This window comes from Anopheles moucheti, chromosome 2, assembly GCF_943734755.1.
Source record: "Anopheles moucheti chromosome 2, idAnoMoucSN_F20_07, whole genome shotgun sequence".
In the NCBI taxonomy this organism is placed as follows: domain Eukaryota; kingdom Metazoa; phylum Arthropoda; class Insecta; order Diptera; family Culicidae; genus Anopheles; species Anopheles moucheti.
In genome coordinates, this window is record NC_069140.1 from 62011043 (window position 1) to 62132125 (window position 121083).

The following is a 121083-nucleotide window of genomic DNA, read 5'->3' on the forward strand; positions in this document are numbered from 1 at the left end:
GAGAGAGAGAGAGAGAGAAAAAAGAGCTACACTACGAGGGAGAGAATTGTGCGTTGGAGAGTGTTTCTCTCTGTTTTGATTTTTTCCACCCAGGGCCACAATGGGATGTACATTCCACGCTCATTTTCCTGCATCGGAGATGTTTTGCAAAGCCAAGATGCTTCGGAAAAGCGGCAACATTTGTGTTGATGGTCGCGAACCGTAAGGATGTGTTTCTGCAAGCGTTCTGTCCATCGCAACAGTGTCGTGAAATAGAGTTTCGGTGGTTTGTGAAACAGAAGCATTCAGTGCTGAAACGTCCGGCAGTGAATCAAATACTTTTCATTATCAACAGTGTAAGTGAATGCCCTTACCATGCGCTTAGTATGATTTGTTGCTGAGTTTTTATTGCTAAAAAAAGGGTTAAATTACTGCGACGGATATTGTAGCCAGTGGAGAAAATACAGTAAAGTATGTTAAGAGTTACGGTGAATGGTAAAAGCAATGAAAAGTGAGCTAGTCATATTGAGATGGGTTCTAATGCGGCAAATTGAATTGTTGTGGTACAAAGAGCAATTCAGCCACGATCGAGAAATTCATCTGTATCACCAAAAAGAGCTGTTGTACAACTTTGAAAACTTTTGGTTCATATACAATACCTTACGCTAAATTGCTATCTTATTAAATTGTTTTAATGTTTTGAATCTATGTTTTGCAATATTTTCCATATCGCCAAAATAGTTTCCAATGTGCGGAACATTTGTAAATTAGCAATAATTAAATGTATGATATTATCATTACCTAAATTTTCATCATCGTTGCAATATTCCATAACAAATCGCTTTTTGTTCATAAATTAGTGGAATATATCAACTACATGAACAGTCAGATCGGCCTGTGTAACAGATGCATTTTTCGTATAACCCTGTTGTTCGAGTGAAGTAAATAAACGGGTTCTGTGTTGTTAACTGAAGAAAAGAGCCGCCAAGAAACAGGAAATTAGTGTAGTGTACCTCTAAAATAAAACAGATATACGGAACCTCGACGTATGTTTCACATCTGAGGTATATTCCAAATTGCCAACAGCAAGTAGAATAATCAACTGTGGTAAGTGCACGTTTCAATATCTTTATTTAAAAGTAATTTAATTTCCCTGCCCCTAATGAACAATGGTAAAAAATAACACACCCGTTCCCCTGTGACGCCCTTCCATTTTTGTCTGTTAAACGATCAACTAACAGCCCGAGGAGGAATGAAAAAGTCGTTTGGATACAAAATACAGCTAACAGTCACCCAATGCCAAAAGAAGGGTGGAAAAACCTTTATAGAGAATGGCAGATTTGTGGTATACTGGTACAGGGAAAGAGATTCGGATAAATGGCTTTTAATGTCACTATATAGGTACAGCTGAAGTGTGATGGGGGATTGAAATAAACTGTTAACGGGAAATGAGCTTTTTCTTTTATTAACCTCATCAAGACATGTAGGTTGGAATTTTACCGAGTTACAAAGTTTGGTTGGTTTGCATTGTTCAGATTGTTGAGCAAATAATGTCACCATTAAAAACAATATACAATTAGTTTCTTTGAACTGCTGAGTAAACAGACGAAAATTCATTGTCTGTAATTTGTTATTCGATTATGTTGTAGTCTTTATTCAATATTATTTTATAATTGACTATCAGCTATATAAACTGCAGGAGAACTTTGACCAATTAACGCGTGAATAGTTAAATATGAACACTCGTAAACGTGTTTGTTGTAGATGTGGTTCCTTCGTTTAGTTGCCATCGATCGACGCAACGATGTGTAACACTAGATTGGTCGTGACTGGTAAGAATGCAAGGAATGCTGATTGATTGACACTGTGGCAGACAAAACACAATTGTGCACAAAAATCCTTTTCATAAACTTTATTTAAAAGTAACGAAAAATAATATATATTTTTGAGAATGAAACAAAACCAAATTAAACATGGTAGAAAAATATATTTTTAAGTGAGCAAAATTTATGTATTTAAAAAATCAATGAACAGAGAACAAGACTTTCTACTATCAATAAATGTAATTATAATTAAAATATTAAACTTTTGCCCCGTACGCAGGACTGACTATCCAACTACGGGTCAATAAAGTCATAGTAAGCAGACCTCTTTAGCTTGTTGTGCCGATTGAGAAGAAGATTAAAGTTTTGAGAGAGCATGCTACCTCATATTACACACATAACCAATTGTAGGAAAAAGCGTAAAACAGACAAACACGCTACTATTTGGGATTAATATGGTTAATACATTTTGCTCTAAACGATATGCACCACCGATGTATAGCTCCTAACATGCATAATTGTAATCTTACTGTGTCTGTAAATAATTTCGAGCCACGTGCCACTGAACTTACAGCTCGAGGATTCGTTTTCTTCGGAGGGTAAAATTATCCTACAGCGCGTGGACAAGGGAAATGTGTTCATTCTTTCTTTACTTTTCCCATTTCCGGTCTCCTTTTCAGCGTCGCGATACGATACAAAGCATCAGCAACAAATGCCGCCGTGAAAGAGTAATGCCTTTTTTTTGGGGAGCGGCACTTTTTGCAATCACTTGATTGCCATTTTTCCGAAAAAGACTCTCTCAGATTGGCTCCCGATGCCTTGCAAAGTTAGCGGTACGAAGTAAATGTGGTGTGAAGGGAAATGGAATGATGGACGTATAAGTTTAATGGAATGTGTAGGTGTTGGATCTGGCTTACCGAACTAGAATGAGTTGCATTCAAAAAGGAAGCTCCCGTGAGAGTTGAAAGATATTGCTCCTACGTACGAGCTCTCTGGAAAATACGATAGATCGACAAAAAGTAGAGGAAAACCACTTAAATGACTGTGTTACAAAACAATCGAGGGATTGATTTTCAGGCAGAAGAATGAAGTGAAATGTGTAAAAGCGCTCACATGCTTTTGTAATCTCTTTTATTAGATTTAACTACGGCATGTTGTAAAAAAGTGCTGTTCGGAAGAGTCTTTACAAAACGATTATTTGGAAAGTTTTGTTTAAATTGTAATTTCCTAATAACATAAAGATATCCAAGTGGATCCATAGTATTATTTGGAAATATAACTTATTTCGGCGGTTTTCTCCCCTATTTTGTGTGAATCATGATAGTCAAACCAGCGTAATGCGTGGTTTTAGATAATTAAAAATCGTGTCTGTTTTGTTCGGAAAAGCTAAACCAGTGCTAATAAGCGCTATGTCGTCCTTTGCTCGCCATATAGAAAGTCTCAAACATCAAACACACAAAATGGGATACATTCCCTGCATGAGTTCTACGCACATATCGTGAATATGCAAAAGCTTTGTAGCAAACGGCTCGTACAAAAGTTTATTCTGTAGCGGTCTGCACACCAGTGCGTTTATCGAATCAGTAGAAAGCACACTAACTAACTTGCTAACTAACTACCTAACAACAAGCATAAAATATATGCGAATGCCTCGAAGTCCGTTACTCCTTGCGCAAATGGTTCCTCTTGCTTTGTACGCTCGGAGGTAGGTTTTAGTGGAACTCTTCGTCTAATGGGTAATTGTTTTCTCCTGAAATTTTTGCAAGCCAATTTATGCAGCCATTACAATTATTCAAAGTACCAAAAAGAAATACCATGGGAAATGGCACAGTTTTGTGCGAAGAATAGGAACCACCATGTTGTTGAATAATTTTCTATTAAACTTCATTATTCAGCATTTTTCACGAACGTTCAGCGTTCAGTTAAAACATAATATTCCATAAAACTTTCAATTATATTTAATTCAATTTTCATGATTCTGTATACCATTAGAAACCCAAAAAAATGGACGCCATTAGTGACGTGGTCTTCACACGACCGGACTGAGACAAAAATCCCTTGCGGACCCAACCCCAGTAGCAAGGGCTGACTGTCTGGCTACGTGATAAAAATAAGCCGATACGGCCTGACCGTTCTAACGAAACAAAAAAAGTGTCGAAATTTGTGCAATTGTTATAAATTTGTTTTCAAACTTACTTGAAATATAATGTTTTTATTCGAGACGTTTGATACGCAGTTGAATGAAAAGAAATGAGAGAATGAAAATTTTACAACAAAAGGATGCGATTCATTAAAATTCCTTAACTGTAGACTGCTACAAGCTGGCAAGGCAACATTCGATTTATTATTTGCATGCTTGTTCGGGAAAGCGTGAAATGTGAATCATTTGTCCATGGGTCCCCATATTGGATGCTGCTATTCCTCCGTACGATTCAGCCCACATTTTGTGTTCATAAACGAAATTACCTACCGGTTACCGAGAATCCTCAAAGGGGTACCAGTATTCGTGTAAGATGATCAGTACTCCACTGAAACCGAAGAGTTTTCCACAAACTCACTGACTTACACACACACGCGAAAAATTTCCACACTTCACACTTCGTGAGCATCACCTACCAAATCACAATCCAGTTACTTCCGTCCCAATATTCATGGTATTGTCCATACAATCTACTCAGAAGGATATAACCGTATCGGATTCGTTTTTTTATCGTAGCCTTACCCGACTGGCGCAGCATGCTTTTCAGCGGCACTTTTGCCGGTTCGGACCGACTGTGCTAGGCAAAACTCTAAGCGTCTTATGTGTGGATGGCTGGATTTGCGAGCACCACGTGTCCACTGGTTGGCTAAAACATATCACAGAGACGTACGAAACAGGGGGTGTTACACACATTGTCTATTAGAAGCGACAAACCTGGGACGGAAGAACGACGCAACAGCGACGGGATGGCGGACGAAATCAATTTAATATTTTTCCATTTTCAATTTTCTGTATATGTCCACCTACTAACTCTGTTCAATTCTGCCGACTCGTACTTCGTTCCTTACGCTTTTGCAATCCTTTGTTATTTCGGGAGTATATCACATAGAAGGGCACAAAATCTGCATCTCTGTACCTCGGGACAGGCGTTTTTTCTTTGTTCTCTGACTCCTTACCGTCCAATAGAGAATCCGAGAGAATCATCCCGCAAAAGCAAAACCAATTTTATAGATTTGCGGACATGTTTGCTTGCACGGGATTCCGATGCGGCCTTGTTGCTGCAATAAAAACAAAACATGACCTTCTTAATAACTCATATCTTTTCCACACGTTTTTAACCTGACTAAAAAAGGAAATAAATTCAAAAGAATGTATGGAGGCTTCAATACTTTCAACTTTGAGTGATTCTGTAGAGCGATCAGGAGCTCAGGATGTGGTATCAAATCTGTCAAGTGCAGAGTAATCGAATGTGTATCACTAATGTAAATGTAAGACACTTAAAAAGGTCGTTGAATAATGGTGCATCTTTGCAGTTTTCTATAAAACGACCCGTTAGCTATTCGTTTTACTTCCTAGTAATACTTACACGTTACGCTCCCGAAGTACTAGTTGCATAGTTACTGCAAACTTATTAAAATTGTAATAATGATAATATTTGATTGTTTGCTCAAGAAAACACTCGTATGCATACCGTAAATATGCGTGACTGTAAGTTTAGGAATTCGATTTGGAGCTATTACTGTCTTGAATTATTCATTACGAGTTAGACATAGTATTGCATTTAAACGTCAGATTCCCAGATTTCTAAGTTCCAGGTTTGAGCCCCAATCGAGTGTAATTGTTTAATTGTGTATTGTCTATTCTTATTACTCTTTAACGTTCGACCCATATGAACTGATGTACTGACCCATATATTACTAATGTATTGTAACTATTGTATTCTAGAGGAAAAGAAAAAAAACGAATTAAGACTTACTTTTTATGAAATCCTCAGTGCTGGATCACGTTCTTTTAACTGTCTAGTTGTTGAAATTTCACCTACTCACTCTATTCTGCAATGATGTTTTTTGCCAATCTACGTTATTGTTTGATATTTGAGATCATTAAATGTTGTTATGTAGGGTTTTGAAAATCAGTTCGGAACAATCATGAGTCATCATTAGCCATGCCATTACGCTATAGATGCATGTTTTGAAAGTTAAACTGATTCTCAACGATCAATCCTTTCAGCACTATTATCACAATCCGCAGACGTTGACACGTGTCAGAACGGTCGACCCCTTCATTGCTATTGGGAGTTGGGAAGGTTTAGTGAGATAAGTATGGCTTGAAGTCCTCTTCCACGCGCTTCCGGTGTTCGGCGCATATAACCGTGATGATGATAGGATAGGGCGTTAAAACATGCTGAAAACTGCACAAAATATCATCACACTCCCTTTCAAAAATGTCCGCTCACTCGACTTTTCGTTCCTTCAGATGCTCGCATGGCTTTCGTTTAGCAGACGAAACGGGGACGACAAATCCGCAGGGCGACAGGAAACTTTTAAATAGAAAGAAAACATCATTAAAGAATTTATTCAGCCCTCGTTAGAGAAGTTTAAATTCAAAACTTATTATAATTTAATGGCGGCAAATCAGGGCCGCATTATTAAAATTTTTTGTGTTATTTTTACGCTTCCTTCCACCCTCGTTTCGTAAACTCTTGCGCTAGTGTTATGTGGTCTTTTTTTTGAATTTCAGTGTGAACTGTATTTTTTTTCAAACCCTTAGCCTTGATGGTGTCATTTTCCAACACGGCTGTATCAAGTACACTGAAAATTTGTGTAAATGGTCATGTGAACAATACGTTTATAAACCGTTTATCGATACTGCCATGAATTTGCATTATAAAGCACTACGCCTGGAAAGTATCTTTTGTTATCAAATTTACTATATCAATGCTTTGTATCGCGTATATTATTAGAGCTAGATTATCGACAGACGAATCAATTTAACTTATTACATGCAGATGAATTATTGAATTTTATCTTAATATCTGTTATTATCTTATTATTATAATTATTTTATAAATGTTCGTATATGCTGGAAATTCTCTCTAGATTAAACCACGCAACTTCTATTGTGCTATATTTTTACTTATGTCACGAATTGTTCATTAGGCCCTTTAAAATAAATATTAGAAAAATTTTGGAAAAGTTTATTTGGAATAACATATGAAAAACAATCCTTTCTGCCATTGCAATATTGTCATAGTTGATACTAGTGGGTAACAGTATTAGAAAGACAAATAATGCTATAAAATAATAATAAACAGTATTTTTTTGTAAAACACGAGTAGGCGTTTATAATAAACAAAGAGTGCTTATGTTATGTTGATTGAGTATTTTGTTGCCAAGAGCTACGCAATGATAGGAAGAATGGTTTACTAGAATGAAAGAGAAAAAATTATAAATGCTGTTTGGATGGTGTTTTTATGGCGTGGAACGCGAATTTCCAATTAATTTAATGGGATGAAATATTGATTTCATGTGAGTCGAACCATTCTACTAACTGTTTGTATCCTTTCATCGCTTTTGTTTTGGGCATTTCCAAAAATATACACATTGATAATTTGATCATTAGTAACGTTAGTTAAACAATATCTCATGAGTACTGCTTAAATCTGTAAATGCTGTAAATGTACACTGAAAATATCTTTAATCTATTGCAAGTACTTAAAAGTTAAAGTTGATCTACAATTTTCAACAGTAAAACATTTAGAAATAAAAGAAATAAGCAATGAATTAGTAATACTAATAATCCTTAATTAGAATAATAAAGTAATAAAATATCTTAATTCAATAGATAAGTTCAGCCGTTCCGCTAATATAACTAAGAAAAAGTAAACAAACTACGCAGGATTTAATTATTTTTCAGTATTCAGTTCAGATTATTTGTCAGTATTCAACGTTATTATTAGAGCGATTACTTGGACTTCTTCACTACAGTTAAAACTATTGTGTATTGAGTAGATATAACAACGTCATTTGAAGCGTGATCTCCCGTCGGAACTGGAAAACAGTATTACCAAACATCTTCAGCATTCGGTCGAAGGCTTTTATCCTTCGAATGTTAACACTATTTCCATCACCCGATCCCCTTCCTTGCGCACGTTTCATTTTGAGCGCCTTTCATTTTTTAATGGTTTTCTTCCGTATGCCGCGTTACGCCGGTGTAACAGCAGTTCCGACCGCGGAGGGAACCGTGTGAGCTTCGGCCGATGTGTGAGTGCTGAGTTGTTGCGCTTTGCAGATGCGTCCTGGATATTCGGAGAACATTAAAATGCTCTTTGAAACATTTATATCGACTACAAGCAAAACCCATTCGCCTTTAAAAGCATTTCCACCGTACGTTTCTATGTGCGAGCCCGTGGAGTATATCCTGGTTGCATTTTCCATACCATGATGCATGGTCAGAAATCTTTCTACCTACCCACTGCAGTCACGGCCAGCTTTTTCGCCACTTTTAATTGTGTTATATTCATCGGTTCATTCTAGAACCGAAGAATGGAATGAAGGATGAATAAGTTACCGATATCAATGGTATGGGAACATATTTTAATGTTTTACCAATGGTTATCATCCGGATTTGTATCTCAAATGCGTTGCAGCGATAATGCATGTTTAAAATTCATATAAACTGAATAAATAGCATGATTCTTTGGCTTGATTTTGTCACCCAGATTGTTCGCTACTGACTTATCGTTTCGTTTGGTCAACCCGTTAGGTGAAATGTCTAGGCCTCCGACATAGTGATTGTGCGTTTGCCAATTGTTCGTTCAGTCGAGCATCTGAGAGGACTAACAAATTCAATGTTTCAAATGAAGCTTTAAGATTTATGAATTAGCTAATTGTGTGTGTGCACATATGGCTGCAAACAAAATTGTTTGTGAAAAACAATTTTGGATTCATAAAATCGATAATGATCTGGTCGTTCTCACAAGAACCTTGTTTTTTTATATAACTTATTTTAAAAGTTTTATCTGTCTTTTCATCTTTCATATTCTCATTCTCAACATGCAACTCTATCTTTCTAGCGATTGAATTTTATTTATGAAGTATATTTGTCTCCCTATCCTGTATAAGCTTGGTCTCACGCGCGTGCGTTTAATGCGACGATGCGATGCCCAACTTGTTCAGTGTCGCTTTCTGTTACATCCTCCAGAGAATTAAGGAAAAAGGCTCTTTTTAATTAACTTAATTGATCGTTTTTGCCGTCTCTCTATTTACTCAGTGGTATGCTTTTTTTCAGCATGATGATGTCCTTCATTCCAATCAAATAAGGAAACACTACAACCAACCTCTGTAAAAATAGAATAACTTTTGGTGATAGTATTTGTGTTTGTCGTTTGTCACAGTGAATAATGTATACGTTAAATTATAACTGTCCTATTTTCAAAATCAAGCTTTTATCGTCGAATATAACCTAGATAATAGAAACCATTATGAATGTATTTCCATCAAGTATTTTCTGACTGTCACCCGCACTTCCTTTTTATTACATATTGTATTAGAATATGTTACTGGTCAATAATAAGTTTATAGCAGTGTATAATTCATCTCATTATGTCTATTGAAAAATTGCATTTATATTGCTGATGAAGTCTTGGTGCGGTTTGAAAAGCCTGTGACACAAACACACAGCAATTAACTCGTCTACCACCAAAAACCTCGGAACACTAAGGGAGCTACAGCAAGCGAGTAGATAGATGAACATGCATGAAAATGCAACAGTTAAAACCGTTCAATTCCATGATTGCATCCATAAATAAAGCGATCCATAGTAACAAACCTCTCTGCACAGGCGACAACTCGCACATACGCTGTATCCGAACCGCATAAATGGTTTCGTGTTCGTTGGCATGGGAATTCGACGCGAGAAGTCGCGATGGTAGAGAGTAGACTGAAGCACATAATTATTATTGGTATAATTTCGATTGAAACGAAATTAATTTAAATTAACAGAGAATGCAGAAAGCAATTCGCAAATTTATGCATTAATTCTCTGCATATTCAGTCGGTACCGAATCCCTTTTAGCGAACGGGGTACAGTGCATGTGTATGAGGGGATCTGAGAACTTCGATCCATCCATTCGTTGTTTCTAGCAGGGGTGCATTATAGTGTAAAACCATTGCGGTGTCGCATGTAGAACATGTAGGCAGAGAGAGAGAGAGCTCGGTGTCAGGAGAGCAGGAAAACCGGGCAGGTGATAATTTAAATTGCCCCAAACCTGTGCTGCCGCTTACGTCTCCACTCGTAACCGATACTAGCGGTTGCCGTCAACAGTTTACAATGCATGCCAAATTTTTTCCCGTTGGTTTGTACAAATTCAAAACAAAGTGGTACACAAATTTGCGGTTGTTGTGGAAGCGAATTGGCTATGATTTCAATAAATGTTTTGCTGAATAGCTGAATTGTTTTAAATTATTTGCTTAATCGTTTAAAAGAAATTTTCGACATTGTTATTTTTTATCTCATAGCTCACCTTAAATTAAATTTAGTTCACAAATATCGCTTTACAATGTCACCATTAATATTTTAACTTGCAAAGAGACACATACTGTTATAGCAGCAACAGCACGCGGTTCCACGCCCGGTGTGGGAGGGCCGTCATATTGCAGAGGGAATGAGCAATAACAGGCAATGCAAATTAATTGCGATGAAAATGTGTGCTTTGGATGTTGCCAAACCAGCCCGCAATTTATCGTTTCCAGCTTGTTTTTGTTCATCAGCTTCCCATCACGGTTTCGCTTTCCCCGCTCATCCCGATCAATCATACTGCCCTGCGTTGTGTACATGATTGTGCAGCCACTGGCAATGATGGCGAGAGCACGAAGAAAAGGTTGGTGGTACACCTATTGATTGTAAAACATTCGAGGAAAAGCAAATGCATCTCGGGTTTCCCTGCGTTCAGACGGTGTTAGTATGCACACGTACGTACATAAGTAAATGATTCAGGACATTTACGTATTGCTGTGTAGGCATCGAAAAGGATCGTAATAATCAGTTGGTAGTAAAAAAATGATACAATCAGAAAACAGATCATTTACTCCCCCACAGAGCAAGTGTAATTGTATTTAGCTGAGATAAATAGAAAGAGAGATGGACAGATAGAAAAAGAGAGAGAGATAGAGGGATAGAGATAGAAAGAGAGAGTGATAGAGATAGAAAGAGAGATATATTTAGAGAGAAGGAGAAAGAGAGAGAAATGAATGGCATATTCGGGACGAGTACAAGGGAAAGGGATAAACATTGTATCGAATATAGGACGTTTGTTCTCAGCTTTCCGTGGAATTCTGCTCCTTCCATACGTGGGACCTAGGGCTGCGCAATTGCCAAACAGATCCTTCCTCACACATCCAACGGTCTGCTTGCCGCTCTCTACAGACACACGCAAAAAGGGGATGAAATCCGCATGGCGTTGCATGTGATTATATTAATTACATTTTACAAGCAATTATAATATAAATTAATTAACGCGTGCAAAATTCAGTCCCCGGGCTCATGGATGCCGCAAACCGTTGAGGGGATGCTATTGTGTGGAGGGTTTGGCCATTGCCATATTGCACTACAGATAATAATGATACAGGGTTTCTTGCAATAGCATTCAATAAAGTTCGCGGAGGTTTGGTTTTATGCGGCCGCTGTGGGTGGGTACCTTTGCTTTTAGTTAATGGGACACAAATTTTATACATTTTTTCTGAATTTTTAACCATTGACGTTTAATGAAATTACAATTATTTCCCAACACTGTGCTTATTTCCGATGTGCGTATGTGAATTAATACAGCAGGCTTAAACGACTTTCGAACCCTGTCCTCAGGGAGCTATTGGGAATGCAAATTACTGCATGGTGGCGGAGATTATTATGTACTCGTGTGTGGTTTTTGATGTTGCCTTTATTGATATGTTGGTAGCTTTCCGGGATGCATCCCGAGAGGAAGGATGAAAAGCAGTGCAACATCTATGGAAAGCGAACGGTTCACAGGACAAATGTTCTAGAGTCACGGATGCAATGGGAAAGAGAGACTTATTGTTTGCTGGGGGTATTTATGGGATGGAGGAAGCAGACGCTGTTCCGATGGCTCTACCGCAGAATTCCATGGTCAGCGTTATTGCAGCATTGTTCCCCTTTCTCCACAAAACGGATTAATTCCCTTAGACCCTCGTAACGCCTCGTTCCCTCATACAGTGCATGACCGTAATGAGCATCGGGCAATGGTGGAGGCTGTGGAACAAATTAATAAGAAATATTTTAGCGAAAAAGCCACATCCCAAATGCTGCAGCTAATGGGTTTAATTTACCAATAGCTTTATATCAAGGTGGGCTGATCAAATAGCATTCACCGGATAATTTCGGTTAGTAGATCCAACAGCTAAGAATGACTGTTAATATTCATAATATAATATTATAATATTCATAAATCATAACATTATAAAACACAGAGAGATTTAGCACAACCTTATCATTTCAATTAGCACATAGTTTCTCGAAGTTATAATATTTACCATCTTCAGGCACGATGCATAAAATTAAAGGGTTGTTAGCAAGCTATTTGGAGATAGTAATAATTGAAGCAATAGCTACCAAATCCTATCTGGTGCGTTCCTCAGAACAGAGGATTGATTATCTAGCTAAAAAATAGAAAATTTCGAAATAGGACAAAAAAGAATTTAAAGTATATGCAATGCAAAGAATGCAAAGTAGAATAATTAAAGGAAATACTTTTCGATCGCACCTGTGATGGTGGTTTTTAACTGAATTGTAGTTAATAAATATCCTTAATCATTAATATTACAATAGTCATTCATTTTAAAATTAGCTATTGCGGTAAATATGACATTCAAAACATTTTTGGGCAGCGTGTTTATACTACCATACACGATAGTGATAACTAACTGAACCAACTATTTTCAATATAGCTGAATCTCTTCTTTTTCTTTCCTATTCTCCCGTACACACACACACATGGTCACACGCATGTCCTCTCAGTTATTTCAATCTTCTTAGAAAATACAGTAAAACCCTGTATGACACAAGGGCGCATCGTCATAGACACTCCGTTGTCATGGCGCATGATACCAAAAACGGCTCCGTTGAAAATGGCTATAATTGGCAAAGTTTATTATGGAATCAGAAAATTAAATTAACCAACCGTCGTTAGCCGCTTCCCCCGCCATGATAAGGATACGTGGATCATTCTTATGTTGAACGTTGGGCATGCAAACAAGTTCTTCCGGAGAATTGTCAGCTCGAGTTTAAACCGTCCTCTGTACGCTGGATTTAGGAAATTGAGTCTCCCCTAGTTGATTTCAACAGAGTCATTGAACGTGCCGTGTGTCAACTTCCTTTGGCGTGTTATTATTCGTTTTCATTGTTGCATAAATAATCAATATTTTTGTCACCAATTGTGTTTCAATTTTAAGCTTCTCATTGTTGTGTGTTTCTCATTCGTCGTACAATGAAGTTTACGTAAAGTTTAAAACATAGCTGTGCCGTTTTAAAAATGCTTGGTTATGGTGCAAGGTAGACGGGTTGGGTCGTTTACAGCAATCAACTTGTATTAACAGCAATAAATAAATAATTTATCTTTCCATACACTTATTTTACTTTTATGTCTACTATTTTGCAGGATGATTTTGTAAACTCGTTTAATAATGAATGAACCTGACATTGCGGGTTTGAGTATGATCAAGTGAATCATTACGTTGCTGGATAAAGTCACCAATCGGCTATTATCAGGAATGCACAGTACTGAAAATGTTGCTGGTAAGTAAAAATTACATAGGTTTACCCTCTTTACGCACTTCATATCGAAAATCGTTCCTAGTGTATAAAAAATGTAAAAAATCAATAAATAGCATGCAGTACATGTAGAGTGTAATATAAGCAACGCATAATTTCACAGGAAATACCTTTACTTCGTATGGTTAATAAGGGTAGCATAATGATCGTTGTCATTTGCTGATGTGCAGTTAACAATTTTTGATTAAACCCTCATTCAAATTACCATCCATCTTGTACTGAGATACCACTGCTGTATCAGGCAATCGCACGACGCATAAAGCAAACAAACAGGAAAATCACATCAAAACCATGTGCTTACCCTACCGGTGGCACTAAGTGCTGAACACTCAGACCACATCATATGTCCAAAAGAATCAAGGGAAACAGAGGCTGGAATACGGGCCCAAGAAGGGATGCGGTTAATTACTTTCATTTTGCGACGTATTTCCATTGTAAATCTAATTAAAATATTTCTCAAATGGATTCCTGCTACGGACGAGTTCGGTTTAATTATTCAGTCTACGTCTCATCTTCTGGTTCCCGTTGGCAGGTAAAACTGTCATCTAAGTTGACAAATATGGTCGACTAAGCATTCGTGTGTGATATTTGCGATTGAAGTTTATACAAAACAAAGCATTAACTCATTTTTTACGTTGAAATAAGAACAAATTGATTTAACAAATTTAAGACTTTAGAACTTAATTTAGTGTCACGGATGTTCAATGATTTTTAAATAATAATGAACTCCAAAAAACTTTTACCCGTACGTAATTGGTAATTAAAATAACACTGATGCAATTTCTTCCTGCTTAAAGTGTTGATGCATTTCTTTTATTGTGTTTGGTTCATTTAAAGCATTTATTACATTTCTCCTTCTTCAATTCCTACAACAGAACAATTCCTACAATAAAAAAAACTTATAAAGCTATATTCGTACCGATTGATCACTTTTCCTAAAAGGTTTTCGATGCAGCACATACGCAATCGATTACGTAATTTATTTGGGCCAGTGCATGCTACCCAATTTTCTTGTTAAAATCACGGTAATGTAAAGACATGGAAAAGCAATCATCCCACTGTCCCTAGCTACCAAAAACTTATTCACGACGGTTTGAGATTGTATATGTGTTGATGTAAATATAACCATCTTATTGTTAACTGTAGCGTAATTGGTAAAGAAAATGTTAATTTTGTATCCATATTATCCAGATGAATAACAAAACGCGAATCTATTAAAAGTGCCGAATATAGCCGAGTTGAATTGAAAGCAAAACAAATATCATCTTCGTGACTCAAAGACGGGAAAGGATAGGAAGGGAACATAGCGATTTTAATAAAACAAAATTAGGGTTCTATTATATTTCAACACTTATTCTCCGAATGCCTTAATTTATTTAATAATGTTTGGTGATTTAGTGTACGCATGAATGGCAGTCTCAGTGCAGATAAGCTTCAACCGGTCGATTCTATTGCAATTACTTTTCTCACCCAACTAAATCCGTAACGGTTCACTTTTACATCCTTATGGGACAGTATAAAATGAAAATAACTGCTAACATAAAAAACGAACAACAAAAACACATAAAGAGTGGGAAACTATGGAACACTGTTTCGTTGTTGCCTCGAGCGCATCTATCTCCGATCGGTAGATCGAGAACGGTAGGAAAGCTCGGTTCAGATGTGCTCTTCGCTAGCTAATGGATATTGAAAATTGTTGTTTTATTTATTGAGATCTTTTTTCGATACTTTATCATTGTTTGTCGGTTCCCAGGCACTCCAACTTGATCTATCCACCTACGGTCATGGTAAATAGGAAGAGCATTCGGTATTTTCTCTGTACATTATTTTCTGTTCAATTGTTCGCAACACTACCATCGGACCACACTTCCATGGCAGTGGGAAAGTGTAACAAAAAGCGAAAATGTTTAAACCTTGTCGAGTTCCTTGAAATTTTGGGGCTGATGCCCATCGTCAGCTGCAATGTGTGATATTTTAAACTCCAATTCATCCAGAAAATACGCTTCCATCCATTTTTGGACGTGCTTAGACCAAGGAATAATGCTGCGACAAGAAACACTTTTAAAAGGCCAATTGTACCCAGCTGGCAAACGCAAAAGACAATCGCAAGAGAATGGTATATAACAGAATGTAGCTACGTCGTATGTGCGAGCGAACGAAATGGGATAAAGTCTTCGTTATTCTCATTGTCCATCACAGTTCTTTTTTCCGGTCAAGCAGCCGTACCACTTGATCCTTGGGAGACAGTTGTGAGGCTAGATATCCTGGGAGCCATATAGAGGCTAGACGTGGACAAACTATCCATACGACAACAAACTCGACGGTACAGCCCACCTCCTACCGAATTCCAATTTTCGGCGTTAGTGATGGAAATGGTAAAATTGGACTTATAAGGAACAGCAAAAAACCGTTTGCTGCTAGGTATAGTCCAGCGAGCCAGAGAGAATAAAGGGGGATCGGAAGAAAGTCAATTCAAAACTGTCACCGAACCGGAAAAGTGAATTATATTGAAAGATTTCCATTTTCAGCTGAACTTTTCGGTGCCGTTTTCGACCCGATTCATCCGTAACCTATCCTTTCTACCTCCAATTTAGCGAAAGGATCCCCGATATTGGTAGTCGTTCTTCCCAGCAACGACGACCAATGAATCAATCCCCGGTCATCACCATCATCACCATCATCATCAAAGGCGCAAGAGTAAGTTGGTACTGGCCGTCCGTTTAACGGTAATAGCACCAGGAACCTTACCATGTGGTCACTTTTCCTCATGGTGCTTTAGTGAGGTTTATGTACCGATTTCAATTAGCGACGAATACAGACACTCGGACATAATGCTGCATAGCTATTCCTTCACGTTTTCTCTACCCCTCGATTGGTTTTGCTAAGTTTGATCAGGGTGACCTCAAGGGATACTTTTACTATGTTTTGAATGTTATCAGTTGTTCAGGGGAGTAGTATATATTATAGAAGAATTAGCTATGGGAAAATGTTTGTTGGGTTAATTTCTAACTGGATTTTGTCTAAAATATACACAAAAAAAAGTATTAATTGGTGCACAAAGATAAGATTATTTTGACTTACATATGTGCGATTACATTGTGTCAATAAATTGGATTTAAATAAAATTAAAATAAATGGATAACTTCTCCGACAGTAATTTTAGCATTATTGCATTTCAGTGGATGAGTATGGTTACCAATTTTTATTCGTTAGAACGGCCTGGCCGTTCGGAAATAATTATCGACTTATTTTACCACGTAGCCGGATAGTCAGTCCTTGGTCCGGAAGGGATTTTGGTCCGGTCCGTTCGTGTGAAAACCGGCTCCGCTGCCATCATGCCAATGGGCCGCCCCGGGTTTCTAAATTGTAATTCTATTATCATAATACTATAATTGTTCAAGCTACTCGAAAAATGCAGAAAATTTGCCAAGTTTATTTTTGTTATATTAAAATGTAAAAATTTTTTGAAACATATTACATTAAAATCAGTCGGATAAAAACTTACGAATGTAGAACGTTCAATATTTGACAAACTTTGACAGGGGAAAAAATTCACGTACCTTGCATTCGTTACTCGAGTGTCGCATAACTCAGGGAAAGTGCTGATGTTAGTAAATATTTTCAGAAACATAATTGTTGAATTTATATGAACATATTTTCTCGTGCTTCTATGAAGATTTGGATTAGTAACGGATGGATTTCGATGTTGTCATCTATTTATTACGTGAAGCTAACATGCACATCCTTCAATTATTCTTTACGCAAAGAAGAATGGAGAAAAAAATGAAGAAATGAACGCATGAAGTGAACACAATTATCCTGTTAATTTTCATCAGCAACCATGCGTTAATCACATTCTCTCCGAAAATTAACACTTCGTTAAAGACACGCTCGAAATACATCAACAAAGTTATGGTAATGTGGTTGATTTATAGCAGCCCTTTGATTTGGAAGAGTTTTCACTCTGTGTGTATGTATGTCAGCAGTATGAAATAACAACCAATTAGAGAGGATTGTGAGCAAAGGATCCAAGTAAATGCTCCCAACGGAAACAACTGCCACTCATTACGCTCTCAAGCAGAGGTCGAAAGAAGTCAGGCTAGCATCATGCAACCTCGTCCCTTGCATGAATGTTCCATCCGAAATATAATTATATAATAATAAGAATACGAATATCCTCTACAAAGAAAAGAAAACGTAATTGAAATTACTTTTCGCCAACGCGAACAGCTTCGCTCCAGTGTTGCTGCTAATGTTACTAATTTCCGACGAATAATGATCTTTGTTGCATTCGCCCTCTTACACACTGTCAAATGCCTTGAAGGCAAATGTGTCCGTACGATGCATACGACGTACACCACGTCCGGAAGGAGGCACAACAAAATTTAGCTTCCAAATATTCATTCCGCAATCATACAGGAAGTCAGCCTTTTTTGCAGTGCCTCTTAATCACTCTGCTGTTTCTTTTCCGGGATATACTTAAAGTACGGAAAGGCTGGGATGGGAACCATCTTACGGCCTTTCTAATCCTTCATCTGTTTCCACCGTTTCGCTCGTCTTAGATGGATTTTGTTGGTCCACAATAAAAAAAGTCCTTTTGAGTTCAGTCCTTTGAGCTGGCGGTGCCTGCCAAAAATCCATCATTTTTCGTGAATAATGAAATTAATTTAATAAATCTGTAATGTAAACATCATCGTAATAATGTTTCCTTTCTACACACTCTTCGTAATTAAGTAGCCGCGTAAGTCTCTAGCTATCCACTCCTGTGTCTGCACATGCCGGGGAACAACAATTTTACTCACCAGGATCGGCCGGGAGACGAGTATAATTAAATGAAAACTTAATTAAATAATTTTCCGGCAGAAAAAGGAGATGCGGTTTCAGAAGTGTTGGTTGTGGTTGGATTTCTTTGTTGTAGCTGGGAGGAGCGCTTGACAATGTTTCTTTTTTGGACGAGATAAAAAATCAATTTGAAGCCTTTTTCTTCACTAAATGCTCGACAAGAAATTTGAGAATACGCATCGTTGACTTGCGTTACGCTACTGAAAACTACATTCTCTTTAAAACTAATTTTAATAGTTTATTTTATCTTACTTCAAGTGAGCATGCAATTTAAATTGTTTGAAAAATCCCCATCATATACTCATATAGTTTGAAGTAATTAAAAACTTTTATTGAGGTTCATTAAAAAACAACAACGTTTTCTGTGTGAAACACTTAGATCTAATTGTTAATTCAATCAAATCCTATTTTGTACATGATATTGCAGTTACAGTAACGCCTATTTAGATACATGCTAAAATGAAAATCTTGTTGGTAAAAGTCTTGAATCGGATTCGAATCCTTGTAGTGATGTTAAAATAATTTTCGCAATGGCTCACGTACGAACTAAACCAAACACATTAAGAAGCACACAATACACACATAATTTTAATGGCTTGACTAAAATCCAAGAAACGATGCGGATACACGAATTTCGAAACCTGCCAACATACAAAACGGGCGAGGGAAGTTTTTTTTGTGTGAGTAAAGAAACCATTCTCATTCTATTGCACACGGTCAATAATCCAAAACAGCAGAACAAAACCAAACGATCAGGCAAAGTGCTTCCTAATGATGTCTGAAGCAAGAAGAATGGATGTCTGTAATTTTAGTGAATGAATGCAATTAAAAGCTTTTCTACTTTTGCTGTCAACTTGCTTGCCCCTTCGGAGCACGAAACGTACCATGGTACGGTCACTGCGTATTTATGAACTTGAGTTTATTTCGACTTCATGTTCTGCAGCACATTGTACTGTTTATGTTGCACATGTGGAGAAAAGTTATAACGAAATGGACAATGTTGCATAGTGCATTGTTTAAGCATTCCATGATCATTCGAAAATAAATAAATTTTGATCTGTATGGATAATGTTCAAGCTTTTCATAATAACTCTATTATGCCTTGCACAATTGCAAGTTCCTTAGATTGTTACACAAAATGAGTCAATTGAAAGATTGTCAGTAACCATAGTTCAACGATGCGCAGTAAAAGGAAATCCTTTAAATCGTTCCGTTTTCATGCGGTGCAGTAAGGTTAACTTTTATCCCGACAATACTGCAGAGTGCTTCCGTTTGCATAGCCAGCTTCTGCTGGCAGATATATGCACGTACCTCCTCCTTTCAGTGGCTGTTTTACAGTATTGAAATGGGCATAAAATGACATTCGCTGTACGTTCTTCACAGCCGGACCCTCTTCACTAAGCCAGCATTCTTATCATTGACCCCGGATCGCATTTGAGGAAACATTCTATTTAGATACAGGTCCACATCATGTTCGGTCCACATTGTACACGCTAGCGAACGGACCGTCGGCCTGGATCTGGTGTACGAGATCCAAGCGCAGAAGGGAACAAGTCATCGTCGCCATCACCATCTCTTCGTCAGCATTATTATATAATAACGTAAGGCTTACCTTCAAATTTCAAGACAGTTTCCCCATATAATGGAATTTCAATTTGATATTGTAATTATACGGTTCATTTGCGACGATAAAAATAGCCACACAAAATATACTCTCAGCTTTTGATTGGTTTATACCACTACCACCGTTTCTTGTTGCTCTTCTGCCAACATCCCATTTAGAGCTGCCGCTGGTTTGTGCTCCCTATAGTGCTCCCTACGCTATCTCCGACCATCCGTACGCTTTTCGTAACCGTTGGTTCGTAGATCCAACAGTTGGGATTTTTCTTTCCATGTTTAACACAGACAATGGTGAATGAACCTCGGCAGAAACAAGCTGTAAGAAAGTCTATTAAGTTTGTACCCATTTATCAAGCACCAGAGATCACATTGGAATAAATTGAAAACTATGGCACGTGGCGTGCGGATCTGCGGAAAGAATTCGACAGGGACGATGGGTGTCGTATCCTTTTACCTTAACGTAAGTGGTATGAGCTGCGTTTGTTTTTTTTATTATGAATTTGTTTAGTAGTGAAAGCAACAAATGCCATGTTTTGAAGCATGCTTCACTGCACCATTACTTTAGTTCATCGAGCCAAGTTGTATGTTTTATTGAATACGATGAGTTGGCCAGATGTTAATTCGTTTACAATAATTGAAAGTCATACACAAAATATGTTACATTAAAAAAAAAAACATTTTGTTAGACTGTTCAACCTGTTTCAAAACTGGCAAAAATGTTGTCCTACTTGTCCCTTTCAGTGGATAAGCAACTGGATAGTGCAACTAAATTCCATTCTTTAATCATCCTAAATGTCTCCTTTTCATAGAGCTTTTCGGTGGTTCCTGCTTTAGTGGGGTTGCCATAATAAATAGTCATGTCTTATCAGTACCTCAAATCCCATCCAGTCAGGCTTCCTTACGTTCCGCCCATTTCTTGTACGTACGTTAGTTTATTTACAAAAGCAGGCGAAAGACTTACTGCACCGTTTACCAAGACACAGTTCTGTTCCTTTTGTGTGTTTTCTGCATCCTTCATATCGTAATCTTCACGAGCGATGTGTGAGCCTAACCGGATGTGATTCATTGTTGTATCAAATTAGGAATCCATTAGTCTAATAAGTAATATGTATGTGCTGCTATTGCATAGTATTGTAACTTACTTAACAGATCTAACAACATATTTCTGTTATTGTGTTGGGAGCTCAACGCACAAGATTGGGCACAAGCACAAAATTGATGCCCAATAATAATTTTCAAATATGTGTTCTATTACAGCTATTGTATTGTGTAAGTAATGCAAGTTAAAAAAAATCCTTTTCTACACAATCTATGCCTTATTGCTGCACATTAACTTATGTATTCAAGCTGCCATCAACTTAATTGGGGTTTTAGTAAAGATTAGTTATTTTAAGAGCACATAGAAAGCTTAAAACCAGAAACAGTTTTGCTCTCTCTCTTTTCGGACGCTTTCGCACCGTGAGTGCAAAGTAGCAACAGTTTTGATCCGTGTTACCCTCCATGCGGAATTCGCCAACTAGCTGACGGGAAAAGAAGTGGCGAAAACTGTCGGTTTTATGTTTCAACTTCCAAACAGCCGCCATCTCTCCATCGTCCATGCATCTTTCGAATAATTCTAGCGCAGGTTTCTGGCTGGACCACAGGATAAAGCACTACCTTCGTTTCTACTATTCGCACATTGTGCGCCATCTAACGCTATTTCTGGATATGTGTGTTTGTGTGTGTGTGTGTGCGTAATTTCAGACCTGGTCAAACAGAAGGAGGACGCAGTTGCGATGGAGTTGGAGTACCGTAATCAAGAAAATTTTCTTAATTAATTTCTTACATACTCCTTTCTTCGGCCCGCCGCTCATTGCCACACACTTTGCGGTGCCTTCGTGTGGACTGTCGGAAAAATCTCGTCCTTTCTCTGGCACCTCACACGTACATAGAGTTTCGTTCATACGCACCCACGCCGTATACCCGTTGTTGCCGGCTAGCCCCAGAAATCTAACTTAATTTATGTGCATACTTTGTTTTGGCGTCCTGACAGTTTTTCCTTCCCCTTGCCATACCAGCTTCAATCAATCTCTCTTGTTCTTTTTCTCTTTATATCTCTTACTCTCCCTCTCTTTCTTTATCTCTCTCTCTGTTTCTCTTTCTCTCGATCTCTTTGTCTCTCTCTCTTTGACTGTCGTTCGCAATGTTTTCCGTTGGGCACATTGTGTGTTAGTCGTTCCGATGTTTGGTTCTTGTTTGACCGAAGAACAACGAAACGTCTTGCGCGCACACCGCTATATCCAGGCTGGTACCCAAAATGGCAAATCTATTGGTGCCAGACCAAACGTGACACGTTCGTGCTATCTAGAAGTGAGAAAAAGCAATTTCACTTCTCAAAATTTAGCCAACTCGAAGGTAAAGCAGTTTCGAAGGAGTTGAATACAGTTTGAAGTGTGCTGTCACTCATTCGTCTTCTCGTTTATAAGAAATAAAAAGAGTCCAGATAAACCTACCCTGTCTCGTTGCTGTTCTGCTGCTCTCGCATTAATTTTGAAAATATGTGTATCTGAAAACAATTTTAGGAATGCCTTCATGTTCGGAAAATTAACTGAAAATGTTAATATGTATTATACATATTAGGGGCAGCGCGATGGAGCATTTCGTGGTGGCCTCGGTTTCACACGACAGGACCGGTTCAAAATCCTATCCGCACCAATTCGCAGTACGCAGGACTGACTATTACTGTTACTGACTACGGGGAAATAAAAAAAATAATCAAAGAAAGCCAGAAAGAACACAATTGTAATGACTTTTGTTTCTTTGCTAATACACCGTTGCAACTACTGGTATATCGAACAAAAACAGTCCGTTTGGTCAACTCGTGCCATAACTTCAATCGAAAACATACGCCATGGTATTACATACCCTAAATGTTTTAATAGGGATTGACTTCCTCCTGGGATGGAAATGTATTTGCAAATTAGCGCTATCATGTGGTAATGAGCATTATGCCCCAAGAGGGATATGAAAGGATTATCTTTAATTAGTGTGATTATCATTTTCCATTGATTACTTTTATTGATTCTTTGAAAGCTTGCGATACCAGAGCATATCATGGATGGCTGAATAGTATTCAACTTTAATGCAAGATTCAAACCATGCTACGTGTGCGATGCTCCTGAGCAGTTGAACCTCTATCGTTAATTTGCTATACTTGATTGGTTTTTGTTTTTTTTTAGTAAATATATTTTTGTAGACGCTTTTGCGTGAAACGAAATCTACACCTGTGAAAAATTCACTAGCAGTTTTATTTATTTCCAAAATTAAGCATATTTCAACAAATTGTCCAAGTGAATAATAATTAGAAGCTGTATAATGCTCATACGAATAACCGAATGGTTACTTACTAATGGTGCTAGTTAACTTTGAAAACTCTTCCCGAAGGGTCAAACTCATTAAAACAAAAATACCCTTGGGGCAGACCGCTGCGGCTGGTGCTGCTGCTACTGCTGCTGCTATTTAAAAAAAAACTGTACACAATTCTAACGAACCCCGCCACGAGTGGTGGATAGAGAGACAGTTGAAGAGTCACGCAAAAGACGCGCCCTGAGCTATCCTTTAACGAAGCATAAAAATAAGAGCCCCATTTTAAGCATCAACTTGCCACGAAGAAGTGCAGTGATTGCTTGGCAGTGCAGTGGAAAAAGAGTCCAAACTCTTTATGGCGACGTTGAAGATTATGAAGCGGTCCTTTTTTAACCTTATCTGTGTTTTCCAAGCACGAGGCTTGTTTGCAGGAGTGTTCACACGTGAGAGAACCTTTTTAAACAAATAAATTATTTGGTAGCATTAATGTACCTGGCAGAAATGAACAGAAATACTCAATGAAATGATTTTTTGTGCATTCATGGTCCTACTTGACATGAATATAATTAAACTGTTGGCTACCAATGTTCTTTTTCTAATACTAATCGGAATTATAAAAGTAAATGTATATGATCGATCATAGTCAGTATGGTGAAACAGAATAAAATTTACTGTGCCTAAATTATACCCTGTTCATCTAGGTGAATAAAACAAGCAGTAAAGCTGTAAATATGTCCTTCATACACGGAAGTGGCTTGATCTGATTCCTGGAGTGTTATGCCAACATCCTTGATCAGTGGTATTTATCACTCACACACACTGTGTCGCAAATCTCACTTTGGCTAATGTTTCATGCCAAATTCTTCCGTACATAGGAAGAAAGATAGACATAGTGGAAAATATGTAGCATTTTCTATTCCAGTGAAATTGAGCATAGTGCAGCGTTTGCTCTGCAAATTGCAACACCACGAACGTTTGCGAACGTAGCACAATACTGCGGTGCAGCCGTTTGATTGGAAAGTGGTCCAGAGAAAGTTTCGCTGTTGTTGCACTTTTCATTTGATACGAGTGTTCGTCCCCCGTTCATATATAAACCCAACCCAACAGCGCTGTACATATATATTTTTGAAGCAAAAGAAAATCTACCGAAACTTATAGGACACGGTTTTATGTTTGATCCTGCTGTAAGCTGCATGTTCCGAACAGCCTGCATCATTAGTGAGCAACGTGTAGCAATTGTTGCTTTCACGATCAGCATTATTGCGATTCGATTGACATTTGCAATGTTTTTTCTTGATTTGTATTGAACACTTTGTTATGTAATAATGGGATTTTTGTTTTATAATGTTTACAATCATTCAAACTAGTTGCCAAATGTTGAAAATTAGCTGGGTCTTTTAATGGATTTTGATTACTAAGATGAATGGGAAACTTTGAATACTGTACAAACTTAACTGCTCTGGTTTTCTGAATATATCTGTCAATTAAATATAAATACAATACATTCGATTATTGGCACGATTTTAGGTTGTACAAGTAGAGCATTCCGGAGTAATTTTGCAGGAAGTAAATTGCTGCGTCATCATTTTTACAAACAATTTGCAGTCAATTAGCAAACTCTATGCACAGCTAATGCAAACACACCGTGCTGAAACATTTTCTCGAGTCTAGCGTTGGCTAACGTCAGCAACAATAATCCCCACTACGACCAAAGTTATCCCAATAATTGCTAACGTTAGCCTAATTAAAATTTATAGAACCGTACCTACCATTTCCACCAGCTTACAGACGATTATGGGGAAGAAAATGCCAGCCAGCCAGCTGTGCACCGTTGCTGAAATTATTCCAGAAATATACATAAAGTATGCGAAGAAACACAAAGCAAATATCGCTGCTCGAAGAAACGGGAAAGCCAAATTTTACAGCATTCCAACAAGCATGAGCGCCCCTGCGTATCATAGTATTGGACATGTTTGCAGAACGCATAGACTCGGTGGTCCTTTTGTGCTGGTAACAAGGAAAAGATTGGCATAACTCCCACAGCTAATTAATTTCTTTAAGTAACAAATACCAACACATGTAACTAATAAAGAACGCACTTATCGTTCGTCTGACAATTATACGTCACTATTGCGGTATTACTCCACCTTCATAATAAGCCGTTAAATTTTCTTTAGTGCTACTGTTCCTGCACAAAAGTATCACTTAATATGCTCTTCTATTTGTAAGGATATTACAAGTGCGTCATCATTTTGAATTGTTTAATATATTCTACTTATTCGTAAAATAAATCTTCTTCCAAAGCCTCACACAAGGCTTTGTTGAAATGTCCTAATTAAAACGTACACAAAGTTGTGACTTTTGCAATCCTACCGACCGCTTTGCAATTTGTTTTATAAAACTAAACCATGTACTAGCACCGTAGATGAAAACGCGCGCCCAACGACACTACACAAACGACAAAATGAAGAACCACCAACGAAGCAACGGGTGAAAAGCCCGAAAATGAATTCTGATCTAACTCCCAAGTCTACACGCATAAAAAAGGGCAAACTTTTGCAGCAACATATAAGATGCTAATTAATGAATACAAAACATCCTCTACCTAATTACATATTCATTGGCCAGGATGCAATTAATGCTAATTACTTTTCTCTTTAATCATTATAAAATCGCGACGTTTTGACATCGGTATGCACTTGACGGGATTTTAATTAAATAATTTCATCTGAAACGGAATCAAATAACGAAATCAACTGCATCTTCAGTTTTGAAAAATTGAGTTTAACCAGCAAATGTTGCTGTGTTGCGATAAAATGTTTATAACAAAGCACAAACGATACAACTAGTAACAACTTCTTCTTAACGAATTAGCTACATTGTATGAGAGAAGCTCAACGCACAGACAACAGGCAGCAGCAGCTTTTCAAAAGATCGATTGTGAGCAATTTTACTAATCGTGTAAGCTGGAAGAAATTTGTGTTTCATTGCTATAAACTTGAGATATAGATGAACAACCTGAGGAATAAAAATTTTTGATTGCCTATTACATATCTGAGGTACAGGATTTACAGTACGTTTGTAAATGTCTCAAAAGCGTTTTTCATTTCTGCAAAGAGTTATTTCAACAAAACATTTTTTATTTTATTTCGTTAGAACGGCCCGGCAGTATCGACTTTTTACGACACTAGGGAAAAAGAAATGCGACATTCAAGAGGAAGCAAAAAGGATAAAACCGATCACAGGATTTAATTTTATCACAGGATTTTTTTTAAACGACATGTGAAGCATAAAGACCAATTTTTTAGCACAAGTAATAACCGTGTCCTGCAAAAAAAAATCTTTTTCAGTAAATTCGTTAGAAAACCATTAGTTTTTTAACAATTATGGTTATAAAAGTCTAAACCTAATGTGGTATACATAAATATGCGAAACCTTCAAACGAGGTATACTACACGAAACCTTCAAACTATACGAAACTATACGAGGCTCAGAAATGATCAGCGAGTTCATTGGATCAGTTGAAGCAAAACATGTCGTTGATCGGAAGTCTACATGGAAGGAAAGCTAGAGTCAAGGGCCACCATAGCTGTGGTGTTCGCCTAAACTTCCTTCTCGTTAGCAGTTCTTCTAGTAACCAGTATATCAGTTTCTTGCCGTGTATAACAGTCCGCGATGTTAAGGGTTAAGTAGGATAACGAATAGAGAGTAGCGAATAACGGGACAGTCGGACAGGGCACGAATAGCAGGTGCTAGTGCAGGACAGGTGCGTAAGCTAGGATAGGTGCGTATAAAAAGGCGTCCGATCGGAGAAGCGCTCTCCTTTCTCGATATACTCCTGCGTGCGCGGACAACGGTATCACCTGATACCGTAAAGTTGTAAAGTAATAATAAATTGTAGAACCTACACATTGGTAACCACGACGTGATTGGTGCAACCAAGTGCTAAGTGCTTGATCGTGAACCCGACGTGATTGTGAACACCACAGACCGAGCATCCTGGAGAATAATTGTTGACCGGGCCATATCACGACGACGTGCTCCATCATGAGCAGGTCAACGAGATATATAGATAGATAGAATTTATTTGAAATCCGTCTATAGTTCACTTCAGTTATAGTTTACACTTGGTAAACATTGTCAATTATCAAATTCGCTAAAAAGCAAAAATAGAGCCGACATCCATTGAAACACAAACAACGTTATTAAATTGGCAAAACCGTACATGGCATTGCTTGCACAATGCACGTATGCATGACAAGTAAGCCAGGCAGTTTACGTATCGACGAACTCAAGAGCTGATCATAACTTTACAGAGTCTCACAAGATCTGAATCTCATATATTCGTGTTTTCTCATGTTCTGACTATGTAATTTCTGATAATGATCATTTTTGAAGTTTGATCAAAAGTTAATAGTCAAAAGTAAAAGTCAATCATAATCATGGTAGTCACAATCGGTAAATCAAACTGGACAGAAAAATATTCACTTTCATTAAAATGATCAATGTGCTATTGCCCAATCGAGCGAATGAAAGGGTTAATTCCAAACATATCCCAAAATAACCTGAAACTCTGTGTATTTCATCCATCTATGTGCTTTTTTCAAGGAAAAATGTACTTTATTGTTGTTCAAAACGTATTGTAGAACAAACACAATATTCGGTAATTTTTCGAACTTTATATCAAACGCATGCTGTCATCGACCTGCAATAACGTGGATTCGAAAAGAGAACCATAGTAATCTAAAACATTCCTTCTTATCTCACAAAATCCACATGTCAGAAAAGAGAACCATGGAAATGAATCTAAAACATTCCTTCATATCTCTCAAAATTCACTTATCGGAGAAGAAGAGGATAAAACAAACGAATTGAAAACACTTCATAGTTCGTAACATTAATTTCATACATGTTGTGTTATCTGTCGATGACGATTGCAGTGGCCATTCGCTGCTGAATCTACTTGTTACACAAGATATGAGAGGATTATCATTAATTGTTATTTATTTCATTTCGTCCATTCACGAATGTGGCCGATATCAGATTTTGACAATTATTATGAGCTTTTCGCATTCGTTTTCATACATATCACCGACAAACCGGTTCTCGTTATGTGTTGTTTTGTGATTTTATGGATATTCAGCTAAAGGTAGACACATTTCGAACTGATCAAATTGCATCATAATTCCAATAAAAAAAATTTTCCGTAGCTATTTCAGCCATGATGTTGATGATGTAAATTCTGTACTTCGTTGCAATTATATGAAAGTAACATCAATTACAAATATTTTTGAATTGACTAAACTGGCACGTTTGCGGCAAACAGCAAACAAACAAATATATTCTCAAGTGCCTGAATGTGTCATCTGAAATGCGTGTATCATTGGTCCTTTCCTTTGATTCTATAGGTTTTTTTTCCCTTCTCTCCGCAATTTACAATCATCTCATCCTTAAACACACTCTGATCGGTATAAACAAGTAAAACGAAATAGATCCCTAGAACACATTGCGAAAGGAAACCAGAAAACGGATCAGGTCGTAATAAAAATTGCAATCATATTTCTGCTGATTGAAAAAGTTTATCTACATTTATGAATTTGTGCGCCGAGACGATTGGAAAGCACCAAACGGGAAAAGGGTGCACACCATGACTGAATCGAATTCAGGATGCTAGAAATTGATTTTCGGTCCGATACTGGAACCGGATGAACGGGAAAGGATGTCGCAATTGTACTGTGTTGGTCGTCTCAAAGTGAAATTCTGATTGTATTTGCTAAACGGAGGAGGATGGAAGAGATAAAGATTGTGTGACACACGCACTTAACCTCCATATCCTGCAACAACAGCCGGAACCGGATACGTACGTAACGTCCAGAAGATTGGAAGCTGGCTTGCAATTATTCGCTTGTAAGCATTTTGGTTGACTAGGGATTTCAACCAGTTAAAGTAATGCATGTTTAAACCGAATGGTCCTTAGGTGAACAGCAATTTGCCTACAGGTGCAAGTATATTTGTAGATGATGCATGTTATAATTTTAGTTTGCTTTTTTATAAGAGAACACTGAAGCCGAAACTAATAAAGTTTTTAACAGCCAAGAATCAGCACTGCTATACGAACTTGCATGACAACTACTTCAAATGTAGTATTTGTCTCATGCGTCTTTCAATGTGTTACCTGAATTCTTAATGTACCATGAAGTGTACTTACATATGTTAGCACCGACCTCATACTGGAACTACGAAATTTATGTATTATCTGTAATCGTTAACTAACGCTCATAGCAAAATTATTATAAAACAATTAAATACACGTTAGTAATGTAAACAACTTTAAATTATTACAGTGGAATCAATCAACGACCACACAATCAATGTACAACCAAATCGGACTCTTCTTTCCGGCAGCGTGTCAGCAACAACCATGGGACACACGACAGTTACACCTACCACACCGGCTACTACGATCCAATCATCAGTCTCATCCACTCCAAACCTGGTTGCTGCGACCGGTTTAGCCAAGGACTGTGCAGGATGCGGGAAGCGTATAACCGAGCGCTTTCTATTGAAAGCACTAGATATCTTCTGGCACGAAGATTGCCTCAAGTGTGGCTGCTGTGATTGCCGCCTGGGAGAGGTCGGCTCAACGTTGTATACTAAAGCGAATCTAATTCTATGTAAGCGAGACTATCTTAGACTATTCGGCACGACTGGATACTGTGCCGCTTGCAACAAGGTGATACCGGCATTCGAGATGGTAATGCGCGCCAAAAACAATGTCTATCATCTGGAGTGCTTCGCATGCCAACAGTGCAATCATAGGTAAAGATGATACGAACCATTTCTATTATATCGCTGGTTCATTGTTTCGCTGATGCTTGGCTTGATCAATTCTCTCGTTTCAGATTCTGTGTTGGCGATCGTTTCTATTTATGTGATAATAAAATCCTATGCGAATATGACTACGAAGAGCGGTTGGTGTTTGCCAGTATGGCCTGCAATCCTTCTAGCTTGGCGCATATTCGGAGGCAAGTTAGTAATTTACAGGTAAAATCAAATGCCCCCTGAAATCAATTCCTTCCTTGTTTCTACATATCCTAATTTGCACTTTATAGCAAAGTCTTTCTTTTAAAGACCTCAACGAGACGAAAGAACCCATCGGATCAATCGTCGAACCCAATTGATCAATAATAAATCAATATAAAGTATATTTATAAGATATATAAATATAAATTGAGTCGTTAGATTAACATAATCGACGAGACCATTGGTCGGTATAGAACGGCTCGCGAGCTACATCCACTTTATTAGTGGTTCTCGTGCAAATTGGTCCATCCCATACTAGCCTTGCGAATTTTCTGCCACACATACTAACTGTATTTGAACTATACTACTGATTCAAGAGAATAAGTTTTAACATACTGCAGAAATATTTGCCCGAGTTGTCTTGAGTTGTACCGTACTTAACGTTGGATAACGTTGTATAACATATTTTCAGAACTAAAAGTCCTCAAAACATTTTAATGTAAAAGATTATATTGGTAACATTACAATACAAAACAATGCAAAAGTTCGTATATTCTGTATGTAAGCCTGCCTTCAATTTTGCTCTAATAGAGTTCAGAATATTTCGCCTCACAACTAACAAATTATATTTTACATTCAATACGGTCGTGCGGTCTCTTCCGAATTAAAAAAACTAATAACTGAATCTAATATACAATTCATTCATATAAAGACATTTCCTTCTCGAAACAGTGAAAGGCCACATTATCCTGGGTGTACTTAGCCGGATTACTGTGTTCAATGTACTCCTAATTTTCAACATATAATTAAGATTCATGTACCAAATTTGTTTTGCTAGGTTTTTTTAATTTTAAGTTTTTGCGTTGAGTTTTTTTCTTATGATAATTGGTTCTTTGTCCCTAGAAGTTTACTGATCACTTGCTAAATAATGAATATCCACATGGTTTCCACTTCTCTGGCCCCTGGATTGGATTTGAAAAGGATGCAACTATCCCTTGCATATTTTCTTTTGCTATTTAATTAAACCTATATAAAGTTGATGCAATCAAAGGACACTTTTCAGAATGCATCAAGTCCATTGCTCTTCACATTGCACTCCAATCAAGCTAGTTATTCCGTTAGAGTTGATTTATTGTGCATCTTAATGTTGTATTATGGAATGTATATTTGATTTAAATGGAATCAAATAACTAAAACGAATTCAGCAATGTTACATATGATGGTTTAATAGAAAGTTCATGGAATATATTTGTGCAATATACATCCAATAAATTAGATAGATATTTGTCAAATGTTAATTCATTTATTGCGCAGTGTGAAAATTCGTCCTTGGTGTTAGAGAAACTCGACAGCGACCTGTTCTGCAGGTGTTTTGCAGTAATGAGAATATTAAAATTTCCCATCATATGGATTGTAATAAAAATACGATTATCCCGACATCGAATCACTATGGATCGCTGGAACGGAGTACAATATTGACGAGGCTAAATTTAAGTAATAATTGAAAAAAGAATAATATTATAGGGAGTGCTTGTGTAATGGATGGAAGTAATTTACGCACAACATCGGCAATGCGCCGTAAAAGTTGGTTACGAGTTTAATATCACGCCTGTGACAATAAATGGAGCATTACAAATAACCGAAGGTATTGTTGGTTGCTCGAAATTTGTGTCATCAAGAAAATATAAGTGACATCTGGTAGTACGGTTATTGTGTCTGCTTCCAAAAGATTGTACGCGGCAAGTTAAAATGTCTATAAAACGCGATTGAACGTTACCCCGTTGATATTCCATCAACACGTGGTTCCCAAATAAACTGGATTCTTTACTGCCTACTGCAGTTGTATGTTGCAGTGTGTTATCGAGTATCAACTATAACCTACTTACTGCGCGTAGCCGGAACGTAAATTGTGATTTGTTTTTTTTTTCCTTTATCTTTCTTCCAGTTGGTAGATTTTTTTTCGGTTGTTGGCGTTCAAAAATAGCATTTTGATTACCATTACTGCACTCATATTTTTCATACTATGAGTGTGAATATGTAATCTTTAAAATATTTTAATCAATTTTTCAAATTTGAACTCTGTTTGAAATTTCGTATAAAGTAATTTTGTGTGTAATGGTTTAATTATAAAAATCACTTTGTGCCATTTTTATCTTTTGTGTAGAAATTTTTAGCATAAACTATGTGAGATTTTTTGTGGTATTGTGAATAAAATGATTTCATTCGAATTAATTGAATTTATGTAATGCGCATTTCTCCCTTTATTTCTTGCAAATATCTTGTGTCTATTGGCTATTCTCATTCTAAATTAGTTTTACATGAGTGTAGTATACCCTACGCATTGAATAAAATATTGGTAGAAAATAACAGTTACCAGTTGCTTAAATTTCCAAAAAAGTTACGTATAGTTCAACAAATAAGTTTAGAGCAAATGAAAATGATATGCAATACAAACTAAAAAATATTCGCATAGTCAAATTACCTGGGAGATAATTATGGTTCATACCGAAAAACATGTGAGCAAAATACGCAGATCTACAGTGACTTTAAGAGTCGCTAGATATACGGTACAAAAATTACCGTTGATAGACAGAAATCAGCTGCCATCGTACAATACACTAGGTATAGAATCATTGGAAACGGGCGAATGAGCGCCGAGGCTATGTTTGTTGCCGGGTTACTTAATGGCACGATAGATGCTTTGAATATTCTTGAAAAAAATAGCATTCTTATCCCTGGAATAGCATCTCGACAACAGCTTTGTGTAAAAGTATGAATGCGGCCTAACAGTATTACGATTTTGGACACTTAGCCGTTAGCGACACTTAGGAAACGTCTAACTACAAATTTTGTACCCCACATTCAATACTAATATCATCGATTATTACGAATTTTGTAGTGCACAATACTGTGAATTTTAAGGTTAAGGGTTGCCGTATTTGTATATACCTTTGTAAAACTTTTCGATTGTTACTAATGGTTTTTTTGGTTCATGCATAGGTTCAATGTGAAGTCAAAATGTAAATTATGCATTCCTAACAATTTCGCTATTGTTATAAAACATTTTTGTCCATTTTTGTTTTGTCCGACACTGTAAATATTTTAATCAATTTGATTCAATTTGCTGTAACTGCTGTAATCAGTTACTTTAGAAAACCGCAATTCTAATACAATCAAAAAGCAATTTACGTTGTATGTTCATGGTGCATCAATGTACAATAATAATTGCACTACCTATTGGTAGGTTTCCGGAAAATCAATATGTTCGTTACATCTCACTTGTAGGCTTACCCAGAAATAATTCGAATTGTCGTACTTTCCTACGCATTGGATATATTCGAATTGGTTTTTATATATGGGAAAATCAGTAAATGAGTTATTGCAATTAACATATATATACAGTGGTTGACAAAACTATATGGAGGTCTGTTTTTTTGCAATTTCAGGATGCAATAAAACCAATATTAAAACAATTTGTTTGAAATGCAATTTTAAATCTTGTTTTATTTTTGTCTAATTTTTCATATTTATTTTTCATATATGATTTTTCCTATTTTTCTAAGCATTATTTTATGACTTATTGCGAAAATCCCATTTTTGTCCCTTTGTTTTTTGTCCTACATGAACTATTTGCAAATATATGTATTTAGCTTTTAATAGTGAATTTAAAATGTGAAAAAATGCAAGAGGCGTATTGAAATAAACTTTTACAGACATTTTACAGTTTCTGAAATGTTTTGTTAGCAGTAAGTAATTGTATTTATGATTTCATTATTTTTTTCATTAAGAGACGGCCCGGTGGCATGATGGTAGCGGAGCCGGTCTTCACACGAACGGACCGGACCAAAATCCCATCCGGACCAATCCCCCGTAGCAAGGACTGACTATCCGGCCACGTGGTACAATGAGTCGATACGGCCAGGCCGTTCTAACCAAACGAAAAAAATTTTTTTTCCATTAATAAATTGAAATTTATTTACATATTTTATTTCCATAATTTTATTTTTGAAAACGATCCGCGTTATTCCTTGTGATTCTTATGAAAATATCATTCAAATGATGTAACAGGTGGGCTGATAATTGTTTGGCCTATGACAGTAAAACACTTCTTTTTGGCCAAATTATTTTTTTTTATTCAACATACATCCCTTCAAGGGTGATACACCAATTATAGCCGATTTTCAATTTTTGGTTACTATTTTTGTAGTAGCATTTGTCATTTGCCTCAAAAAAGACCTTTGTTTCGGCGATCACCTCTTCATACGAGGAAAATTTCTTCTCAGAGTACATCCTTTTAAGATCTGAGAAAAGGAAATAGTCACGGGGGGCCAGATCTGAATAATACGGTGGGTGGGGAAGCAATTCGTAGTCTAATTCATGGATTTTTGTCCTTGTTTTCACTGATTTGTGGCACGGTGCGTTGTTTGGATGAAACAAAACTTTTCTTCTTCAAATGTGGCTGTTTATTGGCGATTTCGTCCTTCAATCGCTCCAATAACTTGATATAGTAGTCGCAATTAATGGTCTTTCCTTTCTCAAGATAGTCGGCGAAGATTATTCCTTGCGAACCCCAAAAAATTGACGCCATAACCTTGCCAACTGATTGTTGCGTTTTCCCCCGCTTTGGAACAGGTTCATCGCGTCCAGTCCACTCAGATGACTGTCTATTGGACTTTGGAGTGAAGTGGAGAAGCAAAGACTCGTCCATTGTTAAATACCGTCGCAAAACCTCTGATTTATTTAGCTTAAACAGCTTCAAAAACTGCTTCGAATCATCAAATCGTTGTGGTTTTTGGTAAATTATGAGCTCACGCCGCAGCCATTTTGCACAGATCTTTCTCATATCCAAATACTCGTGAACGATATGTCCAACACGTTCCTTAGACATCTTTAAGGTGTCAGCTATTTCGATCAACTTCACATTACGGTTGCTTTTAATAATTATGTTAATTTTTGTATGCTTTCCTCAGTAACCATCTCTTTTGAGTGTCCACTGTGTTCACCATCTTCAGTGCTAATTTCACCACTTTTAAATTTAGCGTACCAATATCTGATGGTTGATTTTGGTAGAGCAGTGTCCAAAGACTCTTCATCAAGCCAATTTTTGGCTTTAACTGTATTTTTCCCCTTCAAAACCAATATTTTATCATCCCGCGAAATTCCTTCTTTTCCACGATTACTCAAAGCACAAAAGCGCCGTCAAACAAAATGCTCTAGCTCATTAGGTTATGGCCCGAGTGCTGTTAAATTTGGACAGAATTCCTTTGAAGGTTGGTACAAACGAAATTTGATACGGATAAAAATCTTCTAGCGCGATATATGTGTTAGGCCAAACAATTATCAGCCCACCTGTTACATAAGTACATGCTAAAATGAGTGCAGGATTCGCAAAATGTTTCGAAAGTATCGTTACAAATGTTTACAAAGTGTTGTTAGAAGAACCTAAACGGTTAATTCAATTTTAAACTTAATAAAAAATGCAATAATCTAGCAATAATTTTCATACTGCTGCACAACCAATCATCGTTATTCTCTTCCACCGCAGTAAAGGCGCTGGTGATCGTTTTGTGGTTTAAATCCAAACATCATAATAGCTTTCAAAGGTTGTTGAATATACATCCAATTTAATTCACTCCATACGTCCATTACTATAAGCACTGCAGTGTTTTCATAAAGTAGCCCCCCTCCGAAGGACTCGAAGGAAGATTCCTCCGTCAAAAATGTCATCCAAGAATGTTTCTCCCCCTGGTCAACTATATGCTATTGAGGTAGTGAGCATCGCCTCCCTCTCGCTCAACCTTTCCAATCATAGGGGATCCAATAATCATTCTCCTCAGGGCATCCAACAGGATTGATCCGCCACTGTTTTTATGTTATTTCGAATATTCACAATTCATCGATAAGATAGTGTCATGTGCTTATTAACTTTCCCAACACCAACGACATATAACTGAAAGCAAGGTTTTCCTTCCAACCAGCTATCCTGGTCAATAGTGCAAGCAGAACTGAAACTAGAACAAAACCAAAAATGTGTATTGGTTGAGAAGATAAAAATTGATAAAATCATACATTCCATGCAGTGTTTCTTATTATCATTTTGTGTTTAAGATGCTCTCCACCATAAAATGTCATGATCATCCACGTGACCTTTCAATGATTATAGTATACTTCACTTACATCGAAACTGAACGTTGAGTAAGTTTTGATGATTTATCAAATTTGGCGGTGAGATTGGTGAGTGAAAAACATAACTTCCTCGCTATGGCTGGTTGGTGTTCAATTTGGTTTTAATACTCATAAAACGATTACTAAACACCGCTACAAAGTTCACATTTTATCAAATTAAGAGTGTTTGTAAACAGACCAACTTGTTTATGCTGCTGATTAGATCCGAAAGCTTAAATCTGGCCAATTTTTATGCTCTTTTCTCTCTCTTTAGCTCAAATCATTCTAAAATACTTGATTTTAAAAGTATACAATTGGATGTTATTTAAAAGGAGTACATTAAGTTTAATTTGTCTATCGTACGGTAAGCGAAACATGCACAGCACATAATTTTAATTAAATCACCCTATGGCTCATACCCAACCTCGACGGAGCGGCCGAACCTCGGCCAAACTATTGATGCCGACACGCGAAACGATCCGTGGCTTTCGGCTGAAGAATATCCTAAGCACCAAAGAGAAGACATAGGGGCAAAAAGAGCAGATGCTTCAAAGTATGAACTATTTTAAAATGTGTAACTGCATTGTTATCTATGATTGAGATCGTGTTATGGCTTTCAACACAAAGCGGTATCACAAACCACTGCAAAATATGACGCAGAACCTCACATGCCCTTAGGACTGCATGTTTTTTTGATGTTTACTCTTCTCCGGCTCTTCGTAAATTTTCTGTCTTTCAGTCTCAAGCAATTTGACCCGGAGTAGTTTATGACTTGCTTTTTGGTCATGTAGCGGACCTCACCACCATAAACAAGACATTCCCAGTCTGATGAGGTCAAATCAAACATCATGCTAGTTGTACGCGTTTTAATTTTGTTTATTCAACTTATAAGCTTCTAATTAAAAACAAACAGTACGAGTTTTGCTTAATGAATCATTGGCAAATTATGGCAAGTGTGAGATGAGGGTGAAGAATGTGAAGAAAACAAGCTTGTTTATTAGTAACGCTGCTGTGTAGAGATGTTGCAAATAAAGTATCGTTTTTATTGTGAAGCAATTATGCAAAATTTATATGTACAATCAACGTAAAAATTTGTCTATTTATTTATTTAATAATCATTATTAACCCAATCTAAGGAACTTGATATTCCTTAAATTACAAGATATACTCTTAAATGTCGTCATCAAAACTGTAATATAAAGATGTCGGATGAGTTTTTTAACAAGTCATTAAAGCTACATGTTTCTGCTACAAATAAATTCTCTCGAGCAGGCCGGGTGTATTTGATAGCGGCGCCGGTCTTCACACGACGGAACCGGTCCGGAGTTAGAAAATTTTATAATAATGTTGAAGAAGAAATTTAAACATAGTATTTGTCAAAAAGAATTTTAAAGTATTTCCCCATTCAATGATACTGTTAATACCAATAACTGCTAATGATGTCTTCCTTCCACACACATATTCTTAAAACTAAATTTAATAATTCAGATTTATAACGTTTTATAAGCACAGACCACAAGAAAATAAAAACTTTAAATATTTTGATAGAAACTTGCAAAATGTTTGGATCAAATGTGTTAAATAAATCACACAAAATCAAACAAATTAAAATCAAAACAAATAAAGTCACATTGATTTTTTATTCTGGAATTAAATTCCAAACAAAGCAATTGTCAAGCGAAAATAATTATGTTTTTGTTATTTTTCGCATTTTTAATATCTATTTTGTGCTGAGCTACAAATTTGAGTATAACTTTATAATGCATAGGATGCAACTAAAATATGCTGAACAATCACAAATAAATAAAGATTCGGGAAATTATCATCACTCCATCTCAATTTGGGCCTACCACGCCTGTCTGTCCATGTGTAATCCGCTGTACAGAACCGAAAATCCTGCTGAACATCTTCTTTAAGAGGGTTTCGTCAGTTTTGGGACAAATGCCATGTCTCAGAGGCCCATATGAGTACTAGAACTATGTAAGTTCTGTATAGTCCCAGCTTCTAAGTTTCCTTAGACTGTAGAAAGGCCAGTTGGTCGTCAGCACCGTGGCGCGTGTTTCAACATCAATGTTATTGTCGGTGCTGACTTTTGACCAAAGATCGATGAAATTTTGAACCTATTAGTACGTCACCCCTGCGTAGGTTAGGATTCGTTAGCAGGGCCGCTGATGGTGCCACCATCAACTTGGTTTTTGCCTCGTTAATCTCCAACCCGAGGTTTGATACCGCCTGCTCAATACCTTGGAAAGCATCTGCTACGTAGGAGAGCCGTAAACCAATGATATTTGTGTCATCAGCGTATACCAGGACCTGGATTGACTTATAGAAGATAGTCCCCGAAGTTTCCATCTCCGAGTCGCAGATGGCTCTTTTTAGCGTAAGGTAGAAGACCTAACTAGACAAGCTGACCCATCTGGCGCAATCCTCTCACTCAAAGGGTGAGTTTTCCTTCCACCATCAACTGGTATGTGACGTTGGTCATTATCATTTGTAGTAGTCTGGTAAGTTTTTGAGATTCCAAGCCAAGCCTTGAAGTCAATGAGGAGATGGAAGGAGTGCAGCTGCTACCTCGCCATCTTCTCCAAGATTTGCCGCTTGGTGAAAATCTGATCAGTGGTTGATTTGCCCTTACGGAATCTCCTCTGGTAGATTCCAACTACCTTTGCAACGAATGGGACAATACGATCTTGTAGTGTAAGGGTGAATATCTTGTAGGCGGTATTCAACACCGTAATACCTCTGCTGCAATCCAATTTATCTCCCTTCTTGTATATGAGGTAGATATTACCCAGATTCCAATCACAAGGCATCGATTCGCTATCCCATACCTCAGTAATAATTCGATTTTGATCAGTTCTGCTATTATTCCGTCGGTTTTTTACGTTCCATCACTTGTCAACATTCTTCGTGGCACTGGCCAGATCTAGTGTTGCCCCTACATGGTGGGATAGTGGCATTGACACGTTTGATAGTATTCGTTTTTCGGGTTAGAGCGTTCCACCTTTCGCTCGTAGTTATGTATTCAATTTCAGGCAGTAAAACTTCATCTATGGCGGTTGTGCATGCCAGCTAGGAGTACTTTAGGAAGTCCGTGTTGAGTTGAATCTACTAGCTTCCTTCACCCCCTTTGGCGCTGGAGCGGGCGATTCTGCAAAGTATCACTAGGTCAACCAAGTAGTAATCGAAATCGATATGTTCTGGCGTTTAACAATTGTCTTCGATGGCTTAACAACACGTGGTTAATCTGGTTGCTGGTGGCTCCATCAGGTGATACCCACGTGGTTATGTGCATATCGCGATGCGCAAATTTTGTACTTCCAACTGTTTGTTGCTGCAAACTGGACCAATCTACTGCCATTGTCGTTGCTGTGCTCATGTAGACTGTGATTACCAATGTATAGGCGGTACATAGGTACCCTACCGATTTAAGCATTGAAATCGCCCAGGACATTGATTTTGAGGTCATTTCTGGGACACTGAGTCCTTCTCAAGAGGATTGATCCGCCACTGGTTGTGACAGCTATAATAGATGTCGTAGCGGTTGCTGACACGTCTGTTCTGCCCACCACTGCCACCACCTGCCACCGGATTTCTTGTAGAGCTACGAGGTGCATGTTGAGTGTGGGTATGGCGTCATCCAGTGTACTCATGGAACAGTTCATAAAAATCGTAGTCCGAGGGCGTAGCGAGGGTCGGTTACCGTTAAGTTCGTTTCGATTCACAATCCTGAAGCTTTTCATAGTCTGTCTAGATACTCTTAGTATACTCTGAGCCTGAGGCAGAGTGACTGGCCTAGCGCTTCAGCCCCCAACTACCTCTGGAGGGCCTCGAGACAGCTTAGTTTAGTTTATGCTTGTCCCTCCGACGTTCAGGTAGCCGGGAAACCTGGACTACTCACCCGCCTCCTGTTTTGTCATGTGCCGCCATCCGCCCAAGTCGTTAGGACTAGCCTGTGTAGTCAAGCTTGGATTCAACATTTTTTAAAGTGTTTCAAAAATTGGTGTTATTGCATTTATTTTTTCTTGAACTCATAAATAAGTGTAAAATCTCTCGGGGCTTCTTTGTGGTTCATTTCGCAGTCCGTTCTAGGCTGTAGGAGAAGGTTAAAGCGTCATTGCTCGGGCCCTGAACTAGCACAATTCATACACTCTTTTCTATTAAACTTTTTTTTACCATAAGCGGCCACCCACCTTTACTTTCGCCACTGCTTCGCAACCTTACACCTCAGGTACAGTAGACCGTGAACCGAGATGAGAGGAAAGCGGTCCGTATAGGGTTTGGTAACGGTCCAGTTGTGTGATTATCGGTTTAAAATACAACAGGTAGTCTTCCAAATAATGGTGACATTCTCAAAATAGATATGAGTTGTGAGTTTTTTTTTCTATTTAACATCATGCGAAATGATTGTTGTTACATGATGTTACAATGAACGCTTAGCTTTGAATGAATAATTATTTTTATTTATACGTGTATCGTATTTTTAAAGAAGTCGTGTCACAAAAATTCGCTTTCGAAGAATTCGTGTCGCAAAGGAAATGTAACAAAAATATAAACTTAATGTCTTGATGCCTCTAGGGCCGGGATAACGTTGCTTAATTAAACCCGTCCCGTTCTCCTGTGATGGCAACAAAATGCAGAAATGCCATCCTAAAATTGTAATGATAAAATAAGAGGAAAAGCAGCAACAACAATAAACTATTATGGCATATAAGAGATATGAAACGCTTCCATACAGTAGATCAAATTAAATAAATAAACACGTCAATTTTAGTACACAAAAAGCAAATAAACCATACGGAGAATGTATGGATAGATTCCCACTATCAAACCGGGGTTTAAGTGATGGTAGTTAAAAGCGTGTAAATGAAGGACGATAGGGCATGAGAAATGGGAAAATATTTTTAATGAATTTAATTAAAATTTTGTAATAGAGCAGGACCAGCAACAACTTTGCCGTTTTACCACTGATCCTTCGCCTCGCATTCCTATCCTCCTAAATAACGTTCCTTTTTTCTGCAATGAATTGGAAGCCATTGCTGGGATTGAACGAAAAAGTGGTTTGTGACTCATTTTTTGTATTGTTTTCGAAAAAACCATTGACATCCCCATCCCCAGGTAAAGGTGTGGTAAAACGGTGTGGTTGTACGTGTCGGCGCAGAATCTGTATTTTTAAATAGCATTTTTATCATTAATTAAAAAGAATAAATCAGTGTTATAGCAGCGCAAGCTTCACAGTGAAACAAAGTTTAACGAATACATGAATTACTGCGAATAGATCGTTCATCGAACGAGTTTTTCTGTCACTTCATCCGTGCTATTAGTTGCTGTGTGTGTAATATATTGACCAAATGAACACCTGAAGTAGGTTTTATTCAAAACAATTTTGATGTATTTATATAATGTGTGCGATATTGTAGTACTGCGTTGAATACGTTGCTGTATCGGGAACAACACAATCAAATAAAAATATTTTAACATAAATCCTTTGCCAAGTAAGAGTATACATACATTAGCTGGAAATAAGGAATACACTATTATATGCACAACACTCAACCAAATTATAAACTGATAAACAAAACGACCGTGATAAACATAAACAAAACAGCAAAGAAAGAAAGAAGTGTGGACATTAATTCAAAGCGTGAGCCAAAAAGCTGGACACGAAGTAGCTACACAGCATACGGCCTTCACTTTCAAAGGACAAAAGAAAATTAATTATAAAAAGGATAATAACTTTGCTTGTGCATCTTTAATCTTTTCCAGATAATTAAAAATTTATAATTAGAATACACAGAAAACAGATCGTAAGATAAAGGGGACACAATGGTATGCAAAGCTGCAAGCAAGGAGAAACTAAATCGTCATAGTGCGTCATGCAATTGAAGAACGATGGAAGTTTCATTTTTCTCTAAATAGTAATCAAAGCATAAATGAGGTTCGTGTCAGTATATAATAGAATTTATATACTGTTGTTTGTTGTTTACGATATTTCTTTTGAGGTCATTGCTCTCCAATTGAACATATTTAGAAAAACATGTTTTAGAATTTTCATGAAATATTTTTTTTCCTGCCTTCTGTTTCCATATCCCATTTCGAAGTCGTTGTGTTGGCATTTATTTCTTCTTCCACGGTGCAAATATTTCGACGCATTATTTTGCCCAACTCATTACGCGGTACGAACGGGCTGCGATCTTAATTAAAACGAGTGGTACAAACCTTAACTCTTTTGCAGTTTTCCCATGCTTTATTATTCACTTCCCTTCTGTGTAGCATAATCCTTTTCCTCTTGCACCTGTCAGCTAACGCGCTGAATGTTTGTTAGTGGCTCTTTAAAATCATACCAGTACGAAGTAGTTTAATAATGTTTGCCATAATTAAAAGTGTACCATTTCTGTTCTTTTCTCACTTTCTCAATGACAAATCTTGCTAATCTGTAGCCCGCTGGAGAAAATCACCCAGCGAGTGCCGGACGTTTGCCACCAGCCAGTACTAATCGATCTCCATACGTAGCAGAGAAGGTTGGATTGTCCCAACAGCAGCAGCAGCACCACCATCACCAACAGCAAACCTCTGCACCGGTAGCAACAACATCAGCGGCCACGATAGCTTCGACATCATGCGAAACACATCCATCATGCACGCCAGCTACATCGTCCCCTCAACAGCAGCAGCAGCATCAGTCCGGAAGTAGCAACCTTCATCTGCAACATTCCACACAGCAACACCAGCAACATCATCATCCAAGCAACCCGGGTCCACATCGAGACGATGGTTCTAGCGGTTACGGCAGTCCCGATTCGGAAACCTTCGAAATGCCAAACAACCAATGACGTTTGATGTCGTGAATAACGAAAATGTCCTGATGAGTAGAATAACATCACATACGAGACGATAACGGCAACGGTACGGTTCTGGATGTTTTTTCTTCTGCAATCGATTGTTTTACATGGGTGGCCAAAACAGTATACCTACTTATACTTTAGTGAAATTAGTCAAACTAAACCAGAGTCTCTATGGAGTGGTGAATATTTTGTTGGCGAAACATTAGCATCAACAAAGACACAGAAGAAAAGAAATCTTTTGAAGTTCAAAATAAACGTACGGTTCACATACTCCAATTCGGTCACTCTATGTTCATAATTTCCATTCCAGCTGAAACGAATTGGTTCCTAGTTTTCTGGACTACTAGCTAACAAATAAAACATGTAGAATAAAATAGAATAAAGCTACCTGCCTTATCGCCAAATTCAAGATACTAAATCATACACACAGTTTAAACGCAAGAAATAAGCGCGTTAGGGCAGATTATATTAATCCGACAAAATGTATGATCAATATCAAAAGTTTACCATAGTCCATACATTTTCAAAGGCGTAAATGGGTAGAAGGTTTTCTTCATCCGTATTAACCTCCCAATAAACATTAATCTCGGTCTTCCACAGACTGTTCCGCCATTCTTGAAACACGTGTGTTGCTTTCTTTTCTGTTCGTTGCCGTAGCAACATTTCTAAACCGGGACATAATGAGAGATGAATGACATACGGTATAAAAGCGCTGTACAAATGGTAATGAACAAAAAATTTCTTTCAAGCAATTTCATAATCAGTAATTGTCTTTTCGGTTACCTTAACTCGAACGCTAACCATGTCACTAGCGTATCATAGTTACTGTTAATTTCCTCCTTTGCTGGCTTGTTTTACCATATAGAATCGAATAGTCGGAACTACTTTTCGGCATTTAAATATTTTTTGCTTTGCTTAAAGAAGGCATAAACAAAATAAGGTATCCACTTCTCAAATCGGTGCCCGACAGTAACGGAAAAGCTGTACCAACCATACAAAGGTAGCTACAGTATGGCTGTGGTTCGGCCAGAATGTTACTTTGTGAATTGTCATATGATTGTGCTTTTGTTTTCTGCACGCCAAACATATCTCAACTTTCGCATTTATTTCGTGTATAAAAGCTGTAAAAAAATGTTACATTATTGCCTAGGTACGGTAGTAGTCTCAGCTAGAGAACTGTGCTACTAGCGGCAGCACAACGACAGTATGGATGTGTTTCAAGCTAAAATATTTGATTGCTATTTGTTCGAGAATGCAAGCGATTAGTACATGGAACGACCGGGCGATGTGTACAGTATGTTTGCTTTCGACATAACTTACAGCACACAGCGAATCTATATTTAGAAGGTGGACAGAAAGCCAATGCTTAGTAAATAAATTCAGTGAGACTAAAAGTGGTACGAACGGTTCCAACATACCATACCAATATGCGTATGCAAGATGTATACTTAAAGATACATATTTCTGATCGTAGTCATTACCACAAGATGCTAAAATGTACTTAGGGACGCTAAGCACTATAGTAAAAGAAAAATTCCTGACACATACAGCTATAGAAGAAGGGTATACATGGCTGATAGGTAAGAAGGATAAGTTTTTGGAAATAAATCGAAAAAATGTACCACATAAGATATAGTGCTCGGATGTAAAAAAAAACATATACTTTGAACCTGAGACATAAACTTAACAATAATTCGCACCCTTATAGCAAACGAAAGCCCATGTAAATACATCGTTTCGAATTCACTGATAAATACGAACTAAACGTAACAATAAAATTGTCATCTATGAATGAACCTGTTTGTTTGACGTGAGTATTGTGAGATTCATGATCAGCGGGCTCAAATTTGCCTGCTCGTGAGAAATATATTTATCATTCTAAAACAAACCTGCTTGAATGGTCCCGTGCCACCAACGAACTTTGAGAAAACTACAACCGCAGTTATTACATGGGCATACATGTTTTGAAGATGGAGGTTTTTCCAATCGTTATGACGGTACAATAGATATATAGATACAATAGATATATTTATATAAAAAATAAACAAGCTCCACCAATTTTTTCATACGAGTTCCCATCTTTCTCGAGCATAACCCAGCGCTATTTTGTGTTTTCTAAATATCCCTTTATGCTCAGCCAAAATTTGACAGCGATAACTCTTAATTTGTACCAGTCAATACCAAAACGATAAGCCAACTGCTATGAAAACTTTGTTCAGATATGCATGCATCATACCGAACCGAAGAACTAATATTCTAATAATAACAAACTAATAATTAATAATAATAACAAACTAATATTCCCTCGTATTCAGACGATCTATATGGTCGATCTGATTTCTCGACGGCATAATGAGATAGAAATTTGAGGCATTCGGAAGCAGCACCTTGAAGCAATGAATTTCGCTTTGTGAATCCTCATTGTTTGTCAAGACCAGTCGCAGCGGAAAATTGCACGAAAATGGTTAATTTTAACGTTTTACCGAAATCAACCAATCCCCATAATGGCACTCGGAAGCAATGGACATATTTTTTATGGTACAGATCAATCAGAAAAGTGATAACCCAATAACTTTGAGATAGTCACATTTGCCACCCAATACCACGCAAAAGCTAAAAAATTAATAACTTTTCTGTTTTGGATAGTGTTAGCTAAGAAGGTTGTGGTCAGATGGCAGCCCGATACGGTCTCGTAGAATCTTTCCTTATTGCTTATTAAACATAGGATTTAAGTGATCTTTATTCCATTAAATTATCTTTAATAGTTTTTTTTCAATCTCGCTCAAAATTTTGTCATTTTTCTTCAAGCATACGTTAATTAGTCGACAATTATTCATTCTCAACAAAGATTGTTTTTCGCCTTTAATCGAACATGGTTTATTGGTTTGTTGTTGACAGAGTTCACGAAACGTGTAGTTGAACTATGGAAAATAGTTCATGTTTTAATGAATGCCCTGCCAACAATTTCGAGATTAATATCAACTCATGATTGCGAAACATTACATTTATATGCAAGTAACATATTACGCCTAAACTAAATGTTAGCATGAGACATACTGTAATAGAAACATATCTTTATACTACCTAATATTATTTGTTCATTAGTTGTTCCTTTGCTACCCTCGTATGGCAAATAGGAGTATTCTAAACGGTTCAGTCACTGCAGTATCGATGCACATTTGCGTTTGTGTACAAAAATATACCTCATCTAATAATGACACCGCAGTTTAAACTAAATTGAGTACTATGAACCTGCTTTAGAACTCATCATGCCGCGTTAAAGCCTCGCCAAAATCTGTTGCTTGTGAACCGACAAACAAATCGTACTTTTCGATAATCTCATCCTTGGTAAGTTTCTCGTCCGCGTCGGAATCAGCCTCGTAGATTAGATGACGTGCTTCCGCCTCTGCATGGTCGAAGTCAGCTGGAGTAATCCAATCCTTAACCTCCTGATTGTCCATAAATCCATCCTTGTTTTTGTCACTGCGAAATAATTATATCGGTTAGAGGTGTGTATCACACTCAAAATTCTTCACAATAAAACAAACAAACCAACCGGAAATTAGTAAACGTTTCCCGCTCGTGCTTCACCCAATCCGGTTCTTCTTCGTCCGGTTCGCCTTGTCGGTACATATCGCCGATATACTCTTCGACCGACACCTTTCCATCACTATCCTTATCGATATCTTCGATTGTTTCCGTTACAACGACTTCGCGCATGTGGCTGCTTTCCTCAGGATGAAGAAAATCGGTAAACTCTTCCCGCGTCAACTCATCATCTCCGTCACGATCCGCAATGCTCCAGCGGCGTCGATCGCGCTTCATCATTGCCCGGTAAGAAAAGTGTTCATCGTTAGGATGGTCCGTTTCATGCGACGCAAGCTCGTCCAGAAATCCGTACACATTCTTCCGGTACGTATCCCAGTGGACTTTCTCCGTATTGTTTGGATTGTGCGTCTTCCACTGCCGGTTGACATCATCGTCGATGTAGCGCCGTTGCGTGTACTGAATCCAGGCCTTCAGCTCAGACAGATTAACAAACCCGTCGCTGTCGCCATCTATTTTATCTACGATGAGACTGGCGAAATAGAATGAAAAAAACGAAACACAATTTTAACCAATTAGCAACACAACACGATCGTGCATTCTGCATAGTGCAACGTGATCGCATCTTATTGCAAGACTGTGGCATATCTAAACGAGATGTACACGCTGCATGATCCGTTTTACTACTTACCCTAACCGTCTTCTACTTTCGTCCGCTTCTAGTTGATCGAATGTCTTGGCGTCTTCGCCGAGAAATGCTTCATGATCGTACTGTTTGTTATGCTCATCATTTTGATAATGTTGTGCATGGCTTAGTGGATCATGATCCAACACTCGTTTTTCCTCCGGTTTAGGAATTGCGGACACAGCATAATTTATCAGCAGGCAGACACTCATTGCAGATACAAACATCATTTTCATACCTATTTGTCGTTTCGGTTGGTCTGCCAATCTGTTGTAACGTTTTAGTCACTATCCGTCTTCAGTGCGCTGTTGTTAGTTTAAACAAAAAAATATATATTTTTTTAGAATAAAGCGCATGCCGTTTCAATCTTTTGTCTAAATAAGTTTAATCATTCCCTGCTGTGCAACAGTTGGATTGCAAAAAAAAAAACAAAGCGAACAATCAGCAAATTGTCTATCGCTGATCAACTCTTAACCGGCATCTTTATGGATTCCTCGATTTCATACTCTTTTCTGTAAAATGATGTTCCTTTCTTGTAGTGGAAGATTGGTCAGCAGACAGTACAGTCGCATTGTTATTGCAATGGAACCATGGAACCAGGGAACCACGACCAAGGAACGGGGATGGAAACAAATTCGATGGTCAGTAAACAATGTAGTAGACGAAAGATTGTGTCAAATTTTGCCACGTCACAAGCTAAAAATCACAGCTGCCTAATCACAATGACGATCTGGATTCATTTCCGCTATAGTAGATAATTATCACACTCACACCGAACACTGCGTGAAATCTTACCCGAAATAAGAGCTAAGTGAATGAATAACAATTATTCAAAAAAAACGAAAAACGTGTTAATCCTTCAACTGGCAAATCCTGCTTCAACCAGTGGTGTGTGTTGTACGGATGCCGAACTGTAACTAAACGCTGTTGCTTTGCTTCAAATAAACATAAACCACGTTGCGTCGGCGGTCAACGGGAGACGAACGTGGTTCCTTTACTCGATCGTGGGGTGATAGTTACAACGAAAGGCAAGGGGAATGGTTGACTGAAACATTGGAAGTCTGGAGGAAAGTTCTTGAACGTTTCGTAGGGCGATGCATGTATGCTGCAGAACATGACTCTTCGCTTCATGAATGCCTCTGTTGATGTAAGGCGGTTGGTATTATTGTTGTTATTACACCGTTTCGAGTGATAAGCATATCTCGTTACACTGTATGGAATGCTTTATGTGGAAAACGTACTGTTTTCCCTCTCGGTAACGGATCTCAGAATTAATTCTAATTTTTAGCAAATTACCAAAAACAAACAGGCAGCAACATCAGTAATATCACAGGTAATATTTATACATTACAAAACAGTATATAGCATATACCAAAACCTGCATATATAGCATAATGTAGCAGCATGTATGTAGCAAAATTAGATAAAAAATAGAGTACATCAGCCATCCTACGAGACCTGGAAGGCAATGGTTTTGATCCATTACGCTCACAGTGCCAGTCATCTCCATGCCCACTGGGGTATACTGTTACATGCGGTGCAGGATGATGGAAAAACCATGTGTAGCGAACGAACAACACAATGTTGGAATGCGATGGTAGACATACAAACACGTCATATGCATAACACCCCAAAAAACGGCACGATTCCAGATGGTGTCGGCGACGTAAAAATAACACACTTCTCTACACGATCCATGCAGTGGAATGGTTCCTGTTTCATCGCTGCCAGGTCCAGTACATAACATGATGTGTGGTACAATACTGGTTGGTCAAATTTTGCATTTTGCAGAACTACCATTTCGACAAAATGAATCTCACAATATATAAATACATATTCCATTGAACATTCCAATACATATTGTCCGTCGATTGACTAATAAAAATTAAAATATACGCTCTCTAACTAACGGGAATGTAAGCAAATTAAATTACATTAAGCATTATGAAAACTGTATTTCGCTCTTTTTTACCGTTTATTACCGGAATAAGCTAAAGCTAAAAGATATTTCAGTAAACAAAGCGTTTTACTCACATTTTCACCGGCACAGTCTTGTAAAATTAGCTTTTCTCTACCGATCCGAACACATTATCAATTTGTAAACACATCCAAAGAAAGCGAAGAGGCGGTGATCTCATTCTGGTTTAAAATGTCATATTTCAACCAGAATTGACAACAACCAGGCCTGTTCATTTCCAGGTATATAGAAACCGATTCGGAGGTATATAGAGAGTAGGTGGTTTAAAACGGCGAAAAATACGGGTAGTTTCCCCGATACGCGGTTCCTCTTGTACGCGGATTCGGATACACGCGGTTTTTGGAAATTTGACAGCTGAGTTAGTTTATATTACAAAAAACTAAACAAAAAGGTGAAAATTTGGAAGGAAATACCTACCTTTGTCATTGAAGCATTTGATTTTAATTTATTTTAATGCATTTTTTCGAAACAACCAAAGCTAGGTTTGCTTAATAAATAACGTGCAGAGAAACAAGTCAACTATGTAACATAAAGGTAAACCTATTTTACTCCTGGATTCGACTTACGCCGAAAATACGCGAGATACGAGATACGAGATCCGCGGGCCTGAGATACCTCCGGGCGTCGCCACATGGGCCGCGGTACCGCTGAAAATGCGTATAACTTTTGTAATGAATGCAGAACTTCGGCTCGGCTCAGCTTGGTCCGTGTCGGTTGTCATATCTTCCACGCTCAGCTGTCAACTCTTCCGCGGCTGCTGACCTGCAGAATTGTGCATCTTGAACAAAGCCAAGTTCCCGCGGCAGCGTTTTCCGCTGAGATTTGACAACCGAGCGCGACGAGAAGGCATACAAGTTATACGCGTTGTAGTATTTTTTTTTGTCGCTTGGGTATGACAATTCAACATGGTGCCAACGAAGGTGTCATGTACAAACCTGCCGTTTGAGTTAACCATTACGTTTATTGCAGCTGATGCGCGCCAATTATTGTTTACCCGTCTGTCGTGTGTTTTGTGGCAGCAGCCTGAGATTTGTTATTTTGTGCTAAATAGGACAAGTTTTAAGTTATTCACCAGTGAATTTGTTTACCGAAGAAACCCCAATCGAAGAACTTGGCACAGGTATGGATGTCAGGAGTTTAGATACAGTTTTTGTGATGGAATTGGAATGGCATAAGCAAAAGTTAGTGTTCAGCAGTGACAGAGAGAAAGAGAAGTGCATTCCCTTTTCTTGTCTACTGTGACTGAAAGACTGAAATAGTTTTGTACAAGAGTATTTGTATTTTATTTTAAGTGTCTTAAAGAAATTCACCCATCAGCAAATTCGAGTTAGCTACTTCTACAGTGCTATAGGACAGAAAACGCATGGGCTAAAGGTAATTTGTATTGTAATTTTCCTTCCCAGCTGGCTGAACTCTCATCCTAGGACTGAAGCTTTACAAATTACCGAAACACGATGAATGCGCGGCCTACTTCGCTACCCGGACGCGAACTTTATGATCCTCTTTGCAAAGCTCTGCAATCGGAATCCTATGAGAAAGTAGATGGCTTGTTGGTCGAACTTGAAAAAATGTGTCGTTCCGCTGCAGCGGGTAATGGTATCCTGAAAAACAACGCAAAAAACCCCATCACAAAGGATGAACTCAGATTCTGGCTGGTGGATGTTGGTCGTTTGATGTTTGAGGAAAAGTCACCCAAAACGAAGCAACTCGCGTTACATGCTCTGGAGTCGGCAGTGAACCACATTGGGGCTACCAATTACCTGGATCACCCTGCATGGGGAGAAATGCGTGAAGTTATTAGCAAGGAGTACACATCCTTGCTAGATACGGCGCGTAGCGAAAAAGACACAAACTGGCATCGTATTTGGTCTGTATTGGTACGAATTATAAACCGAGAGCTTTGCCAGGGTTCGTCGATCATAAACATGTTTTTATCGATCGTTGAGGCCGGATTCAGGTCTCCGGAACTTTTAATCCGAGAACAGTCCTTCGACTGCTGGCGACTGCTGGTCGAGATCTTTGCCAACAACAAGCAAATTAACATTCCCAAACGGGTGAAATTGATATGTATTCCGCTTAAAAGTTCAAAGTCGAAAACGGAAACGATAGCATTGAAAAAGTTCGACATATGGTGGTTCCTTTTGTGTCAATTACGTTCGCAATTGGATGCTATGGCGGACACAATATTCGAACCGTTCATATATTTTTGCTTTGGACCTTCGTTCAAGGCACCTTTGTGCTATTACTTTGACACGTCCTACGAAGAGCTAGGTGCACCGGGAAAAATGTAAGTAAAACGAAGTGTAAAATCATCAAAGTGCATTGGAATTCATACAAGCTTACTCCATCCATTTTAGGTACCAATCTATCAAACAATTATCAGCCATCGCTTTGATACATCTTCTCGGTCCAGCACCGGACATTGCAAAAACATTGCTCACGTGCTCTGACAGTTGCGGTACCCAATTGCCCTTCGATTTTCCCGTAAACGGAATGGCGATATCCGACACGCTGTTTTCTTCCAAAGCAAAATTAATTATCGATTCGTGTATTGAGTGTACGGTACTGTTAGCACAGATGCAACATCTAGACTATTTGCAGATTAATAGATGCGTATGGAACAATTTGATAAACCGCATATGTACTGAAACAACACTTCCTAAAACAGACATGTTAAAGTGGATTAAAGAGGACATGAACGCGTTGTTGAAACTGGTAAGCGTAGTTCGTTCACTGAGTGTGGTCCGGATTTGCAGTTCGCATGCTCAATTGTGTTGATTTTTATTTTACAGTGTTTATTTCAAGAGAATGATCTGGTGCTTCGTGAAATGTTGTATGACACCCTGCTAACTATAACGCAAAGCGATCTACTGAAGGTTAATATTGGTGTTGATTCACCGGAACAACTGACTTTCAACTACAAAACTATAATGTCACTCATATTACATCCTCAGCTTCCTTGTCCACCACAGTAAGTTCATTTCTCTACCAACATAACAGTACGTATAGACGAAACTGTTTTTGATCTAGGCATGTAACAATAACTACAAATTATATCTTTGCTAGCATATTATTCGCGATAACTAATGTACTTGCAACAAATGCTTGCTAATGTATCAAAAGTTACATCAAGATATAGTCAAGTTTTAAAAAATCGTTATCAACACTAATGTTACGGGTGTACTTGAATATACATTGATTATTTAGTAGATTTCTATTATAAACTGTCGTGGCTTTAAATTGAAATTGATTTTAAAATTAATTATCTTTAAATTGGATAAGTTACTAGTTTATCTTGTAGTCTGAAATAATTTTGAGAAATTATCCTTACACGATTAATCTTTTCTCTGTCGGTAAAATGTAATACCATCTTTTGCAAAATAATATTTCGCTAAAACTAATTAAACCGTTTGTTTTATGTTACAGAAAATCGGAACCAATAGTAAAATCATTATTCGAATTGAAAAAGCACGCTGGTCAAAATGCGGTTTGGGATATTTTGCAAAAAACTATTCAATATCTATACCATATGGACGATAACAGCTTCAACAATAGCTCCGACTTTCGTCCAATACGAACCCAAATCTACACACATCTGGGAAGCTATCTTACAGCAGAAATGCAGAACAATATGGAAAGGTGTTTGCAGCATCAAACCACGGTGATGAGTTTCTTGCTATATCCGCTAGAATACGATCAAATGCTTCTAAAAGAAAGCGTTAAAGACCTTTGGTTGCAGGTATACGAACCACTAGCAAAACAGGAAACAAAAACGTGTGAGTTTGTAAACGCATTCTGTGCAATGATCAAAGCCATGACCATTGCCAAGCATGGTTACAGCACCGCCGTAGTGGCCGACTCCCTATGCTGCATAATGCAATCGCTATCGGTGCATTTCGAACCTACCAGCTCCCCAGTGAAAGTGCTGGAGCTTTTTAAAGATGTAACGAGGAAAGGTCTTGCCTATAAATCGAATCTGGATCGAATCGAGGCGATGGTGTGTTGCTTCGCAGAATTGCTGGAAAAACTAAGTGTTAATCATATATTGATTTTGATTTTGCCGGTAAGAAATGCGATCAATGAACTAGTGTCCAGCGAAGACGGTTTGCAGATGAATGAGGTTAGAAAAATGCTTAAGGTATTATCTAACAAAATGGTCAGACCACAAATGTCGAAAGAGCTGTCTTCCCAGTCTTGCGATGTCAAATGGAACTTAAAAATGTTGCTGAAAACCATATTGAGCTTGCCAGACGATGTGAAGAAGGGTTGGAAAACTACAGAATTGGCAAAGCTGATGAAAAGCTGCGATGATAAGGCTGGAAACAGTAAAACCCCAACACGTAAAACTGAAGCTGAAGAGTTCGTAGTGATAGATAAGGTGTGGAAATTCAAGCCTGAATCTCTCACCGAGCATCAGCGTGAAAAAATGATGGAAAAGCGAACAGATATTCCAGCGTTGTACAATGATATGAGCCAATCCCAGGACAGCTTTGTTATAAAACCATGGACACCGAGCAAAGGCGTGGCTTCTTTGAAGCAGGATCGTACTAACTCTGCAGTTACAATTGCTGTTGTTGATAGTGCAATATCACATAACGAAGATAACAACATCGTATCAAAAGAAACCAGCGAAACATCGAATGTACAAATCGAAGGAACCATTTCGACAACGAAATCTCCTAGTGAATCGGATACGAATCGATTGGATAAGGAAAACAACAATGGAAATGTTTTAAGTGATGAAACTGTAACGACAAATGAGCAGCAAGAGCAAAGTGATTCTGATAAAGAAATATCAGGTAAACAACAAAACCGTAGAAGATCAATTCTTGAGAATCTGCGTATAGATACAGTTGAAGGCAAGAGTCTGGATGTTATGAATTTGTCACGTACGAGGCATTCGGATGCATTAAAAAAGAGATCTACTCGGCAAAAAAGAACCCCGAGTCAGAAAATTGAGAGCGAGAAAAAGCGCCTTTCTTTATCGAGAGTAAAGCTGAATCCGAGAAGTGCGTCTACCTCCAAGATAGCAACACATCGAAGTTCACAACGGAAAGAAAATAAAACTTCTAGGAAGACATTGAATTTTGATAAAAAAATGCATAGTGCTTCCTCATCAAGCGAATGCGAAGACAAAAGTCAATCCCAAAAGAAAGCTGATGTATCCGATGATGTCATTGAATCTTCGCAATCCGACTCTTCAGAATCTACAAACAAGAGATTATCTATCGCTAGGTCACGAACAGCAAAACTAACAGAAAAATCGAAAACTCAGTCAGAAATATGTTCAACAATAGTGCTCAACAAGAGTAGCGCAGTGCAAGAAAACAACGTAAACATAATGACGCCCGATGTAACATCGACCGATCGAAAGGATATTGACGATGTGGTTCCTGAAGCTACAAATACACAGAGTCATGATAAAGTAGATGTTGGTGAATCTGCGGAGTTGGGCCAACGAAAAGAAGTAGAGCCAAACGCAGTACAAAAGTCGCCACAATTGTCAAATCATGAGAGCAATCCTTCCTGCACGAAACACGATTCAACACAATCTGGCTTCACCCAAAAAATCTCCACCATTGTCTTATCACCTAGCAGGCGCTCTGCTCGGCTGTCACTAGATGATAGCAGTAAAATCGGCAACAAGATGGCAATTCTCTCGCCTAGAAAGATGACTGAAACAACATTGGTGACCAAATGCTTTTACAGTCCTTCTAAAACTATTAACAAGTTGGAACTGAAAGAAAAAGGAACACCTTCGAAAAAAACAAATGTATCCTGTAACAACGTTATGTGGGAAGCACCAAAATTAGGCGCTAAACCAAGTCATACAAACGAGGAAAAAGATTGTGGTTTTGTTGAAAATCATAGCGGATTATCGAGCCCGAAGGTTGCACGTTTCAGCCCATTAGTTATATTGGAACCAATAAAAAAAATTGCAAAGACATCGCAGGACGCAGACGAACATCATACCGAAGCGATCTCTCACCCCATCAGCTCGAAGATGGAATCCAAGGAACAAGACGAGAACTTTTCTGGCATCGGTACACAACAAACTGCAAAATCCGTTAAGCACCATCTACCAATTGTAGATCCATCCACAAATGTTGTAGAAGCGATTGGTGGTAAAACGAAAGAGTCCTTGGGCGAAACTATGTTATCTGCAAAACAGGAACCTAGCGAACCATTGGTGCCAAACATGGACCAGCTCTCGCCGGCAAAAAATTTGGACGAAGAGATGGAACCTCTAAATAAATCTCTTAATCGCAGTATTGTATCTTCGCCTGATCTTGCGGGCGAGGAGGAGAGGAACGCTGATTTGCTTAATAATACTGTGAATATTTCTCCTATATCGGAGGAAAAGAGTTTAGCCGGGAAGATTGTGGATCCTGGGGAGCTAGCGGGCAGCGCGACAGCCGAAAGACGATCATCTAATAGAATTGGTGGAAAAGAACGAGATATTATGTCAAATGCTAACACGCCAGTATCCACTCTTATGACCCGTCGATCCAAGGTTAGTCCAACCCCGCAGACACCATCTGGAACAAATAGTGCATTTAAAGCTCGCTCTCTGCAGCAGTCCTCTTTACCGCGCAGTCCTAGAACTAATATGCTTGGTTTAGGAGGGCGCGGTGCACAGCTGATTAATTTGATCCGCAACCAGCAGAATGACCAATCGCCGAAACCGGACACTCCTCCACAAAAAGCCTCGACACCAAAGGGAGGCCTTGGATCGGCAGCCGCAAATCGTTTGATGATGCGTAAAAAAGCCATAGTCGGTAATGCCACGTCATGTGCAGCCGAAGACATGATACATGCGGAGCAAATGAAGCAAAGTGAAGAAAATTGCCGAGAGAAATCTTCGCAATACCTGTTCTTTTCTAAAGCATTGCCTTCGCCGCTAGCATCTCCAGCTAGCAGCATACTGAAACGTAAGCACAACCAGGACGAGAGTGGTGAAGATATCGAATCGCCGATCAACAAGCGTAAACGCGTCAGTTTTCATGATCCTCCTGTTTCTCTAACGAAGGAATACATTCGACAAGCGGAAGAGTGTCGCCCCGTATCGGTTAGCCGTAGTTTGCAGCTGTCTAGTAGCATAACTTCGTCGGCCGATAGAACAAAGTTTATGATGCGGCGAAAAAGCAAGTCGGATAGCATTTCAGAGCTGCAATGTTTTACCATCTCGCAGACACACACGTCAAATTCAGGAGAACCAACTACCATTCCTAATAGAGCCATGGATGCAGATATAGAAGAGGTGGAACTAACGTCTTCACCAGAATCTCTGGATGAGGATGAATTTATGATGCTCGATGCTACAGATAATATGACCGCTTTACAGGTGACTTCTGATTGTATTACCTTGGGCAAGAATGATACTGCTTCAGCAACGCAATCTGAACTTGCTCTTGAGGAAGAACAGCAACACGTAGCTGTTGCGCTGAAAAAATCGAACGATTCGCCAAACAAAATATCATTTTCCTCAGAGGAGGCTCTAATGGAGCACGTTCTAAACCGTTACACACTGGACGACATATTTGAGCGCTACATTTCTGCTGGAAGATCGTTGGAAAAACCTAAAAGTATTCGAACACTAGCGAAGGAGCTGTCGACAAAAATGTCTGAAGATCTAAAGATGCGTGACATGGTGCTAGATGAACTATCGGAGAGACATTCGGAAGAATTTCTGGATCACGCCATACAGGAAAATTCGAATGCTAAAGTTTGCGAACGCTTATCAGCGATGACTATGATAGATCACGTATTCAAACGACTACACGCGTCATACAATACGCACCGACCAGCTGATCAAGCTTTTGGCGTTGCACAAAACGAAAAAGATGAAACAATGCGAGTGGTGGAAAACATATTTGAAAATGTACTAAGCTTACCAAGCACAGAAATAGATGGGCAAAAATTAGCAGAGCTTCGCGAACAATTGCTCCGAAAAGAACTAGCGCGTAAAAGTCGTTTAGAGATCATGACTTTGCTGGAGAATTATTTCAAGACATCTAGCACGGTGTGATCGTAGCTGCGTTACTGATGCATCTTAAAAAGTATATTACTATAACTTAAGGGACAGTAGCGTGTATGAATTAATTACTTTCGCGATATAATTATTATTGTTTTTTTTAATATACCTCCATGTCATTGATGTCAAGTGTTGTATTGTACTAGTTCCGTTCTAACGCTACATTTGTAGAAGTTAGTTACTTTGAATGACGAAATATTTAACGTTATGAGTGTAATGTACAAATGTATAGTAAAGAGTAATGGTAAAATGATGGTAAATTTAAACATTGTGAACGATAGCCCATCTCATGCTATGAGGTAAATGAAAACGAAATATTATTTAGTTAATAAATGTGTGCTATTGATGTTTGATGATTCGTCGTAAAATTTCTTCTACAGTTCTGAAACCCACTTCCTATGGTTTTCATAGTCTAAAAACGTAATATAACTTTATAGCTATGTCGTATGTTATTTATAAGAGCATTGATTTTTTTTTCTGAATGTTCCGAGCTGGCGCAACAATCTCTTAAAATATGACAGGTCATAGAAGACAGGCCATCGAAAATTTAAATAACATTTTTTTATCATGTTAAGGAATTGACCCTATGCTCGAACGATGTACAACGGCTTAAATTTTTTATGTTGTAAGAACCCTAATTTGAACTTAGGCACCATTTGTAAATAGAAATTGCAAATAAATAATGAATTGTAATAATCATAGTCCTATCCTTTACAATAAATCAGTATGATAAGATCAGTGTATGATAGCTATTCGAAAAAGAACAACTTCCATTTAAACGACATCAGGTATTTCGACTTAGGATTGATGGTTTTACAAAAAAATTTAAAAAAAATTAAATCAATTTCACGTTCAAATCAATTGTTCCAGTTGGTTTCTCATATATTTTTAAATTCCTTATTCTCAATTGAATCTCCGAGGAAAAGGAGTAATGCAAATAGTATAGAGTACTCGGTTTTATTTATTGCACCAAGAACTCAAAGGGTAGCGCAGTGGATGCTCATTTTATAAAACGTTGAATTATTCCGAAAATGTTTACCGGAAGATCCACAAAAACTGACTATTTCCCCATTCTTAACTTAACACTTCTTTTTACTGATTTGTACTATCAATCAAGCTTACCAGGCTTATAAGAATCCAACCACCATATAAGAATCCATGGATGGAAAAGAAACCACTCTATTTAAAAATTCGGTGGTGATAGCCTGCCTCGTTCAGGGTATCTGCTCTAAAAGTTTAGCTAATTAGATTTTCAATCTCCTTCTCTCTTGTACCGCCAACGAAAGAAGACATTAAACGTCGAGTTCAGAGGACAGAATACAGGCGATGAAGTAGGACAGTGCATGCGAATGGCGGGATGCGACGTCGATTTAACTCAACATTCGCAAGCGGAGAGAATTTCAGGGCACAGCGACGGAACATCCGAGTAGAAATCTACGGACTGAGAACCGCGTAAACCGCCCATGTACCCTCTCTAATCTATGTATAACGGTCACTCCAACCCTAGCCCAAATATCGCTGGTATAATCCAGAACTGAAAGAAACCCAGCAACAATACATTGCGTTTAAACATTAAGGCTCTCGAATTTCTGGCTCGACCCAGTGCTTTATTCGCTTTGCTCACGACATGGTCAATGTGCTCGTCGAACGAGAGACACTCATAGAGCCAACCCTCTAGATCTTTCGCAGTGGATTCCCAGATTATTTGGGCGCCACATAAAGAGTAATCCCATGATGGCCGACTCGCAGAAGGCCTACCAAATAACATAACAGCGGGGGATACAGCACAGCATATGGTTAGTGTGTGTTATGTGCATATGTGTTAGAACCCTCCCACCTGAGGGACTTCTGAGGGAGACTATATGCGGATGACATAACGATTTTCCAGCCTATATCCACTCCCCAGATCACCTAACACTAATTGTTATGTTCTGCTGGATAAAAAGTAATGGGATAGATCTGTGTTCCAATAAATTTTCCTCACTTAACTTTTGGGGTCCATTTTGTTCGTCATTTTCATCAACGACATAGTGTACGCCATTTCTGACTATGGTAAGTAGCTGTACGCGGATGATTTGAAGATCTTCTTTCGAGTTTCTGATCTCTCCGGCAGCCAAAGATTGCAAACCAGTTTGTGTCCCTTCAGCCTGTGGTGCGATGCTAGTTTCATGCGTGTCAACATTAAGAAATACTCCGTGATAACGTTTGTTAGGCAAAGATCAACATTAGTTTGTGACTACCAAATAGCTGACTCCTCAGTGCCTACAGTTACTCTGATTCGCGATCCAGGTGTATTTTCAGACTGCAGGCTTTCATGCATGGACCATTACGAATTTATGTTTTCAAAAGCGTGCCTACGTGTCTCTAAAGATCAGAAATATCCGTTTAGTATCAAAGCTTTGTACTGTGCTATTGTCCGTCAAATTTTGGGTCCAGCGAACCTCTGATCAAAATGATTAAAGGATATAACTTGTTAGGGAATAATGTCAATTTCTGTTTAACTTTGAACAGCCTTAGGACCTATTTGCATAGTTTAGTTTGACGAGTTTATAGTGGTATTTTTTTCCTTGTGAGCATTTAGTAACAGTTAACATTTCCGTTTTCTTTTCATGGTGTTGGCGTAAATATTTGTAATTTGTAATTAATGTATTGTAGGCTTCAATAGCTGGATAACTTCGTAAATAATTGAGAAATTGAAATGGAATTACAAAAAAAAAACAACACGTTCTACAGGCTCTGTGATGCAGTTGTCCAAAGTGTCCAGGTTGTGAAAGATCTAGGAAGCTTTAACATTTAAGGAATAAATTAACAGGGTAATAAGCAAAGCCAGGAAAGCCTAATGCATGCTGTGTCGTTTGTCCAATGATATTTACGATCCTTTGTGTTTACGTACTCTGTGCTGTTTGCTGGGTGAGGCTCCTGTCGGTAGCACTGATATGACCAGAATTCAGAGAGTGCATAGAAGGTTCATTCGTTATTTCCTTTTAAGTTCTCCTTAGCCGTCTCCTTAGTTGAACCCACTACAATCTATTTTTCTTTTTCCATGTTTAGTCAATCGTCTATTTTTGCTACGTTACCATATCGCGATTTTTCATGAGTTTGGTTTTGGTATAGATTTTAGATAGTTTTATGTCAGTTTTTTCATTAAACCGCGAGGGCGGCAATTTACTATAAATAGGGCAAAAATTTAAATCTAAACCTTAACACCACACAGAAAAAATCGTTCAAAGAGCGTTGTAGAGATCGACAATTGGAATACAAGGATATGGGAAGATATATAATTATGTACGCGAGGGTGGAGTTAGTGTTAAAAAAAATGTATTGAACTTCGGTTCAATACGCGGAGTGCTAAATTAGAACTGATCTGTCGATGTGTTGGCTGGAACCCGCTGGTATCGCTGGCTGGTACGCAGACCGAATGCGCCGGATCGTTTTGTTATGGGGTCGCGGATGCATGTGCCCACGTGGCGGTGTAGAATTTCAGCATGAACCACGTAACTATATTTTTATATCGTCAGCTCCAAGAAAATATCTTTTAGTCGGTATAACATTGGAAGGAACAACTGGGGCTAAGGAGAAACTATGTTTCTTGGATAATTTGGCCATGTCATCGAGACATGTTCATCTGTGAGCAGGCTAATGCAAAAAGAAGATGTTCGGAACGTTTGAACCGATTGAAGGTGGAAGGCGACGACGCTCGATTGTTACCGGCGACGGCCGGAAAATTCAATTTCCTCCAGTAGCATTAGATTGTCTACCATGCCTTGATAGTTGTATTAGATTTGTCGTACAAGCTAACTACTCCTAGACATTGAATTTCGGATCAAGTAGAGTCAATCATAGCGGAAAATATGAAATCATTTTTTCTTCTTTTATTTCAAACCATGCTTTCTACGCACTTTGTTTACGTGTTGGATTTGAACTATGTTGCCAAATCAATCGAAAATGTTTCACATACAACCAGCAACCAGGCTATCAACGATAGACCTACGACAAAATTTGTTTTTCGTTTATGTTTTGTTGTTTCTCTCTTTTCCAACTTTTTTTATCATAAAGCGCGATTCTGTACTTTCTTAAGCTTATTGAAAAAGTCGAAAAAACGAAGATCACTTAGGAAGAGAAAAAAACAAAACTGAAGAACGATAAGAAAAAAAACTTATGAGTGAGAGAATTTGAGTAACTAAGCGCAACCCTGCGCCATAGGGAAAGGAAGACCGTAATATTATGGTTTATACACAAGCTTACATGTTAGCATCAAGTCAATCAGCAGCAACGGTTTTGCGATATTTCGTTTCGTTGCTCTAATAATAGTAGCAGTCTAAGCTGAAGGGCCGTTCAGTAGACAATATTAGCCAATATACTACCACCGAACTCTTCTGTACAGATGACACGCAATAGGTCATAAACATACGCAGCGTAGCTGTTACATGCTACATCAACTCGGGAATCACGTTGTTCGCTCTATCTGTCCTCTATCTAATCGACTGCATTATCTTCATCCGTTTTAAATTTCTGATACGTTTTTGAGAAAGAATCAATTTTTTTTTATTTTATTTTTAAATTTACTAACGCTGAGCACACGTTTTCTTACCAAAGCCAACCGGCACCTTAAATAAGCCCCAGCCCAATGCAAGCCTGTTTCATTTGAAAACGAAATTTACTAGGCAAAACATCGTTTTGGTCAAAGCAACCCTCTGTTACCGTATCCATAGCAGCTCCCTTGCGGAAAGTCGATGTAGGATTTATGCTAAACAGTAAATATACGTAAACAAAAGGGAAAGCTAGAGCGCTACAGCCATGTGACGGCTTTACGCTACTACAGTGGCGTCCGTCGTACAATCGATGAGGGTGAGCCACGCCGATTTAAATCAGGAATCGTGCTTTGATGGACAATCGTTACATTTTTTTAAAATTACTACTATTCTGCGATTAAGAACATTCATTCCATGATATTTTCCTATGCAATATGTGCTTTCTTTCTGCCATTCACACCAACAACACACATTCAAACACACATACTAAAACACGCACACATGGACAATTCGTTTGACGCTTACGTACACAGTTTACAATGAGTCAGTTCATCCGTTAAATGTTGAGTGATGAAATATGGGAAATTGATGATTGGGGGAAATTGGAGGGTGGTTAAGGAAATCTCATGTCGCCCATATGCCGCAGCTGGTGCAGACTGCTTTGGGAGGCCGTCCGCTGCGGTGGTTGCCGAGGATAGTACAGATTATGTTGCGACGATGAGCGATGCGGGTTCTGCTTGTATATGCCTTCCGGTGGGGAAAACTTTCGTGGGCGACGTTCGTCACTGTGACGTCGGCGTTTGTCGCTTTCGTCGGAAAACTTTCTACGTGTTGTGCTGGCCGCTGCTTGGTTATCGTTCGCCGTACCACCACTGTTGCCGTGGCTCATATGGTGCAGACTGGCACCGGCAGGATTGTTGTTGGTGATGCTACTACCCGCCGCTCCACTATCGTTAGAAAGGCGCTTAACGTGGCTGGTGTCGTAAACGTAGTAACGATTGGTATGCTGATAATCGGCATCGTCCATCATTTCATCGTCCACAAACGTTCGATTATCTTCGTACCGGGACTTGTATCGTTCGTCGTCCGATTTCCTTCGATCACGCCGATCTTCTGTCGTTCGGTCCAGCTCAAAGTCTGCTGAACGTGGCTGTTTAACCGTAGTTTGTCCTTGGGCCACATTGAGCAGCATGTCATCGTACCCGTATCGGCCGTTTGCTATTTTCAACGGACCTTTACCGGTGGTTTTGGTCCACAGCGCCTCCTGTCCGTAAAGATCTAGCATGGGCTGAAATTGGCTCTGGCCGGTAAGATTGTGTGTCGAGCGTCTCCAACCTTCTTCGTAACGGCGGCGTGTGTTTTCATCCTCGATTGCCTGCCGCCGCTGGGACTTGCTGCTAGAGCTTTCACTCGAATCTTCACCAGAAGTTCCGATGCCCAGATCCTTATCCTCACCGTACGCTTTGTACGGTGCACCGAGGAAATTTTTACTACCGAAAGCACCGGTCAACGCTAGCTGGGGATGCGAAATGCAGTACGGATGCGGATAGGTCTTTTCTACCGGAGACAGTTTGTGATCATCATCCGGATGGTAACCGGACGTGCATGACCCAGGCCCGAAAAGGGACAGCAAAACAGGCAACAGGAACAGACCATGCATCGCACCGAAAAATATCACCAAAAACACCATCTTGAAGAACACCAGGAAGATGTAGCTGTCCGCTAGCAATAGCGCCACCACGCCCAGTATCGTACTCGTACTACCCTGCACAATTGGCATGCCCAAACTGTACAGTGCCTCCCGGACGCGTTCGTCCGGTGTACGTGCCTTGGACGACATGTAGGTGTAACAGATGTGAGCCGTAAAGTCCACCGAGAAACCGATGCACATGATTAGATTGATCATCGAGATCGAGTCGAGATTCACGTCCCAAAGCGCCATATAGCCGGCAACGCCCAGCTCAATCGAAATGATCGAGAAAGCAACCCACAGTGAGCAGAGGAAGTTCGGTATAAAGATGAACGAAATCAACATCATGATCAGTGCACCGACAATCATTGACTGTATGGAGGTGGGTCGCACCAGCTCGAACTGATCGAAAAACACAAAGTAAGGATGAAACACGGTTGCGTTCAGCGGCGAATCCTTGCATATTTGTCTCAAATCTTTTACCATAACCTTTTCGTGGTTCGTATCCGTAATGTTGACCGCTTGTATCATAAAGCGCGAGGCAAGTATTTTAGTGCCTTTTTCGTTGAATTTCACATCTAGCGAGAATGGGTTTGCCGGGAACAGCCAGATCTGAAATGGAAAATAGAAAATGGTAAAATATTGTCACAATGCACTAAAAGTTTATGTAGGTACTACGGCGATTCAGCTTACCTCGCGCAGTGCATCGATAAACGCTTGCTCACTGTCCAGCGTCAGGTTAAGATAGTCATTGTTTCGATCGACATACGAGATGAACGATCGCAGCCAAGATTCACTGTAGAGTGGTGAGGTAACGTACGAGGTGTTCTCCAGGGATTGCATCAATTCTTCGATCTGCATTTGCGTGTTGGGATCCGAGTAGTTGAGATCGCCCGTCACGATCACCTGTATGCGGTACGGAAACTCCCGATAGTACTCGTCCTCCAGGTCAAAGAACTTCACCGAGTAGGAATCCGCTTTAGACAGCTTACGTCGTTCCAGACCTTCTTTGATCTTGGTCAAACCGAAGCAGGCTCCTCCTAAATAGCCTGCAAATATTACCAGAATGATGGTTTTCGTCCAGCCCTTGTTCAGTATGCGTGCCATAGTCTCGCGGAAGAATGCCATCAGTACATGTTCCCGGTTGTCGATAGGATTATCCGGATCGTCTCGGTTAATTCCACCCGTGTTCAACTTCCGATACAGCCATGATCGTTTTTCTGTAACAATGCACAAATGGTGGAAATTATTAATAATGTTTGTTGTTGACTTGTCATATCTCAATTGTTATAGCCTACAAAATGTATACTTCCATTGTTAAATTCTCTCTAAAGCTTGTCCACTAGCAAATCCCTAACAATCTGGCATTGGAAGAAACGAAATCGGTACTAGCTGTTGCGATTGCTTTTACCCAACATTGGAATGTCACGCACGCTGTTCCGCAGGGTGTCCCTCGAAAGTGTCCACAGTTTTCGTCTCGTTCGTCTTTTTTTCCGCCGCTTTTTCACCGCGTTCGGGGTGCGAATATATTCAAAAGGTACCTGCGCTAGGCAAGTGGCAAAGAAAACGGTTGTGATGGGGTTGGCGCGTGTTTTGAAAAGCGAAAACCATCACTCGCCCACCACCGTGTTGCTATTGACCGGCTCGTCCTCGTCCGGTGCACGTAACGTGTCTTCGACGCACTCCGGGAACCTCCGCCGGCTGACATGACACACTTTCGTATGGCATTGCGCGTGTATTTGTGCCGTAAAGCAGTGTCCGCGCATGTAACGGGCGGTAAAAGTGGTTTTTGCCACATTCAAACCGACGGGGAATATTTGGCTGAAAATCCAAAAGATACTATCGCCTGAGGCATCCGGCTGAATCTCTCCGATGAGTTTGCGGGAGTTTGCAGTAACTGTAAGGTCAATGTAATGCTTTTCGCCTTGCTTACTACACTGGTTACAAATATCACGATCGCACAAGATGATCAAAAAAAGCCTGATGGCACGTGAGAGTCGTTAAGTGCGCCTGTCAAATTTTCACTGTCTAAATGCCCCGTGATCAATTCCAATGTGTCTTGAATGCTACAAAATGAAGAGACACTCGCTGCTTGTTTTCACTTTCATGTTTCACCCAGTTAGTTTTTGATGGAACGGTCATTTTTCTATGCCCAGCGCAGTATAATTGAGATTGTGAGTAATCCTAGATTCATAAATTGGTCGCAAGGTTTACAGTACAGTGCATATGGTGAATCTTTCCCTATTTTAAAAATCACTTTTACGATAATAACATATTCCATAGCGATACGAGTCAATGCACTGATCGTCGGTTCCAGTCGCTTTTACTACCCCGGAAGTGGAACACACTCAAACATATTCGTTGAAAGTGTGCGACTTCTCACGATTTCGAAAATCAAACCATAACTAACTTTACGAACCATCACAACCGCAACTAAGATTGCACGCCGAAAGAAAACGTATCGATGTCGTGCCAAATATGCCAACCTATTCGCATCATCATCATCATCATCATCATCCTCATCAACAATATCAGCGGCAGCAACGATCCATAACACATCAACTCGTGGTCTGCTTAGAGCTGGCAAACGTCTGCGTTCAGCGTACAGTGGTTGCGTACAATTGCACTCGAACTACCGGTACCATTTTTGAGGCATGTTGACAATTTCCTGCATGGTTTACTGCATGTAGTCATCTGTGAAGAAACGGTATTTAGCACGCATTGGACATATTCGAACAGCAAGCGGACCAACACGGTATCAGGGAAGATAACGACGGAGTGGTATTGTGATTTCGATTGCGCATGAATGAATGTGCGATCGTTGCAATACCCCGTTCGTCAATGAAATATCACCGTGAGCGTTATGTTCCATCCTCACGAGTAGGAGAAATGTAGCGAGGAACTGGTTCGCCGTATGATTGACCATTATCGGACCCGGCCGGACATCGGGAGTACTGCAAATACCGTGGCATCCGGGGTAGATATAGACCGATTCCGGTTAGATGTTTGATGGTGAAAACGCATCCAGAAGGGTGGTGGTATTTGCAGCTGAACGTGGATATTTTTTGCAATTGATCAATCATCCCGTCCATACACGCCTGCAAACGGTTATTGACCGGGGGTATTAACGTTTACACATCCTTGCTTACTGCCGACCTAATAGGTGTTGGCATCGAAAGGTCACCCACTTGCTCGGTCGTAGAAAGTTGATCATTAATATTTCATGCGTCTGGTCACAGTTGTGCACAAAACTTTCACGCCGCAACGATGATGATAGGCAAGACGGCACAGGTTATCTTTTTTATTGACCTCGAATAGGCATAGTGCCGAGAATGCCTCTGATGAAGCTGGTTTGAAAACAGTCAAGTCAAGTCAATGGCAGGCAAGTGCTTTTCACTTAATGTATTTTTTTTATTTTCTTTACACGGTCGTTAAACCTTTTCTCTTGGTGACATTTGTTAAATGATCCATTTTGTTAATTATGTTAAACCCGTATTGGCACGTCTGATTCAGTTCACATTTGAGGAGCTAGAGCCGCAACGTGGATCATTTTGTATGATTATTCAATCCAAAATGTCAGAAACCGTCGAGTTGAAACAAAAACAAAAAAAAACAAAATAAACCGTACGCAATCGGGTTGAATATTGGGATCGGAAGTGATCGGTTCCTCTCTAAAACACTAGTTAGGGCTACTTAGCCAAAGTTTTACATAACAAATTTGGGTTGCTTAATGTGATTGTGAGAGATTACAGGCCTTTATTAGATCACAGTTCACATTTTACAGATTTCCAGTGTGGTAAATGCTCCATCACAAAAGAATCGTTGGTTGGACCAAACGTCCAAAACAGTTATTTCGCTCGTTTAGCTTGAAGGTGGAGCACTTTAAGGATAATTAGTATCTGTTACCAGCACCACCGCTGTATACCACAGAGTGCCGCAATAAAAACCTGACCGTGTGGCCTCGACCAATGCTGCCAGCGGTGACAGTTCAAATTTGCGAAAGCATGAATACACCCAACATGCGCAGGCTGGCGTTACCATGCATGATCCGATGTTGAAATGGCACGTGCTGACCGGTGACTTCCACACCGGAGGTACTCCGGCAAAGAAGGTTATCGGCCATCCGAATAATGTTCATCCGTTCGCAAAACGAGCGTGTTCTAGTGCTTGGAGGTACTCGCTGTGTCATAAACCATAAACGATGGCCCAAGCGCTACGGTTTCTGAGGGACATACTGGCAGCGTGTTGTCGATACTCATGACAACTTGCACTGGCAGTACCACCACTGCACATTGCGCACCTGTTCATGCCTACGGTCTAGTCACAGCCTAACACTGCCGAACGCCATTGCCAGCAGTCAGTTGGTTTGCTGCCACCCTTGCGATCAAAGTTGCTGAAGACTAGTTAGCTGGAAGTACTGAAAATGATCGTCCGCGTGAGTGGAATTTGCTGGTGGACACCAGACGAGATATCCACCTTGCGCAGAATGCCAGAATGATGTAATGAGCCTTCTGCATTCGTGCAATGATCGTTTCTTATGGGTCGGTCAACAGCCAACCCAAAAAGGCGATACTGCTCGAATTAGTTGTAATATTAACCGATTTGGAGAATCACTTTTGAGTGGAAATGAATGTTATGTAAGCGTTGTTGGTGATACCAATATTTTAAACAGATGTTCGGTAAAGGAGCTGTTTTAAGGCACAACGAATCTGGACGAACTGCGAGTGAAAGATATTGTAGAATTGATCAATTATCTACTCTCAGAGCATCCAAACTACAGGTTTGACACATGAGAAAATATTTCTTATTAGATAATATAACGAGATTCTTGAGTCGGGTCCAAATATATTCAAACCCACTGTTTCTATTGCTTTGAATGTACTTAAAAGGTGGCTTTGGTTTTGATTATGTTTTTTTTTTCTATTATTGTTTTGTGTGTATTCTCATATCTGTATGCACACTAGTACCCTTATTAACAGTTAACTTTCCATTTATGCGTAAAAGAAACAACCTTAATCAAATGATACACATTGACGGCTTTCTCTACAATGAATTTTCGTTTGCGACAATAATGAATAACCGGCAAATCGAGCGTTAAACCGACTGCCAACTTGAATTTCGTGCCGCACTGTGTGATGACCCGGTGTATTAGCGTTTTTTTTTTCTTTTCAACCTGCTCGCCTTGCGCGTTTTAGCTTGGATGGGATTGGATTGGGGCACATAATCATGCCGCGGTGTGGTAATTGCATTGAGTAAGATTGTTCCAGCGAATTTAGTGAACGATTCGATTAATTTACAACTTCTGTTATACAAGTGCACTGAACCGAAAGTTGAGTAACATGACTCATGCTAAGATCCAGCAAAACGTATACAAAGGACGAAAGGAAAGGAATAATATGTTTGCTGTCTCAGCCATTGAGAGCAGTAAGTATGAAGCAGGCGACTTTTATCGTTACTTCAATAAACACCCGGGAAAGTTACGAAGATCCTACGATGGCAATAATGACGCTTGGTGCATGTCCGAAGGTTCACCCAAAACCCAAATCTTCATACTTGACCCACTGGTCGAGTAACGAGTAACCGAGTAAAATCCTGATGAAGCTGTTCCATTGTTGAATGGGGATCTGCCTGTCGCGGTTACATCTTCACGTGATGTCAAATAGTGTGACATAACATGTTGTTTCATCAGCGGCTAAGCGTTCCCGTGGCGATATGCACTCACACAGCTGGACCGTTGGGATAGGTAAACAAAAAGAGGACCACTGACCACTCGTCTCCGCGCAGAAGATCGAAAAGTTCAGGTCAGTAACGCAAAGTAACTCTGAACTTCATCAGCAATAATTATTGAAATATCTGTTAGTTTTTGTTTGGTGCTGTGCCACAGTCATCTTTGCGCATTGATTACACGATGCTGCCATGTGAAAGCTCCCTTGGGTGTGTGTTTAAGTGTGGCGGTTTTGTTCCAGCCAGCAGGAGATGGGGACTCGTTAGGGATTGCAACCTCTTTCTGTGATTTGGTTTCAGCATGGTTGGGGGAATACCGCTGGATTACTCGCTGGATGGGGAAACACAACGAAAGTGAGCAAAAACACACATTCATGAAAAACGGGTACACTGCAAACCGTAAGCTCTCATGCTTGATTTCATAACAAAACAAACAAAAACTGTCACTTATTGATTTGCTCATTTATGACTAAAACTTTGCCAATAATCTATTTGTTTGTGTTGCCTTTTTAATGTATGCAAATAAGATGATAAGATGCGTCCCACTTTATAATTCAACAATTGCTTAAGATAACTGAACATATCTAATATATTAAAAATCATCAAATTCAATAGCCTGTCCAAACTAAATAATTGTTCATTATGCTTTTATGAATCTATTTTTAACGTCCACTCAGAAAAACCAAGATATCCGTTTTATATGCAGATTTAGGTTAATTAAATTTCCACTCAACTGCTCAAGGAATTATAAAATCCCTGAGAAGAGAAACTCATTTGATGTAGTTTTTTTAGACAAAATCAAATATCTATTGAACATTTTTTTGCAAAGGAACCAAACTCACTAAGTACAGGTACAAACGGTTGGCTCATATAAAACAAACCAACGAATTTAACTTACCGAAGTAATGTATAATAATATTCCTTTCTGTATCTCATATCGTTAAGGACTATTTTTTGTCTTTCCAATTTCAATTCTGTTCTATAAGAAAATTACTTTAAGAAAATTCTTTAAGAGAAAATAACCAGATGAATAAAACACAAAGAAGACAATATTGTATGACATTTAGAATGAAAAACAACATTGCTAAACAAGTCGCATATTTATCTACCACTATCTTCTAGATGCAATTCACACAACTCTTTTTAACGAGTTATAAATCATGTAATATTCTGCTACACATCCTACGGCATTTTTGGATGCCTTTAAGCAATTCACATTTCCTTGTATGTGTAGATGCATGTTTTGGACACCCAGCTGATGTTATTCGCGTTCAGTGAGATTAATCTCAACTGGGTTATGCTATTCGTCAAGTTACTTGGTAGGAATTAATGTAGTATATATTTCACAGATAAGAAGACAACCACTGAATTGGCAACAGGAATGTCGGAATAGAAAAATCTACGACTTCTTAATTACCAGGAAGTATATAGCTCGCCGCTTTCTCATCTTTCCAAGAACTCGCAGAATCGCTTCACAACATCACAAGCTACATTGGCAACATATCTCATGCGCATGGCGATAGTGACTATTCTGCCATAAGGTTTGCCACGTCATTTTATGCTTATCACCGACTAGATCATGTGTCGGCGATTACTCGTTTAAACTAATTATCATGTTTATTGGATTATTACATGTTGCGCATTGAAGCGACCAAGCGGATTGTGTCGTTTCAAGACACTGTTTTAAGCAGCAGTGGTCAGCAAGCCCTTCTAGCGGTATCGTCTCCAATTCGGGCACAGCATCACCCCGATGAATCAACCGTAAATTAGAATGTGTATACATACTGCATGCATACACATATAGTCTCGCTATGGTATCAGTTCTTCGTTCGTTTCCAGCGGCTGCTGGATGTATTTACGAATGGAAATGTGCTAGACTGAGTTAGCCGCGATGTCGCCGCGACGTATCGTAAATAATCTGATTTATTCGCCTAAATGATTCGCTTCCGTTTGCTCGAAACATGTGCGCTTACTGTCCGACCGCTGATCACCGGCAAGTGATGATCACCGTACTCGCCCATAAGGCGTGGTTGGTCCCGCGTTTGTTAGTGCAGTGAAGTAAAGTCATCTTATTCTCGTTTGTACACATTTCGTCCCTTTGGTTGGTTCTCGCTGGTGTCGTACAGGTTTCTGGTCGCTTCTCGTGATCAACACCGGTTGATTACAGAACCGAGCACGAATTGCTTTCGTTCGGTTGTGTTATGCCTTGGAGCCGTTTGAACCTTGCTCGATCCTACTTAAGTTTCTGCTATCAGCAACGATTATACGCATGTACCGGCATTTGAGTGTCGTATGGTTTACTTTAATACGCTTCCGGGACGTATACTGCGTATGGTATAACAGCAGCGACAAGGTTCACCAAGCACACTTGTCTAGACAATGCGCATTGGTGTTAGTACCGCTTTTCACTAAGCTTGATTTCCTTCGTAGGGCCACATTTCCTTGACTACGACCTTTTGCATCGAATAAAAGCAATACCTGCATCTCTCGGAACGGTACAGAGATGATAGACGTACGTTGCACACTGGACATAGCATGCTGCTCTACCTGCCACTGTTTTCAACAACAAGGACGCTGTACGTGTCTGTGACAGATTACATGCTGAAGCACATTGTGGCGTGCAGCAGTGAAACGATGGGAGCACAGTTTACTGACCCCAAATTGGTGCACACGCACATGCATGTTCGAAACAGTCAGCTGCAATGGGCCATCACCATTCGATCATCGATCCGTGGCGAATGGACAGCGAACTGTGTGGCGTGAAATCGAGGGCAGTGGAGTGAGTGCATGAGCATCGGCACAGTATTTTTACAACATTAAGCCCATAACCTACACGTGTATCCCTTCCTCCTGCAATCTAACGGCCCGGGTGCTTATGAAGGTGAAGGATCCCTATCATATGGTGTTGATAAACAATTAATAATTTATGGGATTTCTCTTATAGCTTACTTTTTAAACGAAGCTATAGGAAAAGTTGGAGTCAAGGAAGATTGCTCTTTTAACATCATGTAATAGGGTAAATAATAGTTGCTTAAATTATTTAGTACCAAATTCTTTCAATAGCTGATAACCTAAGTAACGCATATGTCGTTGTAAAAAAATAACCTTTTAAAACAATCCAGTTGAGAAGGTCTTTCAAACCTTTTCTTATCATGGCGGCCTACTACAATGCGTAATATAGTTAAAGTTTCTCAAAAAATTTGCACATTCAAGGTGCTTTGACTACTGCTATTACCGTAAATGGACTTGACAGGAGTCTCGATGAAAACTTTCGAGTATTTAGTTTTTTGTACAATGTGAGGAAATATAAAATCTATTACTGTTCCATGAAAAAAAAGAGTATTTCTTATAACCATTTTTAATTTAAGTTCAAAAGGCAAGCAATTCTATAGTTATGATACGCACTGTAAGAATAAAATAATAAAATGATCGCAGTTTATACTTCACATGCAAATTCATCAACTTGAAGATTGTAATACAGCATTCACAAAACATGAGAACTTTTTTTATTTCATCAGCAAATTAGGGACGGCTAATTTTCAATTTTCCATTTCCATTGTCACGAGCAAGGCCTTCCTTATATCCAAGCGATTCCTAGGCGAAACATGAATCGGTCACAGCATGGAAGGACTTAATTGAATGCTCGTCACACACAGAGGCCCGCTTGATGAACTTCGTTCCGAGGCCAATGATGATGTGCGGAGACTTGGCGGCCGTCTTTTGGGAATTTCCTATTGGGCAACGTGTAGGATCGTGCATCGATGGAAGGGAATCGATCAACTGCTTCTTATTAGCGTGCGCAAAAAACAGACTGGCCCAAATGTGTTGCATAACAGTGGCCTCAAAAAGAGCCAAATAAAGCTGTGCACAATGCAGCTCAACAGATCTTATTGTTCTTTCGAAGCTCACTTGCTTCAGGGAGAGAAAAATTGACCTACTGTCCAACTTTCCCTACTTTTTGTAAACTTACAATTACGTCCCAGTTTATCCACTTAGGTTGGTTTATGTGTGGATGAAATTTGCATGTGTAATGTCCGACGGTTGGTCGCTCTTCAGCGATGGAGTCATTGAGTGGATTGTTTATCAAAATGCCCATTCCTTGTGATTCCAATTCCTTTATTCAATTTTCACTGTTTTACTAAGCGTGTGATGATCGCTCTTGGCATGTCTGTTAATACGTACTACCATTATTGGTGAATGTTTGATAGCCACTACTTCTGTCATATTGGATGTTTTATAAAACTATCCTAAAATACATTCTCCATATTCAGAATTCAACGAAGTTTTCGAACATTTCTAGGTAGTATTTATGAAAATTTGCATTAGAAATAACGAGTACAAACATTCCATTACAATTTCAGCATTGAAATTATCTCGTATTCTATGTAACTTTAAGGAAAATTACTCCAGTTACATAAACTTTCTTTACTGACTTTTGCACCCAATGCAACGAAACGTACCTATTTTATTAAAGCCACACCCAACCAAGCTCGGTCGATGGCCAACGGTAAATGGTTGCATGTTATCAAACGCTTCAATTCAAAGTTGCGCATTCCGTCAACCGTATGCATGCACGCTGCTCCGTTTGGCTGAAGAAGATCAGAAACGCGAGTCCAAGCATTGAAATCCCTGCGGTTTGTTGCAAGATAGAGTTGCAGCCCTATAAAGTGGCGCACCCGAATGAGAGAGCTTGGTTTGCATCAATCGGGAGCATTTTTCACATCTTCTTTCTTGTTCCGACGGTTAAGCAGAGTTGAGAAGCAGTGGCAGTTGGCATTCAAATCTTCCCATCAATCGGAAACGATCGGCAGCTCCTAAGGTGGTGTTTAAAATTGGTGTGGGACGCTTTCTTCCCCAAGATGCTTATCGCGCCTTCAAGCGTCACTCCCCGACGCTCGTTATCCAACCCTGGACTATAACCGGATCATTAACCGGTCATCTAATTGATCCAGACATGGTTTGTCTAATAGAACTCGTCGCCCAATCGTTACCTCCTTCCACATGGCGTCGGCTGATTTCTCGTTAATTCTAATGCCTTTCAAGCCCTCGAATACTCGTCCACCGTCAAACGTACACCCGTGCAGAAGTCGGAAGGTGCAAGCTGTCTTTCAAGGCGATCGCTTTAAAGCAGCCCTTAGGTACCGACAAAAACATCGCTGAGAAGCACAACTGGCCATTGAGGATTGATTCATTGTTTAGGATGCATTGGAACATTCGGTTCAAACGTTGAGCAGTGCGAGAAGGTAAAAAGCCCGTTCCGTCTCGGTGAGCCATAAATTGTTATGAAGTAGATTGATAAAAAGAAATTTTGCGTGGGTTAAGCAGATTTTTCGAGACCGTTCTTGCCGACGTTCGTTATACCGTTCGACGGTAGGTGTTCGATATATCGCGGTGTTCTGTATTCGACGAAAGGTTCGACCAGTCCCGTGCCGTCTGTTTACCGTTAGATAGCTGATGCACTAGCGGCCACTGCATGCGCATAGCCCGGCTAATGCAGCGACATGAAATAGGGTAAACTTTCTACCGACGAGAGCCACAGGAACGTGTGAGAAATCTAGCATAGTTCATGCGATATTAAATGCACACACTACATTTTCTAGCTATCGCTAACAAATTTCATCTCGTCACGAATATCGAATAATGCAGAGAATCGTAACCGTTAGGCTGCAGTTTACTGGTTACCAAATTTGAATGAACCATGAGAACAACACATTGGTGCCAACAATCGAAATCAAACGAAAACAATAAATTTTGGGTTGGTAGAATGAATATTACTACTTCACGGTGTAAAACAATATCTGAACGGACTCTAAAGGGATTTACTCATGTTGTCGAGCTAGCGCATCCGAGTTCGAACATTTCGATCTCCAGACGAGGTCGCGTGTATATTTGCGTGCCGATTATGAAACGTACGTCGTAATCGTTCACAGAGCTAATGGCGTATGATTTGAACAACGGGAGACGAGGGAAGAGTGCAGTAGTAAAACTAAAGTATTAATGCCCTTTTAAAGTGCGTTAGGGAAGCGATACGAGGGTCGAGGGTTATTTCTCCTCTCGTGATACTTTATCAGGCGTAAATGGATTAACGATTGCTACGATTAACTATTCAAATCGCCGGGCATCCAGTGTGCGAATGCAATATTATACTATTCAGCAGTTCGAATTATCACACAGCTCACTACGCGAAGCTGCCGTGGTTGTAAACGTGACATTTGTAGTTCAATTCACCTGTCTGTGCACACAACTATGCAGATGAATATTTTCGTAATTTTGAACTCATTTGGGCGTACTTACGATATTTGTACGCGACCAGCTACTACTATGCGAGAGCGGTTAACGGTTTTCATATACAACTTACACGCATTGCTTACGATTACGGATTCACTTACCTTTTATAGCAACCGATTCCGGCAGAACCTTGTATCCGAAGATGGCATGCAGATTTTTGAACTCGCAGTGTCCAGATACGGCCATGCAACCGGCAAAGAATGTTATGTGCCAGAGGTAGGTGAAGCAAACGGCAAATCCGCTATACGCGCAAAAGATCTGCACGGACGGGAAGGGGCTGAGGATACCAATCCAGAAGGAGATCATATCGGTGAGCGAGGTGATGGTGATTGAGACGGCTGCTTCCGACATCATGTGGCCCATACGCTCTGGGACGGACAGTTTCACGGACGTTCGGCGCCAAGCAGCCAACATGACAAACGTATCATCGATTCCGATACCTGAAATGGTGCAGTGTTATTATTAGAATTTTTAGAAGTATATTTCTATCCACACACGTTTCATTTTTCATTAAATATCCTCATTAATAGAGCCAGCCGTTATGATATCGGTTAGTTTAAAACAAGTTTATTACATATTTCTTGTCATATTTAGATTCGAGATTTAGTTTGTGGCGTGTGTGTGTGTTTGCTTGAAAGCACAACAAGCTACGGGTTGCAGACATGCATAACTATGTTGGTGCAGCTTTGGGGTGGATAATTACAACCCACACAACACACGCACCACTCTCCTGTACCATAAGCGTTTTATTGGCAATGACATAATCATGCGTTCATGTATAAGCGACGATGTTCGATTTGTGTACAACGATGGCCCGACTGATACGTTTACAAAACTTCGTTAGCCGATAGGCAATAACCGATAGCCAGCGGTAAATGATCTGTAACTACTCGCCGAAAAAGAATCGCCAGCAGAGACTTGACCGTTTGAAACGCACCACGAAATAGAACTTGGGTTTCTGCTTTCAGGCGTCGAGGCAACAGCTCGAGATTCTTATATAGTGCGCAATGCTAGCTCAATGCTGTCGTGCATTGCTTAACCGTTATTACACTATTCTAGGTAGTAGTGCAATTTACGGTTTGTGATGCTTAATTTCTTACCCTCGGCTAAAATTACCGGTCAATAAACGTAAGTGGTATAAGACACTTACTTTTCGGTTGGCACTTTATAGTCAGGTCCTCAAGCTAAGACAAACTAATTATCATTTTCAGTAGTGAAGTTACTAATAGATTGCTTGACAAAATATTTGCTGGCCTCAACGTTCTACAAAAATATACAAAATGAATATGATGGTCATGGGACAGCGTCTTGCGTCTAGAACCCATCGTTTACGGTCATGTGCAAAGTCTAGGTTGAATAAGCCCGGCATACGGAAGCTTATCAGACCAAGGTGTGTAACGTATGGTAGAACAAGGGTGGGCAATTTGAATGCGTACGTGTGGAGTAACAACTTCGACAACCTTAGGTAGAGTCAGTGTTGTTATTGCTCAGCTATCAGCAGTAGTTTATAGTAAAACTAGCATTCTACAGGGACGCATGGTTGCGCCACGGGTGCTGCTACAAGAATGTGAAGGTTTGGTTAATTAACCAAAGACGTTTGCGCATCCAGTACATAGAACTGTGTACGTTTTGGTCGACCTTGCAAGAGTTAGTTCAATCTTCTGTATCATGTTTTACTCGTTCACGCTTCAATTGGTTCGAGGAGTTATTTTCTGAGGGCAACATACACATTTTACCAAGATCATGCTAACGTATAAACTAAAGAATCAAGGAGCTTTGATACCAATGCAAGGTATAATATTCTTTATTATTAGTGCTTAAAACGTCTTCCTTAGTTTGGTGGTCCAAGGATCGGTGTGATCTTCGTTAGTAGTAGGGGAAAAAGTTCCCCTGTTCCGTTACAACAAATCCTCCGTTGACCTAGATCTGACTAAAAAAGGCACACAACAATGCGACCAACATTAACCCTAACGATGGACGACACCCGATTGATTGTGGCAAATTCGACTACCACTACTTTAAGGACCGTTTTGTTGAGGCTGAAATTGCGGCGACTATCTATGCACAAAGGCGGCAACAACCCTTTGCCTTAATTTGAAACACCATTCACTATCAATTGCAGCTTGAAATAGACTTTAGCAGAGTGTGTCAGGCATTAAATTCACGTTAAGCAAGAGGTGCTGCGGTTATCTGGGCTGATGTTTTATGACACTGATTTTGCGGTTTGAAGATGTGCATTACCAATCCGATACATTTTACGATCAATCGATACGAAGAAGCGCTTGGAGTAGTGTTTTGTAAAATGGTTGTTTCACTGTTTCGGAATGACCACTGACTTTGATGTATCTTTTTCATCGTGATTCTTTAATGAAGTCGTACATTTGCACGCGTGCTGCGTAAACGCAGGTGTCATTTTTGAATAATGCACGCTCTTTTACAACAAGATACGCATTATCTGCGTTTCTATTCCTTTGCAAGTTAGCACGCTCATGCGATAATTTTGTACCAAAATATATCCTCCACTACCCAAACGACCACGCGACCGTCAGATAATGGTGATCTATTTGCCCATTGCATTACACTACCCCGGAGAGTACCCAACGGTGAGGGAGTTGTTCGTAAATGCACTTATGGCAGCAACCGTCGTTTGCGGCGCACCTTCGGTGGACGTAAATTGCTGGCAATTGAGTGCATCGGTCATGTTGATTGTTGAATTCTCCAATACGCTTGCACCCGCAACTCGCAAGCTAAAGCAACCCGGCGCAAGCGTGCGTTAGTGTAAGACGCACGTTTTGCCTTTCTTTTCACCAGCGCCCAGTTCACTGGTACTTATCTTTTGGCATCATTGGCAAATACCATAGAGTTTGGAAATTGTACACATATCTCTTTTCCAAGCGGCACTTGTTACGCAACTGCCTTTGTATGCTACGTTTCTTGTGCACCGCGAAATGGGGAGTGTGGGTTTTTTCACATGTTTAATTGGCATGCTGACTGCTTGATTTCTTTTCGGTTCATTTCATTGCACCATGTTCCCCATGCGCCTTGTATCATTCGTACCCGTTGTTTTTTAGGTACATTTTCTTCTAGCGGAACAATTGCATGAGCAAGATGAGCAAAATAATTCAAAAATGATCAGCCCAACACCGACGCGATATTACGATAATGATAAACATTTGTAAAAATGGTACTGCTTCCTTTGTGAGTTGAATTGATAGCGAAATGAAAGCACCAAAAAAGAACAAACAGACAGCAGAGAAGGAAACGGAGAGAAGAAAGCTTCCGGACAGTTTCCGATGCGAAGCCGATGCAGGAAAAGCGTGATAGCAAAGTTGATTGATATGGTTTGAAAATGCCGTGGAAATCTGTTCGTTATGAGACCATGGTTACCCAATCCGCATATGAATTTGAGGTCATAATACAAATCTCGTGAACGGTATGTTGAACCAGGAAAAAGATGTAACCCATAACCAAACAATGCAGCAACGCGATGTAAAAGGCATGCAATATTTTAGAATCGGAAATACAATTTGTGTGAGGTGTCGCACCAAAATTATCTGACCGCTGCATTGTTTAGCTACAAGAAGTGATCGGTGCCTTGCGTAACCTAACATACGCATTTTAAACTTAATGGCAGCGGGCGACCATCCATTCGTGTGTTGATAAAAAATACCCACCATGTATGACTGCTACTATGTACCTTGTGATAGGTTACTTGCCTACTTAAACGGTAATTAGTATTCTACTCATGGACTATGAGAATCGACGTGCTGATTCATGATCGCAGCACATTACACTTTGTCTTGGCAAGCATTGTAAGCATGACAGAGAGAAAACTTTGACCGTCTGGGTTGACATTGTTTTGGGGAAGGTTTTTATAGGTGGTCCAATGTCGCCCTAAGGATGATGCTATTGGTAGTAGTCATGGTCGTGGTGCCATAATCACATTTAATACGGTTGAACGGCTAACCGATAAAGAGATGTATATTCAATTGTTCTGATTTTGAACAAAACATTTAAACATCAACGATTCAGTTAGTTTAATTGTTATTAATTAGCTACTGCCCAGTATTTGGACATAATCATACGTCTATGCGTTTCGGGCCAAAATAAATCACTCAACATAGCTTACGTCACTCACATCGGATGGCATCTATTGCAAGAGATCAATTTTGTCGACAACAGGTGTTAGGACACGGTGCCATCCAATAGGGTATGTTAAGTGAGCAGCAAATGCTTGCTGGACCTCATCATGTACGTGACGCGTGAATGGATTACGGTTTCGGGTCGATTGTTTTCCGCCATCGTACTGTGCGACGGTGCAATTAGAGCAATGTAGCAAGACTTACCAATCATAAGAAACGGTGCCGCCAAATTGATTCCGATGAACTCGATGCCCAGATACATGGCCAGCCCGAACGCGGCAGAGGTTGCCATCACAGCCGACACGTTACCCATCAGACCGAGCCAGGGTTTGGATCGTACCACGTCACCCATCATGCAGGTCACCACGCTGAGAAGGTAGTTGTGAAAAGGTAAGGAAAAATGCCGAAAAGGTATAATAAGTTGGTTGCTATTAACCTTACCTGAACGCTATCATCAGGATGAAAGTTGAGCTGAAGTACGGCACCACAGTTCGCGTGTTTCGCTCCAGCTCGTGGTCGAGTGTGCGCGAAGCGAAACGTGCAACAGAGATGTATTTAAATACTCCATTATCTTCTGCATATCCAACGGCCTCAAGGAACGCTTCCTCCCAGGCAGCACCACGCGCATCCTGGCGTTTGGAGTCAGCCGTTACAAAGTAAACTAACTGCAGCGATGGTACCGAAATAATCAGATTATCTTCCGATACTTGCGTTCCACCGAAGAATACCGGAAAGACGTGCGCATCCCACGTCACGGGATTGAACATTACTGGGAATGTTAAATTTAAGTCACCTGCTTCAACCTGACAAATAAAACAAAATGGGTGTTTTCACTCTGGCACAGACTGCAATGAATTCTTGAAGCTAACCACTTACCTCATCGATGATTTTATCCAAATTAAGAATGTCGTTCGTAAAGCATTCATTTTCCCAACGAGCGCAAGCTTCACGGTAGGTGAATGTTTCTCCATCGTAGTGGACCGTGGCGTTTTGTATAATTCCATCCAGCAGTCGCAGCTCCTGCCAAACCTCGCTTCGCAATAGATTTTTGTTATGTTCGTCCTTGGAAATAACAATTACTCGACCGAACCGTCCTGTGAAGTAGAATTGAACGAATGACAATTTTCCGCTCTATTTTTACGTTTGGAGCAAGGTTTTGCCATCGATATTTGGGTTTCAATTCCCACAGTCAAGGATAACATTTGATTGAGTTTTTTGCGAAAGATATTCCTGTTCGATATTCCGAAATGGTTACAGTAGTTTAATTTTGTTTCCTTTTCTGTTATACTTATGCGGTGAAAATAATTGTATCTAATCAATGAGGGTTGGATTTGTATTGGACCAACCATTCCAATACGAATTCAGTCTTTATCGATATGATAGCTATTATTCGATATTTGGTTAAGTATAAATCTTCGAACTACTTAAAGAAATGTAAAAATAACTATTAGAGAAGACATGTTCAATGAGTCTATACAACAGACTTGAGCTACTGTGCCAGAAAAGATTGACTGCAAATCGAAACTAATTGTTGCGGTGTTAAGGCTCAAACTACATGAGCCAGTTTCCCGGCACGATAATCGGCGATCGGAATCAGTGACGGAATCTACATATAGCAGCTGCACGCGCACTCGATCAGTCAAGTACTAATTAGCACCAGTGCATGCTATCAAAGTAGAACTGTAAAAAAGGCAGTGGGGTCTACTAGTAGCAATAATAACGAAGTAGTAGTAATGAAGGTCATTTGATATTACTTGTCTACAACAGTATTTTATGTCTTGGTAACTATGATTTAGTATGTGTAACATTCGTTTGTACGTAACGCACAAAGAAAGGATTAGTGGTAAAAAAATATACAGATTCAGGTTATTTCTAACAAACACAGATTTCTAAGAAACGCAATAAGTACATAGTTTATGAGTCCAAGTTAATGCATTAACCCAAAGACGCAAACGGCGCCCAGGGTAGTTTCTTTTTTTTTTTACTTTTTTTGAGGCGCGATATTTATGGACATTATCAAGCATCTCATCATTCATCTAGCATATTTTCATGACTGGTGAGATATCAACAGATCTATTTATTTGCCTGCCTCGTGTACCAGAAAAAATTGCACGTGACGTCGAATCAGTTTGGTAGACATAAAATTATCCTAAATTCGATCAATAATTAATTGCTCTCGGCCGTAAAACAATGGTAGTAATTTCTCCTTGCAAAAGCGTTTGAACCGATCTATCGCTTTCTGTTAGCTGCGGATTGAATGCGCTTTACGATTAGCTTAGCAAGAAAACAAATCAACCCGTGGGATTTAACGTCGGGATACATCATGGTTTACACCTGTGCTATTTACGTCATTCTCGAACACTTTCATGACACGTGCGGTATGTAAGATTTTTTTCAGTTATGGTGTATTTTGAATGCAATTGAATTCGCATAAGAATATGTGTTCCTCATTGTTCATGAGAATTTTCAAGAAATGATGCACTACTTCAAAGCAATTCGATGTATTTCTCTTGTTTTTGCCAATTTTTTTTTCATTACTAGAAAAGAATACAAAAGACTTGAGCATATTAATTTCAAGCGACGAACCTTTATGATTTTAGAACTTATGTTTCACTACAGTGTTTTGATGAACCCGCCATGCATTCATGCTAGTAGTAAATTAAAGCGGGTAACGGATAACATAAAATACACCTCGCTTAGGTTTAAATCTCGCTTTAATGTTCAGCTATGGATAATTCAAGTAACACAAAACCTGCCCTGGTAACCCTGGGGCAGCCCCCGGTGGTAGGATGGTAGCGGCGCCGGTCTCCACACGAACGGAGCGGACCAAAATCCCCTGCGGACCAATCCCCCGAAGTCCCCCAAAGATTGACTATCCTGCTACGTGGTAAAATAAGTTTAGGCATGATTTAGTAGGTAGTTACCAAAAGAAGAGAGGGAGAGATAACTGGGCTGTAAAGGCAAATAACACTAAGGACAATCTGTTATGCATTTCAACTTAACACAAGTGATTATATTAACTACATTTACATGCATACATTCGGACACTAAGAGATATGAATCATTAATACGTAAAATTCAGAACAACTAGTAAGATTTTGTGGCAGTATGCAAAGAGCAGCCTCTTATTCTGTTCATAGTTTCACTCCAGTTTTATATACCCGTTAGTTTATCGGTAAGAAATGAAAGTAGTCAAGAAACGACCTGACGCTGACAGTCTCATGATGAAGAGTGGAACTGCTTCAGAGGACAGCATTTATAACCGGTATAATTGCACTATATCCTGCACTACAATGTTCCCTGCAAATAGTGCAATTCCAGTTGTTTGCATCCTTACCCGGCCTAGTAATTCTTCCAACGTTGAAACGGTGCGTATAGTTGACCTTGAAGTAGCTCTCAACGATGGCACGTTCCGATTTGCCCTCACCACGGATTGGCGAGAACAAATACTCTGGGTCGATTTCGTATTTTATTTGTTGAAAGCTGAAATAGATAAAATGAGCACATCAAACGAAAATATAGGAAACCAATCAAGTCCAGAATCTAAGTACAGATGTTGATGTTAAAAGTTATTGCGTCAAGCGAGACACTGCGCTTCAAAAGCTGTGCCGTTATCACAAAAAAACAACATCTCCGAGTCATACATCGTAACAGAAAATGCTCGTAAAGAAAAAGATATGACATAGAACGTGTCTGAAGTTAATAAAACCCCGTGAAGATAAAACGCTTGTACATCATAAAACCACAATATGCGATAATTTAGCGGTTCGTAAAAAATTAACCTTTTCCTGGTAATTTAAAGTACTTGCGGCGATTAGTCAATACAGCAATGTGAAATACAAGATTATTTATAATTGTTGCATCGTAAATGTAGTGTATCGTAACCTTTGCATAAGCAATGGTTTAATAGATACAAATTTCCTGAATAATGTCTATTGTTGTTTGTTGCATTAATTATATTTTTTACAACAGAAAACATGTAAAAAATACAATTATTTATTTTTAATATAATTCCTGTTGTTGTCAAGTTAATTATTATAAATATGTCAAACATGTAAAGAAAGATATAAACATTTAAAAATGAAGGCACGTTCACGAAAATTGTGATTTTTAATTGCTTTTATGGAACGTATAAAAATGAAAGCAGCTTTTGTTGTGTTGTGTTATCTTGATGCATTTTTACAACATTTTTTATTATCGAACTGCGTAAACAATCTTTTTATTTTTTATTCCTATTTACTGCTTTTTGAATGGTGAAACTTTTGATTTTTATTTCTAATGATTGGCAGGAAAAGTTCAAACCAGTAAAATTTCGTATGATTCACAAACATCGCAAGTGCATTTCATGCCAAATACATTCGCTTTGCATTTTTGCTCTTTCTATTCACTAATGAAGCGTTGCAATTTAGTGAAGCCAACATGATTTCGACACCAATTCCAACGTTACTGAGATGGACTGAGAGTTTTCATTTCAACTGCTACAACTACTTACCCGGTCATACATAGAAGAGCTAATAGGACAGGTACTATCAGAAAGTAGCCCGGATGCCTTCCGATAAAGAGACCCAGCTTGAAGAAGGATTTGTTTAGCGCATTGTCCACACAAGAAATGCCGCAAGTCATCTGAAAAAAAAAGAAAAATGTGTTTAATCGATTGAAAAAGAGAGCATTTAACAATACTCACACATTAGCTAAAAAGGTAATTGAACTCATCAATCTTTTCAGCTAATGATGGATTAAAGACATTATGACGCACTAAGTTAAAGTGTCTTAAGACCGATACGATTATGTTCAGCGTTAAGCCAACTTTACATATGGTAGAAGACATAAAATCAGCGCACGCCACATTGAAAGTACAGCAAAGGTAAGTTGGTTCGTATGCCGTTGGTGTTGAAAGTCTGGACGAGCATAAACATTGTGAAAAGATTTGATTTTCTCGTTTGATTATACCGAGTGTATACCACCATGCCGGGTAATTGTACAGCGTAGACGCCCAACGTGTACAACAAAACTTTCCATTTCTACGGCGTGGTTTGAACCGACCACGCTGAAGTTCTTTGACTGCGAACGAAAGGGAAAATTTCAAGCCAGATAATTTCCCACTATTTGCACGATTTGAATAGTTATGTTAGGGCCATGGTCGACTGCAAGCACCGCAAGATAAGTTTATTCAGATCATGAATGCTTGCTTTGACCTCCGACAACCAAACGCAATGGTTTTCCAACTGAAGAAAAATTAAACTTGCCAGCAAAGGAAACAAATGCGACGAGGTGTTTGAGATGATACACTGGTCAGTACTTTTTTAACAAGTGCTAATCATTAGGTTTTGCAACTCATTACAACCAGCATGACGGTTATAACGTTTATAGTTAAAAAGGTTATAGTTTCACAATGCAGAAAAATTCAAAGAAATGCAAAACATTTCTCATGTTCTCATGTGTCACAAAGAAAACTCATTCATTGAGAAAAGTTAAACTTAAGTTAACGTAAAAAAGTTCGCTTGTCTTATGGTTTCTTTAATTGCTATTTTTATAACCTTTGACATGATTAAATGCTCTTATATGAATCATGTCAAGACATCGTCGGTGTCTACTTTGAAACTAACCTAAGACATGTTTGACAACAACAACAAAAAATATTTCACTCTGTTTACCTTTATCTGTTATATCTTGTGCTATTAACCGTCGCACATTGCGCAGCATTGCATAAAGTTACCCAAACCATTGGGTAGCAAACAATAGTGCACACAATCACGCAAAAAAAAAATACATGCCACATCCGACATTGACCCACTTTACTTGACGATAATCTAATGGGAAACCCAAATGTCATGTGACTGTAATGTAAGCTGCGTTAATTATATGTGACAAACGGACGACTATGTTTTAAACATCCGTTTTTTATCTGAGAGGTGAGAAATTTTAGCGTGGTGATTTCGCTGCGTGAGAAAGTTTGATTACAATTATGATTCCATTTCCAGCAGGCAACCGGACAGATGTAATGATAGCTTTGCAATGCTTCATATCCTAAGGTTCCTGTGAGCTCAATGTTACTGTTCCATCAGCATATCCGTTTCACTTTCTATCGACCGAACTGGATATCTATTGGTGGAGGTTTTTTTTTGCGGTGTATCCGCATTAAAAACAAGTTTACTAGTGATGGAAAACAGTGGAATCGGTTTGCAAAGGTCGATAATCTGTGGTCATAGCAAAAAATAAAGCTTTGGCCACGAATGCACTTGCCATTTTAAAAGTTTTCTTGTGTACTGTGCTTATCAAAGATATGTGTAGTACTGTTTCGATATTGTACGTTACGATCGATAGTTGCATTGAACAAAAAAAAACCAATCCAACATAGATAATAAACAATAGAAGCTGTGGCGAGCTTTACTCTTTTGATGCGAGGATTATGGGGTTATTTTTGTTTGTTTCTGTTGTGTAATTTGAACCTGGTATTTACGATCGTTGGGTAACAATGCAGACTGTAGTACTCTGCTTTTACCCAATTGATGGTTGGTTGTTGAGTGTAGTGATTGAATTTTGTGGATGTTTGTTGGTTATTTTCATTCCATTCCACTTACTCGGTGGTTTTTTTAGTTTCAAATTTACATTGATTTAGTTGTAATATACTCTTCTTGCATATTGCTTAAATAAATGATCGCATTTATCGTGTTTTAACAGTTACATCATGCATGAGAATTCATAGTAGCACTGTTTTGATTAGTTATTCAGTTGTGTTTATTTTCTATTGGTTTATATTCTATTTTAATTTAATTATAATGCTTGGACGGTATACGATTTTAGTTCACATACAAATTTGAGTGGCTTGGTAGTGTATTTGATAACAGCGCCTATCATCACACCTGCCTCTCCTAGGACCTAGGACTTCAACCACAAGAAAAACGATGAAAAATAGATCAAGCCACATTCATAGCAGGCAACATAGAATGCTTCACGAGACCAGGCACACCACACGATACGGCGCGAATGTACGTATGAGCATAATGACGCGTCGATTCAACTAGCATTCGAACCACTTTGATTTTAATCTGAGTATCAGAACCTATAGGAATATAATTACTGATATTTAAATTGAAATGGTTTGCCGTAATAATTTTAATTATAACTTGATGCTCTCATTGAGCCTGCGTGACGGAAGGAAAATATTTTGTAGATAAACAATAAACATTAGACATGACCGGTACAAATTCCCATTCGGACCAATCTCCCGTACGTAGGACTAAGTATCCAGCTACGAGTAAATTAAGTCAAAGAAAGACAGAAATGACAGGCCTAGACTTCACGAACTTGTTTTGTCGCTAAAGAAGAAGAAGAGATATTTAGATCGACCTAGTTGCATATAAATACATCAAATTCCAACATTACTATAATAATGTAACACCATATATTCCCAATATTCCAACACAATAATAAGCCAACCAAATATCGATGTTGTAAGGCTTAAAGCAATGAAGCAATCAGTACAATTAATACCATTAGCATCTAGCTTCAACCTCAGCAGTTTTGAGCAATGAAGCACCATGCTTTGCAAGATCTATTGAGCACATGCATTAACACGCTACCGCAGTATTAAGGTGTGATGCTATGTGCAAGTGCAGTTCACCTGTTTTCTTCGCGTTACTCTGAAATACGGCGTGCTTCTAGTTTCCGCTGGGCATGGTAGATAAGTGCCGATGAATGATACTGCAACCGGCCCACGAACGAACGTCGACCTAATTTCAACTGGTCTCAAGTGGTCCAGAGACTCTTAAGCGAATTTAATGTTGGCCTGAGAAGGGAAAACAACGCCTTTCTCCAGTTCATATTTCACGTCTAGGTTAGCCACTATACAAGCAGGTAAAAATCATAAGAAAACACATTTTGGAAATTCGTGTTCATATAAGATTTGTATTACTCTTTATTATTATATCAAAAAAGTTACTTCACTTTCCAAGCAAAGTAATTATTTTTGTCCTTATCAACTAACAAGAATGCGCTCAAACCAAAAAGTTGAATGTCGCACGTGATTACTGTTGATGTATCCTTCACGAAACGTTATTTTTATGTACGAGTCAGTTAGAATTGGCCGCGTATAATTCTATTTTGAAATTATGTTCCCAATCGTTATCGCTTTTCGTTCACATTTATTTATAATTAATGTCTTACTACATTAGGCGCACAATGAACCCAGGTATTTCAGTTCTCTGGTGAAATGACGGATGAGTTCATTAGGAGTAACACCTAATGGATTGGTATTGTTTTCAACGTCTAGAAAAATATTATTGATCGATGATCTGCATAACAATTTTGGCGGAAGCACTAAGTATGTGGTAACTCATTTTTAATGACACCATATTAGCTATAACCTGCGTCAAATGGCTTGTTCCACATTGTCTAAGTCAATCGGAACCATCCCTCTGGTATAAGTTTCGACGTGGTTAAAATGTTTTCTTAACGTTTCAATATGCCGTGAAGGTGTATTGGTAGTGGACTGTGTATTGGTGTGGGATAAAACCCAAATTATATGTGATGGTGCGCTTTGAACATAATTCTCTTGAAGTAATGTTGAGATCGCCCATTAACCATTAAAGCCTCAAGAGAATATAAATATAAAGTTTTTACAGTAGAAAGGTGCTATTAGGTGCAAGAAACGGAGAAAAAAAATAAATAATTTAACGCTATCACAATTTGTATGATTTCACATCGTTAACCTTGCACTATTTTCGCCCTGTTACTGCAATAGATAAGATTCAGTGTAGTTGATTGTTATATTTCATCCGTTTTCTCCCTGAACTCTTTTCTTCGTGAACTACCCGAACAACAATAGAAATTTTGGTAGCAGAGCGTTTCATATCTTTTTTCCATTCCATTACAACTAGTTAACTGTTGATGCCGGCCAGATAGCGAAAATGGTCACTCAAGCACCGATATTTGGCACAGATTGCTGCCATGGAGCAGGGCTAATTGCAGATAACATAAAATAAACGGATGACTGCTGTTGTAGGTACTCAGAATATATTACAACTGATCTACTATACGGTGTTTGCACTGCGTTTAATGTGGCGCTTTCACTTTTTGATGATCGTTAACGGATACTTAAGAAACATCTGTTTACATAAAACATCTAATTTTCCGTTTGCGCATATTATTGGTTTTGCTACACAATTATTTCTACCTTCTGCTTTGAGTTGACACACTGTAATGACTGGAAATGAAAGCAATCCACTGAGCTGGATGTTTCTTGTTTGTTTTATCCAACGGTAGCGTTGAATAACTCGCGATCAACTGATACTGCAGGCCTCGCGAGACCTTGGTGTAATGAGACGGCATATCTCGTTATTTCTTCCCCTTAGTAAAGCTAGCCTTAAGGTCAGCATATTTACATAACAGTCCATCAATTCTGCTTGTGTAGTGGTAATTGTTAAACAGAGTTACAATGTGCATTTTTCAATCAAGTTCTAACAAACCGCTCAACAAATAATGACAAGGAACAATTAGAAATTGAAACATTACGTTATTTGATGTTTGAACGAAAGATTTGAATGCAACACGATGAACCTTCAAGTAACGAAATTGGCTCAAATCTAAGCTACTAATTTCGGTACATTTAAACCTTTATAAGGCACCTATTTCACTCTATTGGAGTGTGTAGTGAAATCATATTAAAAACAAACGACACGCATACTATTTTGTCGCAAGTGTTTGAATTTCTTCTACTTGGCATCAATCACGGAGTATCACGAGTTTTTTTTCCTTTCGAACGTGCAAGTAATGTAATGGCTGGAGTAAAAGAAACGAGCGTGTTTTAGGTGCTCACCGTGATGCTTGACTAACTGGTTGTTGGTTGTATAACAAAACTGGTATACCAGTTTCAGTAACCGAAATGACCAACCAAAGGGTGACTAAACAAGAGTTTACCACATTGAGATGTTTCATCGACGCATGTTCGATTAAATGGCTTATTATATTGTAGCAGAGCCGGGATTTAATCACTCCAATCATCTTTATTAGCTCTAGTGTAGCAAATGTTATCGGTGTTAAGATAGTAAACATGAAAAACACCTTTTCGATAACCATGTCGTAATATTTACAGTATCAACAAATATTCTTCCGTAAGATTTTTTCTGTGTTGTCACCGTATGAGATAAAAAGTGAGAATTTGTAGGCATATTTATTGTATCCACTGTTGCATCCACTGTTACCTTGAAGTATCTTAAACATGTTGAACAATGTGCTGTTACAAACCTTTGTATATTGGTAGATCATAGATAATTAGAACTACCTTTCTAAATCAAACAAATCTCTTTAAATTTTTGAATAAGAATATTAAATTCTGTTTTTCTATCTAGTTTTAATAGCAAATCCTTGCCTTTGAATTTTATTATCTTCATTGGAATACTGCGTGACCATACCAACACAAGGACCCGCTAAATAAGCTTTAAAGATGAGTTGATTAATCTGCGTCATATGTTACGGAAATCCCTTTGATGCTAAATTTGATCCAAGTACCCAGCTGTACAGCAAATGCATTAATAACCCTTTCGAAAAGCCGTTATCACAATCTGGTGCGAATGTGCAAGAGTGTGCAAGAGAATTACTACTTTCGTTCATAACCTTCCGGTCAAACGTTCCAGCAAGCATACCACACCATTGCGGATTGATCCCGGGAAGAGAGCATACTTAACACCGGCTGTTTTTGTTTGCTTTAGTTTTTCTGCCGGAATGTAAAAAAAGCTCGACTGGACTGATGAAAGCGAGATCCGTAACGGAAGTGTTTTCGAGCCAATGGTAATGTGTAATTTGCAGTAATGCTAAGGTTTTGCCAATGAGCTTTACAAAGGCTTATGTGGAGTTCACTTGTTAGCTTTAATGTCTGCAACATCTGATCATTTGGACGACATAATTGTCGCATTCCTTCGAATAGCACTTATGATTGAACCCTTTAACCCATTAGGGTGAAACCCTTTATTTTTCTACAGTCTAAATATGATTCACACTACAGTAAGCTATTTTAAACTCAGTTTACAGTTTTACAGTAGTCACTCCGTAGTACAGTAAAAACAGAAAAATCTAAAACACTTGTACAGTAGCGAATTGGGAATTACCATGTTGGGATATTTGGTGAAAAATTGAATTTGCACTCAATTTTACGAAGTATTTTAAAGCAGTATGTAGGCAAATGACCTCATTCATAGCGCTGCCGCTAACGAAAAATGCATTAGCTAACCTACGGCATCGGTTATCACTAGACAGCTCTGCATGTGCATCAAAACATGGCGCTAGTTAAACGAAATTTAGCATAGTTTGGTGGAATGATTAACAATTTACACTTGTTAGATAATTCATCTGCAAATACGCGAATAACGAAGAAAAGAAAGAGGGTATAGCTCGGAGGAGAAGGGGTAATGAGAGCAATGTAGCAGATATTCGTTTCTTGGTTGTTTATGGCGAATGTTGAAACTGGATTTCTCACTCATTGCATGTTTATTCCCTCGTTTGCTAGGCAGTCTTTGGCAATGGTTGCTGCTGAGACGAAGTGGTTGTACCGTTTGGCTATATCAGTTCCAGTGTAGTACCGCTAGTATGCAGCATAAGAACGATGCTACTCAGCTGTTTCATGTTATGCCATGGAATATGTTTCTTAAAGTTTGTTTGCTTTGAATTTGGACATTAATCGATTTTCAGGCTAGCTCAATGTTTCACTAAATGTCATTTTATGGTTGAGAAAATGAAAAAAAACTGCACATCAGGTAAGACTTTATAAAACAAGGTTGATATATATTGCAAGATGTAACATCAAAAAACGTTGAACGACGTCGTTGAACTTTCGAAGGTCATACATAAAAAACTGCCTAATTTATGTTTCGTTTTATCAAGAAAATTTTGATTGACTAAACGACACCGCAACTGCGGAAGGAAGGAAATGTATGTGGAGAAAGGTTTTACAGTGCGGATGTAGTCCGAACTCTCAGCGCGGAAATAATGAACCACGGACGGGAGATTGAAGCGAAAAATAATCAGTCCGTGTTCGATTCGTTTCATTAGCCGAGCAAATAGTACCGGACATAGCCGGCGTCGGACGAAAAAGCAAATTAAGCACAAATGACCCTTTTTTAATCGTTTCAATGCCTTCCGGACAGTGAATACACTTAAGTTTAACCACACGTTATACAAGACTTGTTTTGTGTATCAAATTAATCGTTTAGAAACATTGCGGGAAAAGTGTCAGTAAAAGTACCACTTGACGTTCGATGTTGAAAACCAGGAAAACCAATTTGAGAACACATTAATTGGTTTTCACAATTGTTAAGAAGCTTTCAAATCAACTGTTTACATTCCCTTGCTATAGGAATTTGCATAAAGCTTAACCAATATTTGAATGATGACAGCAATTATCTGCCTGCTTGTAAAATGTTTCTACTGCTAAGCAAATCAATCTGCATTGGCTTCATTATCTTATGGATCTACATCCCAATAGCTTTTGTTCTCTAAATTATCTTTCCACTCTTTTTCAGTTTGTGCTTGCGAGCGAAAAAGCGCGTGGATGTATAAGTGCAGCCTGAACTTCTAGTTGGGAAGTGGTGCAGAACCGTAATGTTTGAACATAAGCGTGTTAAAATCACCTGCATGCAATCTATTCCCATGTTTTAGCATTGTGTGTTCGTGAGGAATTTTACCGACATCAATTCCTGTTATTCGACCGGCGCTCGAAAGTACGAAATATCTCTAGCCACGAACGAAAGCAATGGCACCCTTAGGAAAGCTCTCAAATGGAGAGCACCTTTTCCCATAGGATAGATTATTAAGCAAATTGTGTGATGTACCAAGTTTATGTACCAATCTGTAGAAACCGTTCGCGGGAGAAGCAAAGGAAGGTGTTACCAAATATGCTACAAGTACGGTTAATGCCGAGAATGCATTGATTTATCAGTGGTATGGTTGGAAATAAGATTTGCATGCTGTATATCGTTATTATCGGTAGTGATGAGTGCCTTTTGATGTGTTTTTAGATACTTAGGTCAATGGTTGTATGTTGGATCAATTCGTTTTGCCATGTCAACGTTTAGCAAAAAGAAATCCAAACATTGGTCGTTTCTATGCTCCAATTACTCATATCCAATAAAAAATGCCAATCGTCAAAAAATGCAAACTACATATCAGTGTGAACCATAATATTCAAGTAGATATTAAACTATAACCAAATATAATATCCTGGCTGCAGTTTTAAAACCTGTAAAATATCTCATTTGTTCGATCTTAATTAAAATTAATGTCCAATTATGAAAAGAGAATTGGAATTTACACATTTTATTCCCAAAATTATAATAATCAAACAGTGTATGGTTCACTTAAGTTTTCACAATGCAACATGCTTACAATAGTGGTCATAATTAGAAGATTAACAAACAAAACCAAAACGATGTACCTTGTGCTAGTGATGATAGTAACCTTATGTACTTGTGATAAAAAATCGTCTATAAAAAAATTAAAAAAAAAATCGTAAAATTTTACCATGTGTATAATTAACATTCTCCACAATCAGTTTACTTGACATCTACATTCTAGAAATTATCACAATGACATGATCTTCATAGGCAGAAGGCATATTGCGGTAGGTCTTTCGCGTTAGTATAATGCGAAACATACTCGGGACTGGCAAATCGATCGATGTAGTCGAGGAAAATCAATGCTATGTTTATTTATGCGCTCAATGAGGCATGAGCAGATATCACTGTTCGCAAATAGGATGTTTTTGCGCGCTTGGCTTCCGTGGTTCTCGGCAATTACACAAGCATCCGTTCAAGGCAAATGCTATTCCATGGTGCAGTACGGAAGAAATGAACAAACTGAATGTCTCACAGATGGAGGAATTGGCATGGTACAGAAGATAGAAAAAAATACATCGAACAAGTTGTCAGCGATATTCCGTTAGGTTTGAGGTGCTTTTCCTTATGTACGTAATATTGTTTTTCTGATATGATGCATCACTTTGATGACAAAACTTTAAAAGTAAAATTAAAACATACATTCAGGCAAAACGATGCATTTTCACGATCTTTTGTAACTCATTATGATTATTAACACATTTTTAATAATGTATAAAACTGTCGGGGAAATTGAGCATGGAGCAATTATTAGCGAACTCCCCAATTATCATCTTGCATTTGTTGCAATTTGTTCGTGTTTGTGGCGATGAACTTAGCTTATTTGTTTTAAGTTAAGAAATTTGCTAAAACAACCAAGTTTTCAATTCACTTGACAAATATATCATGGTTTTAAGGTAAGTTCCAAGCGGATATAAAAATTAAAACAAAACTTTTGTTTATATATTTATCCCAGGAGTGGAGATGATAAACAACTGACTCAACCTGCGTTGGTATATTTCCCTCAAATAGTTTTTTCTCGTATTTATGGCTGAAATGCAAATTATGAGAGAACGTGATACAAATATTGGTGTCACGAAACCTATCAGACCGGACAACGGAATGTGTGCCGAATGTATTCATTCGATTTTTACACAGCAACGATATGTTTGTATCCAAACCGTTATAAGACTTTTTAATGTAGTCAAACCCTACACGCGATAATAATGATCGGTGCCAAGCAGTGACCGGACTGCTGGATAGGCAAGATGAACAAATCGGCTTAAGCCAAGTTGATGTGAATCATGCACAGCTGACAGAGCATCGCGGCTGCCAACCCTCGTTCCGAGAATGATCAGGAATGATCTCGTCGTCACTCGCCACAACGGGCATCGCCGCCAAAACTCAGGAGGTCAAACTATACACAACCATGGAGAAAGTGAATTCGTTCCCGGTTAACCTGTCATTCCCGAAAAAGGGGCTAACAGGTTTTATCAAACTGCTTTACATTTTCCCGCATTCGGTCTCGCTCTGTTCGGTGGTCACTCGCACCCTGGCGGTGTTGTTTTCCAGTCTACCCTTTATTAACGACACACATTTTGACGGACCGGGTCATAATGGTTCGAGCGAATGCCGAGGGATTCCGGAATCTCTGGCGGGAAACGAAAAACGAGAAAGGTAAAACAAAAGAGGAGAGAATACAAAAACGCTCCATGCTCACTGACCTGTGCCACCCTGGCAAGAAGGTCGGAAGGTGTAAAAGTGAATTATTCTCAAAATGTTTCCAAAAGGTACCTGTTTTTGTTTGGTACTCTAGCAGCGGTTTATCACAAATCGCTCGACTACATCATGGCAAAAGAAGCAAAGCCGAAAGGACGTTGCTTCCACATTCCACCTGGCACTAGCTGCAGAGTGACCCTTTTTGGGAAATTTTTCCATTCTTGTTCTGTCTTTTTCTATCTCTGACGCATACACTGTGACTCGATTGGCTACAGCCGAACCATTATAGTATTTTGTCAATGGTTTAATTACCATACACGTCGGACCCAAGAATTCACCGAAGGTCAATTATCCGCTTTGCTCCGTACCGGCTAGCATGTTAGAAATTTTCACTCCGCTTGAGAGCTGCTTTTTCAACAGCAACGACTTGTTGACGTGTAACTTCTAGCCCTTACCTTGATTAATTTTTGGCTTTCCTAAAGAAGATCCTCGGATAGGTACGCAAGCCCAGTGACACAGTAATGGTGTTGGAACGTTGCACGGCACCTTTCACAAGTAATTTTACGTTTCTTTCGTCTCGTTTCGTTACACAGCGTTTGCAAGAGATACCCTGTGGGTAGTTTGCGAAAGACACAAAACCAACGGCTATTGCACCGAGGCTGACATACTGTTTTCACATGAGGCAACTACACTTGCACGCCTGCAATGGATATCAACCGCTCGGTGCGTGCCAGCGATCGTGCGTGCTTGATCATACGTTTGTTCATATGTGTGAATTGCACTTTGATAGATTCGATTAACTACACCGCCATGATCATAAACACTGAACAAAGTAAGTTGTATTATCGAGCGTTAAGTGGCCCGTACAAATGATTATGTTGGGGATAAGGGGTAAACCAAAAACAACAACCAAAATACGCACACTTCGAAACACTTCACAAACACACTTTTGAGATACACTAAAACTTGCCTTTTTCGAAGGAAAAGCTTCGCCTTTGGGGCCGGAATCAAATTGGACCTTTACAGCACATACACGATTTTTTTTCCAGTCGATCACAAACGAACGAATTGGTTGTCTGAAGAGTAGGGAGAGAGCGGCACCGAAAAAAAGCTACGCAACTGACCATCAGACTGAAATTGCTGTTTCGCACGGTGCATTTGCTCCACTTGCAGGGTAGTCGGTGCTGTTGCTGTTGTTTGCCTTTGAAGCGATTGCAATAAAATGGCTGAATAATAATAAAAAACAATCGAGGCAACCCCTGGCGAGGGACTCCAAAATATATCCAACTGTTGAATTGACGGCTGTGCAGTTACAATCACACTTGCACTTCAACAGCATTAAATATCCAATGAAGTTGGGTGGGTATGTCAATGAAAGTTCATAAGACGAATTATGAAACCGGCTGCTACCATGTACACTGGATTTGGCAGCTTCAGGGGGAAGAAACTGTAATCTGGCACTCCGTCGATTCTCTACACGAGTGCACGTGTAAAGAAAACTACAACAATCACTCTTCCAACGACCATTTTGAAGGATATCTTTCGATTGTGTCTGTTGGGATTCAGACGTCCGGTACCGCTACTCCAACGATAACGATCCACACGATGTATGCGCGAATGAGCACCAAAATTCACCTTCACCAACCGATCTACGCGGGAACCGCTCTGCACATGCGTGCGCACTCTCAAACCGTTGAATCGAAACTCAAAACATGTTCAGCCCGCAGCTCTCAACGATGCGTAGTGTGGTATCGTGGAAGAAATGCAGGGTTCGTAGGAACCTGTACAGGGTTAATGGGAATAAATGCATTATTGCTGTAGTGACAAGGGGGTTAGATTGTTTTGTTACAATTGATTTAATAACTGCTTCATTATTATTGCTAATTTGTAACATTTTAGTTAACATTTCCAGAACATGTGTTATCTATTTAGAACCAGTGGTTTCAACAAATGCAGTATAAAACAGTCAATGAAACAAATGAAAACCGGCGCTAGTAGCACTTTACGAAATTTTATATCTATGAAAGAAATATACACATTCTCTGCAAAGAAACAAAACATTCCCTGCATTTGAAATAGTCAGAACAAATCGTTTTTTTTAAATAACAGTGGAGCGTCGATTATCCGGATGCCATTTAACCGGGTGTCTGATTATTCGTGCAGCTGGAAAATGACAGTTCTAAAGGGAATTTGACATATGCCGTTGACGGAAGAATTGAAAGACCCAATTGTATATGATCAAATGAGCTCTAATTCTTAAAGAAAACGACTACAATTTCTTTTGCAATATTAAAACACACAGGGTAAATAAATTATGCTCTTAAAAAAGCCCTACGTTAATACGTTAATTTTATCATAAATAGGATTTATGCCTGATATCCGGCAACCATCGAGTACCGATGAGCAGGGATAATCGGTGCTCCACTGTATATTGTTTGCAGATATATTTAAAATAGTATTTAAAATTCAAGGAACATTTAAAGTTGTGAACTGTATCCTCCTAATTTTGCATAGATTGATTGATTATCGGTACAGTTGATTGTTATAGAAAAAAAATATTTATTTTATGCTGGAATTTTCAAAAATATTCCATATCGTCACCACATTTCAAACATTTTTTGAATGCAGAGTGTTATTAGACACACGTGCATGCCCAGCAATACTACCAGGCCATTGACATAGAAATAAAATAAAAGTTTATGTCCATCTGTTAATACCGCTGCCTCAAAGTGCAATTTTTCTTGAAGATGTAGAAGGAGTAAGTGTGCGAGAGAGAAGAGAATCTTTGATAAACTTGCGCATGGACGCATACTGCGCTTCTCTCTCGTAGATTGTCTATGGTTGGTTGTGTAAGTAAGCAATTGCAACACATGTTGTTTATTCATTTTTCTTTTCGGATGAACTCCAGGGTTGTACAACATTCTCATTTATCATGTTTATGAAACATCAAAATGAGTCTTTCCAAATTTTCAGTACATACTACTAATGCTTTGTTAAGATTTTTTAATTATTCAGTTGTACAATTTATGTCCGTATTAGACTCCTCTGTTTAATCTCCATCTTCCAAGACAGCTGTTATACATGTAGCTCCTGCTATCATAGAGTGTACATTTACTAATTCGTTGCTGATTGCCCGCAAACTAATAAATGATTTTCATACTGCCCTCCATATAACTTTTGCAATGCTAAGTTGACAAACTATATCAATTGCTAAGAATCACCATTGAAACGCGGGAATTTGCAGACAGCGAAAACGGGCGAACCAAAACACCGAGAACGAGTGAGCGTGTACTGCATATTGTTTTTAGTCAGGTTATATTTTTTGTGATCGGCGAAAGCCGTCATAATGAAGATATAAATAAATAAATAAACATTTTTTGTGATCGCGATATATTTAAGCCAATGTTCAAAAATATGCTTGCAATATTTGCGGTAGTTTTAATATATTTTTTAAATGTAATTTTGTAAATTTCTAATTCTAAAATGACAATCTCTGTTTAAGCAAGGCTAACGTATTATTGACCACGTTTCCAAAGCGATCCAAAATTTCACCTCTCTCGGGTTAAAGGTTAGCATCGATAAAAACATTAATTAACATTCAATACCACGATGCTGGAAGCCACTCGTTGCTTGTACAACCTGAGGAAAACAGTCCAATTGAAACACTTAAATAGCTAGAAACTAAAACTATATAGAACTATAGTTTTTCAGGTAGTTTATTAAATGATGGCGCTTATGCGTCTCCTAGGAAGATCTGGTTAATGCACTGCCTAACGACGTATTGGACCGTAACCGGTACAGAAGACTTCTGCAGTAGGGCAAACCACTAAACAATTATAGCGCCATAAAAGAAAATTATTGAAATTAATAAATATATCGAAATGTAATCGTTTGTCAGCGTATATTTTGGTTTAAATCCCGGCAGCTCCAAGGGAAAAAACAACTAGCGAAAAAATAAGCATGTGTGACTATAATTATGGTAGAGTTAAACATATTTTAACTTTGTAAAACATGACGCTTATCTATCTCTCCTGAAACTAGTGAATGTTACGGATTGTATAAAGTTACAACAAGCTCATTCTTAAAATTTTAATAAACTGTACTTGGAAGATAGAGACAAAAGGTATTTGTTTGTTCGCTAATGTGAAACATAATTTGACAAGATACATTTTTCTTACATTACAAGACGACTGTTTTTCTCACTTGAACATTAAATATAATTTATTAAAATGTTTGTATTATGCAAACACTCTCTGATTTTGTACAAGAACATACAAAAACGAACCAAATTCAACATCACTCCCACTTTTCTTTTTAAATGTAACACTACAAATTGTATTGATTTGCGTTGCCTTCTCGGTATGAGTTCGATGATTTCTCTCGACTAACTGGTTTCGATTTCGCCGATCATAGTGCAGTGTTTTCACTTTCTTTCTTTGTGTCTGAAATGTAAGTAATTGCAAATAAGCGAGCATTTTCGTAGTAGATGTGCCGATATGTTGTGGGTTCTCTTGCTTAATGAAGCAGGTAAATGCAGCATTAAATGAGCGGTCTACATGCCAATTGTTGAGTTGAACGATTCATGAACAACGCGTGAGATGATCAATTGATAAGTTTGATTAGTGTATCGAGTATCGCACGTGTATAGCACACCTCGTTCAAACTTCAACATCTCCACTTGATTAGATATAGTACTGATATTGGATTGGCAAAGAGAGAAGTATGAAATGTAATTTTTGTTGCTTAGGGTTTAATTAAAAAGTACTATATGTATGTAAATACTAAGATCTATTCAATTTTTGTGCAATCCTGCATTATTTTCTAAAAATTTTATTTTCTTTCAACCATTTAAATATGATTATGTAACATACACTTGGCGTTTGTGAAGCTATATTGCCTCTAAAAATACAGCCGATGAATTGTTTTCAGATTTTCTTTGTCTAACATACTTCCTTTCTATACGTATGGCAATGACACAATAATAAGAATTTAAATAGAAGGCAGTGGTCGATTTCGTATTGAACATTGGATTTTAATAATATTGTAATATGAATAATATTTAACGTTTGTTATTGCGCATAATTAATAAGAAATTTGTTATTACTTTTAGTTAGTACAATACAGTCAGACTTTAATATTTAAAAAAATGTGCCTATATAATCCGTTGGAAGGTATCGCCATTTCACTGGAACATACACAGTTTTGCAATTTCACGTCGCTTTAGCATGTTCACATGCTCCACCAACAATGGTCATGCTTATCATACAAAAGATGTCAATGCTTAATGTCATGCATTCGACGAAGGTAACATCGAGCGCATCTCTAATTCATGGCACAAGATCATACACTACGATAAGTTTAACTTTATGCCCGCAGATTTCATTAATGTGGCCATGAATTTTCATCTTATTCGAGTGACATCGTATGTGTAGAGACTACGAGGGTCGCCAACGAGGTAAGATCTGTCTAGCGTTTATTGACCTTGAAGTCTATAGAGCAAAAGTCTAGAGATGATTGCGCCGGTTAACAAAACTAATCTCTATACACTACGCTCTCTGATCTAGTTCTGTGGCGAGAGTAAAGTTTGACCTACCGTGTCATGCTGTACACCACGAAACCCTGAAAGTCATTCCTTACCCAGAGTTTATGGTTCATTTTATTTGGTCATGTAATCATGTAATAGTCATTGTGTTAATGGACTTCAGCGATAGTTCTTGAAATGAGACATACTGCTAGCTCAATGTATGCAAGTATGAACAAAAAAATTATTAAAAGAATAATCATGATGTTAACCTATTCGATCCCAGCGTATGCAAATTTATACGCAAATGTAATATTTTTGAAAAAGTTACAATTATTTAACCTTGTTGTAACTGATACCACATGATAATATAACAGTGCCTTTGGTGAAAGATTATGTTGTGATTTGTAGTGTTTAAAGTTTGGATAAAATCGAGTCTAAAATCAAGCATAAAAAATGTTAACAATTCACAAAGGGATCGATGTTGTTTTAATTGCAAGAGTAACTGTAACGAATATTAGTTTTAAAAAAGCTCGTAATATTCGCGTGCAACCTATCTCTTCAGCAACACTTCGACTTAACTTGAGGTTTGTAATTCTTGTCATTCGTGTAATTCGTGTTAAGATTATACAGATTCTTTTTATTTTAAAACACTATTTTGTTCGTTATTTCGTCCCGTCGATGAGTTGAGTCAGCGTAATGTCAAGATAGGATAGTTAGAATAGAACTGAATAGTCAGTGGAAATTTACATTTATCGTTTACCTTGGTCCAGCACTGTCTCATTCTGTATCCACCGGACTAATTGTTTCCTTTTTGACTAGAATCTTTAGACCATAGAAGAACTAATTCAGTGCATTTTCTTTTGAAAAACGAGTTTTGGAATTAACGACGCTTGGTACATTCTTAGCCAAATTAATTTCCTAAGTGCTAAGTCCATATCAACCACCTAAAATTTTCTGATGATCCCTATATCATACTTATAAGTAGCTACTTACACTTATTGGTATACGTTATTACCATCAACTGTTATTAGCCACTATTGTATAAATTAGAAGTTACTTTTACGGTTTATGATATTTGTTGCAAAAATGTGATTTCAGTTCAAACTAATTATGCATAGTTAATATCAAACTATCAAAACAAGGAAATATTATCGTAATTATAGACGGATGCATGCCGACGTAAATGACGACGGATGACGTAAATGTAGACGGACAATTGTGGGCACCCCAAATTCGGTTACTATTCGGGTGCAAAAGATTACGCTCCGTGGAGTGTGAGTTTTAAACCGTAATACTGCCTGATATTCATCCGTTTTTTGTAACAAAGAGGATTTAAGCATGTAGTTGCTGCTTCGCTAGCGTGTGTTTATTGGGTTGCTGGGTACGCAGAGAAATTGCCGTATTTTTTACCTCAGATGCAGTACGTTATGAACGCACCGTGTCGTGCCCGTTGGTGCCGACGAAAACACCTATACATGTGCGGGTTCCTGCCAGGCTGTTAAGCAAGGCTCATGTTTTGGGGGCCCATCTTAGTGATCAAAGAGCGTAGACGACCCGAAACTCATCTGATCTGGATGTGTAAAGTGATTTACTTACTTCAACCTAGTCCGATTTGAAACGAGGTTTGTCGTCGGAGTTGAAACAGCGTCTATCTTCAGCTTTCACTATCATCAAACGTGATCTGTAGATGACCGCTAAGAATCAAGCCCCAATCACGCACATTCTGTTGCACAATATCCAAGTATGATCACTACCACCATACTGGCCACAGTACCTGGTACACCACGCATTGTGCTTTCATCAGATGGCACCGTTAGCAGAAACACGCCTAAACGTAGGCTAATTGATCGCACGTCTCCCACAATACTCTCGTACCTCTGCTTCTTCAGGGCACTGCCTTGTCTGGCCCACAAACGAAAACAACAAAAAAATGGTGCCAGCAGAAGTGAAACGTTTCTGGTTCTATCTTACCATGATTGCCACATTGGCTTTGGATGATGAGGCATCCTTCGTAAAATAACAGCAGGATACGACTGACGTGCGCGATTTCAATTTATTCCGGAAGAATTGCGATCACAGCACCACTACCTTTATATCTTTCACGTTTAGCTTGTCGCTGTCACTACGCGAAAAAGCACTGGATCTGTCTACATTGCCCGCGAGCTTGTGATACAGGGAGTTTATCGATTAGCGTGTTTCTGTAATGAACTTTTGAGCACCAACCATCCACTTCGCAGCTGGGCTTCCGGATCCAACCACTGTAAGCCTTGTTTCACCATCAGACGACAAGGATACACCAAATCTACAAATTACAGCCACTAACTAACTGCACCAGCCACTTGCCACTACCATACAATAATACGCCGATGACAATACAAACTCTAAACTAAACTAAAGCGCATTAGACCAGAGACACGACTTGTCGGTTCTTTACCAAAATTTGCGTGGCGTTCGAACAAAATTCAACGTTCTAATGTCCGCTCTCAACGATCCCATTTATGACGTCATCGCACTAACCGAAACGTAGCCAAACGAGGATATGCCTTCTTCGCTTTTTTCTGGCAGCAAATACAATAACTACCGATTGTTCTGTACTGAACAGGACAAACACGCGTGGTGGATGCGTTCTAATTGCGTGTGCTGCCTCGTTTTTCTCTACCGTGCTCATATTTTCATCAAACCCAGGTTTGGTATGGGTATGGGTTCAGATAAGAATACTGAGTGCATCCATGTATGTTGTTTGTATTTACCTTCTTCCCGGCGTCTCTATATATATTGAGATAGAATATTCTTTAAGTGATTGTATGGATGCTGTGCAAAACCGTATGAATACAAACGACACATTGTTTATTCTGGGTGATTTCTATATGTCATCGCGTACCTGGACTTTAATGAATAATTTTTTCTTACCAACTCACATTGCTACTGGTATTTTTAGGAGTAATTTGCTTTGTAATAGATTAGTTGAATGCAATTTACAAAAAAATACCCTGAGTTTTGAATAATAGAAAGCTACTTATAAACCGTACTTATAATGAATCCAACAAACTATAACAAGGATATAACTTCCAAATAAAGGAAATGAAAGTAAAATGAATTATGCTGGGTTATCCGCCATCTTGAGCGATTTCAACTGGTCCTTCCTAGATACCATTACATCTATTAATAAGGTGTTATCTAGGGTAAACTCGAATATTATCAAGACATTCCCATCCCTCTGCTCTGCTATAACACCAGCACATACTTTTCCTTTCCAACCATTCCACAATTATCGATCCCAACCGGAACTTCATCGACTCGATATAGTACTACAGGCGATCAAAAAACTAAAACCATAATTCAGTTCAGGCCTCGATAGTATTCCAGCTTCGGTGATAAAGAATTGTAGTGTTATCAATTGCCCTATTCCTATGTCGATTAGAACGGCTACCTTCTTGGATTTGTAGAAATTAACACGATGTATTCCGATCCCGAAAAACGATAATCCAGCTGATGTTCGTAATTACCGTAAAATCTGTCCTAGTATGTGTATCTGTATCTGTACTGTGTATAGTATTACACCTCAACAATACGGTTTCTTTCCGAAACACTCATCTCTTAAAATACTAATATCACTCGTTCCCTCCTAATTACCTCCTTCATCACTGCTAACCTTGATCATGGATCTCTAGTAAATGTCATCTACACTGATTTTACGGATGCTTTTGATCGTATTCCTCACCACATTCTCCTCGCTAAATTGTCTAAAATGGATCTCCTTGACATTCATGTTGCTTGGTAAGAATCTTTCCTGTTTCACCGTACTTATCGGATTAGAACTGAATTTCCACTTTTCTGAACCTATTGTCTCTACGTCTGGCGTACCACAGGATAGTGTATTGAGTCCTCTGTTATTCGTGTAATTGATTAATGATGTCAGTTCTGTTCTACCACATGACTACGTTGTGAGTTCTGCTGATGATGACTGGTCGTAATTTCTGGTCGTAAAAATATTGTAAAAATCTATTAAAACTCACAGTGACTATGTGCCATTACAAAATATGTTTAACCGGTTCACTGTTTAGTGATCGTCGCATCATTTTTCCGGATAAATGTAAGTCATATTCCAACTTTTAGGAGTACAATCCTTGGAAAACCGCTTATGTATACGTTATTCGTCTATTCAATAAATTCGATTACTTGTACCATCTGTATGTACAGATTAGAATTAACTAGGGTTATATTAGGAATGTTGTTAAACATATGTTTTAGACAACAGATGAAATAAAAAAATGAAATACTAAAATATCCGTTATATCCGATCAGTTGATAAGAGCTTGATAAGAGCTTTAAAATGTGCTATCCACGATAGAAATAAATCATTTTCATTCGCGTTGGAATCCATAATCAAAGCTTTGTCGCCGGTAACGCCGATTGGTATGCAATCCGCAGCACAATGCACGATGCACGATATTCAATGTTTTTAGAGTTACTAACATCCCGTACACATGGCCATTATTCATGCTATTTTATGAGATAAAGTATGAAAAATGTACCGTAATTCTGTATTTAATGCCGATGAAGCTGTTAGCTTAATTTAATGCTTATTCTTTTTTTATTTCTTGAGACTCCAATATTATGCCAAGCAGTACACATCAGAAATGTTGGGTTGACATTTAAAGATAAATTTAAGTCGCATTCGTTTAAAATTCTATTTTTATCACTATCAATTTTCATCACTATCATCATTTTTATTTACTATCAAAGTAAATTAAATAATATAATAAATTACGAATTAAATTAGCAGTGACTTATCTTGCAGTTTGGCATGCCACTCTAGGTCACATTTACGGATCATAGGGAGTGAAAGTCAGTTTTGCACAATTTTATAGTCATAGAACACAAGTCTAGTACCAACTAGGCGTAATAACCAACCTAATTATAAATTAACAACCTAAAATCTCTAGCAACAACTAGACCTATTTAATGTGATAATGTGTTAAACATTATCAAAATCTAATCGTTACCAGTAACGGATTATCAGGCAGTTGTAAAGGATTAACTCCTACTGTACTGTTTCGAAAACTAAACCAGGAACTGGAACTTCTCACGGACACTGTAAGAATAGGATCCCTAATAAATTCAAAACCAACCACACACGCACTTGACCCTCGGTTGCGCTGGGATTCTAAGAAAATATTTATTTCCAGTGGTGTCGTGTGAGCGAACTGCTCTACACCGACCAACTGCAAATTTATTTTAACTACTACGGAGGACGAAACTAACAATGAAAATTACAGTTTCGGATTCCTTCATTCCGCCAAGTTTCAAACACAAAACACTGCTCCGAGTCGATTGATTTACTTTATTTACATTCCCGGTTCAAAACATCAATTATACGAAATTTTGAGCATTACGGTGCTTGGTGAAAAATAACCGCTACGTTTGCGCTACGAGCTCATTTTCCACCAGCTGCTGGTTACATTCGTACAATAACAACAACTAAATATAAATTATGGGTACGGTTTTGCATATCAGAAAGCTTCCTACCTAAGCAAAACGTTTTAAAGAAACTATATTACACAATAGATTATGTTAAACATGTCAGCATGTGTTTTCTTTTTGATTGCACTTAGAGTTACAGAGCTTATGTTGGTATGCTATATAGAGGATTGAATGTTAGAACCGGTTCGAATAAGCACTTTACACAACACCATTTGAATGCTGCTCGAGATAATGTTGCTCGTTGTGACTGCTCCTCGGTAATGACATGACTGCATATTATATATGATGTGCTGGCACTTAGCTGATCTTCGATTCTGCTTTAGCACATGAAAACGGATTTAATCCACTAAAAAAACGAATCGGAACGTTGTATTATGATGACAGGTTCAAATCAAGCGGTCAATTTCGTATAATTACCTCAGACATTCCCATGCTAATAATACCATCCTGATTCGTATCCTTTGCTTTAAACAACTCGAAAGCCATAGTTAGATGCAGGATGGCCGAAATGAAGTCTGCCAATCGAAGCGTTCCATCCCTTCGCATGTATCTGGTGATTTAAAAAACAACCTTATCATTAGTCTGCTCTGATAGTACACACGCTTTTTAAAAACAATACCGTAAAATAAGGATGGAAATGTTATCCGTACTGAGCTGGAATCCAACGTCGAATAGTGCATCCCGCAATCGTTCTGCCTTTAGTATGCCCGATTTTTCTTTCGTATGCATTTTGAACACCCCCCACCAGGTTTTCAGATTGATCATGAACTTGTTGAAATCATTGAAATTTATACGGCCACGATTCGTTTTCTGTCGATGGAAGATAAAAATGAATGATTGCAAAAGTGCACTTTGCTCGAACCATATTATTAGAAATACGTACATCCATCAAACAAACCACCTGTCTACAAACGTCTATACTGGCACAGCTTCGAATATAATCATTTGGAAGGCACGCTTCGAGCAGTTCTTGGAGATCAAAGCAATTTAACGTCCTGGAATAAAATATTCGTGTGACAATTAAAACTCGTTTACTTTTTTCTACCTTTCCTGGCAAAATGTAATGGTGTAATTTTTAACGTAAAAAGAAGGGCGTTTAATTATAATTCTTGTCTAACTATTGAACGACACCGTCTAACCTACCTTTGATCATCAGCAAGCTGCATGAACACTGGTTCGTACTGTGCCGTACTGCATGCGATACCGTTGTTGTTGTTATTGTTATTAGAAGAATCGATCGTGATCTTTGTGTTGGAATTAAGCAGGGGGAAAGGATCTAGCAAAAGCATGGTTTGTGTTTCAAGAAGGGCCAACCGAATGGTACTTCCTAACACCCGCACACTAAAAGACGCTTCTTCAGCCGGTTCGAATGTGGTAGCCATAATGAGGTAACGCCCAGGATCAAGTGAGCATCGATGACTAATTTGTCGCGAATTGGTGTATTGGGAGTTGACTAAGCTTTTATGCTTTTTGAAGAAATTCTTCGAGAGACATCCATTAATATTTTGCACTGGTTTGAACAAAAAGACACGATGAAAAATAGATCAATAGGATCAATTCCATGACCTTACTGCAAGACCATTAGCATACGTACCACTATTTAGATTATATACGGTAAATCCGATCACTTTCGGTTCCAGCACGCTGTGTTGGTTGACTGAGATGATGACATCTTCCTTTTCGCTAAGAAATAGCTGCAGTTGTGGGTTGATATGGAATGAGTCCGGATTATTGCGGCATCCGCCTGCCGTAACTCCTCGCTTCCATGACCCTTGGTACAGTCGCATAAGCCAACGGCGACTCTTATCCGCCAGTTGCGGCTCATCCCTAGCCGTATCCGAATCGAGATGGACGCACTCGAGATGCGTGAAAGTTTGCGTCATATCGAAAAACGACATCCAGAACTCGCCCTGTTCGAGCTGCTCGATCAGACGATTCCGTTCGTTCATCGGAACGCGTTCCCATGAACTGGAAAATGACGACCAGTCGCCGTTAAAGCTTGAAGATTTGCTGAGCGTCTGAGCCAAGGGGTTTCGCAGCCGTACTAGCTGAACTGTGTCGCCCATGATAGTTTCGGCCTGCAAGATATTTATGGAAATGAAAATATAAAATCATCTATTGGTCATTGACTGCTGCATCTCAACATCGCTGCACCCATACCTTATCCATCGAACAAAGACGATAATTAATTCCAATGTGGATGCCGTTCGGCAAAGCTTCAGTTTGGTTACGAATCTGTGTCATGGTACCATTGTTGATCGTGCAGGTGATGATGCTTGTCGTATCTAGGAGGTTATGCAGCAGCGGTGGCCGTATGAGGATGTTGCTGTCCATCTTGATGGATATCGACTCAGTAATGCCTCCGGTCAGGTCGGCCAATCCGTCGAGCAGCGTACCATACTTCAACGCTTCGTACGACCCATGCAATCTGGAACGAAAGAAGACAGCATATAAAAATTTCGTGCAATTTTTTCAATCACGCAATCAATAGCGGAGTCAGCCAATGCATCCAACCATTCGTCACTTACTTTGCGTATGCTTTCTCCAGCAAACCGGGCCAGAAGGAGTTGGTGTTTTGTGCTTGTAGGAAGGCCAGCTTGCCGTTTATTGTCGGCAATCGATCATCGACCAGTACTTCCAACCATTCTCCACACCACCAGAGCCGAAAGCGAAATACTCCATAGTAAGGTTTGTCGAAGTTCTGATCGGCCGGTACAACGCGGTAAAACAAACCCTTTGATAGGTACAGTACACCCAAACACGACACCAGCCACCGATCACCCATCTTTCCGGGCACGATATCGAACTGTGCGGACGCATCGTTCACGAATACCGGATTAGAAACGATCTCGTGCGGTCTTTTCCATTGAAAGGTGAACGGTGGCGTTTGGTGGTAAAAGACGGACGATTGTGTGGCCGGGAAATCTTCATCCTCCCAGAGTACGCCCTTCTGTTTGCATTCTGATTTGATACGTTCGTAAGACGAAGTCATTTTGTAGCGTTTCAACCGTTCCAGACGGGAGGGAGTGCCGTTTATGTGCCGGCAACAAGAATGAATAGATGGGTGTAGTTCCTTACTTATGCAGAATGGATTATTTTCTTCTGTTGAGTATGCACCGATATACACTCGCTCATCAAACGACGAAAATCACTCATTTCATGGTTTCGATATTGCAAATCTGGAAAGAAACAAGGGAAACAGATATGTGAGTAAGACCCACCATAGAAACCAGAATGTAATGTTTATAAATAATACATAACATCATTTAAATGAAGGGTGAAACATGAAATTGCAGGTTGTTAAACTCACTGTTTTAGTACTGCATAATTCTATTCAATGTTAAGTTTGCATGGTTGAGCAATCAAATCTTTTCACTTAGGCCCACATTTACAGAATCGGCTTATTTTTACGTAACCGCACCTGAATAGAGACACTCAATTAAATCCTCTATCTACACATCGACCGCATTATTTACCATTGTGTTAAGGCAAACGCGTATTATAATCAGTGAAACGACTCCATAATCCTCTTTTCCCTTCGTTTGTTATCAGCAGTGGACGCATCTTTTGCAAGTGTCAACGTTCGATGCAAACTTTAAACTGGAAAGGAACCATGGTTACTAATAAACTTTAGCGTGATCGTTTCTCATGGTAAAGCAATCCAATGAAAGTACTTGCATTGTTTACTATAGGTATGGTTGAGAGTGAGATTGGCTCATTATGTTATTTTGTCTACGGCAAAGCGTGACGAATTAACTGCAACAAGCTCACCAAGATGCCTCTATCACTTTACGTTTACGCTAACACTTCATTCATTACTGCGGTACCGAATGAAATACCTGAAAAAGAAAGCTATGCAAACCCGTTGCCTGATCAGCGGTACAGAGTAATAGACTAAACTTTTTTTATAGATTTTGCACATGTAGCGAAATATTTACAACGAAAATAAAAATTATCACTAGTATTAATAAAAACTACAAGTGATTTTATTTTACTATTAAATTTTAAATCCGATACGACTTATAAAATATTTTAATAACTCTTATTTTAAATACTAAACTATTGACAGCTTCTCTAGAAACTATAAAGCATGTCACCATCCCTTCTAATCCAGTTGATCGTTTGTCTGACATCGTTTGGCCATTTGGTCACACTTTAAGAAAAGCTAACGTAATCATAACCGAAACATAATTTATGATTTAACCAACCGCCTGCCAGCTCCCCACTCTCAAACCGTGTTGCTCAATTAACCATTCCATGTTGCACAACGGCAAATCACGTGCCGGCCAGCTAACTGCGGAAGAAATCAAGCTCACTGTAGCTAAAAATGAAAAGTGTAACAGATACGTTTCTTGGAAAGCCGTTATTTGGTAAACAAATAACAATGCATTATTATTAGTCAAATCGAAACAATTACATTTCAGCCAACAGTTTAACTTATTCAACAAACGAATAGAAAATTATTCGCAAAAGTAGTTAAAAATTAATGCCCTCAGAACGATTATAGTAAATATTGAAACTTTTGTTATCAACTACTGGAATGATTTCGTTCCTTGTATCTTATCGTAATAAAGATTACGCATGATCGAAAAACGAATGTAAATATTGTAACTCAATCCCGGAGGATCAGTGGAGATGCGGTGATGAATTGCAATCGAGCGAATTTGATTAGCCTATTTTTGAATTTGAAGATAGGTTATGGCTATTACTGCTGCTGAGAGCAACGGTCATAGGGAGAAGCATTAATCAAGGCTAACAAAACCATAGAAGCTCATTCGGTTAGATACTTGTTTGTTTTCATGCGTTATTTCAATCGTCTTTAGCATTATTCCAATCGCAACAACCAACGTAATCAACATAATATCGTTTTTATAATATAGCTTCAATCGTGAATATGGTTTGTTGCTTTAAAACCGTTATAACGCTTTTTTTTTACTTCAATATACTAAAATATATTTAATGTACAATATAATCTCCTCAAATATTCGACAAAAGCCGTCGTATTGGAAGAAATAATTACGAAATAAAACATAGTATAATACAGAAGTAGTTGTACAATAATAGAATAATCAATTTAAACTATTTCAATTGAAGTCATAAAAATATGCCTCTCAATATTCAATTCCCACCTGTACATGAAGCCAAACGAAACGATTAACCCCAATATTATTTATTACACTCTGGTTGGTATTGTAACGGCACAAAAGCGGCGGGAACTATGATCCCATTCGACATTATGTGATTGACAATTGTTTTATAACATTACACATGCGTACAATACTTTTGCGATCGCGGTCACATGCTGAGACGAGTCAGGAAAATGTAGGTCTTCAAGGGAGTGGAGAAGGAGAAAGAAATTAAAGCTCTTGAAGGGAGCAGAAAGGAAAAAAAACTCTTCTGTTTTATAACAGTTAATTGCTTTATTTACATTTTCCATCGCTAGGCCGGGTCGTTTCAAAGGGGTGGTGTGGAACTATTGAAAACTGTTCCTGCTATGCGTTCGACCATGCATGTATAGCTTCTGCGTGGTATGAAACCAAGGAAAAGAACAAACGGAATTCGAATGGCTCCGGGGAGAAGAGCTAACTCTGAATTGTGTAAGGCCATTGGGTACTCTTCATTCCGGGAAGAAATCGACCATTAGCAAACGTAAAACATGACTGTACTGGGAGCTAACAGATCTGCTGGTCGCTCGATCAGCTGTTTTCAATATTTTATTAGATGCAAATCCATTTTAGTACGCTAGTAATGGTGACAGTGTTTGTCCAGGATACTTTACGCTAACGCGAGTCGGAATTAATCGGAATGTTCTATGACGTGTGTGTTCAGCACACACGCCCCGAAGCACAAATCAATTTTAGATTCGCATCAAGTGTTGAGCTAACTGATTGTTATGTTAATGGTTACTCGTTCTTGATATTCTATTTATCAATCGATTCTAAGAAATAAACCCTAACCATACAGGGTGACATTCTTGGTGCAGTGATGTAATTAATATGATTCTTTCATGGTTTAATTGTTTCTGTATTTGAATTTCAAAGACATAACATTCAACACAAAGGTAATAACGTATAGCGTAGCGTATAGCGATCGACACAACGATAGAAGTTTACCTTTAAAATGTAAGTCAATTACATTCCCCGTAAATACCTATCTTTCAATAGTGAAACACTGAGAATTTATTTTTTATACATACATATTACATATTTATTACTTTTGCTAAATCATGATCAAAAACACCTGATTTATCACAAAACTTCCAACACAAAACTACCTACAAATTCCTACACTCAAATTACAACTCTCATTAAATTCAACACCAATTTAACTTATACTTGATTCCTCTTTCAAATGTCTTGCTTTTGGTAAATTGATAGTAGTGTTGACCTACCACGAGCTTTATTATGCTCGAACATCAGTAAGACACTAGTGAAAGAAATAGACCTAATGACGGCAGGTGAAAACGAGATGAATATACGCATTGGTCAAATATTGACCTTTTTGCGTTGCCAGGGGTTGCGTTTATTATGTAATTTAAGGGAATACGTGTTGTGTTGTTGCATTTCACAATCGTCAAACATATGTTATGCCAATAAACGTTTATGATGACAAAATATGATGTTTAACTGTACTGTATGCAATCAGTAAACAGTCATCATTTAGTTAAACAACGATATTCGTTTTCATCACCATCATAGCAGACTATATGGCAAACAGTGAAGTTCGTGAGGGCAGTTTAAACATACGTAACAGAAAACAAAAGATGACTCCGGTATACCGGTTCACCAATGTTGACCGCGATGAATACAGACAATTATATCTACATGATCGGAAACATTATCAGAAACAACTACATGTAGCTCTTTACAATGTTGATAAAATTGGTTATTTTATTTTTGTTTCATAAACGTAATAAGTAAAACAATTAAAATAAAACCCAATTATACTGTTATACTGTCGTCTCTATCACGATCCACTGCACTGCACTAATGACCAACTATTCATTTATGACATTCCACCTGCTATCAAAGTATTAGGGTTACGATTAGTGCTAACTACAGTTAATGTAACAATTGTCAAAAGTGTGAAATAGGCCAAGATATCGTTAATTTATAAACCTTTCCTTTGCAGAACTCGAAAACAACTAGTCAGTAATATGGTGTGTTTTGGACACGATACTATTTAAACACCTTATCCAAAACCGATGCTACAATAAACTCGCATGCCCATACGAGCATCCACTGAAGATGGCGGTGAAAGTGAAATCTTGATGTGATCAACTTTTCCAGCCCCGTCCCAGTGTTGTTCCTGATTTGTAAGGCACAAGACAGAGAGATACTGCCACAGAACGAGACAATCGTTATTTGATTTTCCTTATCCGAATGCCAGTGACGAAATGTGTAGCGTTTAGCTGTTTGGCTAGGTTCAAAGTATGCGATCGTCTCTGCTGTGCCGATTTCTCTTAGCATCCTCTCAGCATTGGAATCACAGCAAGATTTAGCTTTCGCTTTCGGCCCAATCCGCACTATCCTGGCACGCCTTTCTGCCTTCAAGTGCAAGAGTTTGTGAAAGTTTTTTGTGGAACTTGATTTAAACCTGTGATTTGATCGAAGTGAAATAATCTTTGGTAAGCTACAACGAGCTACAAAACGATCCTACATTGTTGCTAGCTAATATCATAATCTGCGCTCAATAGTTAAAACAATATTCTACTGTGAATAAGATTATCGATGCGACGCACGGATCAAACGCATTTTTTGTTGAGTTGATTTAAAAAAGAACAAAACGGATGATTGAATTAGTGGGATACAAGCAATCACTAGAATTGTAAACTGTTCTGTTTTATGATGTTACCCTCTTAGTGTTTGCTACTAATACAGAAACATTTCGAAGCACAGATACGTGAGAAGGTAGACCAGAAAACTGTTAATGCTATGTGTTATCTTCATGCTTCCGCAAGCTTTTCTGCTTCAGCTGTAGACCGTCTGCTTTCCGAGACGGTTAGCTATTTTAATCGTCACTGCCGTATGGCAAGCAAACCAGGTGAACAAGGTACGATTGTTTATGTGTGTAAAAACCAGCATCCCCGAAGGAAATGGGACGGGAAATATCGGGAACAAGTGGTATATTATAACTGTTTTCCTTTTTGCTACATCACTGCCTTCGAGCGGAATGCTCTTACACAGACACACGGAGCAACGTATACATACGTTCTTATGACGATCATTCGCTCGGTGGAAGTACTTCGAAACATCTCACAAGTCGGAGATGCTTTGTTTATATTGGGTTTGCTATGATTTTATCTTCTTATTATTCCTATCCTAACTAAGCTATTTTACTGCATAACCTTTGTATTTTTCTATCATCATGAGCAAAGGGATGTTTTCTTATTTCTATATTGCTGGAATAAAAAAGAACCATTGGCACAGGATGACTACAGAACTCGGGCGAGGAACATTGCTTTTGTTGTGCAAGGGGGAATGTGCAAAGTGAAAAACAAAGCATTCATTAAAGTGATAAATAAAAACAATATCAACACAAGCCAATAAACTTATTTTTCTCGAGAAGTATTTTTATATTTTCTACAGAGGCATAGGCTAAACGCATAACCTATAAAAAGTGTTGATCAAGTATGTTTTATTTAGCTCAGAAAATTATTTTTACACATATTAGCTATTGTATCCAACAAAATTTTAGACGTGGTTGATTATCAACTTTTTATTTATTATAACTACGGCAGCTCTTTGCTTTATTATCGATACGTTGTCATTAGTTTTAGTTAATTCTATCTCTCGAAAACTTTTATTTTTTGTACCAATGTGCCAAGTCCCGACTATATATCGAGTACAGTATACATTTGGTATATCACCAAATAGCGCATCTTTGAAAAATTCTTCCTCTGCAAAACCTGCTATTTAAGTGCAAATTGGAATTTTTGGTTCCAGATATGATTACAAATCTAGGAATGAAATAAATATAAAAGATAAAATAGATATAAAAAAATATTTTACTAAAATTACAGATGAAATTTGGTCAACACAACCACACCACTATTTTTCAACTTTAAAATATTGTCCATAAAACAAATAGATTTTTTTCATTGGTTTTAACCACAACCTGACCATGACCATTCTCAACTTGATATAAGTTAGTCAATAAGTTTTTTAGTTGAATAATCAGTTCTGTGTAAAGCGGCACCATTGGGATAATATTATGTATCGGTCCTTTCTGGTGACCCAATAGTTCGTTATGATTGTGCATCTAATGTTTTTAATAACAATGAAAAGATGTAGTCACATAAAAGCTGTGTGTTTTTCTGAAAGAACCAACACAATGATGTTGGTTGATATTTCAATAAATTTGTTAATTCAATACTTATCCGATTATTTCAAAATGACTCTACTCGAACGCATGTTCATAACATATCTTAAATAGCAGTTAGATGTATTAGACACGTTATATTTTAATAAAGTTGGGAAGTAAAGGGTGTCCCCGAAAGTATAAGCACGATTTCAAAATGACTTATCTAGTAAACGGATGACGTAGAACAGCTGATTCTTGATTTGCTTGATTGTTTACATTCCGAGCTACTAGCTAGTGCATTAAAACTATTTTTTTTTTTCAATAGCGTCTGTTGAAATGCGAGGCATTTCCGTCGAAAAGCGCAAAAGCATTCTGCACAAATGGTGCTCAACACCTAACATTTCGCTAAGTCAATTAGCGAAATCGGAAGGTATGAGTATCGGAGCCGTACGGACCGCCATCCAAAAGTTTCGGGAGGAGTCCAGCTTTGAGCATGCGCCGAAAAGTGGCCGAAATCCTGGTCCTGTCGATAAGCGGTTGGACCGGGACATAGCAAAAGCGTTCAAGCAAAGCAAGGAAAATTCCATTCGCGATGTGGCTCAAAAACTGGGCACATCAAAAAGTAACATCCAACGTGCCAAGGCAAGATTGAGTTTAAAACGTATAAAAAACAAAAGAAACCGAAACGGAGTACAAAACAGGCCGCATGCGTTAAATATCGGGCTCGGAAGCTGTACGACAAGCTGCTGTGTCGCCAATCCTCATGCATCGTGATGGACGATGAGTTGTACGTAAATTTTGACTACGAAACTCATCCGGGTAGTCAATATTACATCGTGCCTGAAAGCCAGGACGTCGAAGAAGCCGACAAAGCTATATTTCCCGAAAAAATCGGAAAAAAGGCGATGTTGTGGCAAGCCGCGAATGCGGTATTATGTCCGAACCGTTTGTGACAACGGAGACGATGAGGACCGATCCTGACATCTGGGAGTGTTTGAATCGACGTTTGCTGCCCATGAAACGAAAACGTGTTTGTCCAGTGTTGTTTTGGCCAGATTTGGCCTCTGTTCACTATGCCAAAGACACGATCGCATGGTATGAAGAACATGAGATACGGTACGTGCCGAAGGAAATGAATCCCCCGAACTGCCCTGAAGCCTGACCGATTGAGTTATTTTAGGTGCAAACCAAGGCACATTTGAGAAAGCATTTTAAAGCTGCGGAGGACATCGACAGTTTTCAAAAAGACTGGAAAAAAGTGTCGAAAATCGTTCGGGACAATTCTATGCTGAACCTGATGGGAGGCGTCCGATCAAATATGCGATCATTAGCATACGATTAATTTTTTTTTTAATATTCCAGAACATACCACAAACTGTATTTATCAAATAAACATTAAGTTTGTGGAACAAGTTTTTTTTGTCTAACTTTTAAATCGTGATTATATTTTCGGGGGCACCCTTTAAAAACACCAAATTTTATTAATATCTCATTTATTTAAAACATTCCATAGAAGCAACTCTTTCTCTCAAACACTGCAATTTTTTATTCTTCTCACAGTTTTACAAGAGCACATTTCCAAGTTAAACCTTTACAACGCAGAATCTGTGGAATCTTAATTATACTTCATACGGCATAAGATGGAGAGATCGACTTTTACAATGACAGTCTTGGGAAACGCTCATGAAAGAATGTAACATTTGTACTGTATTCGACTATCGACATAGAAGGAATGCTAATGTTTTAATTACAGCAGCGTATATCAATGTGTGCCGTTTTGGGTGATCTTCATTTACATACGATCTACGTGTTGACTTTAATTTAATCTACTTGAAGTACTATTTCCCAAACAAACTTTTCCTAATAAATAAATACGCACGAAGCGATTTACTCTCTAGTCGCGAGACACTGTAAACTTGGAAGCACGCGATGGCATAAAGAAAGCAAAGTGCACAATAAGAAACAAAAAAAACGACGTACAATGGCATATGACATTCGAAGTTTATGGTCAGCTTGAAACATTACTATGCGACAAGATCATGCCCTCGTGTGAGGGAGAAATCTATCGTTGCCACTCCTCCTATCTAGGCGTTCATTCAATGCTGTGAGAGAAATGAAAATACATTCGGAGACCTAAAAAAAGAAAAAGTGAACATCCGAAATAAAATACGGGGTCGGGAGAAGATTCATTATAGTCACCCACTCTGAAATGCGTGGTAAGGTAAACGATTGTGTGGAACAGTAATGTAAGTGAAAGCCAGACTGCAACGATGATGAATTTCAAGGTTGTGAACATTGTAGTATCGATTAGTTGCTTTTGGTAGGTGCACGAGTTTATAATTCCGAAATGTTTACTAATGAATCACCCAAATTTTCTTAGCCGTTAGTTTATAATACTGCAGAGTGTAATGGGTTCCACTTCCAACAAATCGATACCGAGTTCACATTTCGATAGAACCGGGCTTCTCACTCACTCGAGTCGTACCAATTAATTATTCGAACCCAAAAAGTTATAAAAAATGATTAACTGTATATGAAAACATAACCCGTCTAATGTATTGTAAAAACGAAATCAATGTGCCAGCTGTAGGTATCACAAGCGTACGACAACGTAATCGCATGGGATATCGAAAACACGTTTCGAAAGGTGAGTAATTCCACCACACAACCACTTGCCATTTAAGGAATGTTTGATCGCGTTACTAGTTGACCGGTGCACAGAATTGAAGCATGTAGGTGTTTAGGATTGTACTTGATCCGTGGGTCATATTTTTGAGTGGCAACAGACTGGTTTGCCCACTCGCTACCGTGCGGCTGCTGCACCTGGCACTTTTGCATGTGCGACTGCCGATTGTACGTCTACGCATTGTGCTATTGGAAGTTGACGTAAGATCCCTAGTACCGTGGGAGTTTGCGAGTTGTGCACGAGTGTGTTCGTAAAGAACGCTCATTAATTGCAAATGTTTCAGAGTACCAACGGATGTTGAGCAATGTAACGTATAAAGAAATTTATACAAACCGAATCATCGTAGAACAGCAGTCAGAGTTGTGGCTGAACAGATGCTCGTTTAATATGTTCCACATTTTTGGGAACTTTTGAACATTATTATTATGCTCCCCCAATGTTTAAAACTAATGGGTTTCAAGCATATTGCGTTATGGCTTGCTAGGCATGGGATCTTCTCGTTCAGATGCCGTTGGACAAACAAACGCCCTGTTACCAAACGTGGCCTGTTTTTGCATTTCACCATAGATTATTTCATCGTTTGCCTTTATGGACATTGGAGGAATTCTCAGATGAGCTACAACGGTTGCATAAAATACACCGAACAACCTTCCTCCCCTTCACAAACCTTTGTATAGCAAATGAAAACAATGCAACGAAGCGTATGATGATACCACCCGGTGCCACCGTCACAAGGAAAAGCGCCACCGGTAAGCGTTCGGTGTACTGCAAAACCTCTAGCTGTGAAATTAAGTAGCTAAAATTATGGGCACCATTTTGATAAAAGATTGTGCTCTGGTTGCTTGGGCAGTATCATAGCGAGTAGTTTCACTCAATTCAAAACAACGACCGGGCAGAAAATGTAAGATTTTTCGTGCATTGTGACATGTTTTATGCAGTAATGCTGTGCGTCAAGCGTTTCACTCTACGTTGCGAAAGATTTCAATGAAAGTAAACGAAACGAACACATATCAATTATGTTGTTATTACATTTTTGGGTTTTACATTCACATCATGTCAATTCGTATATCATATCCAAATCTTGTACTAAAGCTTTTATGTTTACGAATACGATGATACCACTAGTTTTCAGTAGCTCATTTAAATATATTCAATTTCAAAAACCCGTAAATCGCAGCGCTGAAAGTTCAACGACATCCTGCGCAATTGTTTTAACGATGGTCGACGCATGGTGATTCGTAAGCGTGAATGTGCCATGGCCAACGAGTATCGGATTGGCGTGGGGAGATCGCCGGTTCTTTGGACATGTTGATGTAGACGATGGTTTTGCATTTTGTTCTGTGCTGTCCGATCGAACAAATTTTCTTCTTTTCGCGTACGTTGCTCGCGTCACACCTCACTCAGTCCGCGTCTGTGTGGAAGTGAGTTCCTTTTATTTGATCATTATTTTTAAAACATGTTTGCGTATGAAGAATAAACATAAACTTTTTGTATTCCCATTTCATCACTCTTATTTGTTAAGCGAGAATTTCGTAGCTTATATGACCGTTTACTTTTGATGTGGTAAAAAATTTCAAATAGCAAATTTGAAGAAAAAAATCTCATTGCTTGGTGAAATAGTTCACAAACTTATTTTAATATCAAATAAAACAACATTTTTAAACAAGATTAAGGTGAGCGTTATTTTTAATAGTTAAAATCATATGCCACAATTACAGTACTACTCACAGCATCGTTTGGAATTAATTTCACGCCATCAAATGTCATCTACCAACTGTAAATTATCTCCTAAAAGGTATTGAATTCGACAGTTTTCAAAGTTGTGACGCAACGAAGGCCACTCAATGCCACCCATTTTGCAGCTGTTTTTACCACGCTGGCAATTCACCTATTTTACCGATCGCTTTTTGAACCTCCAAGCTCATTGAAACGCTTTGCATGATCTCATGGTTATGCTGTACAACGATCATAATTAACTGTTGCCATCGAATACACTGCTGCGCAAGTGGTACAAGAATATCTAATGAGACTGTTTGAAACCATGGATCAAGAAAAGAAAATAAATTCTCACCAGTGGTTGTGCAAATGGCAAAAGAAGAAGGATGGCTCAAGAAACCATTACTCGTGCTTGGTATGGATTGGAAAGATATGTAGATTGTCACATATTCTAGGCCGGCGTCCAAAACAGAAATAAAGATCATTTATAAAAAGGTTTTATAATATATTATTATTATTTACTCGAACAATTTTTTTCATTAGTGCCTTCCATACATAATACGATGCATAGTTCCTTCTTAAATTGGAATCAATGATTTCAACATAAACATACATAATTGACAACCTCTTCCTATTTAATTATCTCAATGTTTAACGACTTCAGGCCTACGTCAAAAATCAATAGTATCAAACACTTCAAAGACTGTACGATGAATCCAAGAAGCGCATATAATGAATGGATGAAATAAAACCATTTCTACATCTTTTACGTTACATTTCAAAGCGTAAGATCGGACGAGATATTTCTCTGATAGTTTATCCGTTAGCTGCTCAGACAAAACGGTAAAATTCCTGCGCTGCATCATGTTGCTGCACTCTCTAACACGCACACACTTACAAGCAAGTGTGCATCGTACAAGCACATGTAGTCGTTCATCGATAAACAATACAATATTTTTAAAACCATCACTTAAAGTTTTACATGAAACTCACAAAATTATACTATACAATGAGTTTTAACGTGCGTGCGAAGGACTAAATATCTATGTCTAGATTGTTTTGCACAATCCTGCTTACCATGAAAGCCGCCATACCGCGTGAGACAAGGCAATAGTTGACAAAAATGTTAATAATCATGCTATACAATCCAAAACAGAATTTTACCACACAACATATTTTTTTGGAATTAATAAATATTAAC

At 38.7% G+C, this 121083-nt stretch overlaps 5 protein-coding genes across 7 annotated transcripts; 2 read left to right on the forward strand and 3 right to left on the reverse strand.

Annotated features, from left to right (window-relative positions):
* The first annotated feature begins 1071 nt into the window (after window positions 1–1071).
* Window positions 1072–45554, forward strand: LOC128309736 (LIM/homeobox protein Lhx3-like). Of its 2 annotated transcripts, XM_053046198.1 has the most exons (5): window positions 1072–1086; window positions 13454–13590; window positions 29778–30252; window positions 30336–30477; window positions 43062–45554. In XM_053046198.1, exons 2-5 carry the CDS (start codon window positions 13566–13568, stop codon window positions 43452–43454), a joined length of 1035 nt encoding a protein of 344 aa, XP_052902158.1. In that variant the 5' UTR covers window positions 1072–1086; window positions 13454–13565; the 3' UTR covers window positions 43455–45554. The 2 variants fall into 2 exon arrangements, with proteins under 2 accessions (XP_052902158.1, XP_052902159.1); XM_053046199.1 differs by lacking the exons at window positions 1072–1086; window positions 13454–13590 and adding an exon at window positions 27495–27563.
* Window positions 45555–46165: 611 nt separating this feature from the next.
* On the reverse strand, window positions 46166–49803 carry LOC128310489 (calumenin-B). 2 transcript variants are annotated; one of them, XM_053047137.1, is made up of 4 exons: window positions 49732–49803; window positions 47704–48002; window positions 47023–47544; window positions 46166–46949 (listed from the first exon to the last, which is right to left on the reverse strand). In XM_053047137.1, exons 2-4 carry the CDS (start codon window positions 47931–47933, stop codon window positions 46724–46726), a joined length of 978 nt encoding a protein of 325 aa, XP_052903097.1. In that variant the 5' UTR covers window positions 47934–48002; window positions 49732–49803; the 3' UTR covers window positions 46166–46723. The 2 variants fall into 2 exon arrangements, with proteins under 2 accessions (XP_052903097.1, XP_052903098.1); XM_053047138.1 differs by lacking the exon at window positions 49732–49803 and adding an exon at window positions 48493–48601.
* Window positions 49804–50679: 876 nt separating this feature from the next.
* LOC128297798 (telomere-associated protein RIF1) lies at window positions 50680–58404 on the forward strand. Its single transcript, XM_053033497.1, has 5 exons — window positions 50680–50795; window positions 51079–51962; window positions 52033–52390; window positions 52468–52646; window positions 53102–58404. The coding sequence occupies exons 2-5, from the start codon at window positions 51130–51132 to the stop codon at window positions 57702–57704; spliced, it is 5973 nt and encodes a 1990-aa protein (XP_052889457.1). The 5' UTR covers window positions 50680–50795; window positions 51079–51129; the 3' UTR covers window positions 57705–58404.
* Window positions 58405–61627: 3223 nt separating this feature from the next.
* Window positions 61628–96026, reverse strand: LOC128302621 (patched domain-containing protein 3). Its single transcript, XM_053039489.1, has 9 exons — window positions 95625–96026; window positions 84579–84709; window positions 83424–83569; window positions 80963–81180; window positions 80528–80889; window positions 80291–80454; window positions 76046–76384; window positions 64626–65152; window positions 61628–64544 (listed from the first exon to the last, which is right to left on the reverse strand). Exons 2-9 carry the CDS (start codon window positions 84707–84709, stop codon window positions 62856–62858), a joined length of 3576 nt encoding a protein of 1191 aa, XP_052895449.1. The 5' UTR covers window positions 95625–96026; the 3' UTR covers window positions 61628–62855.
* A 10036-nt stretch (window positions 96027–106062) lies between these two features.
* Window positions 106063–109246, reverse strand: LOC128297416 (calpain-C). The gene is made up of 8 exons (XM_053033046.1): window positions 108706–109246; window positions 108338–108605; window positions 107772–108255; window positions 107321–107687; window positions 107061–107172; window positions 106797–106987; window positions 106595–106727; window positions 106063–106523 (listed from the first exon to the last, which is right to left on the reverse strand). The coding sequence occupies exons 1-8, from the start codon at window positions 109167–109169 to the stop codon at window positions 106497–106499; spliced, it is 2046 nt and encodes a 681-aa protein (XP_052889006.1). The 5' UTR covers window positions 109170–109246; the 3' UTR covers window positions 106063–106496.
* Window positions 109247–121083: the final 11837 nt, after the last annotated feature.

Bases quoted from the DNA above. Each gene is read 5' to 3' on its own strand.
- LOC128309736 (XM_053046198.1), top strand. From the start codon at position 13,566: ATGCACAGTACTGAAAATGTTGCTG. The intron at 13,591-29,777 runs GTAAGTAAAAAT...AAATTATTACAG, and splicing joins CAGTACTGAAAATGTTGCTG to TGGAATCAATCAACGACCAC. The intron at 30,478-43,061 runs GTAAAATCAAAT...GCTAATCTGTAG, and splicing joins GGCAAGTTAGTAATTTACAG to CCCGCTGGAGAAAATCACCC.
- LOC128310489 (XM_053047137.1), bottom strand. From the start codon at position 47,933: ATGAAAATGATGTTTGTATCTGCAATGAGTGTCTGCCTGCTGATAAAT. The intron at 47,545-47,703 runs GTAAGTAGTAAA...CTATTTCGCCAG, and splicing joins GAAAGTAGAAGACGGTTAGG to TCTCATCGTAGATAAAATAG. The intron at 46,950-47,022 runs GTTGGTTTGTTT...ATTATTTCGCAG, and splicing joins GAAACGTTTACTAATTTCCG to TGACAAAAACAAGGATGGAT.
- LOC128297798 (XM_053033497.1), top strand. From the start codon at position 51,130: ATGAATGCGCGGCCTACTTCGCTACCCGGACGCGAACTTTATGATCCT. The intron at 51,963-52,032 runs GTAAGTAAAACG...CATCCATTTTAG, and splicing joins CTAGGTGCACCGGGAAAAAT to GTACCAATCTATCAAACAAT. The intron at 52,647-53,101 runs GTAAGTTCATTT...TTTATGTTACAG, and splicing joins CAGCTTCCTTGTCCACCACA to AAAATCGGAACCAATAGTAA.
- LOC128302621 (XM_053039489.1), bottom strand. From the start codon at position 84,709: ATGACTTGCGGCATTTCTTGTGTGGACAATGCGCTAAACAAATCCTTC. The intron at 76,385-80,290 runs GTAAGTCTTGCT...GCACCATTTCAG, and splicing joins GGCACCGTTTCTTATGATTG to GTATCGGAATCGATGATACG. The intron at 64,545-64,625 runs GTAAGCTGAATC...TTTCCATTTCAG, and splicing joins TTATCGATGCACTGCGCGAG to ATCTGGCTGTTCCCGGCAAA.
- LOC128297416 (XM_053033046.1), bottom strand. From the start codon at position 109,169: ATGACTTCGTCTTACGAACGTATCAAATCAGAATGCAAACAGAAGGGC. The intron at 108,606-108,705 runs GTAAGTGACGAA...CTTTCGTTCCAG, and splicing joins CTGGAGAAAGCATACGCAAA to ATTGCATGGGTCGTACGAAG. The intron at 107,688-107,771 runs GTACGTATGCTA...TGTTCAAACCAG, and splicing joins CGTATATAATCTAAATAGTG to TGCAAAATATTAATGGATGT.